Below are 119,529 nucleotides of genomic sequence, written 5' to 3'. Positions count from 1 at the left end.
AGAAGCAGTAAACCCCCGTGGATCCGCCGTCCCCAACATTTAGAGTTATTACTATATGGTGTGGGAAAAGGTCTTTTTAGCCCCTCTTTTTGTCCATTTCTCCACTATAAATTTACTAATTATTTTGTGTGCCCATAAACCTATCAAATTCAAATTTTGTGATGTTTCTGTGTGTGATGAGTTTCTTCTCAAAAATGCCTGTTTGTTATTGGTCGAAGTCATGTAAAATCCTGGTCTTCTATTGGTTTGTGTCACAGCAGCATTAAAATGCCAATATCCTATTGGCTGAATTACCTCCCACAATATCTTTCTGTCTCTTTATTCACTTCATAGTCTGTGCTTCTCAAAGTATTTCCACGTTGGGGATACAATACTGTACTATCTGTACTGTATTTATTCGCTATTGGTCCAAAGGTTTGCAGGGATGCTGAAGGGAGAAGCTAAAACATGATAACCAGTAAAACAAAGCCTCAATTTTCAAGAAATATGATCAACAATTGTGAAAAAAGCAAGGACATCTAAGGGGCATAACATTCCCCGCAAGGTTAAATTTTAAAATCTCTTGATCTTTAATCAGTGGTCTTCTTCTTCGATTTGCATCCATCTGCTACCCCAATTTAATAATTCAAGTTAGGTCACACCAGGTAAATGAAATTTCATTTTCCGCTTACATGTTATGTTTATGAATAATGTTCTACAAAGTATTTTGTTTTTGTTTTTAATTTCTCCCTGGGGAACAGTGGATTCCAGGCTATTTACAATAGGCTTTGATCCCACTTCAGATCAGATGTTAATGTCAAGACCAGACAGGACCCACTTGCGTTACGTTTCTCTCAGTTTTAATGGAAGAAAGGAAAGGGTTGCACCCACTATCCGGTGATCGCTTGGCGCGAGAAGCAGGTCGCTCTGAACGTGGAAGTGGGACTTCCGTGGCGAGCGATGGCGGTGTCAGGGACGGAAAATTGGTTCAGTAGCCGGGACAGGAGAGCAAAAACGTGGTCAGGGGCGGAAACGCGTCGTAAGCCAGGAGAGGAGAGTAGACTTGGTCAGGATCTAAGAACGGGTCGAAGATGGGACAGACGGGAGCAAAAAACAGGTAGGAGTCAGGGGTGAACTGAGATTCGCAGACGGACTGACTAAAGGGGACAGACAGGAGTGGGTTTGAATAGGAAGAGGGAGCCAATCAGAGTCCGAGGCAGTTGGCGTGTTTTACACAGATTAGAATAATATACTCAAAATAAAAAAACACTCTGCTAGATATGGGCAGCACGGCAGCGCAGTGGTTAGCGCGTGTGCGGCACAGTTCTGAGGTCGTGGGAACCTCCTGCGTGGGTTAAAATCCAGCTCCCGGCCTTACTGTGCGGAGTTTGTATGTTCTTCCCGTGCTTGCGTGGGTTTCCTCCATGCACTCCGGTTTCCTCCCACATTCCAAAGACATGCATTTCAGGTGAATTGGCCGGTCCAAATTGTCCCTAGGTGTGACTGAGCGAGCGAGTTGTCTGTCCCCGTGTGCCCTGCGATTGGCTGGCAACCAGTTCAGGGTGTCCCCTGCCCACTGCCCGATGATTGCTGGGATGGGCTCCAGCACCCCGCGACCCTACTGAGGATAAGCGGTGCAGATAATGAGATGAGATGAGATGAGACTTTGCTGGATATGATAAATTGGATTATTTGAAGAATATAAGATTAAATTTTCCTATTTTACCAAAAGTTAACATATCTTAGAATATGAATCTTCAAAAAAATGTATATTTGTCAGAGTACCAGGGAAAAAAAGTCCCTTAAACAAATGAGCAGTCAAAGGTTGCCTTGGGGAAACAGGTTATGCCAACAGAAATTCAAATGACGCAATCTCTCGGTGGAGTTTACACCAAACAAATATCGTGTGTGTACAAGCATCGCCAAGAAGAAACTGCGAACTGGCAGTGACGAAAGCGAATGCTTAGTCGGTCTCCATGGCGACGTGGTTGGCCATCTGCTTTGAGGATTTGGCTGTGCAAGAATTCCAAAAAGACCACAACTGGTGCAAATATTTACAAATTGCGTAACTTTTCCTCATTATCTCAATTTGAACGAGTTTTTCGGGAAAAAAAAAGAAAATGAAGGAAAAGTTTGTTTTCCATACTAAATTCTACTCAAAAATTCACAGTATATGCTTAGATTACGGGCCCATTATTCAAGTTTTTACCTGAGTATTTTAACAGAAATCGGGATTCCAATTCGTAAAACCCACAGAAACCACACATATATGAGTTTCCTCTATAATAAGAGTGAGAATCTTTGCCAACAGCAAGAGTTCGGACCACTGTCCTTAAAGCTGAGAGGAGCCTGCTGAGGTGGCTCGGGTATGTTGTTCTAAGCTTCCTGGTGAGGTGTTTCGAGTATGTGCTGATGATAAACTCTGGAGATAAGTGATAAAAATCTGAAGGAATGGTGTCTCTTTGTTAGCCTGGGAAGGACTGGATTTTGTCTGCGTAGCTAGGCGAAGAGGCTGGGGAGAGGGAAGTCTGACCTTCTTGGATTAAAAATTTGCCACTACGAGTGGATGGATGGATGGATGAATTGGTGGAAAGACAGGTGAATGGATGAGTGATGGACAAATAAAACAGTGCTAGATGAATAAAACAATAGATGGATGGATTGATTCATGGATTAAAAAAATGATAGAAGGATGGATGGAAGGATTGATAAAACAATAGATGGATGAATGACAGAAGGATGGATGGATGGATGGATGCACCGATTGGTGGACAGACCGGTCGATGGATGAGCGATAGATGGACAAATAAAACAATGGATAGATGAATACAACAATGGATGGATAGACGGATTCATGGATAAATAAAATGATAAAAGGATGGATGGATGGATGGATGGATGGATGGATGGATGGATGGAGTGACGGATGGAATAATAAAACACCGGATGGATGGTCGGATAAAACAATTGATGGATGGATCGATGAATTGGTGGAAAGACAGGTGAATGGATGAGTGATGGACAATAAAAACAGTGCTAGATGAATAAAACAATAGATGGATGGATTGATTCATGGATTAAAAAAATGACAGAAGGATGGATGGAAAGATTGATAAAACAATAGATGGATGAATGACAGAAGGATGGATGGATGGATGGATGGATGGAAGGATGGATGGATGGATGGATGGATGGATGGATGGATGGATGGATGGATGGATGGATGGATGGATGGATGGATGGATGGATGGATGGATGGATGGATGGATTCACCCATTGGTGGACAGACCGGTCGATGGATGAGGGATAGATGGACAAATAAAACAATGGATAGATGAATACAACAATGGATGGATAGATGGATTCATGGATAAATAAAATGATAAAAGGATGGATGGATGGATGGAGTGACGGATGGAATAATAAAACAACGGATAGATGGTCGGATAAAACAATGGATGGATGGATGGATGGTGTGACGGATGGAATGATAAAACAACAGATGGATAATTGGATAAAACAATGGATGGACGGATGGATGAATAGACTGAAAGATGGAAGGATGGATGGATGGATGGATGGATGGGTGAATGGATTAATTGATGGAAAGACAGGTAGATGGATGAGTAATATATGGACAAATAAAACAATGGATGGACGAATAAAACCATGGATGGATGGATGGATGGATGGATGGATGGATGGATGGATGGATGGATGGATGGATGGATGGATGAATGGATGGATGGATGGACAGATGGATGGATGGATAAATGGATAGATTAATTGGCAGAGAGACAGGAAGATGGATGAGTAATAAATGGACGAATAAAACAATGGATGGATGAATAAAACCATGGATGGATGGATGGACAGACGGATGCATTCACAGATGAGTAAATGATAGAACTATGGATTCATGGATGAATAAAATTTTAGAAAGATGGATGGATGGATGGATGGGTGGATGGATGGATGGATGGATGAAAAATAAAAAGGTTGTGTCGGACAATAGATGGACGGCTGGATGGATGAATAATATGACATGTGGATGAATTGATGGATGGTAGGATAAAATGATGAAGTGAAGGATAAATGAATGGAAACATCTCTACCTACAACGTTCTAGTAGGACTATAGACTACTAAAATGTCGGAGGTGTCTTCAATGGCCTGAAGCTTTTACTATGTGAGTTTTTACTAATGCTTTGACAGGTCAGTGAGTTTCTCCATCAGCAGTGTAGAACCAAGGAGGTCAGGGTGAGGAATTTGTTGATCCAACGTTATATTTGGGAGTCAGACTCGTCCCTTCACACCACGTAAAACTACGTAACAGAGACCCTGGCTCCATATTTTGCTTCGGTGAAACCTGTTCACTGCCAGATGCAGTGAGCATTTTGTGTGTGAAGCAGTGTTAGGCAAGTTACTTTAAAAAATCAATTCTGTATGGTTACTCTCTACTTCTTCCAAGAGAAACTGAAATAGCAACTGAATTACTCCATAGTAGAGGTAACTGGTTACCAGGGAAAGTTCTCCTGTCCCATAACCTGCCTGATTCCGTCCCCTGTTACCTGTTTTAATCCCCGACCACGCTTCGTTCTCCCGTCTCGGCTACCCGACTTGTCCTGATCCACAATCGGCTTTGTTCTCCTGTCTTGGCCACCTGACTTGTCCAGTCCACAATCACGCTCTGCCCTTCGGCCCTGTCTGTCTGCCTCACCACCTGTCACCAGCCACGGGGGCTTCCTGTTCCACTTGTCCAGCGAGCACCAGATCGCTGCTTTTTCCTCTCGCCCTGACTTTCCCGATCCCTTCATAAAGCATTGTGTGAAACGTTACGCATTTGGGTCCACTGCTTGTCCCGGTCGTGACAGGTGGAGAGTGTTAAGATTTTTGATGGACCCATCCGCAGGAAGCAGGAAACTCACAGTACTTGAAAAAATGATCATATTTAATCACAAAAATGCTCAAAAAAAGCAACAATAAAACTGTCTGAATCATAAAACGATAAAACAAACCTCAGAAAGCAGGACACACTGGAAAAATCCCCCGACACTGAATGCTGTCCCTTCTGAAGGGTGATGCTATTTAGGGACAGACCTATCCCAGTTACAGTCTAATTAGGCGCCCTCTAGTGGACAGAAGCGAGCCAGACTCTCACAGAGAGCGTAAAACCGCTGAAAACAGTGTCAGGTGTGCGTGGGACACACTAACGTTGGCGTTTTGCAGCCAAAGTCACGCAATGATTTGATGGTCGGTAACGGTAACTGCGTGTAATGGCAGAAAAAATAATAAGTGCGATTTGTCCGATTTGCACCCCCGTAATATTGCAACGATTTGCCCGATGCTGTCTCAATCAGATGCTGAGATTATAATTCTTGCGATTATTACTTCTCGGCTTGGTTGCTGCTTTCTGGTCTCCCAAAGTCCAGCATCAAGAGCCTGCAGCTGGAACAAAATGCTGCAACCAGGCTTTTAACTAAGACAAGAAAGTTTGATCACTTTACCCCGATTTTAGCTAACCTGCATTGGCTCCCAGTCCACTTAAGATGTGACTTTAAGGTCCTCTTACTAACACACAAAGGTTTGCATGGACTTGAGCTCTCTTACCTCTCAGATTTGGTTTCGCCCTGTGTTCCTGCATGGAGCCTCCGTTCAGTAAATGCAGGTCTACTAGTGACTCCAAGAGCCAAGAAGAAGTCTGCAGGCTCGAGAGCTTTCTACATCTAGGCCCTGATGCTCTTTAAATCCTCTGCCCTCCGAGATAAGATCTGCAGCCTCGGTGACGGTGCTTAAATCTAGACTTAAGACACACTTCTATTCTATCGCTTATGATTGATGCCAACCTCATAATTTTCTTTTCCTTTGCGGCTACCAGGTTGGTGGCGAAATGAGGGAGAAGGACGAACCGGGAGGTGTCAGCAGACAAGCACCTGGACCTGAAGCATGTCAACTTCTTCATTTACCAGCCGGCAGAAATGGGAAAGTGTGTTGTTGCTGTCATAGACTTTTTGGACTATTTTACAGGCTTGAGGCGTTGTAGCTGTCAAGCACTTTTTAGTCAAATTTCAACATATAACCTATGTTTTATGCACTGTTACCCAATGCTAAATCTATTGCACCCTGGTCCTCCTGGAAGGGGGATTACCACTTGTGAGGCCCCCTTTTCAAGGTTTCTCCTTGTGCTGAGGTTTTGAGTTTTACCTTGCCCGCATGTTGGTTTAAGATCAGGGGATGGTGTCATTGTAACCTGGGCAGTCCTTTGAGACATTTTGTGATTAAGGGTGTCACAAATAAATATGACTTGACTTGACTTAATAACCCATTACAGAAAAGTATAACGCTGTTTTTTATTACATCGTTATTCCCAACACCGGCGTCATGGAACCATTGTCCTCATCATTGTGTTTGATATCATTTTATTGGAACTCAAAGACATCGATTCCTCTTGTTTATCAACTCTGAGGTGAAAAATCATGAGAAAAAAACTTGTATCTCATTGGCGACTGTTACAGTTGTCCATGACTTACTTATAACTGTCCTTTCTTACTCATTTTACTAAGACTAAAGAAATATTCAGTTCTTTCCAAAATCATGACTTTTCAGGCGACCCCACAAACGATTATTCGACCAATAACATTGACTCCATATGTCGCCATTTTCAAAATGTCTCTTAGTGGAAAAAAAACCACTGTTAAAGTTTAAGAAAGATTTAAGAAAGATTGCTAGCACTAGAAAAAATACAACTTTTACAAAATTGTGCGATTGGCTATACTGAAAATCAAAAACAAAGCACATTGTAGTCAATTTTAACACAAGAGAACACATAATTTTACACCCCGAAAAATGAGGTCATCTCAAATATATCACTCCACACATTCAGCTTGAGTGAAGTCTACAAGAAGAAGTACATTCTTAAACCATCGGGATAAAATTTCACTCTTTTCAAGAATATGTTTTTATTATGTTTCTTGTAGGGGGTGGAGGTCCTTTTTATCAGGCAAAAACAAAACATTTCAGTCGTACTTCCCCGCAACCTGTGAAACTACCGTCTTTATTCGTGAACAACGTGCGCGCTCAATTTTTGGTGATGTAACGGGTTAGAAAATTCTGTTTCTCTTTCTTAGCTCCCGGTTAGATGCAATGGGGATCAAACCCGGGACACGGAGAAGAGAGCAAAGAATTTCAACCACTGGAACACCAAGGGAATAGATGACATGAGAAAAGGCAGTCGATTTGATGGCATATCACACCGTTTTTAGTCTCGGTACCAGAGACAATGTTATTTTGCTTTTCATTTCGTTAAACTCAAAATAAATGATATTCCGTTCTTCTATTCCGGTGGTCAGTAGCTAAGGCTTAGGTAGTAGATTGTTGATAATAATTCTCATTTGCAGAAATATTGTCTGCTGCATACTTTTTTTGCTTATTTGTATTTCCTATTTGTTGAAAATCTGTCAAATTATCGCAATTCGATTAAAAAATAGTCTTAAAATATGCAAAAAATATGCAGTCGACTCTCTACACTAAAAATATAAAGAATACGTTCTTACCCTCTGGAAAAACAAAGGTGTTTTTGAAGTATACTATTCGTCGCTGGTTCGCGCCTCGGCCGAGTCATACCTAAGACTTATAACATTGGTAAAATGGCGGCGCCCTCTGTTGGCTGCGGCTGCATCGGCTCGCTACAACGGGTCAGGTGTATCGACATTTCGTTCTAACAAAGAATGACAATACAAAGGAAATTATTATTATTATTATTATTATGTGAAGATACAATATTTGGTTTGTCAAATAAGATGGATTTTAAAGGGACATTGTGTATTATTTAGCGCCTCCTAGTGGTAATAAAAACATTCATTAAAAAACATATCAAACCTCATAATCTTCCATGTGGTTTTCGCTTGCAGTTCACAATACAGGGACATCTAGTGGTCCAATATTACACCATGTCCCTTTAAGAAATATTTTATTCTCTGATTCTGGAATATAGCATGATAATTTTGCCTTTAAGTGTTTCTATTCTTATTTTACTCCCAAAAACAGTACATTTTAATATAAACATGGCTTTAAATGAGCTAAATTTGCTGCTAGTGGTGTAAGAATGTTCCTCTGTTACTAAGAGACAAACGGTTACTGAACAAAAACTGCATAAATAATTTAAAAATAACATTCAGTATAAGCTTTCTGCCAAATTGAGCCGCACGGACTTTTGTTATTGTGAGCTGCTCTTGCGGGAGAGAGCTTAGCTTTGTAACACAGGCAGCAGGATGTCGTTGCGGCAGGAAACTTAAAGTGCAAGCGAGTGTGATGCCAAGGTATAAAAGGACCCATCCTGCTTCATGTAGGAACACATGTAGAAAACAATAAATACCTGCAAATGTATGCCATATACATAAATTATCATGTATATACATGGCATAACAGCTCGATATATGAGATACATTCAATTTATTCATATATTTATTCATTTTGTCATTTATTTTGTCTTTTATTTGTGTTGTCACGTGTTTTGTTGTGTATTTTTTTGTGTAATTTGTTGTGGTGGCCTGGAGAGGAATGGGGGCCACCAGGCTGTACTTGCCCAGGTCACACCACAGGAAATGGTGCCCCTACAGCTCTAGTGGTTGAGGGATCCAACCAACCAACTTTCTTGTGCATTTTGTTGTGTCATTTGTCGTAGTGGCTTGGAGCGGAAGGGGCGCCACCAGGCTGTACTTTCCCAGGACACACCACAGGAAATGGTCCCCCTACAGCTCTAGTGGTTGAGGGATCCAACCAACCAACTTTGTAGTGTATTTTGTTGTGTATTTTGTTGTGTCATTTGTTGTGGTGGCCTGGAGAGGAATGGGCACCACCAGGCTGTATTTGTCCAGGACACACCACAGGAAATGGTGCCCCCCCCAGGTCTAGTGGTTGAACGATCCAACCAACTAACCAACCATCTTTATAGTGTATTTTGTCGTGTATTTTGTTGTGTATTTTGTTGTGTCATTTGTCGTAGAGGCTTGGAGTGGAAGGGGCGCCACCAGGCTGTACTTGCCCAGGACACACCACAGGAAATGGTGCCCCTACAGCTCTAGTGGTTGAGGGATCCAACCAACCAACTTTGTAGTCTATTTTGTTGTGTATTTTGTTGTGTAATTTTTCATGGTGGCCTGGAGAAGAATGGGCACCACCAGGCAGTAGTTGCCCAGGATCCACCACAGGAAACGGTGCCCCTATGACTCTAGTGGTCAAGGGATCCCACCAACCAACCAATCAAATGTGTAGTGTATTTTGCTGTGTATTTTCTTCTGTATTTTGTTGTGTATTTCATCGTGTTAGCCTGGAGAAGGATGGGCGCCACCAGGCTGTAATTGCCCTGTCCACACCCCAGGAAATGGTGCCCCTATGACTCTAGTGGTTAAGGGATCCCACCAACCAACCAATCAAATTTGTAGTGTATTTTGCTGTGTATTTTGTTGTGTAATTTATTGTGGTGGCCTGGAGAGGAATGGGCGCCACTTGGCTGTACTTGCCCGGGACACACCACAGGAAATGCTGCCCCTACGACTCAAATGGTTAAGGGATCCCACAAACCAATTAACCAACCAACTTTGTAGTTTATTTTGTAGTGAATTTTGTAGTGTATTTGCTCTGTATTTTCTTTTGTCGTGTTTTTTTTTATTTTTGCTGTTATATATTTTCTTATGTGAATTGTCATTTATCTTTTTAGGTTGTTTGTCATGTACTTTGTTCTGTTTTTTTTTGTCCTTTATTGTTATGTATTTTTAATGTATTTTGTCTTGTATTTTGTTGAGTATTTTGTCATTAATTTTGTTGTGTGTTTTGTCATTTTATCTTCTATTTTTTTGGAGTATTTTTTCATACAGTTTATATTGTCATCTATTTGGTTGTATTTTTCATGTTTTTTGTATGTATTTTGTTGTGTATTTTATCATGTGTTTGGTAGTGTATATTGTTCTTTATTCTGTCGTATATTTTGTTGTGTACTTTGTCGTGTATTTTCTCATGTGTTTTATCCTGTCGTGTCAATTCTTTTGTCGTGTCAATTGTCATTTATTCTGTCATGTAGTTTGTCGTATATTTTTTCCCGTATTTTGTCATTTATTTGGTCATGGATATTGTCATGTATTATGGCGAGTATTTCGTTCTTTATTCTGTCATATATTTTGTCATGTATTTTGTCATGTAAGTTGTCGTGTATTTCATCTCGTATTTGATCATGTATTTTGTCTAATATTTGTCATGTATAATATTTTGTCGAGTATTTTTTTCCTGTATTTTCTTGTTAAATTTCTTGTCTATTTGTGATTTGTTGTTTCCTTTGTCATATATTTTGTCATGTATTTTGTTGTGTATTTTGTCTTTCATTCTGTCGTATATTTTGTCATTTCATTTGTTATGTATTTTGTCTTGTATTTTGGCATTAATTTTGTTGTATATTTTGTCATGTACAGTATTTTGTTGTGTATTTTGTAATTTATTTTGTCATTTATTTTGTCGTATATTCTGTTATGTATAGTATTTTGTCATGTATTTTGTCGTATATTCTTTCATCAGTTGTTTTTCTGCACTTTCTTGTGAATTTTATCATTTTTTTGGTAATTTATTTTGTTATGCATTTTGTCACTACCAAATGTTATTGTAACGCTATTGGTTGATCAGCGACCAATGATCAGTGTAGGCACCAAATCAACCAATAGGTGAAAAGCTCAGCCAGTTTGCCCCGCCCCCTCGTTTCAATAACATTTTGTTGTGACAAAATTTCTCCATAAAATACATGACAACATAAATAAAGACATAAATAAATGATAAAATAAATATAAAAAGGCATAAATGCATGAAAAATTGCATCCTTGTTCCAGAATTAGTTACTACATTTATCTATGTGGTTATTTATTTATAGAGCATGTATTTGTGGGTACTTACAAGATTTATTTACACATGTATCTCTACATATAGCAGGGTTGGTCCACCAAACCAAGGGAGGGGGACAGTAGGGTTGAAGTAGTTAAAGGGGAAGGGGCAAAGTCCTTCTGCTAAGTATGCCTCAGCGCCTGAAGGTGTGAATGTCATTGTGGAGGCTGAGCGAAGGGCCGGACGTCCTCCCGTGAGTGGGACAGCTTCTGCTGCAGCTGCAGCGTTGGATCCACATCAAGTTCCTGAAGAAAATGTCTCCGTCCAAGCACTGAAAACGCAGCCGGACGGTGCGAGTGGCCGAGGGAAGACAGCAGCGGCCGTCCAGGCAGGACCCGCAGCTGCGAGGGCGGTAGCGCTGCACCGTGGTGCAACCGGCGAAGGTGATGGCGAGTGGCTCCTGCGGCCGAACCGTTCTCTGGCACTTCTTACCCTGCGCGGAAAAACATCAACGGTTTTCAATCATTTTGATCGTAAACTGTGTGTGGAGCCCATCCCAGCTGTCTCCGAGCAGTGGGCAGGGGACACCCTGAACTGGTTGGCAGCCGGTCACAGGGGACAGAGACTCACTCGCTCATTCACACCTAAGGACCATCTAACCCACAGGTGTCAAACAGGCGGCCCGCGGGCCAAATCAGGCCCGCTAAGGGATTGAATCTGGCCCGCGAGACAACACTCAGAGAAGCGCAAGAGAAAAACGGGCTGCAGGTTGAAATATGTCCACTTGATGTTGCCAAAGCCAGGTGCCTCAAACAAAGACTCTGTACTTGTATTTATCTCTCTCTCTCTGTCTCTCTCTTTCTCTCTCTCTCTCTTTCTGCATCTCTAACTGTGTCTCTCTTTTTCTCTTCCTTTGTTGCTCTTTGTCTCCTTCTCTCTTTGTGTCTTTTTAACTTCTTTTGCTCTAACTTCCTCTTTTCCTTTTCTCTTTTCTCTTTCTTTCTTCCTACCCTTCGCCCTTTCTTTTCTCTTTTCTCTCCTTCTGTCTTTCTATTTCTCTTTCGATTTCTTTCTTCATCTCCCTTTCTTTCTCCCTCTCTCACGACTTCTCTTTTTATCTCTTTTGTTTCTCACGCTCTCTCTCTTCTTTTCCCCCTCCCTCTTTCTCTTATTTCTTTATCTCTCTTTTTCTTTCTCTTTAATCTACTAGTCGGCCCCCGACAGAATGTTTGTTTTATCGTGTGGCCCCCGAGTTCAAATGAGTTTGACACCCCTGATCTAACCTGACATGCGTCTGTTTTTTGGGAATGTGGGACTACTTTTTCATTTGGGTATTTTTTTCTTTTTTGTTCTATTTCCCTCCCTTCCTTTAAGTCATTCTTTGCACAATTTTACATAATATTTGGTCGTGTTGGGATTAAAGAAGCAAAAACAACCTAAAGAGTCGTTTGGGACCCGAAAGAGCCGGTTCTCTTTAGTGAGCCGAGCCGAAGAAGCCGGTTCACAAAAAAATCTACCGACTTTACTCAACTTCGTTCGACTTCGAGATTGACTTCAAAATACCGCATTTAGAAAACAGAGTCAGGGGAACCCGTGTATTTTCACCTTCATGCACGGTAACTTTGACTTAATTCGCTTTTTAATTAGCAATTTCGAGCCCTGATTTTTGTGCACTGGCTAGATTTTCTTGTGCGCTAAGAATGTGCGGGCAGTGCGCACGCGCGCAGCTTAGAGGGAACATTGCTTGCAGTGTGCATATAATAAGTGGCATTGCTTTCTTTTGTGGATGTCATAAACCGTGGTATATTTGCACGTTTTAGTGTTACTCATCGTTGCAGTGTGCATATGTCAAGATGTATAGATGTTAATTTCCGTTGTATATCCGTCACAAAACATCTGCTCGAAAACAACGTGGAAAACGAAGAGGTGCCCCATGATATCGTCAAACTACGCACTGGCAGAATTTTCACACTTATTGAATGTCACTTTATACATGGACTGAATTTTGACACGGATGGAACACCGCCATTTTTGTTTGTGCGGTTCTACGCGTACCTTGGTAGGCAAGGGAAGCTCGAGTTGACATTGTCGGATCTGGCAAAGCCTGGTTTCCATCGTCAAACGACAGTCCGGGTTGTTATTGGTGACTCGGCTCGATATCCCCATCCCGCATGAGGTGGAACATTCGGTCCAGGACGTGGTTTGTGGAAAGCATCCGGATTCCAGCAACAAATCAGACAAGGTAAATGCTGTATTCTCTGTTGAGAGGATAACGATGAAAACATCAATTCCAGATTGTCTACAGCTGTAGCTGTGAAAAAAAAAATTGGCTCAATATTAAACTAGATTTGTGCACAAGCTCTCGTTTTAAGACATTTTATCATGATTATTGTGCCTTTTACCAAAAATAAAAATAAAAATTTAAATGTGTCATGTCGTGCACGGTTGTCATGGCGGCCAGCTGGCCCCGCCCCATTGGACTGATTGCTCTTGAAGTACTTAAGCGCTCTTTTTGGAACTGCCCGCTGCCAGATCATTGCTTAACCTTGTTGAAACCCTGTTCATGCCCGTTTGATCTAATGCCTAGTTTGTAATTTTGCCTGCCTATGAGCCTGCTTTGTTTTGTTTTTGGTCCGTTTGTGTGTTGGACAACTTTTCTTTCTCTATTAAAGTGACAGTACGCGCAAATGAGTTCCGACTTTCTGCTTCCCGGCCCGTTTCGTGACAAAATGGGCAATTTTGGTTATTTCTAGAAAACATTTTCTTATGATCTTATTTTACCAATTTCTATGATTTGTGTTTTTTTGAAGCATACATTTTCTCATTTTAGTATAAAACAAAATTATTTTTGTAGTGTTTTACCAATTCAAAAAAACAAGTGAAATTGCTTGAGACTTTAAAAAAGCAACAATTTCTACGAATGTGTCAAGGATATTTCGGGGGGCCTTTGTTTTTCTAGGTGTCAGAACCCGAACAGACGGAGGACCCAGACGCGTAACGTTTTCATACACGCTTTATTTTAGGGGAATGACGCAGCCATGCGCAAGAACACAGTGATGCGGCGATCGCTGGGGAAAAGAAGTGAGACAGAGAAGTCAGGGGCAGACGAGATCGAAACCAGATAGGACAGATGGGATCGATACAGGACACATAAGTAGATACCAAACAGGACGGAAGAGACGGGACCAATACCGCATACTGGAGCAAGATACCATACGGGACGGACAGAATCGATACCGGATACTGGAGCAAGATACCGGACAGGACGAGACCAACGGGATCGATACCTGATACTGAAGACTGGGGCAAGATACCGGACAGGACGAGACCTACAGGATCGATACCGGATTTTGGAGCAAAATACCGCACAGGACGAGACAGGCGGGATCGATACCGGATACTGGAGCAAGATACCCGACTGGATGAAGGAGGCGGGATCGATACCGGATACTGGAGACTTGGGCACGATACCGGACCGGATGAGACAGGCGGAATCGATACTGGAGACTGGAGCACGATACCGGACAGGACGAGACAGGCAGGATCGATACCGGATACTGGAGACTGGTGCACGATACATGACAACACGAGACAGGCGGGATTGATTTCGGATACTGGAGACTGGAGCAAGATACCGGACAGGACGAGACAGGCGGGTTCGATACGGGATACTGGATACACGAGCAGGATACCGGACAGGGTATAAAATACACGCCTTGCAAAAGCAGAGATTCGTTGACGGACTGACAAGGAGTGAATGAGAGCACTGAGTTTAAATGGGAGGGGAGCCAATCAGGCAACAAGCCGGAGCTGGCGTCAAACAGGGGGGCCCAAGTGACACTAGGTTGGTTTACACACTAGAAAAAAAACTTTCTTACCCCAAAATATTGCACCTTTTGAGTATGTTTTTTTTATTGTACGATTTTTTTGTACAATTTTTCAAATAAAACGAGAAAAAAACGTCCCTATAATTACCCAGACTGTATTCCATTCATTTGTCCTATTTCAATTAGATTGTTTTCTAACGTCAAGACATTTTAAATTGTTTTTTCTAAAAAAAATAGTAACATCTATACTATAAGCAAAAATACCTTTTGCATTAATAAGTAGCAAAAATTAGCTCTCAGCGTGAAGGTTGGAGACCCCTGCTGTAGATGGTATTTACCACCGAGCAAGACATTAAGCAATATACCTATATTATCTTTAGATTTTTGTTTTTTAGGTGGCACTATCTTGACTTTTGTTCTGAAACAGTTGTAAATAGAAATATTTATCTATTTTTTTTATACTGTGAACATTCTTCAGTTTGATTTTTGTAGTAATTCCATAATAATATTTTTGTAGTATTTCCATTATATATTGTCTAAGTTTTTTCCCAGTATTTCTGCAGTATTTTGTAGGATTTACATAGTAGAATTGTTGCAGTATATTTCTAGTATTTGTGTCGTTGGATTTTTGTAGTATTTCTGTCATAATATTTCTGCAGTAGTATTTTGTATAATAGTATTACTGTTGTGGTAAATCGGTACTATTTCTTTAGAACCATTTTTTATGTGTTTCCATAGTTGTATTTTTGTAGCATTTTTGTAATATTTTGTAGTATTTTCATTACATATTGTTCAAGTTTTTTCCTAGTATTTTTATAGTATTTTGTAGTATCTACATAGTGGAATTGTTGCAGTTTATCTCTGGTATTTTTGTCGTTGAATTTTTGTAGTATTTCTGTCATAATATTTCTGCAGTAGTATTTTGTATGATAGTATTACTGTTGTGGTAAATCGGTAGTATTTCTTTAGAACCATTTTTATGAATTTCCATAGTAGTATTTCTGTAACTTGTAGTATTTTCATAAAAGTATTTTTGTTGAGTTTCTTTAGTATTTTTTAATATTGCTGTAGTTGTGTTTATGTAGTATTTCTCTTGTAATGTTACTGTGGTAGTGTTTTTGTTGTATTTCTAAAGTATTTTTTTCTTTTCAGGAAAAAAAGCAAAGAATATACAGCATGAGGTTCCTTTTTTAAAACTCTTAATTTAATCATCTGTTTTGTAATATTTTTGTAGTATTTCCATTATATATTGTTTAAGTTTTTTTCCCAGTATTTCTGTAGTATTTTGTAGGATTTACATAGTAGAATTGTTGCAGTATATTTCTAGTATTTTTGTCGTTGAATTTTTGTAGTATTTCTGTCATAATATTTCTGCAGTAGTATTTTGTATGATAGTATTACTGTTGTGGTAAATCGGTAGTATTTCTTTAGAACCATTTTTTATGAATTTCCATTGTAGTATTTCTGTAATTTGTTGTAGTATTTCCATAAAAGTTTTTTTGTTGAGTTTCTTTAGTATTTTTATAATATTGCTGTAGTTGTGTTTATGTAGTATTTCTCTTGTAATATTACTGTGGTAGTGTTTTTGTTGTATTTCTAAAGTATTTTTTTCTTTTCAGGAAAAAAACCCCAAAGAATATACAGCATGAGGTTCCTTTTTTAAAACTCTTAATTTAATCATCTGTGTTGTAATATTTTTGTAGTATTTCCATTATGTATTGTTTAAGTTTTTTTCTCAGTATTTCTGTAGTATTTTGTAGGATTTACATAGTAGAATTGTTGCAGTATATCTCTAGTATATTTGTCGTTTAATTTTTGTAGTATTTCTGTCATAATATTTCTGCAGCAGTATTTTGTATGATAGTATTACTGTTGTGGTAAATCGGTACTATTTCTTTAGAACCATTTTTTTATGAATTTCCATAGTTGTATTTCTGTAATTTGCTGTAGTATTTCCATAAAAGTTTTTTTGTTGAGTTTCTTTAGTATTTTTGTAATATTGCTATAGTTGTGTTTATGTAGTATTTCTCTTGTAATGTTACTGTGGTAGTATTTTTTTCTTTTCAGGAAAAAAAAAACAAAAGAATATACAGCATGAGGTTCCTTTTTTAAAACTCTTAATTTAATCATCTGTTTTGTAGTAATTTTGTAGTATTTCTGTAGTAGTATTTTATATAAAGGGTCAACGGGGACAAAATTTGCACCCAAAAACTTGTTTTTGTTAGTAGTTATTTATTTTAGTTACTGTTGTTGCCCCTGATAAGCAGGTAGGAGCCTTGCATGGCCGACGCCGCTATCGGTGTATGAGTGTGTGTGTGAATGGGTAAGTGTAAAGCACATTGTAAAGCGCTTTGGGAGGTCTTCAGTGACTTAAAAAGCGCTATACAAATACAGACCATTTGCCATTTACCTCTGAACATAGTCCCACCAGTGGCAGCTGGTTGGCGGGCTTGAAAGTAGGGTTGCAGCAACGCATCGATGTGGTTTGGAAGAGGCTGACTTGGCGGCGCTCTTCCCTCTGGCTCGGTTCTGATGTGGTTGTCGTCGTCGCAAAGCCATTCCTCGCAGCAGCCGTTTTCCTCTCGTGCCAATCGGGGCCGCGAGCAGCGCGAGTCGGGCAAGGCCACTTGGTGGGGACAGAGGGGCATGCACCCCACCACTCCGTTCATGCAAGTGCACTGGTGATGGCAGCTGGGTTGGAAGTTTTCACCGTGTTGGTATAATTTGCCGTCAAATTCGCAGGGTAGGCCGTGAGCCTCGGCTAATGACATGCACACACACAGAAAAAAACACTTAAGTATGAAAAAGTTCATTTTGATGTGCGTGCAAGGACGTGCATTTCTTAGACGCGCTTGAATAAGCTCTCCTTTTTTCATTTTTTGGGGGGTTCGGGTTGGAGTTTGGACTCTACTTGAAGTAGGCTAGGTCTAACTTACAGTATTTTCAGGGTTGGGTAGGGTTACTTTAACTTGATTACTTTCAATTACTTTTGGATTACTCCAATACCAAATATGCTAATAAAAGACAAAAGAAACTAAATAAGAATACAATTACCAAATTTTGTGCAGGCTAGGATTACATGGAAAGGCAAAAATGATGTTGGCAAGCTGTTTGGATTTATTTTTATTTTGTTTCTGTCGCATTTTATGTTAGTTTTGCCGGAGATCAAAGAGATCAAAGCCAGGAGAGAAAGCTTACCACGTGTTGCGAGTCATCATTTTATTCATATTTAGTTTATTTTGTCTTTTATTAGCATATTTGGTATTGGAGTAATCCAAAAGTAATTGAAAGTAATCCAGTTAAAGTAACCCTACCCAACCCTGATCTATATTAATGCTACACTTTGCGGGAATGAGCATGATGTCATTCTCCAGCACTCCAACCACTCCCCATTCCTCCTCCCTAACATGTCCTGCCCCAAAGAGCTTTACTAAAAGTAAGATAAAAACCGATAGGGTCTTCGAACTCAGTTTGGCATTATCAACACATACTTAATATAGTAAATAAAATAAATAATAACTTTCTACTATTTCTAATAGGACACATAAAATAACACACCCCTCCTTTGAAGACCCAACAATTAGCAAAAAAAAAAAAAAATTTTAAGAAATAATTTTGGTTAAAACAACCGAGAAAGCTTAACATATTGGCTTCTGGCTTTTGGGCTATTCTTTACCAATTTTTTTTGTTTGTTTGTTTGTTTTGTTAGATGGTTGGTCGGGTTTGTTGTTTGTTTGTAAAGATTAGTTACTTCTTTATTTTTCCTACCAAAATCTTTGTTAGAACCACCATTCGTATATATATATATGTATATATATATATATATATATATATATATATATATAGGGCATCTGACATATAGTATATTTGTGTGGTATGCTGAGAGCACAGCAGCAGATGGGATAAAAATTACAGAGAGTCATCAACAGAGCCCAAAAAATCATTGGCTGCTCTTTGCCCAGTTTGGAGGCTCATGATAATAACATAAAAGAACAGACAACATTATGAAAAACTCATATCACCCCGGCATACCCATTTTGACCTTCCGATTTTTGGAAGATGCTACAAATTCCTTAAAGCAAGGACAAACAGGCTCAGAGGGCCAACACCACCCTAAACAAGTGCATAGGACTGTGGAAAATTGCTTGCCCATGTTTCTGTACTCTTTCATTTAGCAAAATGTCGCTGCTAATGTCATTCATTTGACTTTTATTCTGCATATTTTACAGATCCCTTAAAACTAGGACTAACGGGCTCAGTGTCAGTTTCTTCCCCGGGGCCAACACCATGCTAAACAAGCACATATGATGGTGAAAATATGGATCTTGCCTAAGTTTCTTTGATTTTAATTTTTACAAAATGTTGCTGCTAAGGTTATTGCAATATTTTCATTTGACTTTTATTCTGCAGATGTTACAGATCCTTTAAACAAGGTCCAACAGGCTCAGAGTCAGTTTCTTCCCTAGAGCCAACACCACCCTAAACAAGTGCATGAGACTGTGGAAAATATATCTTGCATATGTTTCTTTACTCTTACATTTTGCAGAATGTTGCTACTTATGGCATCACGATATTTTCTTTGCACTTGTATTTTGCAGATGTTACGGATCTCTTAAAACAAGGTCTAAAAGACTTCGGGAAAAAGAAAACACCACCCTAAACAAGCAAATAAGACATTGAAAACATGTATCTTGCCCAAGTTTCTTAACTCTTAATTTTTGCAAAATGTTGCTGCTAAGGTTATTGCAATATATTCATTTGACTTTTATTCTGCAGATGTTATAAATCCTTTAAAACAAGGTCCAACAGGCTCAGAGTCAGTTTCTTCCCTAGAGCCAACACCACCCTAAACAAGTGCTTAGGACTGTGGAAAATATATCTTGCCTATGTTTCTTTACTCTTACATTTTGTCGAGTGTTGCTGCTAGTTTCTTGACAAAATTTTCTCTTATTTTGCAGATGTTACAGATCTCTTAAAACAAGGTCTAACAGAATTAGGGACAGAGCCAACACCACCCTAAACAAGCACATAGGATGGTGAAAATATGGATCTTGCCTAAGGTTCTTTGATCTAAATTTTTGAAAATGTTGCTGCTAAGTTATTGAAATATTTTCATTTGACTTTTATTCTGCGGGTGTTGGATTCCTTAAAACAAGTACTAACAGGCTAGAAGACACTGTCTTCCCCAGGGCCATCACCACCCTGAACAAATCCACAAAATTCTAAAAAAAACTTGCCTATGTCCTTCTCAAAGACAATAGAGATAATGCTAATTTTGATGTCCATTTAACATAATCATATGTCCCCACACTACTGTACTAGCGACCGGACAATGTGTAAAAAGCTGGGTCTCAAACTCGATTGATTTAGGGGCCGCCGGAGCTAGGGTCCGGGTAAGGTGGGGCCGACTTGGGTTTTGCTCAAGAAAACTTCTGATTTAAAAAAAATCCACTGTTCCCAAATATATATTTTTTAAAGGTACCCAAAATAAATTACATCAAAAATTAATGAGAAAACAAATCAATCATTAATCCTTAATTTGCATGGGCTGTACTTACATTAAAGGGACAGTGTGTATTGTTTCACCACTAGATGTTGCTTTATTAAAAACGAGTGCTAAAAAGAAAGAAGACAAACTACAAAGATTTTAAGTGACCAAACCCTAACATTTTTTTTTACCCATCCTTTTGCACAGAAAGGAGAAAAAATGAAAAAGAAAAGGGACAAAAGTAAGTAAAAGGACAATAAGGGGAAAAGAAAAAAGAAAAGAAGAAATATGGGGGGAAAAGGAGCAAAAAAAGACAAGGAAAGAAGAAAAAAGAAAAGAAAGATGAAAAAGGGAGGGCAAAAACCTGTAGTAGCAAGATGGCCGACAATTATGTCAGCTCTATCTAAGTGAGGCTAATGTTATGTCAAATAAATGTCCCTACCTATGAGTATTTCAAAATGTGGGTTTATTTCATAGTTCATGCATTTTAGTTTATTATTTAAAGTGTTTTTTTTTTAAATTAATTATACTTTTCCCACCAGGAGGCACTAAATAATACACACTGTCCCTTTAAACCAGGGGTCTCATGCTCAATTGAGTTTGGGGGCCGCTGAAGCCAGGGTCCGGGTGAAGTTGGGCCGAATGTGGTTTTCTGCAGTTAACTGCAGCGATTAAAAAAAAATCCTGCTGTTCTTAAAGGGACAGTGTTTTATGTTTTTCCACTAGAGGTCACTGTGATGTGTCGTGTAACCAAAAATGAGTCCAAAGAAGAGTACAAACTATGGAGTCTGAAAGTGAGCAAAAAGCATTCTTTTTCCTCTTATTTTTACCCAACCTGTCACGAGGTGGACAGGACCAGAACGGAGGCGGGAAGGGAGAACTCAATTGCGTTGTTGACGATCAAAACTTTTATTTACCAAAATAAAAGTCGTCCAAAACTCAGGGACAAGACAGAACAAACAGGCTTTAACTAAAAACGTGCAAACACTGGTTTCTTCCGACTCAAACAAAACAGGACAGGGCAAAACAGAACGGGAGATGCAGACAGAAAATGCAAACAGAAATGCAATGACCTAGCACCCGCAAAACCCACAACCCACCCTTAAGTAGCACACACGCAATTAGCTGATCTGCTTCAGCTGGTGCCCAGGGGGCGGGGCGACCATGCTGGCCATGACACAACCTTCTACCCAACTATCTTTTATTTAAAAAAAAAAAGAATATGAAAAAGGAAGAATAAAAAAGGAAAACTAGAATAAAAAGGAAAGTAGAGGAAAAGAAGGCAAAAAAGGGAAAATGGAGAAAAAGAAAGGAAAAGGAAGAAAAGAAATGAACTAAAGAGAAAAAAGACAAAAAGGAAAATAATTACAATTTTTCTGTGTTCTTTCTTTTGATTTCTATATTTCTCTCTTTTATTCATTTCATTTCTTTTTTCCTTTTTCTCTCTAGATTTACTTTTTGTTGTATTTGCTTTTTTTTTAAAAAAAATCTATTTTCTTTTCAGTCGTTTTTCTCGTTTATTTTTATTACTTCAGTCTTTCTTTCCTTTTTGATTTTCTTATTTCTCTTCTTTTCAAAAGTAATAAGGTGCGTTTTGGTCACTTTGAGTCTCCGTATTTTGTCTTCTTCTGTTGTTCTTTTAAAAGTCGTTTACGGAGAGACGAGAGAATACAGCGCCATCTAGTGTGCAGATGATACACAATATCCCTTTAACGTTCTTATAAAGTCAGGGGCCTCAAACTATCACCCCGCTGACTGCAGACCGAGTTAGAGACCCTCTCCCCTAGACCACATCATCTCAACTGCACTCTCACCTCGGCACAATCCTCTGCCAGGGTCTCCTCCGACCCCTAGATGGCAACGAAGCCCCCTTATGTGATCGCAGGGTTGAGAAGCGCTGCAGTCCTCGTTGAACTGCCTGGCACAGATTTTGCAGCAGCCGCAATGGTCGCTCACCCAGCTGACACCAGCCGGACAAATCGGGGACGAGGCATCGCACGAACACACTGCCGGGCATTCTTCATCTGCCTGGGGAGAAGAATCAGAAGTTAAGGTCCCAAACAATCTCAAGCACATTAATTGAAACCCACACAAGATCCCCTACAAAAAGAACTACAGTGGTGCCTCTTCTTACTTCATTCGTTCCAGGATCTAGCTCATAGCTCGAATCGCTCGCGTAACGAGCGAATTTTCCTGATCTGAAGTCATTGAAAACGAATTACAGTGGTACCTCGCTAGTTCGCGGTTCCACTTTCGCGGGTTCAGAGCTTCGCGGGTCTAAAAAATATACCTTACCTTCTCAATAAAAGCATTTACTGTATTGACTTGACGCCATTGAGCGCGAGCTTATGTCAACTGAGGACACGATGTGGACACTCTTATTGTGATGGGGAGGGGGAGGCCCTGACACAATGCTTAGTCATGGTGAGTTACCGCTTCGCTCACCCCCCTCCTTCAACTCCTCCCACCTCACCCCTTTCTTCTGTTGCGCTGTTTATCATGGAGGAACTCGGCGACGCGACGTAAGTATATTCTCTTCTGTCACATTTCATCTCAAGTTTGACTTTATTATACCAAAAGCGAGCGGTTGTTTGTACTACCTAAACACGGCTAATTGTGTGTGGTTTCGTGTATTTGTTGTAAAAAACGTTCAATGCTGCTAGCTAAAGTATGTTGTTATTGTCAGAAGGTAGCTCTTTCACTTTCATTAAAATGAACACAGACCATTTTTTTAACTGTTGTTTCCCAAAACGCTTCACAAACACTCATCAAATATCACATTTTCACAGTTTTTATTTTCAATATGTAACTGGTAGTGTTAACAAGCGAAAAAAACTGCGATGGCTGCATGTGGTTGAGAGCGGTTAATACAATCTTACTGAATGGTTCGTAGTGGTTTCGCCGCAGTCCTATTCCGTGTAAATTGATTATGTAAGACATGGCTACACTTGTGGGTCATGTTTTGGTACATTCAGCTCCAGTGTGAAGAGTTCTGGATGAGTCACCCAATAATTCCTTGCCATCATGTCAGCGATCACTTCGGTTTAATGGCGGGGGGAGTATACTGTATGCCTGTATACGTTTTTTAAGCATTTTTGAAGGGGCGCCGCTACTTCGCGGATTTTCAGTTTTTGCGGGTGGTCTCGGTCCCCATTAACCGCGATAACCGAGGGATTACTGTAATCCGTTCCTACCTCCACAGAATCATCCATGTTAACCGTGAATAGGTATAAAACACGTCTTCCTGATCACGGAAAACCCATTTAAATAGTAATAAAACAAAAGAAATGTAGTAATGAGATAAATAAGGAAATGAAATGTGAGAGTGTTATGAGCATTAGCAAGAATGTGTGTCCGTGGTGCGGAGGCAGGGTTGGGTAGGGTTACTTTAACTTGATTACTTTCAATTACTTTTGGATTACTCCAATACCAAATATGCTAATAAAAGACAAAAGAAACTAAATACGAATAAAATGATGACTCACAACACGTGGTAAGCTTTCTCTCCTGGCTTTGATCTCTTTGATCTCCGGCAAAACTAACATAAAATGCGACCGAAAAAAAATTAAAATAAATCCAAACAGCTTGCCAACATCATTTTTGCCGTTCCGTGTGTTCCGTTACTCCCCAAGCCTGCACAAAATTTAGTCATTTTATTCGTATTTAGTTTATTTTGTCTTTTATTAGCATATTTGGTATTGGAGTAATCCAAAAGTAATTGAAAGTAATCAAGTTAAAGTAACCCTACCCAACCCTGCCTGTCAATGTATGAGTTTTCCCTGTATTTTACAATTTTCTTGCTCATTTAATGTCGTCTTGCAATTTTTTTGTTTTTAAAAGACCGATCTTGTCTTCTCTGTCGTCTCTGTCACAGGTAGCAGACGACAACGTCATCGTAAATTTGTCACGGTGACCATGGCGCCCAATTGGCCCTGCCCGTGTGGCGCTAGCTGCGGCTCGTTGACGGATTGGCTTTCCGTCTATTTAAGCTCAGTGCTCTCACTCTTCCTTTGTCAGTCCGTCAATGAACCTATGCCCCGCAAGACGTGGGTTTTGACTCGGTCCTGTTTCCTGTTGGTATTTCCTGTCCAGTATTGTTCCTGTTTATTTTCTCATCTCATCTCATTAGCTACACCGCGTATCCTCAGTAGGGTCGTGGGGGTGGTGGAGCCCATCCCAGCAATCATCGGGCAGTGGGCAGGGGACACCCTGAACTGGTTGCCAGCCAATCGCAGGGCACACGGGGACAGACAACTCACTCGCTCATTCACACCTAGGGACAATTTGGACCGGCCAATTCACCTGAAATGCATGTTTTTGGAATGTGGGAGGAAACCGGAGTGCCCGGAGGAAACTCACGCAAGCACGGGGAGAACATACAAACTCCGCACAGGTAGTCTGGAGCTGGATTTGAACCCACGCAGAAGGTTCCCAAGACATGAACTGTGCCGCACATGCGCTAACCACTGCGCCGCCGTGCTGCCCGCCCTGTTTATTTTGTCTTGTTTAATATTGGTTTCCAGTTTCATTCCCGTCTAGTTTGTCCTGTTTAATTTCGATATCCGGTTTTGATATCAATCCCGTCCGTCCCGTCCTGTCCGGTATCGACCCCCTCTGTCCGATATCTGCTCGTGTAACTGGTATCTATCTCGTCGGCCTCTGGCTTCCTATTATCCCACAGACTGCTGCCTAAAGTGCATGACTCCCCATTTCCCGTAAAATAAAAGGCTTTTGTGTGAAACGTCACGCATTTGGGTCCTGATGCTGTTTCGGTTCATGAAGAATTGCTAATATTGTCTCGGTATTCTACTGTCTTGCTGTGAGTAAGTAGGTACCGCTTTGTGTTTGTAAGGTTTATTATCGCTTAAAAAAGAGGATTTGCCATCATCATAAGGGCTGAAGTTAATAGGTGTGAGAAGAAGGGATTGTTAACTCAAATTGGTAGATTTTTGCTTTTTTGACATTTTGAGTCAAGACACAGAAAATGCAGTTCTGTAGCTATATAAGTCATATGAAAAAAGTTTAAAACCTAGTCTTTCATTAGGAAAAAAGTATGTTTCTAGCTCTTATCGTTGTTCAGTAAACAACAGTTGTCTCAAGATGTCAGCGGTGGACCCAAATGCAGGGTAGCAGGAGACAGGTGCACTCAACAAAGGATGGTATTTATTAACAAAAAAAACAGTTATTAAAAACAACTTACAAAATGTCCAAACCAAAAACAAACTTGACATGGAAACAGCAGATAGGACAAATTTGGTAAGGAATAGCAACGACCCGACAAAGTATGGTGTCCGAACAGTCATATATAAAGCGACAGGAAGATTTGGAGATTTGAGACACCTATGCCCAGTTCCAAACCTAATTGCGGCTCCCTGGTGGAAGGCAAGCCCCCAGATCGTGACAAGTTAAAGCTTGCCAAGTCTCTTGAAAATACTAATTTCCTAGAAAACGACTTTTTGTGAAAGGATGCATTTCAAGCACAAGTCTGGTGCTTTGCTTGCGAAATACCATTTCATTGCAATAACACTGAACATATGCATGAGCAATGCATGAACTTTGCAAGAATCCTTCAGCGCACGATTTTGGTCACTCGGGAGCTATGCACACACTCTCAAACGCTGGATAGAGGAAGCAAATAAACACAAGGAAGTGTGGGCTCCTTGATGTGTGGACAAAGATCTGATTAAAGCCATTCCTGCTATCTAGTGGTGAATTAGCATACTGAAATCATTCCCAGAGGTGTGATACGTACTGACCAGTCATACCAAAGCCTTTAGAATTGTGTATTAAAAATAAATTTAAAAATAGATATATTTTTAGGTTTTGGCACTCAGGCACAATGCTTCTGTAAACATATTCATTTGTTCTTGGATTGAATATGTTAAATGAATAATAAGATAAATTATATTGACTGATTTACAAAATGAACACTCTGATAAGACATTGAGGTTTCATTAAAATGAAGGTTTTTTTACATGACAGTAACAATATGCACCTTATTGATTTAATTTAACTTATGACAGTCTCAATTGCTATAAATTTAACACATGTTTTGAATTAACCATCCTGGGATTGAACCCATCACTTTCAAATGGGACAGTGGATAATCCAACAAAAATCCTCTGAGGAAATCTGATAGATAGATAGATAGATAGATAGATAGATAGATAGATAGATAGATAGATAGATAGATAGATAGATAGATAGATAGATAGATAGATAGATAGATAGATAGATAGATAGATAGATAGATAGATAGATAGATAGATAGATAGATAGATAGATAGATAGATAGATAGATAGATAGATAGATAGATAGATACTTTATTCATCCCAGTAGGGAAATTCTCACTTCCAGCAGTATCCTTGTATTGAAAAATAAAATAATGATAAAATTTGGGCGGCATTAGCTCAGGAGGTAGAGCGCTCGTCTTGGGATCAAGAGATAGCAGGTTCGATTCCCGGCTCCTCCATGTTATGTGTCAAAGTGTCCTCGGGCAAGACACTGAATCCCTTATGCCCCCAATAAGCAGGTAGGCGCCTTGCATGGCTGCATGGCCGTTATTGGTGTGTGAGTGTGTGTGTGAGTGGGTAAGTGTGAAGCACATTGTAAAGCGCTTCAGGAAGTCTTCATTGATTTGAAAAGCGCTGTATAAATGCAGACCATTTACCATTTAAAATAAAAGGAATAGAATACCCAATATAACATGTTGATATCGAGTATTTAAATAGTGCTACATAAAATACACACTGTAATAAAAATAGGGTAACATGCAAATGTGGGGATGGGGTTTAATGTGGGCTTTAACTGCCCCGGGTGGAGTTAAAGAGCCTCACGGCATGAGGAAGAAATGATCTCCTCAGTCTGTCCGTGGAACAAGACTGTGACAGCAGTTGTCTTTGGTTTTCGTAAAAAAAAATCGAATAAAAAGCCCTGGGTACTGTTGAAAAAGTATACTTCCTAAATGACTTTATTTTAAAAAGGTATAACAAAGAATAATTACTATTTGCTAACGGAATACAGTGCACGACTACTCACCATCATCACAGTGCTGCAGACCACAACCAAGGTGGAAAAGATCCGGCGCAAACCGATGCTAACGTGAAGCATCCTCGGTGCTCAAAGAGTTAGAAAATGTTTTTTCTTAGACGGGAACCTGAAATTCTGTTTTGTTATTCAGCTCTGGAGTGAGACATCCTTGCAGTCTAGTGCAGATTTGGAAAACAACTACCCATGAGGAGGTTTACCCCGACAGAGACTTTATAGCCCCATGTGGCCCTGCCCCCTCTGTAATATCATCAGCGCAACCAAGCAGGGACGGGCAAAAAACATGTGCTCAAAGCAACCGCGGTGTAAGTTTAGCTTCAGAAGAAGTTGCGGACCCTCGTTTCTACTGTCAAAATGCCACACCTTGTCACATCTCATTTGGGTGACTCGTCTCGTTCTAGTCGAGTGAAGTCATAAAATTCGGAAAGAAAACAGGTGTCATGGAAGCGGAGGAAATGAAAACATGCAGTTCTTCACGTGGGTTGTGCTGAATTAAGGAAAGCGAACAACACCACACTGTGCTCAGGACATCCTGTGTTTCCCCCGTCGTCTTCCCGAGTGGGCAGCATTCCAGGAAGTAGAGGACTAATCTCAGGTTCTCATGAGTGGCGGGAAAATGTCAGCCTTCACTTTGTTGTTGGAGGGCAGGAATCCATCTTCTCAATTGTTGGACGATCTAAGCTTCTTCTGTGGTCCAGACGCGGCTGATGTGAAGTCTCTTTTGACTGCAACCAGTTCTTTGACGGTGTTTTTTTGCAACTCAAGATAACTTTTGAACTCTGTTGACATAAACTGTTTGCTAAGGAACTTTGAAGCTGTATTTGACAAAACACTTCAAGGTTTCTAGCCATCAAGGACTCTACGCTAAATATACATTGGGACATCAAAAGAAACTGACCAGTTAAAACTTGGAGTGTGCTGGTGTTACCAAAAATGTAGGAGTCTAAACTCGACTTACTCCTCGCCTCCCGAGAGCAGGTGCTGCCACTCATGCCACATGTGGACATGTCGAGGAACCACACCACAGTGCACACACTCTAACATCCAGGCAACTGTTTTGAGGAACCACTAGGGTGTCTGGAAGTGGGCTTTGGGGGAGGCGGCAAACACCTTGATGGGCAACAGCAGGGAGAAGGGCAACAGTCTACATTCCTGACATTTTTGGATCACAAAGGCAGGATGTGTGCACTGGCCACGCTGCGTCATGTGGGAACGGAGGAGGGGTTGAAAAGTGTCGGCTGATTTCAGAGGGGTGCCATGGTACAATTTGGCCAAGCGCCGGCCATTGTTTCTAAGGTAGACACCACTTTCAAAACACACGGAGTGCAGAGGTTGGTTGCTTTTCACGAGACTGAACTTTGCATAGGGTCAATGTAGGGCACTACCATAGAAAAATGTGGGGAGGACTTTAAGGAACCACATTAGCCTGACAGTTTATTCTAAACAGACCAACCTAACAAAGTAACGCTCCAAACAGCCAACTAACCCAATAGCCAGTTAACAAACCAACTAACCAGATAATGAACCAACTGACCAACCAGCCTACTAATTAAACCACGCAACATGCCCTCAAACAAACCCATCCAGACAAACCAAAACCAGTCCATCAAGCAAACTGCTGGACACACCGACTAAGAATTCTAACAACCAATCGACTAATAGACCAACATCCAATGTAGCGAACCAACGAAGGGACCAAATATACAACTGAGTGACAAACCAACCAACCGAGACACCAATCAACCAAACCAATAACCTGCAGACCGCACAATCAGCAAACCAAAATCCATCCAACCAACAGACTGAGCAAACAACCAAGCAATATCCTAATCACCAAACCTACAGAGGGACCCTTTAACTGACCGCCTGAAAAACCAACCAACATGCCTACTAAAAAAGCGGCGGACCGGGCAACCAACCAATCAACCCACCAACCAATCCATCCACCAAATTAAACCAAAAACCACCTTATTAATCTAACAACTAAACACAACCAAGAACAACACCAACAAACCAACAGAGGGACCAATTCACCCATTTTCCGACAAATCCCAAACTTACCAACCAATTGACTTGAATTAACCACCCACCAACCAACCTGCAAACTGAAGAACCAACCAACCAAACAAGCAGGCATGCAAGTAACCAACCAACCAAACACAGAAACAAACAAACAAACAAATCCAGCCACAAAACCAAGCTAACAGAAACAGTCTCAATATAAGGACTAAACAAACAAACCCAAGAAGCACGGCGGCGCAGTGGTTTGTGCATGTGTGGCACAGTTCTGAGGTCATGAGATCGAACCTCCTGTGTGGAGTTTGCATGTTCTCCCCGTGCTTGCATGAGTTTCCTCCGGGCACTCCGGTTTCCTCCCACATTCCAAAAACATGCATGTTCGGTTGATTGGCCGGTCCAAATTGTCCCTAGGTGTGAATGAGCGAGTGAATTGTCTGTCCCTATGTGCCCTGCGATTGGCTGGCAACCAGTTCAGGGTGTCCTCTGCCCATTGCCCGATGATAGCTGGGATGGGCTCCAGCACCCCCTGCGACCCTACTGAGGTAGGTAGGGGTTGGATGGATGAATGGAAACAAACCCAAAACCATACCATCAAACCAACAGAGTGACCAATTGACCAACAGACTGTCAACCCACGCAACCAACCAACCCAACCAAGAGGTGACTAAACCACCAGCCAACTGAGCAACCAACCATTCACCAAACCAATCAAACCAGAAACCTATACAACCAAAAAATAAACAAACCCTACCAACAAAATAACAGCTGGACCAATGATACTCCTGTCAAACCAACCATTCAACCAAAAAACAAAACAACCAACCGACCCACCAACCGAACTAGCAGCCAACTGACACGTATCTATATTACAATAAATTCTAAGCAAGAACACATTTTAACCCCACAGAATCTCAGGTTTGTCTTTCAAAGGGCTTATAAGGTCTGATCCATGCGATACTGTGTGCGCTTGTACATGTTTGTGAGTCCAGTGTCAGGACTCGCACGTCATAAATTACGTCTCTGGCAAATTCCTCATATGAGTGTCCTTACAAAGCTCTGGTACACTCCAGTCATCACTCATCCCGACGTTGGATGTGAACGGCATCCGTTTTCCCTGCGTGCACATACAGTTCATACGGTGCCGAGTCGGATGCAGCGACCCTACAAGCGGACTTGTGGATTTCAAACCTGGTTGTGAGGATATGACATCAGAGTGCATGTAGCATGAACGTTCAAGGGTAATAAAACATAAAGAAGGAATAGGCCGACTTCTTGGGTGAAAGTAGGCGTTGAAGTTCTCGGCTGTCCAGGTAACGGGCACTGGGGATGTTGTGGTTTTCCCTACGTCCCAAGGACCTTTGTCTCAGTTCTCTGTTCTACCAGTGAACCGAATCCATGGCTGTCATTTTGGATCACAAGTACCGGCTGAAAAACTCTTGTTGCCTCTGGTGTTCTGGATACTGTTGCCTCGCTACCTGACTCTGTGGACCGAAACCTGCCTGAATAATAGGCCACTGTTTACTGTACTAATTTTTGCACTGCATTTCTGCACAATTTGTATTGAGAGTTCCTGTTGCATCCTATCACGTCCGAGCAACCTAAGTAATGGCAGCCATATTGGATGAGGAGAGTGGGTTTTTAACAACATGGCTAGCTCAGGCTAGCTTTCCTTCTATTAAATTTGATAAATATCGTGATAGATTTTCTACAAAACAAGTAAAAAGATATGTAGCCAGTCATTTAAATGATATAGGAACACTGTGGATAAGAGGGGCTCCAAATCAACTCATATTTTTTTAACCGATTTATAGAATACACATTTATTTGCACATTTGCTCTCTGCATTATTGTACATACAGCGTTATTGTTACAGTGTTAATGTTACTGTTTACCTGACTTGTGCCCATTTTGCACATCTGGTTAGCTACTCCTCTTGCACTATGGTAAAATACTATACGTAGCCATAATACAATACAACTTTTATTTAAATCTGTACATTCAAGGAAACTGTGCGGGTCAGATGTATCGACATTTCGTTCTGTATACACGTGTACTAGAATGACAATAAAGTAGATCTGAATCTGAATCTGAATCTGAATAGAATAGAATACAATAGAATACAATAGAATAGAATCGTTTTTATTGTCATTCATCCAAACGCGGTGAAACATTGTATGCAACGAAATTAGACATGGCACTCCAGGGTAAGAATAGAATAGAATAGAATAGAATAGAATAGTTTTTATTGTCATCAGTATAAACGCGGTGAAACATTGTATGCAACGAAATTAGACATGGCACTCCAGGGTAAGAATAGAATAGAATAGAATAGAATAGAATAGAATAGAATAGAATCAAATAGAATAGAATAGTTTTTACTGTCATCGGTATAAACGCGGTGAAACATTGTATGCAACGAAATTAGACATGGCACTCCAGGGTAAGAATAGAATAGAATAGAATAGAATAGAAAAGAATAGAATAGTTTTTATTGTCATCGGTATAAACGCGGTGAAACATTGTATGCAACGAAATTAGACATGGCACTCCAGGGTAAGAATAGAATAGAATAGAATAGAATAGTTTTTATAGTCATTGATCCAAACTCGGTGAAACATTGTATGCAACGAAATTAGACATGGCACTCCAGGGTAAGAATAGAATAGAATAGAATAGAATAGAATAGAATAGAATAGTTTTTATAGTCATTGATCCAAACTCGGTGAAACATTGTATGCAACGAAATTAGACATGCCACTCCAGGGTAAGAATAAAATAGAATAGAATAGAATAGAATAGAAAAGAATAGAATAGTTTTTATTGTCATCGGTATAAACGCGGTGAAACATTGTATGCAACGAAATTAGACATGCCACTCCAGGGTAAGAATAGAATAGAATAGAATAGAATAGAATGAAAGATTAATGCATGGTAACTATAATGCAATGAGAAATAGCGCAACAATATTTAGCAGCAACAACATTTCCCAAATAAGTCGCAAGATATATATTTTTACGCTTGTTCAGAGTTGTGATGGCCTTGGGGAAGAAACTCTCTGAGCCAGTTTGTTTTAAGGGACTTGTATTCCTAGCAGAGGGCAACAGGTCAAAAAGATGGAAGGTGGGGTAAGAGAAGTCCTTTATAATGTTGGAAAGTTTGCTGCGTTTTCACAAGCCGGCAATAGCCTCCAGATCGGGCAGAGAGCAGCCAATGATATTCTGGGCTGTGTTGATTACATATAATTATCCTGATTTCAACATTTAGCCATATGTAGCCAATAGTTTGCCCACATCTGAGCTATATGGCATTTCTTTTTTGAAATGAGAGTAGATAGGAGCCGTGGGCACTAACGCAGCCTTTCCCTCCGGCGAATACGAGGTTTCCTAAACGGTACCCTGCATATTTAGTACCGCAGAATAAACAAACGGGAATTTCAAAGGGACTTCAGTGCGGCAGCTGGCGGGACGTCCGACGCTAACACAGAGTACCCTGTCAGTGACGGAGGAAAGGTGGCACGGCTACACAGCGTGGCTTGTGATTCAGCGGGGAAAATGTTATCGCAGTAAACTCGTAAACACAAAAATGTTCCAGGTCTCCTCTTCGGGAAGCAGGGCACCAACACATAAGAAGCCCACTGTGCCCGGGGTGACTGGAAAGCGGCCCACGGCATAAAAAAAATAGAAAGATCGAGTTGTGTTTGATCGAGAAATGACAGCACAGGTGTTGGAAATGTCACCAGGAAATACAACCTGACGTAGGTTGGCTGGGCTAGGAGGGGAAGTCCGATTCCGCCACTTGAATACAAAATGACAGAAAGTTAAAAACATGCAGTTTGTTTCTTTATACAGTAGGAAGAAAAACAGTGGTCCTGTGTTTTCATAGTCTGTATTGCTAAGCAACATTTTCGATCGGTTTCATCCGTAAACAACTTTTTCCCCCGCTGAAGTTGAATAAGGTCACGTGACGAGGTTGCTCCGTTTCATTGGTTGAACATGGTAGAGCCTGGCAACGGTCTCGGTCAAAATAAATGCGCCTTAACGGAGACAGACAGACGCGTACTTACGTGGAGGGGATTTATTAAGTAACTAATTCTCATCTCATTATCTGACCCAGGTTATAGGTGCCCACCGACATGTTGTGAAAGTAGTCAAAATGTTTATTTTATTGCTTGACTGATTCTATTTAACACTATTCTTAATAATTAACATGGTAAGTTGTTATTTTAGTTTAGAGGTTTCAAGTCCTTTAAGCTGGGGGGCACATGGTAAAAAGAAAAAAATCTCACAGGGGCTGATAAAGTAGGTTTAAGAGAAAGAGAGAGGAAAAGAGCGGAAGAGAAAGAGAGAGGGAAAGAGAGATAAAAAAGAGAGAGAACAAGGGAGACAGAGTAAGAGAGAAAGAAGATAAGAGACAGACCAATTAACCAACCGACTGACAAACTAATCAACCAAACAACCAAGCGACCCACGAACCAACCCATCCATCAAACCAAACAAAAAACACCTGTCAATAAAACAACTAAACAAATTAACCAAGAACCCTACCAATACACCAACAGCTGACTGATAAATCTTCCAACCTGCTGACCAACTCTCCAAACCAAACAAACAAAAAAATAGTATTCAATAAAACTACTAAACATATTGACCAAGAACCCTGACATCAAACCAACAGAGTGACCAATTAATCAACCAACTGCCAAAGAACCCAACTAACCGACCCACAAATCTCCGGACCGGCCAATCTAACAAGCAACCAACAAAACAACCCACCCACAAAACCAAACAAACCAAAGATAGCAGCCCATCAAAAAGACAACTAAGCAAACAAACTAAAACCCTATCAACAAACCAACAGAGGGACTAGATAACCAACTGACAAACAAATCAACCAATGAACAAAACAACAAACTAAACCTTGAACCTGTTGAACGAAAGACCAGCCAACTGAACAGCAAACCAACCAACCAACAGACCAGCCTATCAACCTACCAACTGACCGACCAACCAACCGAGCAACCAACCAAACAAACCATTTTTTTTTACTCTTAATCACTTTTCATGAGTCAGTAGGTGACCAAATCCCACGATTCTATCCTGGAAGGCTAAGTACCAAGCAGAGAGACAATGAATACCAATGTTGTGAGTAATATTTGAGCACTAAATGTCGCTATATTGTAAAAACGAGTGCTACAACGCAAAAGAAAGAATTCTTGTTCGACCAACATTGTCTTTTTCCACCCAAAGTATATTTGTATTATTTTTCTTAGTGCAATACTTCAAATAAATATCAAAATAAAATAAGAATATTTCAAATGAGAAACTGGTTAGCCCTGTCTTTGCAAATGTGTGCCTTGCCTAGCACTATCACATTCTTCTGGAAAAAAATTATTTCCCCCTTTTTTTATTTAAGCCCCCAAAAATGTAGACACCGATCAAGGCCTGACAGTGGAACTTTGAATAACCCTGTCAGAAAATATTGACATTATTAAATAGATTAAAGGGGGGGGGGGTGTTAAAATGACGGACAGAAAAGGGCACTTTTGCAGAAGGCAAAACGACAAGAGCTCTAGCACCATCTAGTGTCTTTATCAGGGTTGGGTAGGGTTACTTTAACTTGATAACTTTCAATTACTTTTGGATTACTCAAATACCAAATATGCTAATAAAAGACAAAATAAACTAAATATGAATAAAATTATGACTCACAACACGTGGTAAGCTTTCTTTCCTGGCTTTGATCTCCGGCAAAACTAACATAAAATGCGATAGAAACAAAATGAAAATAAATCCAAACAGCTTGCCAACATCATTTTTGCCGTTCCGTGTGTTCCGTTACTCCCCAAGCCTGCACAAAATTTAGTCATTTTATTCATATTTAGTTTCTTTTGTCTTTTATTAGCATTTTTGGTATTGGAGTAATCCAAAATAATTGAAAGTAATCAAGTTAAAGTAATCCTACCCAATCCTGGTCTTTATATACACACGATAATGTTGCACCTTTCTGCGTAAGCTCTGCTCCTTGTATATTAAGCAAAAGACTTTTCAGTTTTCCACCAACACATCGATGCCTGAGGAATCTGCGCTTCTTTTTACGGGTCATAATACAAAATAGTGCTCAAACTTTGATAGAGACACTAAAGGCTTAGATCATGAATGACAATTGGAATTGAATATAACTTAATTGAGTACTGAGAACATAAATGGAGTATGTCAGTTCATTGATATGGATAATGATTCATTAGTCCCGAAGGAAATCCCAGTTAAGATAAACAAGTTAACGAAATGATCAGGAATTATTTCAATAGCGTGTCAGAAATGAAATAGTATTTGCCCGGCACCAAGCAGTTTACATTTGGGTCAAGAAGTGGGGGCTGCATGACAGAAACACCCCCTCCCTCCCGACCCCTTCTCAGACAAGTCTCTCAATCTGTTTCGACGCATCCCTTAGCCGAGGGATAGGGAAAAGGAGAACCATGGATTGGTTTTGCCATGTTTCCTGGCTGGGGAGACGAAGCTGTGGCTTTCGACCTTGTTAGTCGCCATTGTCCCCTTCGAGCATGTGCGAAGGCAGCCGAAAGAGAAGAGGAAGTTTGGAATTTTGCGCCTTTCTTTTATAGGTGAGGGAAGTCCCGGTCAAGAGGTGCAGTCTTAGTCTCCGGGGAGTTGCCGTTGATGCCTTCCAAATAAAGTGTCATAATTACTGATGTGAGTCACCTGTGCCCTCTCATTTGGCGCCAGCCGCCGCGGGTTCTGATTGGCTCCCTGTCACTATTTGAACCGTGTCCTGCCAGCCCCCTGTTGTCAGTCCGTCTGCGAACCTCATTGTATACTAGGTAAGCCTTTTTTGACCCTGACACCCACTTGTCCCGTTTTTGCTCCCGTCTGTCTCCGGCTACGAACTCTTTTGATCCTGACCACGTCTCCTCTCCCGTCCTGGCTTCCGACCTCTTTTTGTCCCGACTATGTCTACTCTCCCGTTCTGGCTTCCGACTCGTTCCCGACCCCGACCACGCCTTGCTCCCCCAGTCCCGGCTACCGACCAGTTTTTCCATCCCTGACACCGCCATCGCTCGCTACAAAAGATCCACTTCCGTGTTCGAATCCCAATCCAAGTATGAGAGCGACTTGCTTCCCGCGTCCAACGAGCACCGGATCGCTGGCGCTGCCTTTCTTCTTTTTCTCAATAAACTTGTGAAAAACGTTACGCGATTGGGTCTACCCTTTGTTCTGGTCGTGAAAGATGTGTTCACTGCCACAACACAAAACATGAAAATCACTCTATCAGGCAGATATCATTCGCAATTCTCTCGATTCCAGAATTCTGCCTTAAAAATTTAACAATCACGTGTGTTATATAATTTCATTCCATGCTGAACTTTTCACTTATATATTTTCCACCCACCGTTAAGAAAGAGGAAGTTGAAAGTACCGAAAGACTCACGAGGCACAACTCAGTCAGCAGTACGAGGGCCAGCATCAGCAGTAATATAGTTCTCCAAAATCTATAAATACGAACTTATTCAGGATTACTGTCAAAAAGGTACGTTTATGTTTCATATTTTATTGTTTTAAATGCCATATGCATACTCCCAAATATGGTTAGACAGTGTGCAGAGGATCATGTACTTCTGTATTTTGTTATCAGGGTTGGGTAGGGTTACTTTAACTTGATTACTTTCAATTACTTTTGGATTACTCCAATACCAAATGTGCTAATAAAAGACAAAAGAAACTAAATATGAATAAAATGATGACTCACAACACGTGGTAAGCTTTCTCTCCTGGCTTTGATCTCTTTGATCTCCGGGAAAACTAACATAAAATGCGACAGAGACTAAATAAAAATAAATCCAAACAGCTTGCCAACATTATTTTTGCCGTTCCATGTATTCCGTTACTCCCCAAGCCTGCACAAAATTTAGTAATTATATTCATATTTAGTTTCTTTTGTCTTTTATTAGCATATTTTGGTATTGGAGTAATCCAAAAGTAATTGAAAGTAATCCAGTTAAAGTAACCCTACCCAACCCTGTTTGTTATACAGTATATGGTGAATACCTTGTATTTCAAATGGAAAATAACTCGAATATACAGAATTTTGAAATGTTTATATAAATAATCATTGTAATTCTGAATAAGATGTAGCTAATACCAGACCAATTTGATTAGTACAGTATTGGTAGTTAGAGTGGTAATTAAGTATTTTTAGAAATATGTTATTGGGTCATACTTGAATCTCTAGCAAATTTGTTATATATATATATACATATATATATATATATATATATATATATATATATATATATATATATATAATATTGTAAATTGTTTTAAATTAATCTTCCTAAAAATGTTTTTGTCAAAGATTAGCAGCTAAAATGGGCTCCCATTTTCATGTCAAGTACTTTTTACAATATAACAGAAGAATAGAGAAGTAGTCTATGTTTCACCCTTGTGATGTTTGTCGTTTTTACACACAAAAAAGTAAGTATTTGAGTTTTGTGAGTAAACTTGGGGGAAAAACACAGGAAATAAGATGAGTCACAATCACTTCCCCAAAGCGTGACTGTTGATTCGTGAAGTCAAACTCGATATTTCACCTTAGAAACGCGGCTGACTTTGCTCTTTTTCCTGTTTTCGGATTTCGACCGTCGTGTGTAAAAAGCCAAGATGACCAACGGTTGCCTCAAGTGCTTGAAGTACACGATGTGTGTCGCCAACCTCCTTTGTTTTGTGAGTATGTCTTCAAAATCTAAAGTTTGAGAAGTTTAAATCTAAAGTCTAAATGGAGTGGAAGGGAGAGCTCTTGTTGGTGATAGGAATGAGTGGAATGGTGTTGTGAAATGATAGTGGGATGTTCTAAGGGATGGCCAGAACACCCGTATGATGCAGCAGGGGTAAACCAGTGAAAGCTGTCGGGCCCTGCTGTTAAACAGAAGAGTGTGTTGTGACATGGCCGCTTTCTTGTGTCCCGTTTCATCTGGAGGGACGAAAGCATGACCAACTTAGGTGCCTGACTTGTTTGGGCGTTTGGGTTGGCCATGGTCCAAAAATGTTTGTGTGCGTTTTTTGCTATTTTTTTTCCTTTTTTATTTTGTCTTGCTGTCGGTCAACCCTCTTGAGGGATATAACGTAGGTAGGTATAGATAGACAGAGAGAGAGAGAAAGAGAGAAAGAGAGAAAGAGAGAGAGAGAGAGAGAAACGGATAGATATAAGATATAGATATAGACAGATATAGATGAAGATAGAAAGATTGATATAGACAGATATAGAGATAGATAGATAGATATAGACAGATATAGAGATAGACAGATGGATAGATATAGACAGACAGATAGAAAGATAGATATAGAAATAAACAGATGGATTGATATAGACAGACAGATAGAAAGATTGATATAGACAGATATATAGACAGATAGATAGATATAGACAGACAGACAGACAGATAGAAAGATTGATATCGACAGATATAGAGATAGACAGATATAGACAGACAGATAGAAAGATTGATATAGACAGATATAGAGATAGACAGACAGATAGATATAGACAGACAGATAGAAAGATAGATATAGACAGATATCGAAATAAACAGACAGATTGATATAGACAGACAGATAGAAAGATAGATATAGACAGATATAGATAGATATATATAGATAAAGATAGAAAGATAGATATAAAGATTGATATAGATAGATAGACAGATAGATAGACAAATAGACGGACAGACAGACATTTTTGCATGTGTCAAAATGAAGGGTTTTGGGAGTTGAGGGGTTTTTCACTGATACTCATACTCGACTAGTTATCAATGCTGGTAACGGATAACAACACTAGTACAATTGACCTTGGGGGTATGGTGTATCGGCCTCACGCAATTTTCACTTCCTGTGTGGGATAATCTGCTTTTTAAGTGCCCTTCTCCGACATTTTTTCCGCCTGTAAAAGATAAACAACAAATTATTCCAGGTGACCAGAAACTTTGCGTATGTCTAACTGTGCGAGTTGTCTCTAAAATGTCCTTCTGCTATGAGTTGCCGTCATATAAAATGCTGGTCTTCCTTTGACTTTCATCGCAGCATCGTAAAATGCTGATTTGCAATTGGCCAAACTACCTCCCACAATGCATTTCTTTTTGTGCTGTTCAGAATCCCGTGCACTTAGATACAATACTGTATCTTTGTATCGTACTTATTTACAATGGGTCAAAAGACTTCCAGTCATGCTAAAGGGAGAAGGAAAACCACAATAACCATGGAAACGAAAGCTTGTGATTATTAAAATATCAAAAAAAGACAAACGCAGTCTTACTATCGCATGTCAGCAGCCAATCGGGACAATTATTAGGAATCAGGAAGGAATTAAAATAGGGAAATCTTCATCGCGAGAGGAAGTTTTCAAATCATTCTCATTTTGAATCCCTGTTTCTTCCCCCTTTTCGCATCCACCTGTTACTCCATTCGACCAGCTCAAATCACACCAAACCAAAGGTAAATAAAATGGTATGTTTTGCTTGCAGGTATATTTATCTGTAATGTGATTCTTTTTTCCCCCGAATACTATATATTATTTTGTTTTTTTATCTGGGGTTCCGAGGGTAGCGATACGCCCCAAGTTATCACACGCTACATGGCTATTTTACTTTACCTCAGAATGGATTCATTTGGATGTCATATCATAGGGGTCTATTAAGTAAAATGTATTTCCCTCTGCAAAAATGACTGATATTTCAAAGTAAAAGATTTTTTTAAAAAAAGACATTTTCCCTTGGTATTGGAATACAATAACTGCAAATTATAATTCCTTTAATTCTAAATATGTGTGTCATGACCCAGAACAAGATCAGGACCCAAACGCGTGACGTTACTCACACAAGCCTTTTATTTTATGGGAAATGGGGAGTCATGCACGTTAGGCAGCAGTCTGTCGTGAAATGATAGGAAGCCAGAGGTCGACAAGATCGATACCAATTGCCCGAGTTGATATTGGACAGATGGGGTCGATACCGGACAGGACGGGACAGACAGGATAGATAATAAAACAGGATATCGAAAATAAACAGGACAAACTAGATGGGAACGAAAACTTAGGAGAATAATAAACGGGACAAAAATAGACTGGAACAAAACTGGAAACCAATATTAAACAGGACAAAAATACACGGGAACAATACCGGACAGGGAATGGCAACAGGAAATAGCACAGAGTCAAAACCCACGTCTTGCGGGGCAGAGGTTCCTTGACGGACTGACAAAGGAAAAATGAGAGCACTGAGCTTAAATAGACGGAAAGCCAATCTGCCAATGAGCCGCAGATGGCGCCACACGGGCGGGGCCAGTTGGGCGCCATGGCAATTTTTTCCCAAAAGATGTTGATAAGAGTTCACGTGACGTGAAATTGTTCGACCTGAATATATGAAACAATCTTTCTTTGGCGACAGATTTGTGGCGTTGCCGTGATAGGCTTCGGCATAATCATGATGGTGAACTTCAAGTTGACGGCCCTCACACCTTCCTTGCGCAATTTCAATTTGGCCAACATGTTGCTGATCAGCGGCATCGTCATCTCCTTCGTCTCCTTCCTGGGCTTCCTGGGAGCTCTCAAGGAGAACCGATGTCTCCTAATGACGGTACTTCACCACATTATGTAAAACTTGGTGCACCAACTAACCTCCATTCCCAGTAGACCACCTTCCTCACTCTTTATCGATCATAATAGTGTAATAAATTTAAGTCAAGTTTATTTGTGACGCCCTTAATCACAAGGACTCTCAAAGGGCAGTACAGATTACAGACTATGAATTCACCATCCCCTGATCTAAAACCTACATGAGGGCAAGGAAAAACTCAAAAACTTCATCATGAGGACAATGAAGAAACGTTGAGAAGGGACTGCACGAGGTAATTCCCCTTCTAGGATGACCGGGCTGCAATGTACGCGTGGCGTTTCTCACACAAGCCTTTTATTCTACAGGAAAAGGGGAGTCACGCAAGTTAGGCAGGAGTCTGGCGTGAAATGATAGGAAGCCAGAGGCCAACAAAATCGATACCAATTGCCCGAGTACATATCGGACGGATGGGGTCGATACCAGACAGGACGGGACAGACAGGGTTGATAATGAAACAGGATATCGAAATAAAACAGGACAAGATAGACGGGAACGAAAACTGGAGGTAATAATGAACAGGACAAAAATTGACAAGAACGAAACTGGAAATCGATATTAAACAGGACAAAAATAAACGCTTATGTTCCATTTATATTGGGCTAAACATTTAATTTGATATTAATTGTTTTCTGGACACACTAGAAACATGCACTTTCAAACGAATGACGGAAAAGTCTGTTCATTCTTAGCATATTTTTCTTTTTCAATATACTTTACAGTGTTTAGGAGGGGAAAAGCAGAAAAGAATCATTAAAATAAGGCAGGTTGTTCTAAATGATTTTAAAAGAAGAGTAATTTACCTTAAATAGGCACAACTTTCTGCAAAGGTAAGATTTTTTAGTTTGAGTGCAGTCTATGTGTCATGAACCGGAACGGGATCAGGACCCAAACGCGTGACGTTTCTCACACAAGCCTTTTATTTTACGGGAAATGGGGAGTTATGCACGTTAGGCATAAGTCTGGCGTGGAATGATAGGAAGCCAGAGGCCGAAGAGATCGATACCAATTGCCCGAGGAGATATCAGACAGATGGGGTCGATACCGGACAGGACGGGACAGACAGGGTTGATATCAAAACAGGATATCAAAAATGAACAGGACAAACTAGACGGGAACGAAACTGGAAACCGATATTAAACAACAGGACGGACAGGATTGATATCAAAACAGGATATCGAAAATAAACAGGACAAACTAGACGGGAACGAAACTGGGATTAATATTATACAGGACAAAATAAACAGGAACAATACCGGATAGGAAATGCCATCAGGAAACAGGACTGAGTCAAAACCCACACCTTGCGGGCCAGAGGTTTGTTGATGGACTGATAAAGGAAAAATGAGAGCACTGAGCTTAAATAGACGGAAAGCTAATCTGTCAATGAGCCGCAGCTGGCGCCACATGGGCGCCATGGCAACCCTGACAGGTATAGCTCAAAACCTCAATTTTAAGAATATAATAAATCATGTAGCAAGGGATGTATTTTTCCCCTGGGACAAACTCAAATTTTGATGAAAAAAAATCATAAATGGTCGTTTTAATCATGGATGTCAGGGAACATGAAAAGGTGTGTGTGTCTATACTCCCTACAGTTCTTCCTGGTGCTCTTCTTCTTGCTTCTGGTGGAGTTGACTGTGGCGTGCTTGCTTCTTTTCTACGAACATCAAGTAAGAACGCAGCAAGGGAAGAGTCTTACCCGATTTGTTGTTATTGTGCAATTAATCTGCATTTCACCTCATTAGATCGCTAATTGGGTGGAGCGTGATCTGACGAAAGGTTTAAAGGAGGCCAAAGGGAACCATCCAAACGTGAGCAGAAGTGAGTGGGACCTCCTTCAGAAAGAGGTAAGACACACATTGGAAACCTTCCAACGTTCGGAGAACTCATCTCATCTCATCTCATTAGCCGTACCGCTTATCCTCAGTAGGGTCGCGGGGGGCTGGAGCCCATCCCAGCAATCATCGGGCAGTGGGCAGGGGACACCCTGAACTGGTTGCCAGCCAATCGCAGGGCACACAGGGACAGACAACTCATTCGCTCATTCACACCTAGGGACAATTTGGACCGGCCAATTCACCTGAAATGCATGTCTTTGGAATGTGGGAGGAAACCGGAGTGCCCGGAGGAAACCCACGCAAGCACGGGGAGAACATACAAACTCCGCACAGAAAGTCTGGAGCTGGATTTGAACCCACGACAGGTTCCCATGACATGAACTGTGCCGCACAAGCGCTAACCACTGCGCCGCCGTGCTGCCCCGTTCGGAGAACTTAAAACGTATAATTTTGTCATACTTTTATCCCCGTCAACCTCAGCGGATTACACCCTTTATTAATGATTACAATTTCCATTATTAAGCAGTAATCAATCTTAAAGACACAACGGGTGTCATGAACCAGAACAGGATCAGGACCCAAACGCGTGACGTTCTCACACAAGCCTTATTTTACGGGAAATGGGGAGTCGTGCACGTTAGGCAGCAGTCTGGCGTGAAATGATAGCCCGAGTTGATATCGGACAGATGGGGTCAATACCGGACAGGACGGGACTGACAGGATATATAATGAAACAGGATATTGAAAATAAACAGGAAACTGGAAACCAATATTAAACAGGACAAAAATAAACTGGAACAATACCGGACAGGGAATACCAACAGGAAACAGGAACGTGTCAAAACCCTTGTCTTGCGGGGCAGAGGTTCGTTGACGGACTGACAGAGGAAAAATGAGAGCACCGAGCTTAAATAGACAGAAGGCCAATCTGTCAATGAGCCGCAGCTGGCGCCACACGGATGGGGCCATTTATTGCTATCGAAGTGCCAACGACTACATGCTAACAACCTTATACTAACAGTTACATGCTATCATCTGCCAGATAAAGCCTCAACTCTCAGTATTGCCAAGGGAAGAGTCTAGTGATAATCATATTTGTATTATTACATCATCCCCTGATGTTAAACCGACATGAGGGCAAGGATAAACTCAAAAACCTCAACATGAGGAAAATGAAGAAACCTTAAGAAGGGACCGCACATGAGGTCATCCCCTTCCAGGATGATTTTGTATCAGTTGAACCTCGGTTCTCGACCATAATCCGTTCCAGAACCCTGTTCGAAAACCGATTTGTTCAATCACCGAAATCGTTTTTCCCATTAAAAGTAATGTAAAATGGTTTTAATCCGTTCCAACACCCTGAATGTTTACCATGAACGTAAACATGAAGCTAACCCAGGCTAATCGTACGTTCGCGTTAGCGTAATCTTCCGTACGAAAGATTACGCTAACATGAACGTGTAAAAATAAAAAAAAGGATTATGAATAGGATTTCTTACCTTTGTGGTGGATGGTGGGGAGAGAAAAATCCTCAAAAGTTTTTCAACCTCTTCCAAAACTTGCGGCAGTTGCTTGCTTATAGCGCTAACTTCCTTAGCCACATCACTGGATTTCACAGCCTCCTTATTCTTTACTATCGTACTGATAGTAGATTTAGCCAGGCTGTATTCACTAGCAAGATCGGAAATTCGTACACCTCTTTCATATTTAGCTATTATGTCTTTCTTAAAGGCAATAGTTTTACGAACAACATTTCTTTTGTCACCTGTCCTGCTTGCACCGACCTTTTTCGGAGGCATAATTAGGGGCTAAAACTCCCGTACGCCGTTCAGCATCGCACCCTAGCGTACCGGCGTTTGAACTCCGATTTTTTGACCGAACAGCGAAGCAAGAATTTCTCGAAATTTTTGGTCGAACACCGATTTGTCTGAACTGAGAAGCGTTCGAAAACCGAGGTTCCACTGTACTACCAACAGAACCTTACAATCACATCTTAAGCTAACAAAGAGCCAAATGAATGTTGTTCCAGTTTGATTGCTGTGGGGTGCACAACGTTTCCGACTGGGGAGATCATATACCCAATTCTTGCTGCTTGAAATACTGCACTGGCTCACGGACCCGACAGTACAGAACAACGGTAGTGCAGACCCAAAAATACCTGTCTCCCTGTAGAGTTCGGCATGGAAATCTGTCTAATCTGAATTGTCTGCTTCCGGTTTGCAGGGCTGCTTGGACAAGATGAGAAACTGGTTTGAAGAAAATTTCCTAAGCACTGGAATTTCTGTTATCGTCTTGTGTGTTATTGAGGTAAATACTGTATATAGTGTTAAATTATTTAAATTTGTCATTGAGTATGTTGCTTGAGTTTTCCAGCAATATTTTGTTCATTATTTAATCATCACAGTATTACTTCTCATCAATATTTGTATGATAAGGGCGGATTCATCAGAAGCCCGTTGCTGGGAAGGTACTGATACGAAAGGATTCGGCAAGTCAATACTTCATTCAAATAAGTGGATGAACATATTTGCATTTATAACAATTAAATGAGTAATGTTATCATTGAAGTACTGCTGTGATGATTAAATGATAAACTTGATATAACTGGACAACTCAAGCGATAGTGACAACATACTCAGTGATACATTTTAATCATCTAACAATAGCAACACAGAGAACCAATATCACAAATGAGGTTCAAACAAAACAATTTTTTTCGAATTGAATTGTGTGTAGGGGAGACCGGGTACAGTTGTATTACAAGCAAAGTTGGACCAATTTCAAGACTGTTTTATTAGATTTTCCATTCGGTTTTAACCTCACACAAGATGTTTGAATACGGAGTGACATTGTTTTTTGAATCATGTCAAATATGCTATTTGGTGAGTTTGTATTTTAAATTTCTTGGCCCACGGATCAATGGGACAACATTACAATAGCAACCATACTGTGTGATGCACAGTTATTGCACTAAAGTGGAATAAATAAATCCAGGCTGATTAATGCTAGTTTTTACTTTTCTATTTGTATTATAGCATTGATCTTTGTTGAGGTAACATATGAATGGGAATTGGACCTCTCTATATATATATATTACCCTTGTTAAAAACCAGGGACACCATCTTTGCATCAGATTTTAGAATATACATAATAATCAATGCAATGATGGCCATTTGAGAAGAATTCTTCATGGGTATAGCTATAAAACAACTGTTGCAATTATGCAGTCAACAGAGTTTCATGAAATGAAGATTCGGTATAAAATTCGAACGCAGGATGGTTAAAATAATGCAACATATCAAGAAAAACTAGTAATATGTTATAAAACTTATTATTTTTTTAAAACACGAATCACCCAAATACATTTTAGCCTGGTAGTTAGCCTAGTCAGGAGCACGCTAGCTGTAGAGAATAAATCACCACAGTATCTAAACAGAGCTGAAATTATCCTGCTTTCATGCAAGCAACTTGAGGCTCAATTTAGCCAATACAATAAACATATTAACATTTTGTTGGCCCGGAGATGGGCACCACCAGGCTGTACTTGCCCAAGACACACCACAGAAAAGGGTGCCCCTACGAACCTAGCGGTTAAGGGATCCAACCAACCAAGTGTGCCACAACATTTTTCGCCACACCTTTTTAACAACTGACCCATTTTCATTCCTGAAATATAAGTACAAACCCTTTTATACCATAATAGCGCAAAGATCGGCCTTGGCTAAGCTAAAACAAATGTGTTCACGTGTTTTTTGTTGTTGTTGACAGGTTTTAGGTATGTGCTTCGCCATGACACTCTTCTGCCACATCAGCCGATCTGGACTGGACTACAAATTATAGGACAGGGAGCAAAGAGACATCTTTTTGGTTAAGTTTAACATGTTTAGTTATGTCTGTTAGAATACTGATGATTGGTTTTAAATAAATATTTTGTTCCTGGTGATTTATTTTGGAAGTGTTTGTTGCCCGGTTTTATCAATTGTGTCTTCATTCTCATGAGTGTAAAATAAAGTTTGAAGTTTGTTCAAAAGCTTCGAGTATAATGTTGCTGGAAACAACATCCTTCTTATTTCATTTTTCTGTAATGGTTCAACTCATTTTAGGACCAATCCCATTACTTACACTTTCACCTACCCACTTGTCTTATCTTCCCACTCTCTTCTACTTTTGGGTGGAGGCAAATTGTTAGAAAAAGTTCTCTATTTTTGAACAGTACATTTTTTGTAAAATACAGGGTTTTTGGCTGAATTCCTTCTCCATTTTGTGAAGATGTTTTGGCAGCATGGTATAGACGCAAAAAAATGTCCTTAAACAGCCAAGATTTGAAGATGGCATTTTTTCCGATGTATCCAATTTTGATATCCATTGTATATCTGTGCTTTGCAATAGATGCAATGTTTGTGTGTGGCATGTGGAAACCACCAGAGGATAAAAAAGGTTTTATGTACCACTACAAAACAGCTGTAAATTGACTTTAGCATGGATAGATTTTAACTGTGGTTTGCAGATCCAACAAGGTGACAAAAAGACGCTAACGCGTAACACAGACGAATTTATTTAAGAATAAATTCTATTACAAAAACCCCTAAGATTTCAAATAACACTTTAAAAGAATTTTGTTCTTTTTGAAACCATCCAGACAAAATACAAATAAAATATTTGTCATTAAAAAGAATGAAAACAAAATGTAACTGTACACAGCAGAAAATACCATTTATTGCAAACCGAACACCCCTGGCACCCAAGAAACTGAAGTCTCGCGATTAACCGACAAGAAAACAACCGTTTTTTCCTCTTTGAACCTGGACATAAAATAGTCCTCTACTAAAATAAACAAAAATACATTTCATAGAAAAAGAAAAAGAACTAGACTGACATTGTTATAGTCAAATATTGCTCATCTTATTCAATGGACATTTTAGAAGCAGCCATCTGTATTCTTGCAATAGCTTGAAGACAAAAAAAAACTATTACAGTATTTTAAAGTGTTGCCATTTATAAATATCAAGAGTATAAACACGTGTCAGGTTTACTTGCTAGCAAATGCCCCGGCGAGATGTCGAATGAACGGTGTGAGCGGACAGTACCAATGATCTCGGCGAGCGTTCGTTCAGGTTGCAAAAGATCGAAAACTCAACGTGCAGGGCTCTTTTCATTAATAAAGGCTGATTTCATTAGTTTGATTTTGTATAATTATTCTATCTTGAGCCCTAAAAGTCATTCCCATACATTTTCACCATGTGGTTTGTCAGTTGTTATAGAGGGTTTTCTATGGATGACCTATCTGCCGTATGTAGAAACGCACATGAATACATCATGTAATACTTAAAAGGTGGGGTGCGTAGTTTGCTGTGTTTGAAAAGTTGAGAATTAAATATTTGTTATATTATGTATGTCTTATCAATGCCAAACTGAGTTTAAAGATCCTTTATCTTTTACATTTTGTGTTCCAGCGATGGAGCGCATTCGGCTGGAGGGAAGGAGGCGGGTGGATGTGGGGGAGGAGAGTGATTTCACACGCGTGCTTGCGGTTTTCTTTTATCCCAGGTTGAAAATGGTGAAACTAAGAAAAGGGCTGTTTACGGTCCAAATGCCAACCTGAACTCCCCAAAAAGGTGAAAACGCGTATCTAAGAATTTCACTAACGAGTATGTGCAACAAAAGGGGTTGCAATGATGATTTTAGCCAAAAGGTGGTGTAAGCAAGCACAATATTTTAAAGTTTCAGACACTACTTTTAAATATATGACATAAATGCAATTTTTTATGTATATTCATATGCATTTTGTCTTTTATGTGTTTCAGTATGGCCTTTGTCTGCCTCCGTTTCGGCATCCCTGTCGGCGTGGACTTAGTCAATATCCATTTCGTTATCGGTTTCGGTGTGGACTTTTTCGGCATCAGTTATGGGCACCCGTTATGGCAATATCCATTTTGTCATTCGTTTCGGTGTGGACTTCTTTGGCATCCATGTCAATATGAACTTCGTCAGTAACCATTTCGTTATCTGTTTAGGTGTGGAATTTTTCAATATCTGCTACGTAGTAGATTTTGTCTGCATCGGTTTCGGAGTAAACTTTGTCAATAGTTTTTTTTTTCGCAATCAAAAAAAGGGTTTTTTTTTAACCAATAGAGTGCGCTGAATATAACACAGTGTCCCTTCAAATGAGAGAGGGTGGGGTCAAACTAAGGTTTTCACCTATTGGTAGATCAATGATTAACAAAGCATTTATGTATATGGTCTATTTCTTATATAAAATATGTATATATACATTTTTAAAAATATTTATATTATACATTATATATTTTAGATTTTTCTTGTATTTCGGTCAGCATTTATTAATGTATCCATTCATCTCTATATATGGCAGGATTGGCCCTCCATTGTTTTCCTAGCGGGTTATCATCAATAGATCCAACATGTGAATTTAGGGGACTCACAAAATGCAACTGGAACAACGCAGCGCCTGCACAGACTTGAATAAATAAAAGACAATGTCTATCAGAACCCTGGCTCACAAAAACTCATCTTGACACCGCAATTGTCATTTCCCGAGCGCGGCAGCCCCGTTTACGTGAAATGAGGAAGAAGGGTACCCAGCCCCTCACTGCAATGTTCTAAGAGTCCCCAATATCTGCTGCAATGTGCTTAAAGACACACCACCCTATGCTACCTCGACATCTGCTCATTTACAGTATGAGTGTGTTTAGAGAAAGGTCAAACCTAGTCAGTAAAGTCAACGAAAAATAGTCAGACATTAGTATTAATGTTACCTCTACATTAAATAAACAAAGTTCAACCTTTTCACCAATGACAAACCATTCAGACAAAAAAAACATGTTTCATGTTACAAGTCACTCCTGTGTTAAAAGTTCAATTAAGACCATCATTTATTCAAGTAATGTATACTTGAAGCCAAAATTTAAGCAGCATCAATTATTTGTTACCATTGATAACATGCGACAGTGAAATTTTGATTGTGATATTGTTGCCCAGGCAACTATCTGTATGGAAGATTTTTTTAGGTCTGCATATTTAAGTTTAATCTTCATCTGTCCATGTGTGTTGTGCTCGGGTCGTACATCAATAAATTACATATAATGTGCTGAAAATACACACATTTTCAAAAGTCGAGTTATGTGGACTTAATATGAAGTACAAATGTGAATACAGGTCTGTCAAACTGACAGATTTTGATGCAATGTGAATTGTGGCGTTGTGGGTATTAATTAAAGTGATTCATGCAAGTTCTTTGCATGTGTGAGACAAAGCTGCAATAATTACCCAAGAAAGATAGAATATCGAATGCCCGTTTAAAAGAACGTCTCAAACATGACAAACTGCCTCTTCATAAGAAGCGGTATTTGTCATTACAATCATTAAAACAAAAAAAGAAAGAAATTAAAGACCTAAAATAGTATTCCTGCAGTGTGTTATTGAGTACACCAAAACTCTCAAGAGTCGGGGATAAAGTTCTGCAACAAAAGCAGCTGAGGCCTCTTAGAGGCACTGGAATGCTGTGACTTTATAGAAAGGGATGCATCCTTTCGGACTAGTGCTATTGGAACCTTAGAGTGGCATCAGCCTAGTGGTGTGGAATAGGAGAGGGTTCAAGTCCTCAGCATGAACGGCCCGATGGAGAGACGGCTCGGAACGACTGCGTTCGATTTTTGGCAGCAGGTCCTGCACTTGCTCAATGGCCACCAGGATCTGATAAAAAAGGGGGATACAAACCTTAATGAGCAACACAATGTATTTATCTAATGGTTAGAAACATTTATATATGGAAACAATACACTAGGTTGTGGAGGTCAAACGTCAAATCTGGAGTGAAAATGCTACGTATGCAAGACTCTTAAGTTTTATTTTAGCCAGAACTAACATTTACAACTGTAAAATGTTGTCATAGTTAAAACTTCAATGTTTTCACTTCCGCAGCATTAAAATGTACAACTTTTAATGTCAGTTTAACAGATGAATTGCTTTTTAATTCAGTATTTTGTGATAGGAACAGCAGACTTGTTACCTGTGGAAACAAGAGCCTCTCGTCCCGTTTGAACTTCAGGCAGTCAATGATCAGCCTCTTCATTGATTTGGGCGAGGTACTGGAGAGCTTACTGAGGTCTGGAGACAAGTAACCGCGACCGACCATGAAGATTATCTGGAAGGACGGAAGGCAGGAATTTAGGCAGGAAAACAACAAAGGACTTTAGGCAGGGAGGAAGAAAGTTCGGTAGAAAGTTGGTCAAGGAAGGAAGTTATCCAGGAGGTTGGGCAAGGAAGGAAATTAGGTGGAAAGTTAGAGAGGAAGGAGGTTGGGCAGAAAGTTGGTCAAGGAGGGAAGTTAGGTGGAAAGTTAGGCAGGAAGTAAGTTGGGTAGAAAGTTATGCAGGAGGCTGGACAGGAAGGAAGTTAGGTGGAAAGTTAGGCAGGAAGGAAGTTGGGTAGAAGGTTATGCAGGAGGTTGGGCAGGAAGGAAGTTATGAAGGAGGTTGGGCAGGAAGTTAGGGAAGGAGGAAGGAAGTATGGCAGGCAGGAAGGAAGTAAGGAAGACGGGAAGGAATTCAGGCAAGAAGGAATTAAGTTAGGCAGGGAGGAAGTTAGGAATGAAGTTAGATAGAAATGAAGGAAGTAAGGGAGACGGGAAGGAATTGAGGCAAGCAGGAATTAAGTTAGGCATGGAGGAAGTTAGAAATGAAGTTAGGTAGAAATGAAGGAAGTAAGGGAGCTGGGAAGGAATTGAGGCAAGCTGGATTGAGGTAAGGAAGACGGGAAGGAACTGAGGCAAGAAGGAATGAAGTTAGGTAGAAATGAAGGAAGAAGGGGAGACGGGACGGAGTTGAGGCAAGCAGGAATGAAGTAAGGAAGACGGGAAGGAATTGAGGCAAGCAGGAATTAAGTTAGGCATGGAGGAAGTTGGGGATGAAATTAGGTAGAAATGAAGGAAGAAAGGGAGACAGGAAGGAATTGAGGCAAGCAGGAATGAATTAAGGAAGACTGGAAGGAATTGAGGCAAGCAGGAATGAATTAAGGAAGACTGGAAGGAATTGAGGCAAGCAGGAATCAAGTTAGGCAGGGAGGAAGTTGGGTAGAAATGAAGGAAGTAAGGGAGACGGGAAGGAATTGAGGCAAGCAGGAATGAAGTTAGGCAGGGAGGAATTTAGGAATCAAGTTAGGTAGAAATTAAGGAAGTAAGGGAGACGGGAAGGAATTGAGGCAAGCAGGAATGAAGTTAGACAGGGAGGAAGGATGTAAAGGAGGCAATAAAGAATTTGGAAGGCAGAAAGGAAGTTAGGAGGGAAAGAGGTTAGGCAGGGAGGACCGAAGTTAGGAAGTGATAAGGAAGAAGGAATTGTACCAGGAAGAAACTTAGGCAAAAGGGAGAAAAAGTTAGGCAAAAAAGTTAAAAGCACAAAGGAAAATAGTACATCATTATCTTAGGCCGAAAAGAGCCCACTGAACAAGACAAACGCCATTAAATGTCACTAAAATGCACGTTTCGTTGCAATTTAGGCAAAAACATTAGAAAATGTCTTTTTTGTCAAACCTGGTCTCGGTTGTTGATATTGGAGTACGGTAGTGTTCCGGACATTAGCTCGAAGAGCACGACTCCGTAGCCATATACGTCAGACTGGAACGTATACGGATTGCTGTCCTGCATCCGGATCACCTCAGGAGCCTTAAAACACGAGAAAAAGATGCATGCGCGTGATCTTCTCATTTTGTAGAAAAACCTTAAAACTAAATTACCATCCAAAGAATTGATCCGCTGGGCTGTTCCACCTGCTGAGAGCCACTCCATCGTGACTTTACTGTTGCAAGGCCAAAGTCCCCTATCTTAACAGTCCAACCTTCATGGAGGAAAATATCTACAAAATGTTCTCAGGAAATATTGTTTTTGTCAAAAAAAATAAAAAAATAAAAATAAAAAAGATCTGACCTGTGAAGTTGTGGTTGACGTTAGGATCCCAAATTATACATGAGGACATGCCATTGTAATTGAAAGCGCACTCAAATCTTGAGTTTAAGTTTTGAAAGCATTACAATTAAAATAGTCAGTTCTGTTTTGGGTATACTACAAGCAAACTACTGCTAGACAAAAAAGGATACTGTTTGATTTCAGGTCACGATGAATAATGTTCTTTGCATGAAGATAACTGGAAAGGAAAAAGTGCATTTTATTAGACATTACGACATTAAGCACAAAAAAAAGGCAATTCCTTGCATACGTGCAACATTAGAAAATCAAGCACAGGGTCAAAATACAGTAGTTTTGCACCTTACAATGTGGACTAAGAGGTTTTTAAGCTCATTCTTTACAGCATTCTCCCCACTATTCAACAAATTAGTTTTGGGTGCTCAAAACGTACGAAATTCTATGACGAGTTGGTGATGTCCTAAAATGCTGGTCTGCATCACAGCATCATGAAAATGCAGACTTGCCATTGGCTGAAATACCTCACACAATGTCTTTCTCTTCATTCATTTCAGACTCTTATGTGCTTTGTAAAGACTTTGCAAGTCGTTGATGCAATACTGTATTTTTTGTAATGTGGGTTAAAGGCTTGCAGTGATGTTTAAGCGGGAGCAAAACATGATAACCATGGATACGCAGAAGGCTGACATATTACTACCTACCCACTCTAAATTGCATGGCCGTAACCAATTGACAATCTGGATTATTAAAAATAAGGAGGCGGTTGAAGTAACGAAATCTCCTAAGGTCATGGGAATCCTCCCAGGTCGAAGATTTAATTGTCAATCCTCTGATGCTATCTTGTACCAGTATCCCCACCCACCCACTACTCCTCACGACCAGCCCAAGCCACGTGACACCAAAGGGAAATACAAATTCATTTTTACTTTACATGCATACATTTATTATGTTATGTATTCAATTCATAAGCATGTATATCACTTAATATATACTTTATCATCTTAAATTTTATCAGGGATACAGAAGGCTTTAAGTAGTAACCAGGGCAAACATATGTTTCCACCCAGTCTCGAAACGATCTACCCTAACAAAGGACTTTAAACGGTTCCTGTACCCAATTCGCGAAGCGACCATGCCACCTACTGGCCGCAAAACATTGTATGACACCAGCATTAGAGCCATGATGACACATTGCTGGATTTGGGTTTATCCGACTCTTCTGGTTTTTAATTTTGGAAACTCCTAATACTTACGCAATTCTATTATTTGACTGGCAAAGTCTGCTTGCTTAAAATGAGTTGAAAAAGATAGAGGTGCTATATGTTCAGTGTATGCTCGTTTTTTTCCAATGTTTAAGCTCAAAATGACCCAAAAAAATCATTCACATCTTGGATCATGCATAATTAGACAGCTATTCAAAGTCAGATCATTTGGATTTAGTGATGTAGAATATGGGGGAAAAGGCTTACTCCATGCCCTGCGCTGTCTGTCTGGCCACGTCAATCCGCCTCATGGTGTCGAATTTGGTTTCAGAGACATGCAGATGGCGGTACAGGCTGCTGCCTTCACACCACTGTGTGATTATGGCAAAATTGGGCTTAGTCATGTAGCCCATGAACAACAGGATGTTGACATGGCGGGTTTTCCTGAAGAGATGGAGATTCACAAGAACCAAAAAAGAACATTCAGAAATAAATCATTGTTCCATATTATTTTTAAAAATTACACAGCCCATTAGATATTTGCTTCAAACTTGACTATATAGAACATCAAAATAAACATAAAAATAGACCCAAATTTGAGTGAGAAAAAGGTTCTAAAAAGCATCAAAAGCCACAATGTGAATGTAGCCCATGAGATGTAGCCTGAACCACTACTTTTTAAATAAATCAAGAAAAACAGCTTACCGCAAGACCTGCATCTCATTTTTGAAGGCCTGTAACTGTTCGGGTGTCGGCTCTGTGACTTTAAGGATCTTGATCGCTACATCCCCGTGCCACTTGCCCTTGAATACGGTTCCAAAGGAGCCAGCTCCTATTCTCTTCTGGATGGTGACTTCCCGAGAGTGGACTTCCCAGTAGTAACTTGAGTCCCTGTAGCCGCCTCGATGCTGCAAATTCAATTTGCCCGGAAACATTTTTAAAAATTAATGTCAAGAGAACATCCACCAGCAAGCAAAAAAAAAAAAAGAATACTGAAAAATACTACGCACTACTCTCTTTTTGTCATCAGAGGAGGATGGCTTTCGTTCTTTGTGATCAGAAGGTGATTTTGGTGGCCTTCTACCTGGAGAACCTAAAGAAGGTGGACTGGTGGATGGCTTTGGTGATGGCTCAGGACCTGTAGGTATCGAAATCACCAAATTATATTTTGGGACACAATCGCATGCAAAATAAAAATGAAGCTGAAAATGAGCAATAATTTAAAATGCCAGCATACCTATAGTGTTGTTGAATTTCACCGCTTCCTAAAAGGTAGTGAGGAGGGAACAAATTAATTGGATTCCACACAATTGTAATTATTATTTACACATAACGTTCTCATTGCTAGCACGTTTACTGTCGTGTGAATTTTCTCAAGGGTGCAAAACAGATTCACAGCAATACAGGACAATCGTTTTTGGATAACTACTTTCCTATTTATTCAAAACAGATGCCTAAAAGAACATATCTGATTGGCCTAAACATGATCACATGAAACGATATAATGCTGGGTGCTAGGTGTCGCACTACCATTATAAATGAGAAACAAAAGTGAAAGTATCCGTAAAGATTAGCACTCCTGTTGAAAGAGGAGCTAATTATTTACGGTAAGCTTAAACAATGATGCATTGTATTTCTAAGGAAGCCCCCAATAAGCAGGTAGGCGCCTTGCATGGCTGACTCCCTATTGGTGGGTGAGTGTGTGTGTGAATGTGATAGTGTGGAGCACATTGTAAAACGCTTTGGGAGGTCTTCATTGACTTGAAAAGCGCTATATAAATGCAGACCATTTACCATTTATTTTGGCATTGGATCTAAATTTTAAATCTGACTGACAAGAGCAATGGAAATTTTAAATGACGAATCAGGGATGCGCATTTAATCCCAACAGTCAGTCGTTTTCAAATCGAATCAATGCCTATTAAATAGATTTCAACATGTTTTCCTGCTAAATTACAAGTATAAAATGTCCACAAGTCATCAACAAAGAGTTTGAAGCAAAATATAGCACCCTAAGAAAATTTGCACTCCACGAGTTCGCTAAATGTACACTCCGTTCTCGATATTTAGAGCGCCACATTGTGATGTCTATCATCAGTGTGATTGCAGGCTGCGTGCCCAGTCTGTTGCCAATCGCCCACTCTTTGCCTTGAAAGCAAAAGAAAAGCATGCATAGAAGAGATCCCACTTGCCTCTATAATGCTGGCAACTGCGGGGCTCACTGTGCTGACCATATGAACATTGGGTGTTGAGGTGGAACGATGCCTTTGTAAAGACTGGCCATCTCCACTGGGGATGGGGAAGGGAAAGGCTGATGTTGGGGATAGGAGGTCCTGCCTGTGACAAACATGAAACAAGTCAAGTCACATTTATTTGTTTAGCTCTTAAATCACAAAAAGTCCGCAGTACAACACATGGTCTATTTAAATATTTGTTTCCATCAGCTTACCCAGCAGGCTCTGGAGTTAAGGCTATGTTACTCTGTGAAGGGGAGTTTTCTGGCAGTAGTATCTGAGGATACTCATCTGTGCATGGACTGGATCACACCCGGGTAAACACAAGTAGAAAACGATAGCACAATAAACACAAAGAATACGTAATCGGAAAATGCGCAACTTGATTACGTGTGAGTGGGAGATGGTAAAAATGTGTATGTGACCTTTTAATAGTCTACAGACACAAACTTGTTTGCAAATGCCTAAAAACCCATTAATGTTGATGAAAACACATGTGTCATAGCAAAAGTAGCCTAACCGTGATTCAACTCACCGCTGTTTGCTAACAGTGTCCATGTCCACACAAACAGTAGGTACCTTGCTACTGCAGTGCTGGTGAAATTTGTATCCACACGTCTGGCACCTGAAGCCATTAAATAAAAACTTGTGGCAAAAATCACAGTAGGCCAATTTGAAGAACGTTTTCCGTGCCTGCAGATATTAAAATGGGATTGTTATTTCTGCTGAAAGATCGCATTAAAATAAAATAAATCAATCAGAAAACAACATTGTTTTTGCCTTAGTTACTTACATAGTTGTGCATGGTCAAGGGAATATCATCCAGGACCTCAACTAGTAGCTCTTCTCCAACTAAAGGAGTAATGTCCGTGTCCCAGTCTGTCAGTCTTTTACGACTGGACCAGCAAAAGACATGAAAGAAAATACAATTATTATCTTGCCAAAACATTGATTTAAGATTAGGGGATGGTATAATTGTAACCCGTGCAGTCCTTTGAGACAGTTTACAATTAAGGGCTATACAAATAAATGGAACTTGATTTTTTTCGAAATCCATACTGAATACATTTATGATATTAATTAATAACACCAAAAATACACAATTTTAATGACAATTTCCAACATATATGAAAGAAACTGTTACTTATAAGCCTTTTTTTTAATTTGATGGTTTCTATAAATTTGTTTGTTGGTGATAGGAATGAGTGGAGAGGTGTCGTAAAAGGATTGTGGGATATTTAGACGTGTTCTAAGGGATGGGCAGGGCACCCGTATGATGCGGCAGGGGTAAACCAGTGAAAGGTGTCTGGCCCTGCTGTTGAACAGAAGAGTGTGTTGTGTCACCCTTACCCGAGTGACATGGCCCCTTTCTTGTGTCACGTTCCATCTGGAGGGACGAAAGCATGACCAACTTGCGTGCCGAGGTGCTTGACTTGTTTGGGTGTTTGGGTTGGCCATGGTCCACAAAATTTTGTGGGTGTGTTTTTTGCGACTTTTTTGCTTTTTATTTTCTTTTTTGTATGTGTTTGTCTTACTGCCGGTCACCCCTCTCGAGGAATATGACCAGGGTAGATAGATAGATATAAATTTGAATTACAAGACAAACTTGTCCACTGTTGCAATCGTATATACCTTTATCATTAATTATACTATAATAATCAAGTTTCCTTTTAACTACCTGACGTTATTACAATACAATACTTTAAGAAAGAGATTGTAAATTGACTCGAGTTAAAGTCAGTATTTCACCTGAGACATAATGTGGTAAATGCATACTTAATACATTACAATAATGCAGGCTTACCCTTCGAGCAGACGGAATACAGCACAGCAATCTTGGCTTAAGCCTCTCACTTTAAGTGCTTTATCAAGACTCTCATATACCGTCTGTCCTTGGCGAACATTTACCTGTGAACACAAGAGTTTTTCAACCGGACATCACAGTCAAAGACAATGTCTAAGAAAATGTATTGGGGCAGTGTGAAATACATTGATCAATGTACCTATTCATTTTCTATATCCTCAAAACTACTTGATAAACAGCCAGCCTCTCAGTTGCGTCATATATGCAAACCACATTCACAATGTCATCAAGATATCCATATAATGCATTATTTTTCAAAATCTGACTAATGTGACATGGCGAGATAAATCTAATTTGAATTAAAAAAGAGGGGAGGAGGATGAAACACCATCTGCCAGACCAAATGGTATTTTTCTCAGTCACTGACAAAGTGAGAAATATTTCAAACTTTGTGCGAGTAATTACTCATATAACCGGCCGTACCAGCAATGTTCTTTGTCTGAGAATTACCACATTATTTTTGTAACTTTGCAACTTGCAGCATTATTCAATTTTAAAACATGCAACAATAAAACAATAAAAAGACTGATGGCTCATTATAAAGAGCAGCATCGAGTGCTTTTCCTCACCACAGTCCTTTGCTTGTTGGGGAGATAGACTCTGATCGTGCCCCCACCTCGCGGCACATCCTCTGGACTAGTTTCTCCTGAGGAGGAGAATGAGGAGGTGGACGACATGATGAAAGGAACTGGTAAGGTGATGCTATACTTGACACGAAAACCTCAGGAGAGCATCATTGGCCGCAGAATCCAAAAGCATAAAATGTTTACTTGGAACCTGCAAGAAAATGAATGTTTGATTTGGCGGGTGTGCAGTAAGTATACAAGTTCAATATGTATTGTTTAAAATGTGCCTTTCAGAAAAGCAATCTCTATCCATCTTTTTAATACTGCTTTCAAGTTGGGTCGCCAAAGACCTTCTTGCCAGCTTCATGTGGGGAAACCAAAATGTTTTCCTAGGCAAGCAGAGAGACAGCCTCTGTAGCGTCTCCTGTCTTTTTTGTTTTACCAATTCACAAATCAGCTGTTAACCTCTAGACTAAGAACTGCAGATTGAAAATTAAAGTTAACAATAATACCACATGTTCTGAATTTCACCCCAAATCCCACAGCTCTGTGTACAAATCACGTCCATAAAAGGTTATAAATAGAAGCACTGACAAATGCCAGCTAAGGTGTAGCCCAAACCTCACTAAAACAAATCAGTGTAAATGCCAGCAATGCAGAACAAAACTCATGACATCAGCAATACACAGCCCAAACAGTTTTGGTACCGCATACTCCCAAACGCACCCACCCAAAAACTCAACAAAACTCTCATGCTTCCCCAAGTCCCTGTCAAAGATGACACAACCCACAGTTCCATGGCTGGCACTGCTCCTCTGGAATCTGATTTTACTTTAAGACGGAAGACCCTCCCCAGCACACCCAGGGAGGCAGGGGTGTGTAATCCATCTGCAGTTAAAAAGATGTTCCACCAACCATGTCTGCTAATCCATAGACAGTGTCCCCTATAGCCATGCAACTGTTGTCAACCGGGTTAGACTTGCAAATCTACAGACTGCTTTCTCAAAGAAAGTCCGTTGATGGTATTGGGGTTTTCCCAATATTCACCAAAAAAAGAGAAATAAGCAAAATCCATAACAAGGTTTTACAGTATGACCAAAGCCTGACTTTTTCTATATACTGTTACGTTTATGAGGAAAAAATACCAGCATGATTACGTATTATCTAAATAGATTAGCAATTTGACAGATCGCGTGAAGTGTTACACGATCTTGCAGTAAACTGGGGATATGATCTTCACAGTAATTACACGATATTAATACTTAAAATTGCATACCCCTGCAGACAAAAAAAATCCTCGTGTCTGGAGCAAATAAACAGACAAGTGCTATTCCTGACAGAAAGCCGAAGCTGTAAACTTAAATTGAGTGATGCTAATGCAGCGTTAGCCTTTTAGCGTAATGTGGGATTTGTCAACTAGAGTTGATAATAGTGTTGTGGAAAGCCATGTTTCTCTTAACTGTGCCACTCCATGGCTTTTTAAACTGCCCGTCCAACTACTTGTACTGGCAATTAACAGCGAAGTTATAACGTTGTAACGTAAAACAAGCGTTAACGCAACCTGTAGCACTTTTGCTCGGTGCGGGAGATTATGTAGCCACCGAGTAGCTAAAGTACTTTTTTAGCTATTAGTAGCCAGACGAAGGCAGGTCACAACGTTAGCGAACTTGATGGCTTTTACCAATGCGTCGGCTCCCCGAGTTGCTGCTGTTCCTTTCTCTGCTTCGTCTACTCGTCAGGTCGCCATCAAAACCCGCAGCGTGATATTATTCTTCCGTGTCTCGTCTATTTCTACTGATTAATAACCATTCGAATTCCCTCCGGAAGATTTATCAAAGTCTAGATAGAAATCATGTCTTACCTGTGGCAGCCATCTTGAACTCTCTCAATCTAAAGTCGAATCTGTCAAGAAGTTTAGGGAAAGCGGAAAACCTCTGAAATGCTCTTTTTTCATTGGTCACTTCTTTGAGCTGCGTCCTTTCATTGGACACGGCCGGTTGGACATGACACGGAAGGGCGTGGCTTAAAACTCCCTGTCATGTAAATGAACTCGACTGGGTATTACTACACTGTACACCTAGGTGCGATGTTAGCAAATATCAAAATGGCACGCAAGGAAAAAAAATAAGAAAAGAAACACACTGTATAAGAGAATCCCCCTACAAAAATGCAGTACATTGTCTGCTTCTACATAACTTTTATGAGTGTTTTCGATTAGTGTGCCAGGGCGTAGTTTTTGGGTGGACAAGGGGGGGACGTGTCCCCACAGTGGTCACTTACAAAATTGCACCATGTCTTACACCACCTATCGATCCATTTTCTGTACCGCTTATCCTCCCTAGGGCCGCGGGAGTCCTGGAGCCCATCCCAGTCATCATGGTTGCCAGCTAGTCGCAGGGGACACAGAGACATAATCTCACATTCCATTGAAATGTGGGAGGAAACCCACGCAGGCACGGGGAGAACATGCAAACTCTGCAGGGAGGCTGTAGCAGCTGTAATTGAACCCTAGACCTCTGCAACGTGGGGCTGCGTGTGAACCACCTAGCTGCTGTGTCTGCGCTACACCTGTGCTTTTGAATTATTTTTCTGCCAAAGGGAAGAACATGTGTCTTATAAGCATAATTTCTGTGTGATGTCAAGTCACATTTATTTGTATAGCCCTTATTTACAAAAATGACTCAAAGGACTGCTCAGGATTACAATTACACCATCGCCTGATCTTAAACCAACATGCAGGCAAGGAAAAACTCAAAACCTCAGGTTGAGGAAATAAACCTCGAGAAGGGGCCTCACCAGTGGTAATCCCCCTACCAGGATGACCAGGGTGGAAAAGATTTAGCATTGAGTCACATTACCCAAACATAGTAAACATCAATAAAAGAGAACACTCGGTAACATGTTGAAATTTGTCTGGAAAGTGCATGACAGCAATCGTTAATTGAGAGCTTTATTCGTATGGCTTCATGCTGGCCGCTGCCAAAAATGTTTAAACATACCAAGCACACCGATTTTTCCCCATCTAACCCTGTGATCGGAGTGTAGCTGATTTCTACATATGCGTCAGTAAACATTGGATTTTCCTCTTTATCCCCGTCTAACGCCACCTATCTTCTCCATCCATCCATCCATTATCCGCACCACTTATCCTCAGTAGGGTCGCGGGGGTGCTGGAGCCCATCCCAGCCATCTCCAGGCAGTGGGCAGGGGACACCCTGAAGAGGTTGGCAGCCAATCGCAGGGCACACAGGGAGACAATTCTCTCGCTCAATCACACCTAGGGACAATTCGGACCGGCCAATTAACCTGACAAGCGTGTTTTTGGAATGTGGGAGGAAACCGGAGTGCCCGGAGGAAACCCACGCAAGCACGAGGAGAACATGCAAACTCCGCACACGAAGGTAGGAAGCTGGATTTGAACCCATAACCCCAGAACTGTGCCACACACGCGCTAACCACTGTGCCGCCGTGCTGCCCGCCTGTCTTCTCATTCTTCTTAAATATTTTTTCATGGGGTGCCTGAAGTGTGTGTGATACTTTGTGTCTACACTTCATACTCATTCCCTAGTGCAAAGCGTGGATGCTTCAACACCGAGCGCACACTCCGCCAATGAGATTACTGCTGTCCCCTAATGTAGTGGAAGTGCAACGGACTTTATCCTAGCACAGTAAAAAATTTAAAAAAAGTTAGCAGCAGAGCTTCCTGCCCACCCAGGGGGGCCCGCCCCACTATTTGAGAACCACTGTCCTACACCAATGCCAAGACGAAACCTACTCCCTGGTGTCTTTCGACAAAGTTCCAGAGGAGAGTATGTGGTGTCACTGTGTGATATGCTGGGAGCAGTGGACAGGAAAATCAGAGAAATCAACACAGCCCAGAAAATCATTGGATTCTCCCTGCCTAGTTAGACGATATTTCTGATTTGAAACACCATAGCAGAGCCATCAACATTATAAGACTTCCCCCCCCGGCCAACACCTTTTTGACCTGTTGCATACAGGTCCTCAAAACAAGGACAAACAGGGTGAGACAGCTCCTCCCCCAGGGCCATCACCACCCTAAACGAGCGCACAAAACCAAAAATAAATCTGGCCCTTTTTTTTGCTTTTTAAAGCACAAAGCTGTGAAAACTATTTACATTGCACAATTGTAATGATGTACTTTGTTTTCCATTCAGAAATATTGCACTTCTATTATAACTTTGGCCTGTCTCTAACCATGTCTCTTATCCTGATAGTCTTGTTTTGCTCTTTAAAGTCTTTATTACATGTTTCCCCAGAACCGCAGGTCTAAACTCAATAAAAACAATGTTTTACTCTGTTGTTATCAAGGACAATAAAAGCAATTCATTTCAATTGAGTGTGCTTCAAGGGGGTCAGCAACCAACGGCTCTAGAGCCTTATATGGCTCTTTAGCGCTAGCTACCCTAGGAGCGTTAATGGGAATGCTATTGAATAAGATGGGGAATTATAATGGATATTTTGTAGTCACTTTGGGGTTTTCTGTAAGAGGATATTTTCCAATGCTTTGAAATAATTTAAATTTAAGACTAATTTTTGATTGAATTTAAAAATGGGTTTATAAAAGGCTTACAATATTTTGTGGCTTGAGACATATTTTTGTTTTCGTGGTCTGTTATGGCCCCTTTAACATTTTGGGTTGTTGATCCCTACGCTAGACCTCGTCCAGTGTGCCACAGGAACTTGCTCGATCTCGCAAAAAAAGCTTGCCATTGTTCAGTATTGTTGCTTTCTTTCAGGGTCCAGCCAAATAACGAACATTCATCCATATCAGAAGGGGGCAGAAGATGACTTTATTTCTTTAGTATAACTGTACTAATTATCTGCTCATGAGGTAGTACAGTTTATTTATTATCTAATATTTTTATGAAGCTGATTGCGACTGAGAAATTATATATGAAATAAAGGTAAAAATCTTGCACATAATACTGCTACCTTTAATTATATCCTAATAAGAAAATAAAGGTTCAGACTTGGTAAAAAATACTTCCATCGGCAAATAATGTTTGCTAACTTTTAGATTTTTTTTTTTAAATAAAAACAACAAAAAAATAAAGTCAAACTTGAAAAACAGGTTAAAAATATAGTTCAATCAAAAATAACAGCAATGTTATTAACCAAAACGAATAACCTGCATTACATTCTGGGCTGTGGTGACCACAAATGATATACATTTTTTTATATATATATATATGTATACTAGCAATTTAGGCAACATGATACACTTACACATAAAACAGTTTCCGGTAATTAATCATGAAACATTTTTAGATAGAGGTACTTTATTCATCCCCGTAGGGAAATTTACACTTCCATCAGTATCCTTGTGTTGAAAAATAACTAAAAGATATAGAATACAAAAATACTCGATATAAAGTGTTGATATAGAGTATATAAATAGTGCTACGGAAAATACACACTGCAATAAAAACAGGGTAATATGCAATGTGGGGGGTGGGGTTTAATGTGGGCTTTTACTCCCCCGGGTGGAGTTAAAGAGCCTCATGGCATAAGAAATGATCTCCTCAGTCTGTCCGTTTTAGTAGAATTTTTTATGACAAAATGTGTGCCTAGGCTCCGATAAGGTTAGGAAACACTGAATTATATCAAATTTGATCTATGTTGTAGAAATGAATTTTAAGCGTGGAAGCTGTAGAGAAAATGAGACAATCCAAACCAAGAAACATATTTATTAAAAAAAGAACAGAAAAACTCACAACTGTACATCATAACTGTTATGGGTGTCTGCAAAGATATCATCCGTGAAGTGGAGATGTTGAAATTGTACAGTACTTCATGAAAATAAACATTAGACTTAAAGAATGAATATTTTTCAAATGCAAGTTAAATAAATATTGATTAGGCTACTCAACACTGAGAAACCTCCTTTTCTTGGAAGTGTTGGTAAAAGCGTGGTGTCGCCATTCGACGTCTGCCGACTTCTCATTTTCCAGGGTTCCCAGTTTGATCATGTATACTAGAGGAAGAAAACAGGTTTAGAAGGTAAGGAGATGTTAAAATAATTACACGGCACAACAGTTAGCTTCTAACACGTGCAGTTAATGAACTGGGGTAGTTTGTTTAGACCAAGTGTGGGGCTTATTGTCATAACTCAGAACAGACACTGCACATAGGTTAATATTTAAACAAACACAGACCCTAAAAAGTTAAAACACCACCACTGAAGCAAGTTATCACATTGCTCACTGCATACATAGCAAAGCACGGAAAACCATTTATATCTTAGACCAAATCAGCTGTTATTTCTGTTGCACTTATTTTCAAGAAGCCCTCTGGCTTTGTTGCTGTTATTTCAAGTTTTGATATTTTCTGCAATAAGATTTCATTGATGAATGGTATGGTCGCTGTCCATTTCACTTGTTTTTTTTATTGTAGTTCAGAATGGTTGATTCTTGTGGTAAAAAATTGAAGTCATTGATGTCTACAGGCCTCTCCACATGTTGCTCACATTAATTTTCTAGTTTATTGAAAAAGAATAGTGGAAGACAAATTGGTCAGTTATACTTTTTCAATGTATATGCAAGTTGTATATTTGGACTGGTGCAAAATTACAACACTGTCGGATATAATAAAAAAAATGTTGTTCGAGTCATTGATCTCTGTGTGGCATACTGATTTAAAAGGACATTTGAAAGTGGCACTCCACACTGAAAAGGTTGCTGACCCCTGGTTTATTCTATTCTTTCCTAAGCTCAGAGGAAGTCAACCCAAATAATTTATTGACAATAATGTTTATGTGGCACCGCAAATCATTTTGACTAACATCATGTATGTAGAATATGAGATAAACAATATCCATCTGTTTTTAATTACCTTGAAGAGGGAGGATAGACATTGTGCCTCTTGTGGTCAATTGAAAATCACAACAAATTCCCCAGGCCTCTGCGGTAAAAACTATCACACCTCCCCTTTTCTTTCATGATTGGTTTATAAATGAGTCCTGAGTCACTGAGATCGTCATAGTCACTTGTTAGCAATAACCTTCTTCCTCAAGCAGAGGAAGCTGGCTTAGGCAGTCATCACCAACATCCAGATGAAAGTAGTGGGGGATTATGGTTACGTACAAATACCTGAGCACCACATTTGACAGTGTGCTGAAGTTCTCTTCGAATGTTGAAGAGATCCTCAAGAAATGCCAACAAAGACTGCATCTGCTCAGGAAACTAAAATCTTTCGGGGTCAGCAGTAACATCCTCACCACTTTCTACTACTCCTTCGTTGAGAGTGTGATCACCTTCTCCTTCATATCCTGGTTCCACTCCATCAGTATACAGAATAGAAACCGTCTGTTGAACACTGTAAAAATCTGCTCCGAAATAATAGGCCAGCCTTTAAGAGCTCTCACAACCCTGTGTGAGCAACAAACCACCAAATCAGAATCCTTAAGGACCCAACACACATCCTGTTCCCGGAATATGTTTGGCTGCCATCAAGACGCAGACTTCGCTGCTCCGGCAGCAGGACTCAAAGGAGGAAGACTGGCTTCATCCCCAGGGCTGTTCAGCACCTGAACTCGCAGCCCCGCCTCCTAGTGTTCGGAGTGTTCAACCGACAGTGCACCAACTCATTTATATTGGAACCCATTTATATCGCTACTTTTTATACATATTATTCAGTCTTATTTATTGTATGGACTTCAGCACTTTACGGGTGAACATTGGATTATTGTATCTATGTGGGTGGGTGCTACTCTGTGCGCCTTTTAATTGCCTCTTGGGGACAAATAAAGTGTTTTGATTGATTAATCGATCGATTGAAGTCGCAAAATAATGATCTCTTCCCGAGATGGACTAAACTAGGTGGATCTTTTATTGTAAAGAGAAAATTAACACCTGAATGCCACTGGACTTATGTTGTGTGAAGAGTGGAAAGACAGATGTACAATTAAGGTTACCATTTTGATTTAAAAAGTGTAGTCTAGATGGTTTTCAGAGCTCCAGTGACATATTTATCAAATTACTTTTCAATTAAGCTTTGTCTAATTATCGCATAATAATAAGCATTATACCAAATACTACATTATCAATTAGTATTGTGATCGTAGGTTCATACTTACACTTCATTTCAAACCTGGGCCCCACTTCTGTCAGTTCAATGTTCTTGTGGTCTTTCTTCTTATAAGTATGATGTCTGTAAAGAATATATAAATGTTTAAAGCACAAGGTAAAGCTACTACCTACTCATCCAATGTGGTACAGAAACACCTCTAAACCGACCTAAAAGAAATGAAGTCCTCTTGGTTGGCGAATGTGATTACGCGCCGGCTGTCCTCTTTTGGCACTGGAAAAAGATACTTGAGGATATTGGATACCTGTGCAAGGAAAATTAATTAGGTGAGCTAATGGAGAAAGGATGAAATACGCCAACAATAGCATGTGTGCAGTGCATGCACGAGTACTCACCCGCCTGCCGAGCCGTGAGGTGAAGTTGTGAAAGATGAGATGGGGGTTGGCCTCGGACATGGTGCCTATGTCTGGGACATCGTGCCTCATCACAACATTGTAAAGCGTGAAATAAGCTGTGGGTCCGAATGGAAGGTGGCAAACCACTAGGCCATCTGCAAATATAATTGAGCAAACAATTTTGGCATTTACCGAAATTATTTATGTATAAGACACACTTTTTTTCCTTTTAAAAGCTAAAGTTTGAGTGCGCGTCTTACGCGAGGTTTTACGGTACTAAATTAGATAGACACTTTATTCATCCCCGTAGGGAAATTCGCACTTCCAGCAGTATCCTCGTATTGAAAAAGAAAATAAAAAAAATAAAAGATATAAAATACAAAAGTACCCAATATAACGTGTTGATATAGAGTATTTAAATAGTGCTAAGCAAAATACACACTGTAATAAAAATAGGGTAATATGCAAATGTTGGGGTGGGGTTTATTGTGGGCTTTTACTCCCCCGGGTGGAGTTAAAGAGCCTCATGGCATGAGGAAGAAATGATCTCCTCAGTCTGTCCGTGGACAGAAAATTAACATATGTATCAAAAGTTTGATCGGTTAAAAAAATATCGCTGACCTCAATCACGACAGATTGGATGCATTGGGACTCAAACTGGGGTAGTGCGGGATCCTAGACCACCAGTGATATAGATACATTACATATAAAAAGGCACCCGATTTCATATCACCACACTTTTTATTCACAGTACCAAACAAAAAGAAAAAAAAAGCTGTTTGATGCATCTGGTGATAAAATTTAACTTTGAAAGACGTTTTATATATTGTATATTTGACATCAGTCCTGTGCTCATAGTTTACATGGTCAAATAATTATTTTAATCACGTATTGAACAATGTTTGTCACAATGCTTAGTTTGAGATGAGAACAAATCATACAAAATTCTATACCTATTTTTAATTAAAAATGATGGGTTCCTTTGATACACGAGTGCGCGTTATTTAGAAATGAAAACGGTACTTTCACTTCAGAAGTAACCATAAATGTAACATAACCATTGCCAAATCATGTACATTTGCACAAATCAGAACTTTTTGTGTAAAAGGTACCAGATGCACTTTCTGACCTACGTGTTGTACTGTGTGTCTTAGTGTAGTGTGTCCTAGCATGGTCTTTTTTTTTATCTTCTAGACACTGAAGGCTGAGAGAAATATAATTTCAAATCTTTGTTTATGCTGCAGAATTGACAAAAAAGTCGACTTTGACTAAATACACATTAATTTTTCTTTTAATTATTTTTAATACCAAGTCAAAAAGTAATTGTTGCATTGAACCCTTAAAACAAAGACAAACAAACCTGGCTGTCCTCTGGTTTCATGAATGATGACGAGATCAGTAACGTTGTTGGATTTGCAAGCTCCCACCAGTATAGGAATATCATGGTTTCCCCTGTTCATGCGTTGGGCTCCAGGAAACATTAACTTTACCTCCTGTTTCGGGACGAGGACAAGTTTATTGACATAAATGTGGCAGATTTTTTTTTTCCACAAAAAATAGACTACAACGTATCATTTTGCAGTAATCCCTTGTTGTTTGTGGGGGTTTGGCCCCCTCCCCAAAAAACTCAGACAGGCAAAATAAGCGTAGAAATCTTGCGACTGGCTGGCAACCAGCTCAGGGTGTCCCTTGACGACTGCGTGAAGATAGCTGGGATAAGTGGTGTAGATAATGGATGGATGGACTGTATTAAACATTAAAACCAAAGAACAAACCCTGTTTAACTTCTGCACTGTCAAATTATACTTGTAATCATCATTGTGAACTAACAGATACTAATAAGGCAGAGAATCGCAGGGTATGCTTAAGTGAACCGTAATGAACTGCCGCATGTGCGACATGTACCACACCGCAACACTGCCGCTAGGGCATACCATTACACAAACCAGGGGTTTCACACTCCCCCTTACAGTTTCGCTGCTCTTCTGAACGAGCCGCTACATTCCGACGTCGCTATGCAGCGTTTTTTCTTCTGTTGTTGGCAGTGAAGTCGTGTTTTCGAGAGAAGAACATAGTGGATGGCAGTTTTTTTTATTAATGGAAAGAAAATCCTTACACACCAACATGTCACTATTGATTATGCTTAAGTACTGCAATGAACGGCTCATAAATGGGTTTCATACTTGAGCTACTCGCTGAAATTCAAGTACAGTGGAACCTCGGTTTTCGAACGCCTCTCAGTTCGAACAAATCGGAGTTCGACCAAAAATTTCGAGAAATTCTTGCTTCGCTGTTCGGTCAAAAATGCGGAGTTCGAACGCCGGTAATGCGTGAGTGCGTACGCTAGAGTGCGATGCTGAGCGGCCTATGGGTGTAGATCGCCCCCACCCCTCGTGACCAACTGTTATCACGTGCGCCTCTTTTTGCTTTCGCTTTTAATATCGGTGAATGGAGTGTTTTAGTCCCTAACTATGCCTCCGAAGAAGGTCGGTGCAAGCAGGACAGGTGAAAAAAGAAAAGTTGTTCATACAACTATTGCCATTAAAAAAGACATAATAGCTAAATATGAAAGAGGTGTGCGAGTTTCCGATCTTGCTGGGGAATACAGCATGCGCCTTCTGCTGACCACCACAAAGGTAAGAAATCCTATTCATAATTCTTTTCATGATCTTTTTTTTTTTACACGTTCGTGTTAGCGTAATCTTTCGTACGGAAGATTACGATAACGCGAACGTATGATTAGCCTGGGTTAGCTTTACGATTACGTTGAACATTCAGGGTCTTGGAACTGAGCCCAAAATTCAGGAGCCCCCTTTCCAATGAAGCGCTAGCCACTTGTGGTGCTAAATGACTTGTGTAAACGACCTGATTTTTTTATTTTTACACGTTCATGGTAGCGTAATCTTTCGTAAGGAAGATTACAATAACGCGAACGTACGATTAGCCTGGGTTAGCTTCATGTTTACGTTAAACATTCATGGTAAACATTCAGGGTGTTGGACCGGATTAAAATGATTTACATTATTTTCAATAGGAAAAATTATTTCGGTGATTGAACAAATCGGTTCTCGAACAGGGTTCTGGAACGGATTATGGTCGAGAACCGAGGTTCCACTGTACCTTGAAATTGCATGAGAATTTGCACATTCCACATATTAAATAAAAGTGGAGTAACTGCTTAGCCAATCAGAAAGACAATGCACGATGAAAATCTGCACAGTATTAAACTCGCGAAAAGTAAACCGCAATATAGCAAGGGATTACTGCATTTCAAAACGCAGAACTAAAACGGCAAAAAGCCTGTTTTTTCAAATATGACTAAAGAAGCCGCATGATGCTTGTCCACATCACATTTCGTTTCTTGTGTTTAAGTCCACAACTGGCCTTTTTGGGTTGGAGCTTTCAGGTATGCCTATGACTGTCTGCTGGTCACTATGTGCCCGGCAATTCCCTTGGCAAACATTCATGGATGGTTGAATGAATATTACGGCAAAGGAAATGGAAGGATATTGGATCTAGATATTGTAAACAGACACCGTCTAATGAAATTTGCACTCGAAAAAATTGTCAGAACTGTTTTTAGACGTGATGTAAATTTGTTATGGTGCCAAAGAAAAAACAAAACCAAACCTTAGCAAACATTTTGAGTCTAGAACTCGGGTCTCTGGAAGTGGTGACCAGGACTTTTGGATCTTCTACCCCAGCCCACTTGTACTCATCATCCATATGTGAGGTGACACCTGATAGACACACAACCCCATAATATAAATGGATATCTTGTGCATACAGATAATGGTGATTTGCACAAATTGTAACACGAACCTTCTGCACCGGCATCATCATACTCCAGAAGTCTTTGTAGCTCCAACGCATCTTTGCGTACCTCCGTTGGGAGGAGGACGTTTTCTAAAGTGAGCGGGAAAAATGTGAGGTTGATGCCACGCATTGGGCTACTTTGTTTATTTTAAAACAACCACACCTCTTACCCTCAAGAGCACCCTTGAGCTTCTGTTTCTTCTCTTCAATTGTTCGGAGCCTGTCTTCCTGTGCCTTCCTGAACAAGTACTCCCGCCTCAGTCTCACCTCACGACGAAGCTGTTTTTTAAAAAGACAAAGCCGTTATATCGAATGTAAAGAACTTTTATGGACAGTGTGTAATTATTGACCCCCTAAATGTCACTGTAGTGTTTAGTGCGACCTAAAACGCATGAGGAAGATTGGAAACTACAAAAACCCAACTGCAACATTTTTCTTATTTTTGCCCTGCTTTATATAGTTTTTGGTTACCTGTAACAGCAAGATGGTTATGTCATCTCCCCCCTCTAAGTGGGGCTCATGTTGTGTAAACCAGTGCAAATTGCCTGACCTACGAGTATTTAAAATATCCATTATATGATGAATCATAAGTTTTTGCTTAATATTTATATCAATATTGATTTTTAATGGGGGCGGGACGGCGGATGCAGAGACTTGGAGCCTGAACCCAGATTTAAGAAGGAAATTGAATGTTTTTGAGATGAAGTGTTTGAGGAGTATGTTAGGAGTGACAAGATTGGATAGATTGAGAAATGAAATTGTGAGAGACAGAACTGGAGTAGTCGTGGAACTGAGCAAGCGTGTGGCTAAGACAGTACTCGGTTGGTTTGGACACATGGAGAGGATGGATGAGGAGCGAATGTTGAAGAAGATCTACAGAGCAGAAGTCAATGGAAGGAGAACAAGAGGAAGGCCGCGATTGACGTGGATGGATGGTGTTATGAGTGCACTGGAGGAAAGCGGTCCAAATATAATGGAAGCTAGAGCTCTTGTTGGTGATAGGAAGAAGTGGAGAGGTGTTGTGAAAAGATAGTGGGATTGTGGACGCGTTCTTAAGGATGGGCTGGGCACCCATATGATGCGGCAGGGGTAAACCAGTGAAAGCTGTCAGGCCCTGCTGTTGAACAAAAGAGTGTGTTGTGTCACCCTGACCCGAGTGACATGGCCGCTTTCTGGTGTCCCATTTCATCTGGAGGGACGAAAGCATGACCAACTTAGGTGCCTAACCTGTTTGGGTGTTTGGGCAATTGGGTTGGCCATGGTCCAAAAATTCTCGTGTGTGTTTTTTGCTCTTTTTTCCCCTTTTATTTTCTTTGTTATTGTATGTGTTTGTCTTGCTGTCAGTCACCGCTCTTGAGGGATATGACCAGGGTAGATAGATAGATAGGGACGGCGGATGAATGGTTGGCATGTCTGGGCACAGTTCTGAAGCCATGGGTTCAAAACCAGCTATCGATCTTCCTGTGCGGAGTTTGCATGTACTCCCCGAGCCTACGTGGGTTTCCTCCAGGCGCCCCAGTTTTCTCCCACATTTCAAAAAACATGCATGGCATGTTTAATGGTGACTTCAATTGTTCCTAGGTATAGGTGAGCTTATAAATGATTGTCTGTCTAGATGTGCCCTGGCTGGCAACCAGTTCACTGACCCACGATAGATAGGATGGGCTCCGGCACCCCGCGACCCTAGTGATGATAAGCGATGCAGATGGTGGATGGATAATTTTTAAAATTACGTATTTTTTTAATAACTAATACACACTGTCCCTTTACCAAAAAAAGAAGTAAATCTTAGGACATATTTTGATGGACATGCCCTGCCGAAACCACAAACCTTACTTTACCTTTTCAAATACTGTACATATTAAAAATATCTAAAAAAAAAGAACCTTAAGTTTACAAGACGAAAAACTGTTCCGTCGCATCCATTATAAACTTAACTAGACGAAAGCATACAAATACCCTTTCGCACCAAGGTCAGAGTGAACATGAATTTTCTCCCTTACCAACTTTAGGATTTCACTTCAAACACAAAATATAAATCAAAGAGAAAACCCTTACCATGTTTTATCTTCTGCTAGCAGCTAGCTACTGCTATCACTACCCACATGGAGTGCAGTTTACAACAATGTTGTTCATTGGCCAAAGTTGCAGCCAATAGGATCGTTCGATACTACTACGTGAGAAATTGATCCAAAATAAAAGTATTGGGTCGACTCAAGCAACGTTTTGTCATAAAAATTAGACATCTAAACTAGGCCATTATTTAGAATGTGTTATCTTAAACGATCGAAATTCAATCCGAATAGACTGTGCAGTTACTGCAGTTGCTGTGCCGTGCGTACTAATCCAGTTGAGGACAGTAAAGCACTTCATGTAACAAGAACGCCCTCTACTGGAAATTATTAAAAACATCATGTGCCTGAAATGAAGGAAAATTACGTTTTATGCCTCTACCGAAACTAGGATAACGCATTATACGTTTCAAATGTGAGTAAAAAAAATAATACAAATTGATAATATAAACTGCAGCTGAATAAACTACTATACACCTAGATCTTAGCTGTCTAAAGGGAGACTGTGTATTATTTGATCGCTAGACGTCACTGTCTTATGTCGTGCAGCCGAAAGAGTGCTACTAAGCACATCTTTGATGAGATTTTTAAAAAACCGCATCAGCAAGATGTCAAATAATTATATCAGCTCCCTGTCGGTGAGCCTGTTGTTATGTAAAATACATCTGAAAAAAAGACCTAGTATTCGAAAAGGTTTTCCCCAGCTAATTCTTCCCAATACATTTTCTTTGGAACGGTTGATGCATTGCTCAAGGGCACAGCGGTCCATTGAATCAGACCATTGGTCTTAATAAACTAAATCCTAAAATATTTGTTTGCCAAGGGGGCTTTTGATATATTTCAAACCCACAATCATGACCATGTTTTAATTACCAAGAGAAAAAATCCAGCTCATTTAGAAAAAAAAAACGCTTTTATTAGACAAATCAAGCATTGTCAAACTGACACAGTGAAAAGAAGGAATATATGCAAGGGTAGGGAAGAAATGCATCACAAATGCACTTAAAATCTATATAACGTCTACACAGTTGAAACGATTCTGATGCCTGGGTTGTTTTTTTTTTTCAAAGTGCATGTCAGTTCTACTCCATATTATTTACGTTTTCATAACACCTTATTTAGCTCGTGTTTCCAGTCTAACGTTTTTGATTGAGTATTATTTTGAATATTGAAAATTTGTCGTTACTGTACATACAAGTTTTTAATGCTTTGCCTGGAACTTCTTTCCACAATGATCCTGAATTACCCAAAGAAGAGGGGATAAAACAGCATGGATACTGGTTATTTTCTGTCATTCAATTTTGGTTAACCAGAAGAGTAAACTTAGAGTGGGGTGGATTAACTTGAAACTTTTACAACTCCACTTATATGAGGTACAGGTACAGTACATTGGACACATCTAATGATGATACATATCTAATGATTGTAACAAGAAGCCATAAAACACAAGAAATGGACAACATGGTACAATTCCCTAAAACAAGTGGAAATAAAACCGTTGAGAGGAGAAAAACATTGCACTGTAAACAGACATATTTGAAAAGCTGCATTGTGTTTTTGAACATGTTCGCCAAAATGTAAACCAAATAACCATCCTATACCAAAACAAAAGGATAAAATGAAGTAATTATATAAGTAAAATGGAAATGTTGCAAAACATGTGGCGACACAAACACAAAAAGGGGAAAAAAAAACAAAGAACCGAGTTTTGTGGGTCATTGAAATCTTAAAACAAGTTACATAAATGTGTCTCACAAGCAAGGGTGCAATTCTGATCACAATTATAAGCTTATAATAAGAACACTTAAAATGGTTTCTGATAGTGGCACACCAGTCTTATTGTAACCTCAGTTAAGGCGATTTAAAAAAAAAAAGGTTTTGATGAGGAAAATGCTCGCGAGGGAAAAAAAATCAGCAGGTTGTTTTACACAAGTGATGATTCTTCTTCAAAATGATCACAGAAGCACAATACCGTTTGCGGCAACTGCATATTTGCTACATCCACACTGAACCAGCGTTAGAATGTTAGAGACAATTTCTGTGTGTATTCACAACCTGAGAAAGTTGTGACATTAAAAAAGAAATGCTGCTGTGAGTTTTGACGCTAGCTAGTATTTTTTTCTGGACTTGGATGCTATTCAAAATCTGACAAGCTTTAATAATACAAAGGAGAATAATGATGAAGTTCTTTCTTGGGTCAATTGTACAAGGTATAACCGAACCTTTTTGCCCCCAAATCCAAGTGAAATGCATGACAACAGCCGAATTAACTTGATGGAACATGTTGTACTGGGAAACAAAAACAGTATAAGACGATGTTAGTCAGTTTACCCCACCGATGTTTTGAGTTTTACCTTACCCTCATGCAGGTTTTAGATCAGGGTATAGTGTAGTTTGCAATATTCTGTGGTCTGTGCAGCCCTTTGAGACTCCTTGTGATTAAGGTTTATTGAATAAATATGACTTGACCCACTGTTGGATATGAAAAGGTAATTTTGTTCAGTACAGTTTGCCTAAAAAGCCTTATGTTGGTGCACCTTTCAAAATTGGAAAGCTGGGGAGAATTAAACCGTGAAATGTCGAAGCAAAAGTGCACAAAGAAAGAGACAAATGGGGAGGAAACAATTTGTTACTTCTAGCATGCTGTCAAACATTACTCCAACCACTCCAAGATTCCACCAGAAGGGTCATCTTATATAAAGACTAAATTTTGAGTAATTAAGTATTCACAAATGAGAAGAAAAAAACATTGACAGAGTGTCTCTTTGCTGTTTCTGACTGAATGGAATGAAGGACACCACTTAAGTGCAGTCAAGGAAAACCGTTAGATCAGTTTAGAAAGAACAGAGCCACATCCGGAGTGTCACATTTTACCTGGTGCTCGTTGGTAGCCTCACATATTGCATTTTGTATGGCTTGGGATACAACTCTGTGCACATACAAGTCAGGGGACCAGAAAGTTATCCTTACCACAGTTGTTCACAGGTTCAGTTTACTAACAAAAGGAGACATCTTATAGTTCTTCATAATCTCCATCATCTCTGTTGGCGGTGCTTGATCCTCCTCCGAGAAAGTCTTCCAGCTCATCCACTTCAGTTTTCTTGGTCCGCGATTTTTTCTTCTTTTTCTCTTTGTCGTCGACAGTTTCATCTTTCTCCTTTTTCTTGTGTTTGTGTTTTTTCTTCATCTTTTCATCCTCCTGAAATTGCACATTACTGATTCAGTTCTACTAGAAAACCTCAAAGGGACAGTGTGTGATATTTGATTGCTAAGTGTCGCTTTATTGTGTAGTGCAACCGAAAACAAGTGTTAAAAGCACAAGGAAGAATAGGAACTAAGAAGAATCTAAGTGACAAAACAGAATCCCTGTTCTTCCCATTTTTTGCAGTCTTTCACAAGATTTTAGAGGTACCCGTAGCAGCAAGAAGGAGGACAATAAAGTCCGCTCCCTCTAGGTGACCCTCATGTTATGTAAAATAAATACAAATTTCTCGACCTACAAGTATTTAAAAATACATGTATCTTTGTTCATTATTAAAATCAATAGTTTTTTTTTATAAAATGAATGAAGTGTTTCGTACCAATAAGTGATGCTAAATAATCCATAATGACCCTTTAAAGTCATGCAAACGTGCCGGCACATCACCTCTTTACTTTTCTTCTTTTTCTTCTTCTTGTCTTTGGAGGAGTGCTTGCCTTCTTTGTCTAAAAACAAAGAAAATAGAAATAATTGTCAGATCAAGCAAATGAAAAATTATCCTTTGCACCAGCAATTGCATTTGTATTTTGAGGTTAAATTGACACAAAATATGAAAGGTAAAGGCAAACTGTGTGTTCGAATCCAGTTGACAAAAAAACTTGGAACCATTAGTGCCTGAGAATATGCAGAACTGTAAATATCAACGCATGTAAATAATTGTGACCATATAACAGGAGCACCAGCTAGATAAAGGGGAAGCTCATCTCTGATAGGCCTACATTATAAATGTGTTAAGTAACAACCATCCTTTATTCAAATAAAATCATTTTTTGTTTATAAATTGTAACCCAACCTAATTATAAGAAATTGGTATTTATATTTTATTTCTTTATTCTTACTTTTGCACAATATTGCAGATAGTCATTGCACTATTTTCTGATGTACATACAATTTATACCTGTCTATTACCCATCTACCACACATTCTCTTTTATCTTATTTGTATCTTTTAAATCTTTTATTGCACGTTTTTCCTGGAATGTCATCCATCTAATCTCGTTGTAAACAATGTACACTTAATGGTTATAAATGGAAAAATAAAGACTATTTCATTCAGGTGTCTGTGTCAAGTCAAAATTATGCATTTTGGTAAATTATAGCAAGACATTAAATCTTGTTTTTTACACGTGGCCATGAGAATAAAAAAGTCTGGACATCTGTGGCATGATGAAACCACATAGACACGGTCCACCCACCCAAGTAGTATCAGTTGAGTGTTTAACTGCGGTAACAGCACTAAAATGTGCTGCAGGAGCAAGTTTTTCAATTATCCGTGATAAGAAACTGAAAACAGATAAAGGTAATACAAAATGTATTTAGTCAAAAAGTACATTTTTAACGAACATTTTGAACATTCTTTTTTATAAAATGCAAAGAGGGGCACTTTGCCCGTTTTTGTCTTAAGCGTCTCTTACACTCGACACTTGAGATGCAAGATAGATCAGATTTATCTTTTCAGACCTGGAACAGAAACCCGTGTATTCAAGTTTTAACTCACCAAGCCAATCCCGAAGTTATAAAAACAACCAAAGGAATAAATTGGAGTATCTTGCCTTCATGTTCATCGCTGCTCTCTTTGGTTGTGGAAGGTTCTTCTTGGATGCCAAGGCCGAAAAGATCGGTGACATCCTTTTGTTTAAAAGACATCACAGTTGGAGTAACATGATTTGGCACCTTGGCTGACTGAATGTCATCATCTGAGAGGTCTGATAAGAGTTCATCTCTGGCGGGAAATGTACTCTGAGGATAACAGAGAAGGATTGTGGTTATGACCGACAAACAATTCCATTATATTGCTTAAAATGAGAAGTTAAATGTTTGACTCTAAAATGTCGACATATTCTATGATTCAATGAAGAAACTTGAGTTTATTTTGAAGCTACCAACAAATATCATTTCTACTTTTTACAGGAGTAAATCTGTGTTCTTCCATCTTCTGGCCATTTTACCAGAAAATGCTGTACAATTAGATGTAGATCTAAAATTGGGCTTAAAAAATCTAGCCCAACCCGGCCCCCGTGTATTGAAGCCTTAACCAGCCCAACAAAATAACTTGATCTGAGGGTCCGAGCCCAAAGTAAACCTGAATTTTCATATTTTATTTGAAAGGAATTTATTTTTTATTTTGTGAAGAGGAGGAGGGCTTCTTTCTTTCTGAATTAATCTTAATTATCCACTCGTTATTGTTATTGGTTTATTTTTCTTCGTGGAGGATCCGCAAGCGAAAAATAGACTAGGAACTATTACGGGCGTGCACCATGCGTGAATAATTAAAAAAAAAAAGTCAGCAAGAGAGAAGCACAGCCTGGCGTGAAGCCGAAATAATGATTGACATTTTAGGCAAGACCCGACCCAAATATCCTTTCGGGCAAAGGTCAAGTTTGGGCTTGGCCTCATGATCTTACCTCTAATAAGAAGCATGCAATACAGTGCGGGCTGTTCCGCCCTACCTTTGTTATTTTTGGTGTGTCTGATGCTTCAGACTCAAAGTCAGGGTCATCCATAACAAAAGAAAGCATCTGTTGGGCCACTGGAGCCTCAGGGTCTGTATCAGAGTCACCAGCGGTAGAAGAGACTACTTTCTTTTTTCTTTGCTGCTGGGTGGACTGCTTTTCTGTTGGCGTTAACGTGAGGAGGATGGGTCCTGAAGACTGGTCTTTGGGCTCTAACTTTTGAGATTTCACCTTTGGTTTAGTGATGTAGCTGAAAAAGATTATTTGAAGAATTTATTTTTAATATATACGCATTATTACACTCAACACAACTTGTGATACACTTACGTTTTAAGCTCAGGTTCACTGTCCAGGTCCTGGTCTGTTTTCTGAGACGGGGCCGTTAAAGTTTGGTCCTCTTCATCACTAGTCAAAATTATATCTTTCCTTGGAGGCAGTATTTTAGGCTGCAGGAGATTTGACTGTGTGTCATCAAGATCAAGCTCATCCTGGAAACCAGAAACCAAGGGGTTTCCTTTGTATTCACAATCACTAGGGAAGAAAGCAAAATTATACATTACATAAATCGTATATATATTTATTTAATTGCATGAAATGATCACCAAAAGACTTCTTTTTGTAGTGCGTACCTGTCGCTGTCCACCGCTGGGGCAGGCTGAGGAACCTTTGACCTCAAGGGCAAACTATCATCAAGGAAACTCTTGTCCAGTCTATCTTCAGGCACAAAGTCATCCACACTCTTAACAAAAGCAGGACAAACTGGTGCAGGTGGGTCTTCTGAGGAAAACAAAGCAACTCACACGTAATCCAAATACCTTCGTAATCAACTGATTGATATTGTTCATGTCCGTCTTGTGATCTCCTCATACATTTATAGACTTCCTATACAAAATGTGGCAATCAACCATTTCATGACTTTAATTCTTTCAGGTCCTGTGACTAGGTTAAAGTCTTTGAATTTCTCAAGAGCTCAGACTAGAATCTTGTGACTGCTCACTACTTACTTAGTTTCCTCATTTAAGTAGAAATAGCTTAGGTTGTGATGTAAAAATGAGTCCACTATGTATTTAATTTGATTTCACAGGGGTTAGTTTGCACAATTCAAGCGAATAAAACTAATGCCCACATGCATTTTAGGGAGGGAAAAAAACAATAACGTTGTTATAATGTAGAACCCCCTTCTAAAAAGAGGATTTGTACATGTTCAAGATTAACCACGTTTATTACTATCTAAACGCCCCCAATAAATGTCAAATAAAGTCCATCAATGAACTCTTTACATTTATAAGCCAAGTAGGCTTCTAGAGCATCAGAGTGATGTCTTCATTAAGAGAATTCCGTCATGAGAATGGAGCAAAAGAATTGACCACATGAGATATAACGCTTCCTTTTTTAAAATAATCAAACAGAGTATCACATTTTATAGATCACAATAATTATTTTAGTCTCCTATTTTTAACCAGAAAACAGGACTTTTCATATAAAAGATGTATAGAAATGAAATAAAATGTATGATCTAATTTTCAACTTACCTATGTTACATTCAAGTGCCAGCATCTTAAAACTATGGACATTTATTCATACATGATATTTAATCTTATATGAGAAGAACAAATGAACATTTTCAACTTTAACTTGAGACTGACTAAACGATTCAGTATATAGAAAAAAACAATTTGAACACTGGTCAGTAGCAATCTGAAAACACAAAAAAAATAAAACCATTAGAGTATTGACATGTAGAGGAGACGTACCCGATGCACTGACGGAAGCCTCGGGGACAGGAGAGGATGAGCCAAACCACCGAGACATGAAGCCGCGTTTTTGTGGTACCGATACCGGTGTGGTGGTGGACTGAAGGTGCTCTGGTGATTGAGCTGAAGACTTTAATTCAGCGGAGGGTGAGGCTGCTCTGCCGGCGGCTGCAGCGAGACCCGGAACCGAGGGAGCTGAGACGGAAGGCGACTGTGGAAGTGGCTGGGAAAGGTTTGGGGGATGAGGGGTGCTTGGGCTGGAGCTTCCAGTGGAGGCCCCACTAGCTGGAACGATTGGGGACTGGGAGCCTGAGGAAGGACTCTGACCATTGGCTGGACCAGGTGAGCCATAGCCTTTACTCCGAGACTCCAAGTTCTCCAGGAAACTATAAAAATCAAAATACGTTACAGCAACGCTATCTCTAACAAAAATAATGAGATGAGCGATAAAAAGAAAGCTTACATTTCATAATTTTGATCTTCGGTTTCCTGCTGCACACAAAGCTCTTCTAGAGTGGCATCCATGTCCAACTGGTTTGTCTCCAGCTGCCTCAAAAGGGTCTCTCTCTTCAAAAAGAAAAAAGCAATCACGAAAAATGGAGCGTAAAACAAGGAAGATTTAAACAATTCACATTAATATTAGCACGTATGAAAACGAGTCTACCTGGAGTTGTAAGAAGGGGATGTTAAAAAATCTGTGCAGATATTTAAGGCCAAAGCCATTCTTCATAGAGGATTCAGCATAGTGGATGTAAGATGATCCCATTGGTCTGGTAAAATGAATTGCTTTAGTTATTTAAATGTCATCAAACAGAAAACAACTTTCAATTTGTTGACTTTTTAATTAAGACATTTAGCGATTCATTTTGCTGTGCAAAATATTTCATAGTGAATCCTTTTTCAACTGATAATTCACATGAAATGTCATTATAGTTCGGCCTAAACTTACATCAAGCGGGCCTAACAAGTAAAATCATACCGTGATTATTATAAAGAAATTTTTTTCCCGTTCTTTAACCGGGTTCCTACAGCTTATAAGGCAAATTCAAGAAGTTGTAAAGACTTTTTTAAATGCCTTTTGGATTCAAATTTAAGACCAAGTTGAAAAAAAAACACACAATTGAAGCAAATAAAACAAGAAAACACCATATAAATCAGAAGCAACTTCAATTAAATGTTTATTGATTCATTTATTTAAAATCACATTTTTGTCCTGTTGAAAAGTTGCATCCAAAGACATAGCACTCTCCAAAGTTTTAGACACGGAAAACAAGAAATAAAAAGGATGTTAACAGTGCATTATGGATTGATCTATCTTTTTAGTTCAAACAAATATAATTCTTATTAATGTGTTCACATTTTTAAGGCTTTCGCAAATTAGATTCAAGAGATTTTAATGCCAATCAAGGCCTTATTTTTAGAATCATGAATTAAATGCCTTTTAAGACTTTACTAGGATCCATGGTAACCGTGTTTAATTATGAAGGAAGACCGATAATTTAGGACATGGGATGCACACCAATGGTTAGCGAGCCATATATGGCTCTTTTCACGAGTACTTTTGGCTTAGAAATAAAATAGAGCTTTAGCAAGAACTATATATGCAAAAGAGAAGCCAAGACCTTGATTATAGGTAAAGGGTTCAATCCAACATATATAGGAGACAATATTAACAACAGCTTACAGTCAACTGTTCACACCAACAGACCCTATTTTGGCTGTAAATTGCTAAATAATCCTTTATTTGGAAGTTCATTAAACAATCTATAATTAGTGTTGAGACACTCTATGATGAAAAGCCACAGGACAAACTTTAACCCAAAACAAACTTTTTACCCGGAAGCGCTCCCAAAGCACCTAGTGCAATTTGATTGGGTGAGCGATAAAACTGGCTAGACCGCTAGAAAAAAATACTTTGGTATCCCCGTTTGCAATATCTTGAAACATTTTGACAAAAGAACTTTGCTCGCGCCTTGTTTTGAAACCATTATTGAGGATCTGTCAAAATGAGCCCCGAAACTCTTAAGAAACTGCAGGAGGGATACACATTTTAAGTGGATAACATATTTTTGGTACACAGGCTCTGGCATCATTATTTTTTCATAGGTTTTATCAAATCATCAAATGACACACAGTGGAATAAAATGCGCTAAAGAATTGAATTTTGCACGGATAGGGGGTTTGCCGGTTTTGTTGAATTTTGTCAAAGAATATATGTTCTGTCTCTCTCAAGAAAAACCTGCAAATAGTTTTGCTAATATGGCTCTTTGGGTCAAGAAGGTTCCCGACCCCTGCTTTAAGATCATTTTAATATTTCATGATTTATTCAGGAAATATGAACTGTAACGACTACTACGGACATTAAGCAAATTGCATGATTTTCCTTGTGTTTTTTTATCACTAATTAAAGGGTTTTTGTATCTTTAAGAATGTATATACAGAGCACCTGTAATCAGACATAGAATATAATTAACACATTTATTATTGAATCAAATGATGGTGGGTTGTCCTACAATAAAGAAAATAAAACAATCTTGAATTATTTGTCTTTGGCCTTGACTACAAATACACCTTGCCTACAGCTCCTTTCAGGCTCTCCCCACACTCACACTGGTATATGAATGGTTCAAATGTTTGGGGATGGTTGGAGAGGGCATAGGTGCACATTAACAGACACTCTCTGTTAGTCTGCCCCAGGGCAACTATGGCTAGAATTTTAGTTACTCCTACCAAAGTGTGAATGTGCAAGTATGTGAAAAATGCATGCCCTGTGCTGTGAGAAAATACCATATAATTTTAAAGAATTATTATCATGATAATGCTGGAATTATGTTAACTCAACTTTTTTTAAACTGCCCACAATTTCACGTCTTTATTAACAGTGAAATTGTACGAACTACCGAGAAATGATCTAAATCTTCAAGGAAAGGGGCAGCAAAGTGGTGCGGTGGTTAGCACGTGTGCGGCACAGTTCTGAGGTCATGAGATCGAACCTTCCTGTGAGGAGTTTGCATGTTCTCCCCGTGCCTGCATGGGTTCCAAAAACATGCAGGTTAATTGGCCGGTCCAAATTGTCCCTAGGTGTGAATGAGCAAGTGAATGGTTGTCTGTCCCTGTGCGCCCTGCGATTGGCTGGCAACCAGTTTAGGGTGTCACCTGTCCACTGCCTGAAGATAGCTAGGATGGGCTCCAGCACACCCGCGACCCTACTGATGATAAGTGGTGCAGATAATGGATGGATATTACTCAAACCATTAAAGTTTACTTTAAAAAAAATGGCAATGGATGTTTTGGATGAGTGGAGCTGTGAAGTTAATTGATAATGTTTGTGAAAGATTAATGAAGCATCAAAATCCACTTGCTGTTAATTTGAAAATGACATAACAGTGAAAAAGTACAGCTTGAAAATATCACAATATTGTGGAAAAAAATGCCCCATTAAAATTTCAAGGTTCACCTGTTTAGTCCAGCGATAAACTCCCTGATGTCATCAGGAAGGATGACCCGATGCTCACCCATGTCTCTGTGGTTTCCCAGCACACACACTGGTACATGAGTGGGAACTTTGGGAAGTTCCCTTAAAATGTAGTTAAACGTCCTGAAAACATATTGAAGTCACCTTTTAGGATAAAAAAAAAATAGAATATGTCTACAAAAAAAAGTAGAAATGTAGCCCAAGCTACAAAGCACCAAGAAGAATTCTGACTACAGAGACTCTGTGATTAAATGTCACCTTTTTTTTCTCAATAGTCTTCCAAGCTTTTCACAAGCTTTTGGGTTTTTGGGGGTACCCATAGCAGCAAGATGGCTTAAAATCATGTCGGCTCCCTCGAGGTAAGCCTCATGTTATGTAAAAAAAAAAATCAAAAAAAAATCTGGGCCTTCAAATATCCAATAGAGAACATGATTCTATAATAATTCAGGTATTTTTGCCTATCATTCAAATAAATATTGTTTTTGTGAATTGAAAATTTTAAGCACTAAAAAATAAGACACAATGTCCCTTTAAGTAAAAAATACAACATATAACTTGAACGAATGGTAAAATACTCAAAATTAGAAAAAATACCTGCCATATCATACAGGTTATTTTACTAAGTGTTATGTTCCTAATTTAGTGTTCAGTTAAAATACAGTTTAAAAAAGGAAGACTTCTCAGTGAAATATTTCATTCATTCATTCATTCATGTATTCCTTTAGGATAAGTTCAAATGTAATCCTCAAACAAAATTTTGAACTTTATTAATTTACTCATAGTACCACCTGAAGTACCACATATAAAGATTCCTATTCAAGAAATCTTAATGTAATCAACTTGGGCCACAATGAAACAAATTTTCATAATTGAAATTTGTTTTCTTTTTTTAAACTGCAGCTGATCATTTATATATACACATATGTTTTTATCATTTTCTTAAGGAGTTGTGCCCAGAGATATATATTTTTTTATAGCGGGCATTTAAAACCATAGATTTAGATGAATTATTTCCAAAACAACATCCACACAAACGGTCAAACTTTAGTCAGACTGAAACGTAATGCCTTCATGCATAAAACAAAACACCTACCACTGCTTGGTAATGTCAAACATCATGATGACACCATTGCAGTTCTTGTACACATCCAAAAACTCTGCATCAAGGGCTACCTCGTCTGACTGCAACAAAAAGGTTTATTGATGATTACATGATAACAAAATGCATCCACATTAATGATGGTTTTCATAAATAAGAAAAGCCGGGCAGCCTCCCCCATTACTGACCCACATTATATGAGTGAGCTATTTGTTCTTCACACATGACAGTCATGTGATTAATATTACCTCTTGCGGCTCATTCTCTAGTTTCAAATTGTCGCCACGCTTTTTTCCTTTGCCTGAAAGACGAAGAGATTTAAAGCATTAGTATCTGGAAAATAAAGGGATTTTTCTAGTCTGTATGCTTGTGAGTGCAGAAGTAAACATTCACTTTCTTGCAGAAACTCAATTGACGGCTTACATACAGTGGCTTGCGAAACTATTTGGACCCCCTCCAACTTTGTGAGCTTTTGCCACATTTCAGACTTCAAACATAAAGACATAAAACTGTAATTTCTTGTGAAGAATTAACAACAAGTGGGACACAATCATGGAACAAATAAAATGAATAAAGCTCTCTGTGCTTTTAACAGACCTCTGAGACTATCACAGTATAAGTGCATTTATACAGAGACTTAATTACACACAGGTGGATTCTCTTTATCATCGTTAGTCATTTAGATCAACATTGAATCATTCAGAGATTCTCACGGAACTTCTGGGCAGAGTTTGCTGCACTGAAAGAAAAGGGGCTGAATAATTTTGCACACCCACTTTTTCGTTTTTTATTTGTTTAAAAAGTTCTTAATATCCAATAAAGTGTGTTCCACTTCATGATTGTGTCCCACTTATGGTTAATGCTTCACAAGAAATTACAGCTTTATATCTTTGATTGAAGTCTGAAATGTGGCAAAAGGTCACAAAGTTCAAGGGGGCCAAACAGTTTCGCAAGCCACTGTATGTTCATGCATGTTTCAAGTACAGAGCGTTTCTATTTGTAAGTTTTCACTTATGTGTGTTTGTAGAGGGTCTGGGCTACTTTCCAAACACAACAAAAACAATAAAAATAACGGCACACAACAGCAGCAATGATTTTCTGCACACTAAACTATGGTGACGCTCACCTACACCTTCAGGAAGAGGATATTTTTGGCCTGAGATGAGTGCAGATGGTTCAAAAAACAAAGAAATGAGTGAGGATGGGATACAAGAAAACAACCACAAATTGAGTCTGAAGCTATTTGATGTGTGGCGATAAGGTCCGAGCAAATAAATGCTTCATACCACGACATATTTTTTGCCCCACTACTCACCTTTATCGACCACGTCCCACACTTCGACCTTGACTACATCATCAGTAGCTGAAAAACAAGACAAAAATGAGCTAGACAAAAAAGGTTTAATCACAAAAGTGTTGTCTTGCAGAAGAAATGAATACTAGCACACATATTCAGTTACGCTCTATTATTTAGCACACTACAGGAGGAGCAGGTGCTCCTTCTAAGTATAGAGATAGAGGAGAGGTACCACACATACTAAATCCAATGTTTACCTTGATATGGAGCCACTGGATTGAATGATCAGGCAACAGTACATAGAAATGTGCATATATGAGCAAACATTAAATGACCACAAACATACTGTTGGAAAGGATGACGTTTTCCTGTTTAAGGATGAATAAAAATACCTACTTTTATAATTCCAATGAATACTCGTGGCTTGAATCTCCTGAGTAGGGATGTATTCTTCCACAAACTTCTTGCCTTGCAGTCGATACCATAAAGTACTTTTTCCAGTGTTCCGATCTCCACGGATGACGATTTTCACTAGAGTGTGGTGTTGACATTGAAAAAAAAATTAGGAATTTAAATATCACCACTAAAGTGTACAACACTGTGTATGTTTTGACACTTGTGTGGTTAAAAAGTCGTACAAATATTTGAGATTCTTAAAAAAAATGATTTACTTATTTTCTTTGTGTCTGTCTGCAATTCAAAAAAGATAGTCATATTTGTATATAGACAGTACTAATTTACCCCCCCATCATGGACTGTTCACTCTGCTAGCCTCTGGGAAGAGGTACTGCAGTGTGCGGTGCAGGACCACCAGGTTCCACTATAGTCTTGTCCCCCTGGCCATTAGACTGTTAAATAGTCAATAAAACACATAGTAAATCTAAACTGCTGCTAATCTGTACATGTGTTGGTTTTGTTTGACTTTTTTGCACTACTGGCAGTTCTTTATAGCTAGCCACTCCTTGCACATCTGTTCTCCTCTGCACTATTGTACTACAGTGTTATTGTTACTGTTTACCTGACTTGTTTACCTGACTGCCCATTTTGCACATCTGGTTAGCTGCTCCTCTTGCACTCTTTGCACTACTGTAAAATACTATACATAGCCATAATTATTTAGTATATCATTAGTACTCAATACTCCAACTCAATACAACATTTTATTTATATTCATATCTGTACATTCAAGGAAACTGTGCGGGTCAGATGTATCGGCATTTCGTTCTGTATACACGTGTACTAGAATGACAATGAAGTAGATCTGAATCTGAATCTAAATTAGTAGTACTCCATCATATTGGTGGGATAGTTTATATGCAAAAAATGTAAAATGATAGTTTAAAGGCTTACTATTGTATTGGACCCCTTTGGCGAAGCGTCTCTGCAAGCTTTGACCCATAGACTGCAGGCCAGCAGGAATGTTTTTGTCCCTGAGCTGGCCCGGCTCAGAGCCAACCAACTTTTTCAATGCTGAGAACATGTTTTTAATCCCTCAGAACCCTATTTTTTGCAAATAGTATGAATGAGTTGAAGAGTGGATTCGTCCGGAATCCTGTTCTAAATTGGTAAATTCTGCCAAACTATGTTTGAGCTGTTGTGTTTTCTGGACAGCTGGAGATACAAGTGGACATCGTGCTGTTTACAGTGTCATCTGTGTGGGGAGATAAGAAAAAACAAGAGAGTATAAACAGCCTTCCATCTTTCTTTGGGATAAAGATTGATGTCATAAATCACAATTTTCAAAAATGTTATTATTTATAAATGGCAAGCCTTCCTATACTGAGAAACCAAAGCAAACTCGCATCCTCCTACATGACATAAAATTATACTAATGAAATCTTCACAATTTTATTTTTATTTATTTTCAAACTAGAATATTTATGCTTTGGGGGGAGGGTCAACCTCTTCACCCTAAGACACTTGATGAAACTTATTGCCAAAACATAGATGGCAAAATCACCCAAAACTCCAATATATCAATGGTTATGATTGCGGCAGGTTGCCCTTTGATCTGCTAAAACCTTTTATTACTGGTGAATTTAAAAATATATATTCAGCACTATTAGTTGTCCTAAATATTGAAACGTTTTTCCCTCATAAACAAAATTTAAAAATATATGGATATATTAAATAGGTATTAAATGTATTATTTAAATTGGAGACGGAGAGACAGATAGACAGATGGTCTATCAAACAAGAGATTTGTAGTTTTTTTTTCTGTGGGGACTGCACACCTGTTAACATATAGCTTTCCCCCATATTTTATGCGTATGTTGTATAACTATTTTTAAAAAAATACTGCTACATATAATATGCAACACTAAATTTACTGCAAGTGGGGAAATATCTGAAAAAGATGCTGAAAGAATACATTGTGATGTATTTTGATAAATAAATTAAACTTATCTTAGTTTTAATTCTATAGTATGTCTTGCTGTGAATAAATATGTGCCGGGTTATGCTTGTAAGTTTTATTACTGCTTAATTAGGGGAATTTTAATCATTAATCGGGCAAGAGATGGCTGAGGTGGACAGGTATGGGACTACCCTTTGTGACGTGAGCATCATATGAAGATCTATTATTTATTCAATATTTTGAAGTGATGTGGCACTTCATTCATTGAGTGCGATGGCGAGTCGTGAGAAATCTATTCCACGATTGTGGAGTGCAAACACGCATCAACGTCACGACGACATTAGGACTGTCACATTTAGGTTTCAATGTATTTTTTCGAATTGTTGAATTCTGAAATGTAAATTAGTTGAATCTCGTCTGTCAACGTAACCAACTAGCATTAGCTTAATTTGCTGTTAAATATTTTGACGTGGTTACGATCGTCCTTTGAGCGATAATGATTACAAAATGCGATGAACGTTACACTGTCGAGAGCCACTGAAAATAAACATATTTTAACAACCTGTTAAAGAAGGTAACATTATCTCTGCTTTGCGTTTCGCATAACAAATGCTAGCAACACAGTCCGCACTAGCTTAGCTCTCCCCTCTGCGGACGTAAAATTGTAACAAACCTCTGAATGACAATGGGAAAGCAATACTCACGGTTGTCAAATAAATGAAAGTGCAGCTCCGACATTCTGATTTAGTCAGAGACCATTTTTAGAAAAGTACAGTATTGTCGCTACATTCCTATGGAAGGATACTAGAGTGGTGTCGCCTATCCATCAGTAAGCGCGACGAAATTGTATTGAACTTCCTTTTACTCTTTCACAATAAAACCCAGATTTGAGTGTGTCATCCGGGTGTAAATTTCAACATAATGCACTCTGCACCTAATTCACGGGTGTCAAACTCCTTTGAACAAGGGATCCACACGATAAAATAAACATTCTCTCGGGGGCCGGGCTAGTATATTGGAGAGAATAAAAAAAGAAAGAAATACGATAAAGAGAGGGAGAGAAAAGTAGAGAGCGTGGGACAAGGAAAGAGAGAAAGGGAGAAGAGAGAGAGAGCGTGGGACAAGGAAAGAGAGAAAGGGAGAAGAGAGAGAGAGCGTGGGACAAGGAAAGAGAGAGAGGGGGAAAGAAAGAGAGAAGGGGAAAGCGAGGGGGAAAGAAAGAGAGAAGGGGAAAGCCAGAGAGAGAGAGAGAGAGAGAGAGAAGGGGAAAGTGAGAGAGAGAGAGAGAGAGAAGGGGAAAGCGAGAGAGAGAGAAAGAGAGAAGGGGAAAGCGAGAGAGAGAGAGAGAGAGAGAGAGAGAGAGAGAGAGAGAGAAGGGGAAAGCGAGAGAGAGAGAGAGAGAGAAAGAGAGAGAGAGAGAGAGCGCGAGCGCGAGCGAGCGAGCGAGCGAGCGAGCGAGCGAGAGAGAGAGAGAGAGAGAGAGAGAGAGAGAGAGAGAGAGAGAGAGAGAGAGAGAGAGAGAGAGAGAGAGAGAGAGAGAGAGAGAGAGAGAATCAAAAATGATAATAAGAGAAATAGTGAGAGGGGGGAGAAGAAAGAGAAAGAAGGAAATCCAAAGAGAAATAGTAAGAGAGAAGGAGAGAAAAGAGAAGGAGAGAAAGAGAGAGGAGGAAAAAGAGAGAAAGCGAAAGCAAAAGAGAGAGAGAAAAATAGAGAAAAGAGAGAATGACCCCTATTTTAGCTAACCTGCTTTGGCTCCCTGTTAGCTTAAGACGTGATTTTAGGGTTCTGTTGGTCTTATACAGGGTTGGGTAGGGTTATTTTAACTTGATTACTTTCAATGACTTTTGGATTACTCCAATACCAAATATGCTAATAAAAGACAAAATAAACTAAATATGAATAAAATGATGACTCACAACACGTGGTAAGCTTTCTCTCCTGGCTTTGTCTCTTTCATCTCCGGCAAAACATAAAATGTGACGGAAACGAAATGAAAATAAATACAAACAGCTTGCCAACATCATTTTTGCCGTTCCATGTATTCCGTTACTCCCCAAGCCTGCACAAAATGTAGTCATTTATCCAAAAGTCATTGAAAGTAATCAAGTTAAAGTAACCCTGGTTTTATACAAAATCATGCATGGACTTCCTATATATCTTTCAGAATTAATTTCCCCCTATGTACTGGTCCGGAGCCTTCACTCTGGAAATGTTGTGCGGTCCCTCTCAAGTTTTTTTCACTTTCCTCATGTAATGGTTTTTGAGTTTTTCCTCGCCCTCATGTAGGTTTTAGATCAGGGGATGGTGTCATAATAGTCTGTAGTTTGCAATAATCTGTGGTCTGTGCAGCCCTTTTAGACTCCTCGTGATTAAGGATTATGCCAGTAAACATGACTTGACTATTTATATCTGTTCTTTGATGTAAAAAACCCCAAAATAGATAACGTTCTTATATATGTCTGCCAAGGGCTCTTTGATGTTGTATTTGCGCCCCCTGCTGTGAAGAAAATATAACACCCATGAACATAGCGCATCCTCGACCCGGACGAAATTTAGCCACTCTGTGCATCACGTGTGTTTTCCTTAGAGGTATTCATTGTAGTCTCGTGTCGAGTATTAACGAATATTAGGCTTATAAAGCTATAATGAGCGATTTACTTTTGAGATATATTTCCTACTTGATTTCCTTGAACACACCCCCAATGAGTAAGTCCCCTGATATTATTCTAGGGGAATAATGGCAGCACAGGAGCCTTCTCCACCATCTTCCTTGGAAGGAAACAAACCAGGATTCCCCAAGAAAATTTTGGCCAACAACCTCGAGGACAAACATTTGTGCAATTCGTGCCTGAAAATCCTGCGAAGGCCATTGCAGGCGCAGTGTGGTCACCGCTTTTGTTCCTTCTGTTTCAACAAAATAGTGAGGTGGGTGTCATGGTTGCCGACGAGCTAGCAGTCCTGTGTTTATACATTTTCATTCTTTTACTTTAATCGAGTTTAAATGGTTTTGCAAATGAATTATTTCGGACGCTTTCTCGATATTTGGCGTTTGGAGATCGCAATGATCAAGTTGATCTCTTTCAACAGGCGCTGGGTTTGATTTGATGTTGTTGTACTCGCGTTGGTTTATTAATAAAACAATCGCTATCTAAATGAAGTTTTACAGGATTAGAATGTCTTTGTTGTCACTAATAACAACAGTGTGGACATTGTTTACAACAAGATCAGACGTGGCACTCAATAATAAACATTTAATGAAAATCTTAAAGGGACAGTGTGAATATTTGGACTACCAGAGGTCGCTGTAGTGTGTCTTCCGAAAACGAGTGTAAAAAGAGTACTCGGAAGATTACAAACAAAGTCATCAAACTACACATTTTTCCCCAGCTTTCCGAGTGTTTTTGGTATTATGGGTACACGTAGCAACAAAATAGTTATTAATCTTGTCAGCTCCCTCTAGATGACGCTCATGTTTTATAAAATAAGTGGAAAATTTCTCGACCTACAAGTAATGAAAGCATGCAGGTCTATACGACAGTTAGTGTATTTCTGCTTACATTTTAAATCACTATTGGCATTAACATTGATTAAAGCGAAAACCTAATGTTTATGTTTCTCTGAATTTTCTTATATCACATATAATATTGAGATGTGTTTTTTTCTTGTACTTAAACTGTAATAGACCAGATCGTTGTTGTTACAAAAATCAAAAAGAATTGAATTAGACTTTAACGGCAAACAAATTGAGTTGTCTGTTACTGTGTTGTAGTAGTTTTTTAAGTTATTTTTATGTTTTTTTTGTATTACATTGGAAATTAAACTACTTATATATTGATGAAACAATTACAATTATTGTGATCCAAATTTTTATTATTCCTTGTAGCATGCACAGCTACTATTTTTTTTCCAATTTTAAATACTTTTGCTGCAAATAAATGTTTGTACGGTTAATATAACCAATCACGTTTTCCATCTATTTTGAGGATACAATTATCTGCTGAATACACACAATTATACAGTAGGAGAGACCAGTGACATGTTCTGTATTCTCTATGCCGTATTGTACATAGTTTAACTATAGAACCAAATGTTTTTTTTTTGTTGGAAAAAACTTTGTTGTTGCAGTTCTGGGCCCGAAAAATGCAACACCTGCATCAAAGAAGATTTGTTTGAGGAACCTACTTCGATTCTCAAACAAGGAGGCGTAAGTAAATGTTGACTCTTGGAAACACAAAAGTATTGTGTTTTCTCCTGTTTCACAACTTTACACAATGTATTCAAAGATACACAGCAACATGCTACTAATGGACAGGAATCTTCTCATTTTCTCACAGGCTTTTCCAGACAATGCAGCCCGAAGAGAAGTGGAGGCCTTGGCGGCCATATGCCCCAATGAAGGATGTACGTGGTCGGGAACTATTAAAGATTTTGAGGTGTGTATTCATTCAACTAAATACAATTTTTAACATTTGGGATAAACCTCAATACTACTGGCAAATATTAGCTCAACACATCAGGCAATGTATCAGAAACATAAATGTAAAATAAGAAAGATGTCAGGAACTCTCACGATGGTGCAGAAGCACAGATCAGTAAAATGGAAAATTTTTAGGGCAGTGTTCTTCACAAGCGAAAGCAGGCAGCGAGGCAACAGTGTCCAGAGCACCAGGAGCAAACAAGGATTATCGAATAGACAGGCAGAAGGGAGTCCAATCGACGGTCCAAAGTTTAATCAGGCAGTATACAAAGTCCGGGAGGTAATTTAGGATTTCGGTACACTAGGTAAACTGGATGCTTGGAACGAGATGAGAAAGGCAACCAACTAGCAAGGAACCAAGGAGACGGAGTACTAACAAAGGGAAGAGGGCAAGTTTTGTTAGGAGGACCAACCACGGGGAAATTAAGACAAGTGACAACCGCTGTGAGGAAGAAAATAAAACCTGTCAATGAGTGACCAAATAAGATAGGGTCAAATAAGAGAGAGAAGCAGGGTCATGACATGGGATGAATAACTACCATACCATGAAATCTACACATACTACTAAAATGTCAATTTAGGTGCGTGATAATCCAAAATGTTGCTCTTTTTCCCACAGGCTTGCCATGAGGGCCAATGTGACTTTGCCATCATCTTGTGCCCTTCCTGCAAAGAGTTGATGAGAGCCAACGAACAGGAACATCACGACGAGCGAGAATGTCCCGAAAGAACACTTAACTGCAAATACTGCAAAGAACCATTCCTTTTAAAGAATATCAAGGTGAGAAATTGCAGCATCCTCACTGTAACGTTGTAGATTTTAGAGCATTGATTCGGGTTTCCACACGGTGAGGATTTGAATGTGAGGAGAAGTCTGTCAGGGTTAAAGTGGTTTATGGTTTGGTTAAAAAAAAATCAGAAAAAAACAATTTCCCGCTCCGAAAAAACATAGTTTAAATGTATACATAGTTAATCAACGATTTTTTTCGACTTTGAAGGAAACCGCGCTCATGAGCGCACAAGTTTGTTGAAGACAATTCATTTACATTCATTTTAATTTTTGAAAATAAACACCACAGAACCACAGAAACGGCACATTTAACTTAGCCGGTTCACAAGTGATGAATAAGAATAGCGAGTTTATCAGGTGGTCAGCATCAACTTGTGCGTCCCTTTGAGAATTCCCAAATTGTTCATTACAAAATATTCTGTTTCCATATTCGCCTATTTCATTCCTTTGAAAACTAATGCAAACACTGAGATACATACACAGTAAAATAACCAGTGGAAATATAACTACCTGTTAAATTAACACTACTACTGAAATAAGTAAATAGTAAATTAACACTGGCTATTTAATTGTGTACAGTTCTCAGCCAACGTCTTTGTACTGCTATTAGCTAGTGTTGTTATCTTTTGTTTACGAATGTCACAAAATGATTTAGTCAAGTCAAGTCATTTTTATTTGTATAGCCCTAAATCACGAAGAGTCTCAAAGGGCTTCACAGATTGTTACACTATATTACACAAACTATTTTAAACCGACAAGAGGAGTAGGTTATTCATATGCAATGGAGTAGAAGTGAGTTTTAAGTTTAGATTTAAACATTTCCACTGAGGTTGCAGATCGAATCTCAGGGGGAAGAGCATTTCACAGCACCGGTGCCCGGATGGAGAACGCTCTCGAACCAGCAGAAGACTTTTTTGCTCTCGGGATCATCAGAAGACCAGCACTCTCAGATCGTAGGCTTCGGACCGGGACATAGTGGCAGATCAGATCTGAAAGATAAGAGGGAGCAAGTCCATGTATGATTTTGTACAATACTAAGAGAACTTTGAAGTCACATCTTTGGCTAACTGGGAGCCAATGCAGGTTAGCCAAAATCGGTGTTATGTGATCGTACTTTTTTGTCCTGGTTAAGAGCCTCGCTGCGGCATTTTGTACTAGCTGAAGAGACTTGATTCTGGACTTCGGGAGACCGGAGAGTAGTGCATTGCAGTAATCGAGACGGGAGGTAACAAATGCATGAATTATTGTTTCCGCATCAGACTGAGACAGTATTGAACGGATTTTAGCAATGTTGCGAAGATGGAAGAAGGCAGTTCTAGTAATTTGCTTTACATGCATCTCAAAGGATAGATCAGGGTCAAATATGACACCTAAATTTTTAACTGAGTCACTCTGTGTGATGTGACATTTGTCAATGTTCACAGCAGTTTTTGAGAATAAGTCCCGGCATTTAGAAGGACCAATGACTAACATTTCAGTCTTTTCAGAGTTAAGACGCAAGAAATTGAGTGACATCCACTCTTTTATCTCAGTGAGACAGGCCTCCAAATTTCCACAGTTTAGTGTGGAAGATTCCTCCAACGGAAGATATAGTTGAGTGTCGTCTGCATAGCAATGGAAGCTGATATTGTACTTGCGAATAATATCACCTAATGGAAGCATGTAAATGTTGAAAAGTAGGGGGCCGAGCACTGAACCCTGCGGAACACCGCAGGTAACATTAAAGGGCTCAGATGTCGTTTCACCATATTTAACACAGTGCGTCCTATCTGAGAGGTAGGATTTGAACCACGAGAGGACAGCTCCTGAGAGACCAATCCATTTTTCCAACCGTTCTAGTAGGATATTGTGGCGCACTGTGTCAAAAGCAGCACTAAGATCCAGCAGCAGCAAAAGTGATGAAGCGCCAGAATCCATTGACATTAGGAGATCATTTGTTACCTTGATCAGAGCTGTCTCAGTAGAGTGGTTAGCCCTGAATCCTGATTGCATGGATTCAAAAAGGTTATTCTCGGATATGAAAGCATTCAGCTGCTGTGCCACTACTCTTTCGAGTACTTTAGAGAGGAAAGGTAGGTTTGACACAGGTCTGTAATTACTTAATATTTCTGGATCAAGGTTGGGTCGTTTCAGTGTGGGTTTAATAACGGCGGACTTAAAAGCTGCTGGAACTACACCTGAGGAGAGTGATGTATTTATAATATTTAGAACTGAAGGCCCAAGGACGCTAAAAAGACTTTTAATAAGTGAACCTGGGAGCGGGTCGAACTGGCAAGTTGTCGGTTTGGCCGCATTCACCACTTGTTTGAGATCATCAAGTGACAGTTCACTAAAACCGGCCATTTTCCCAGGGCAGCCACCCTGTCGTGCATCTGTAAATTTCAGTCCTTTAATACGTGTGGTACTAACAATATCTTTTGCAATTTCTTCCTGTATGCATTGAATCTTCTTAGTGAAGAAGACCATTAACTCCTGAGCAGAGTGTGTCGAACTGTCTGCGATAGGCTGTTGCCTTGTAAGCGATGCTACAGTGTCAAAAAGGGCTTTGGGGTTGTTCTTTTGAGACGCAATCACCTTCGAAAGGTAGGCCGATTTTGCAGAGGCAAGGGCCGCTTTATACTTTAACAAGCTGTCACACCAGGTTTGATGGAAAACCTCAAGCTTGGTAGCGCGCCATTTTCTCTCCCATTTCCTGCATTCTTTTTTAAGGGTTCTAGTTTCATCAGTAAACCAAGGTGTGCGTCTTTTAGGACGTGATTTTAGTTTTATGGGCGCTATTGAATCCAGCACACTAGTCAGGGTGGTATTGAACTCATTCATGAGTGAGTCAATCGAGCCATTGTATTTAGGAAAGGACGCAACTGCTCCAGGAAGGAGTTCAAAGAGCTCAGAAACTGTGCCAGTGCTTATATTGCGTCCGCTAAATCCCTCATCTTTATTAACTCTACATTTAGTTAGCACCTCAAATGTCACTAAATAATGATCAGAGATAACAGTAGTACACGGTAGCACCATAATGTTTGAGGTTAAAACTCCTCGAGTCAGAATCAAGTCTAGCGTGTTCCCATTTTTATGGGTTGGCAAGTCAACCAGTTGAGTAAAACCAAATGCATCAATTAGAGAACTAAACGCAATAGTAAGTGAACTGTGTGGGGAGTTCATATGAATGTTAAAGTCTCCCATAATTATAATTTTGTCTGCATAGGTTACTAGTTCAGACAAAAGTTCAGCAAATTCGTCTAAGAAAGTTGTGTATGGCCCAGGTGCACGATAGATAGTTATTACATCAATTGACAATTGAGGGGACCGCATCACAAGAGCCTCAAACGTTTTGTAATTATTAGAGGTACGTGTATTAAATTTGAGCGATTTTTCAGAGATTAGCGCAACACCACCACCTCTTTTCAGCGTGCGTGCTATATGACTACTCTCGTAGTCTGGGGGAGAGGCATTATTTAGCGCTAAGTGCTCATCCGGGCGTAACCACGTTTCACAAAGACCCATACAGTTAAGTTTATAATCACGAATAATGTTATCAACAAGTAAAGCTTTTGGAGCAAGCGATCTAATATTTAACAGACCAAATTTCAGTTTTGCTGAATCATTTGACTTAGCTGAACTCTTTGTAGTCTTTGTCGAGATCTTCAAAAGCTCCCGGCGTTGTGGCCGTTCGTGAGCGCTGAGTTTAAAGCGTCGGTTGTCCGGCGAGGAATGAATGGTGGAATTAGTTACATCCTCGCGTCCATCCTCGCGTCCATCTTGCTGCTTGGACTTCACACGCTTCACACATCTACCTGCACGGCAACCACGTTTCTGTTTTCTTTCTTTACGGGGCCGCCGCCGTCGTTTATTAAGAGGAATAGCTGTCCACAAGGATGCCGGGTCTCTTTGAAGTTTGCTCGGTATATCATAGGCGTTATAAAAAGTGCCCGAAAAGTCGAAATTTAGACGCCCACCCAACCGAATAAGTTCGTCCCTACTGTAAGTGTTTTTGGCCACACATGTGTCCAAAAGTGAAAGCAAAAAAGACAAGAGAACGGCAATAAATAGAAGATTAGCTGGACGAGCCGCAAGCATGTATCCATGCGCCGCCATGTTGGATTCTCTCAATCAGTCAGATGAATCTCAATAGTACGTTAACACTGTATAATAACTATAACATACAATAATAGGCATGATAACAATAACATATGATATAAATCTAATAATAATCCAATAATGTGAAATAATACTTGTCATCCTGGAAAGGGGATGACCTCATGTACGGTTTCTTCATTTTCCTCATGTTGAGGTTTTTGAGTTTTTCCTTGCCCTCATGTAGGTTTTAGATCAGGGGATGGTGTAAAAGCCCACATTAAACCCTAACCTCACATTTGCATATTTTTCTTCATTTTTATTACAGTGTCTATTTTTTGGAACATTATTTAAATGTTATTAAATCTTATTTTATTTTTTAACATGAGGATACTGCTGGAAATGTGAACTTTCCTATGGGGATGAATAAAGTATCTATCTAGCTATCCAGCTATATCTATATCTATCTATATTTATCTAGCTATCTATCTAGCTAACTATCTTTATCAATATCTTTATCTATTTATCTATCTATCTATATCTGTCTATATCCATCTTGCTATCAATCCAGCTAGCTATCTTTATCGATATCTTTATCAATATCTTTATCGATATCTATGTCTGTCTGTCAGTCTTTCTGTCTATCTGTAATCTAATCTAATCTGCGATTTGTGCAGCCCTTTGAGACTCCTTGTGATCAAGGGCTATACAGTACAAATAAACATGACTTGACTACTGTACTTAATAGAATAGAATAGAATATACCTTTATTGTCATTGTTACAAAATGGGTTGAACATATTGTGACAACGAAATTGGACGTGGAACTCCAGGTTCACATTTAACAGTGAGGATAAAAGATAACAAAGAAGATAATCCCAAACGGGTATTGGCCTTTGTTTCAAAACCAGTTTCTAATAAAATAATTTGAAATATAATTTATTCCACAGTCCAACTTTTTTACACTGTTTTCTTTTTCATCTTCTGCAATTGCTTTAGGACGCAAGCCTTGAAAAAAAAATGCACTGACTGTGCACCAACTGAGGCACATTTATGACCATTGATTGAAGTGAATAAGGAAAGTCGGTCTCAGTCGGTGCTTTTTTATGAAGCTACAGCATCCATCATCTGATGCTCGCTGGAAAGGAAAAAGCATTTGGTTAAAGTAAAAGTTTTTTTTTTTATATTTGTGTGTGGAAAAACAGAATATAAGCTAAACGAATAGCCAGTTTCGGTGAACAACTTTAAATGGACTTAAAAAGAAAACAAAGTTCTCCAAATGACCATTGATTTTGTCTAGTTGACATCCTCACTAGATTCCTCATGTCAAGGGACACAGATTTGTGTTTGGAGACTGCCATGATAAGCACAATTCATTTCTTATCAATGTATTTTTATATTTTATTTGAGCTGAAATGTGTGAAAAAGTGTACTACCCCCAATTTTACACATCTTAAATTTGTGAATCCCTAGCCCAATGGATTTATAAATTAAAGAACTTTTGTCACGTCCAGGACAAAGGGTAGACACAATCGCGTAACATTTCTCACGAGTTTATTGAGATAAAGAGGAAAGGCAGTGCCCGCAATCCGGTGCTCGCTGGACGCAGGAAGCAAGCTGCTCACAGAATCGGAACGTGTTCCGAATGCGGAAGTGGATCTTCCAGAGCAGGAGATCGTGGTGTCGAAGACAGAAATAAACAGGTCCATAGGAGAGCCAAAACGTGGTCGGGATCAAAAACGGGTCGTAAGCCGAGACGGGAGAGCGAAACATGGTCAGCGTAAAAAAACATGTCATAGCCAGAGACAAACAGAGAAATCAGGAACGAGTCAAAGTGCTTGCCTTGTTGAAACGGAGGTTCTCTGACGGACTGACAACAGGACTGTGCTTAGAAAGGACGGGGAACCAATCAAGTAGCCAGCAGCGGTTGACGCCAAACTAGCGGGCACAGGTGAAAGTCATGAGTCATCATGACAACTTTAATCCTTGTGAAAGTGAATATAAACCTTAAAAATGTAATCTATTTAATAAGGCAACATTAACCGGGCCCATATAACTGTCATCTGAATGTAAAGACTGTCGCTGACTTTCTCAATTTAAATTTGTCGTTACGTCAATCCGATCAACCTGATCGTATGATCATTCACTTTCTATACGTGGTCGCTAAACCAATTTGGTCACTGAAACAATTCCTTTCAAAAATTTAGTTGTGGTGATGTAAAAATTGACTCTCGACCAGGATAAGTGACGACCAACCAGTCATAATTCCATTAAGTCAAGTCAAGTCAAATCATTTTTATTTGTATCTCCCTTAATCACAAAGAGTCTCAAAGGGCTGCACGGGTTATTGCACAGACTATTATTTCAGACTATTATTACACCATCCCCTGATCTGAAACCAACATGAGGGCAAGGAAAAGCTCAAAAATCTATTATGTTGGGCCCAAATACAGGGAAGCCAGAACAGAAGCAGATGTGTTCAAAAAGAGGAGGTACAAAGTAACAAACAAACAAGGGTAACAAAACAATCAAATGTCCACACAAAACCAAACCTGACATGATAGTGGAAGACTGCAGGAATGGCATGGCTTTGGCAACCAGGGTGGCAATGGCAATGACCTGACACAGTGTGCTTTCCAGACAGTCAATATAAAGTTTTGGGATAGTTCGGAAAGGGTGGGGGAGATTGGGCACAGGTGTATCCAGTTCGAAAACCGGTCGGCTCCCTCTTTAGTGCAGTGGTCGGGAACATTTTTTGACCCAAAGAGCAATAATAGCAAAATATTAAAAAAAATTAAATTTTTATTCAATTTTTAAAAGAACCAGCCATACGATATGTTTTCAAACAAATTCCAGCAAAACCGCTATCGTAAATATCTTAAACTACAATCAAATAAGTATGTCCAGCTTCGGACTGAATTTTCCTTTTGTAACATGTTTTTTAGGCTCACGATGAAATTTGCCCCAAGTACCCGATGATCTGTGAAGGCTGTGCAAAGAAAAAGATACCCAGAGAAAAGGTACCTCAAATATGGTCCTAAAGTATTTTTGGTTGTTGTGTATCTCAATTCACAATTCCCTTTCAATTGACTCTCAGTTAGTTAGGGATCTAACTCAACTAAGTAATCTTAAGATCATCCGCTTCTTCCATTTTTTTTGTTTTGCAGTATGTGGACCATATTAAGTTCTGCAGTAAATTTAAAGCACCATGCAGATTTCATGTTGTTGGCTGCGATACGTCTGTAAGTAGACATTTTCATCATGATTTGCTGTGTGTGGCATTAGCTAATATAATCACTTCTGAGCTATTTTCCATCCTAACTTGTTCGTAATTCATCATAGGAATAAACTGATGTCAGAATAAGGCAACATTTTAATTCGCGATCATGTAATCAGCCATCGATCACTATTGGTCAATATTTGAGAAACGTGCACGGTTAATTTAAAATCCACTCATAGTCACAAGAGTCTCAAAGGGCTGCACAGACCACTGATTATTGCAAACTAGACTGTTATGACCAGGGTTGGGTAGGGTTACTTTAACTGGATTACTTCAAGTACTTTTGGATTACTCCAATACAAAATATGCTAATAAAAGACAAAATAAACTAAATATGAATAAAATGATGACTCACAACACGTGGTAAGCTTTCTCTCCTGGCTTTGATCTCTTTGATCTCCGGCAAAACTAACATAAAATGCGACAGAAACAAAATGAAAATAAATCCAGACAGCTTGCCAACATCATTTTTGCCGTTCCATGTATTCCGTTACTCCCCAAGCCTGCACAAAATTTAGTAATTTTATTCATATTTAGTTTCTTTTGTCTTTTAATAGCATATTTGGTATTGGAGTAATCCAAAAGTAATTGAAAGTAATCCAGTTAAAGTAACCCTACCCAACCCTGGTTATGACACCATCCCCTGATCTAAAACCTACGTGAGGGCAAGGAAAAACTCAAAAACCTCAACATGAGGAAAGTTAAGAAACCTTGAGAAGGGACCGCACATGAGGTAATACCCTTCCAGGATGACTAGGCTGCTTGGCGGCGCAGTGGTTAGTGCGTGTGCGGCACAGTTCTGAGGTCATGAAATCGAACCTCCTGTGTGGAGTTTGCATGTTCTCCCCGTGCTTGCGTGGGTTTCCTCCGGGCACTCCGGTTTCCTCCCACATTCCAAAAACATGCATGTTAGGTTAATTGGCTGGTCCAAATTGTCCTTAGGTGTGAATGAGCAAGTGAATTGTCTGTCTTTGTGTGCCCTGCAACTGGCTGGCAACCAGTTCAGGGTGTCCCCTGCCCACTGCCAAAAGACAGCTGAGATGGGCTCCAGCACCCCCGCGACCCTACTGAGGATAAGCGGTGCAGACGGCAAAATACACATAGAAATATATGATTAAATACATGAGAAACATAAATACCAAAATAAATATTAAGAAAATAAACAATTGATCTCTGCCAGAAAGCCTGGCTTGCTCGTTTTCATACAAACATATTGATAAATCACAGTTCCACTGCATATTTAAATGCTCTATTGTTTATTAGCTGTGTGATTGCAATGTTATTTTTTTTTGACATACTGTGTACATAATTGTCATTATTTTTGCTGGGTTTTTTTTTATCTTCGGCAGTATTTTTCAACCAGTGTGCCAAGGCACAAAAGTGAGACTTTGTTTATTCCATTGGCAGACAATTTCTACTTATTTTGTATTTTTTTTTTTTTTTTTAGAATAAACAAGTTAAAATTATAGTAAAACTTATAGAAAAACTGCTCAAAAAATATATTAAAATTCAAAACTATAGAATAATTACTAACCACAATGCATAACTTGTATTTCTTCCTGTGCCACAGTGATTACAAATAATACGCAACATGACAATTTTATTTTTTTTAAAAATGGCGCCAACAATACATTTTTTAATATTTTTTGATGGTTTGTGTGCCTTGAGATTTTAGTTTAATTAAAGAAAATGTGCCTTGGCTCAAAAAGGTTGTGATACACTGAAGTAAGGGTCACTAACACGGGGCTTTTTGGCAAAAATGGCTGTGAAAAACAAGCGCTCAGATTCTAAAACAACTTCAGGAGTCAATTGGAAATTGGCCTTTTACAAAAATCTGTCAGATTAAGTCATTGAAAAATGTTAAGATCTAAATCGAATTTTGTCAATAGATTTTTGTAAAGATTTTGTATTTGCATGACAAATAATGTGGAAACAATTGTAGTTTTTCTATAGGTTAATAATTAGTAGTTTCCCAGAAGTAGGTTTGTTTCAAAAGCTTGATACCTTACTCAAATTTAGTAATTAGTTATGGTTACTAGTTACTTCATTAAAAAGTAATTCGGTTACCCTCCAGAGTACTGACACCAAAAAGTAGTACGTTACTCTGAAAGTAATTACAAATTATTGTATATATCTGCATATGAGCGGCCCTCTAAACCTGCTTGAAAACAGGCAAATAAAAAAAGAATTATTTTAAAAATGTGTAAGCCAACCTGTGCAAGAAGTGAACAATTTATATTTCTCGGTTTGTGCAATTTTGAGAGCTTGCAAACAAGCACTTGGTTCAATTTATTTGGTCACCTTTGGGAAGTTCATTTTCACCGACTGTACCTGAGGGAACAGTCAGTGCTGTCGCAGCAGAGCGTGCGCTAAATGACCTATGTACGGCACCTGGTATTCCCAAGCGGTCACCCATTCAGCACTAACTATGCCAGACCCTGCTTAGCTTACAGAGATTGAGCATTCTGAGGGTGGTACGGCCATAAATAGGTTATGGCCGAGACACTCCATATCCATCTTGTCTCTTGGCTTCAAACCACTCAAAGATAACCTTCTTCATTTTTTGGTACTGCTACGTTGATGTACGCTTTTCGCACACTTGGCCTTGTGTGCAATTTCTGGTGTTGTATCCTTTTTCCATCGTCTGACATTTTGATTTACCACCAAACATTGTTGCTTCTTTCAGGTGGCTTGTTTCATCAGCAGCCTTTATCACTTTTATCTTGAAGTCAGCAGTATAGGACAGACATTTTTTTCTCGCTAGGCATGGTGTATTGCAAAAATATTTACAAATAAAAATACCTAAATCGGTAAAATGTCTTTACAACAATAGTGTTAGAAATGTTTTTAATAATGAATTAAAGTACTCAACACCAAGAAAAGTGATTGGGTTCCAGGAACATGTTACTTTGTAATGTGTTAGTCCCAACCAGGGTTGGGTAGGGTTACTTTAACTTGATTACTTTCAATTAGTTTTGGATTACTCCAATACCAAATATGCTAATAAAAAACAAAAGAAACTAAATATGAATAAAATGATGACTCACAACACGTGGTAAGCTTTCTCTCCTGGCTTTGATCTCTTTGATCTCCGGCAAAACTAACATAAAATGCGACCGAAACAAAAAAAAAATCCAAAAAGCTTGCCAACACCATTTTTGCCGTTCCATGTATTCCCTTACTCCCCAAGCCTGCACAAAATTGAGTAATTTTATTCATATTTAGTTTATTTTGTCTTTTATTAGCATATTTGGTATTGGAGTAATACAAAAGTAATTGAAAGTAATCAAGTTAAAGTAACCCTACCCAACCCTGGTCCCAACACTGGCTCTGGTGGGGGTTTGGTTCATAATAAACTCTTATCTTCTCCATTATTCAGGTGGAGAAAGAGAAGATTCACGATCATGAGCGCTTATGTTCCTACGAACACCTCAACTTGCTCCTGCATTTTATAATGGGCATCAAGGTGAGTCTGGAAAGCCTGCAGCCTCAAAGGCTGGAGGTCGCCGGCCACAGGCTGCAAGAGCTCCACCAGTCCCTCAGAGACTTGGAACTCAAAATGAGCCAGCTTGGCGGAGGTAGCGATGCAGCTCCCGGGCAGGGAGCCTGTGCACCGATCCTCACCCCTTTCACGCCGATGCCCGGCACTATGGGTGCTGCCCTGGAACTGCAGCTTCAGAGTGAAAAGACCAAAGTAGTCGAGTTAAGTCGACGCTGCCAAGAGCTGGAGCTGAAAGTGAATACGTTTGAAAACATTGTGTGCGTCCTCAATCGGGAGATCGAACGTTCCTGCACCACTATGGAAGCCTACAACCGGCAGCACAGACTGGACCAAGACAAAATTGAAATCCTCAATAACAAGGTAAAAAATGGAACACTGGAAATGTTTTTATACCTGCTTAAATATAGTAGACCAACAGGATACAAAATTTAGCAGTTTTTGGTAGAGGATCCTTCTGTGACATAGTGTCACGACCAGAACGGAGACAGGACCCACTCGCGTAATGTTTCTCACAGTTTTATTGGGAAAAAGGGAAAGGAGCGCACACACGATCTGGAGATCGCTGGTGGCGGGGTGCAGGTTGCTCATACGCGGAAGTGGGACTTCCGTGGCGAGCGATGGTGGTGTCGAGAGCGGAAAAAACGGGTCACTAGCCGGGGTAGAAGAGCAAAAACGTGGTCGATGTCAGAAAATGGGTTGTTATTCGGGACGGGAGAACAGACATAGTCGAGATCAAAACAGGTCGTATTTCGAGTGGGGAGAGCAGACGTGGTCGAGACAAACAGATCGTAGCGGGAGAAAAACAGGATCAAAAACACAGGACTGGCGAAAAAAGGCTTGCCGTGTAAAAACGGAGATTTGCAGACGGACCAACAAAAGGGGACTGACACGACAGAGTTTAAATACTGACAGGGAGCCAATCTGTCAAAAAGCTGCAGCTCGCGCCCACGGGCGGGGCCAATTGGGCGCCATGGCAACCGTGACACATAGTTGCATGGCGGAGCATAAAAACCTATGGTAATTAGCTAATGCATTACAAACCCTGGGCAAGCCTCTTCGAGTCATTATGGTGTAATCCCAAAGCAAAATGTTTATTTGGAAAATGAGACTAGACCACTATTTTAAGCTTGAAGTGCTATCCATTGCATTTTATAGGTTGGTAGATAATTACATTGATTGAGGAATCAAATACTAAATAAGATTTTGAGTTTTTCTTTGCCCGCATGTTGGTTTAAGATCAGGGGATGGTGTAATTGTAATGCTGTGGAGTCCTTTGAGACATCTTGTGATTAAGGGCTATACAAATACATTTGACTTGACTTGATAAGGGTCAGCAGGCAACAACTCACACAAAGCTCCCCAGAGGAGGGCGCTGTTTTCTTCAAGTTAAAAAATGTCCCCATGATAAAGTTCTCATGAAAAACAAACATTAGCACAGAAAACACACTTTGCTTTAAAAATCGAAAATTGCAATTCATTTTTTTCCATAATCACTTGAGTTTGTATAGCGAGGTGAGTTGGTTCAAGTGTAAAATTGCATTGAACTGTTAAAATAAAGCAGTTATGCATTCAGTGACAAACATGCTAAATAAGTAATGCTTAGAAAATGATCCCTTGCCATCCATGATTATAATATCTAGGGTAGGCTACCAAAGTAGACAGAATGATAAAGCATGATACTGTAAAAATACAGAAATCTAAGAATTTGGAGTTGGCATTCCTTTACCCCAGAGCCATTTGAGTTTAACATCCCCGACTTAAGAGTTTAAGGGTTTCCGCTGCAAATTGTACACATTTTTCTACGTCATCTAACAATATTTACATTTTCCCAGTTTAACGGCTTATTTGTGCTTGGTCAAGGTTCGTCAGCTAGAGAGAACTGTAAGTCTGCGGGACTTGTCCATCGTAGAGATGGAAGGCAAGATGCGGGAGATGTTGGCAGCGACCTACGACGGCATCTTCGTGTGGAAAATCTCCGACTTTACAAAGAAGAGGCAGGACGCCGTTGCTGGCCGAGCCCCAGCCATGTTCTCGCCCGGTATTAAATCTATATTGATCATTTGGATTATTACATCAACCCCTTCTACACACATGACCATAACCACGTGACAAAGGTGCTGACGCCGTGACGGACGGCAGTAAGCCGTAGTAAACACTACTCCCCGTGGGTGAGGCCAGTGAACAGCAGACAACAACAACAGTAAAGCTATACTATTCAACACCATTGGTATACACAGAGGTTTGCTGATGTACTGACATAAGGGGACGAATAAGAGTGGGTTTAAATAATGACAGGGGGCCAATCAGAGTCCGAGGCAGTTGGCGCCAAAGGAGCGGGCACAGGTGATTCACATCGGTAATCATGACATTACCATAAATTTGAGTATTATTTTTTAGCTACTGAAGCTCTACATAACTTATTAGTAGCTACATTGAGTGTCTTTGATGTGACTCATTCGTACTTCACATAAAATTGCTCGGAAATACATAAAACAGACCTTGTAAAAAACTCGCTGCAACTGCAACTCCTGCAGTACTTTGAGGGCTGCCAGTCCCCCCCGACTTATTGCAGATATCCATCACCGTCTTCTGTCTTCATCAAAAGGGATAAAATAAAATCCCAAATTGGGCTTAGAACGTTGCCGATTCGCACAGCCTACCACACAGCAAGAAATCATTGTTGTAAAAAGACCTGGTTGTATTCTTCTGTCGTGGTGTTTAATAGTATTTGTTTCAACTCGAGTGCTTGTTCAACTGCCATCCGCTCAGGTGCTTTTGCCGTCCGTCATGGCACTCATAGTTCCGGTAAATGGGGTCTGTAAGCTTCTGTTTATTGTTGTGCTATAAATTAAATGATCATGTTTTGCAGCTTTTTATACAAGTAAATACGGCTACAAGATGTGCTTGCGGATCTACCTGAATGGAGATGGGACAGGGAGAGGCACCCATTTATCGCTCTTCTTTGTGGTGATGCGAGGACACAGTGACGCACTCCTAAAGTGGCCTTTTAATCAGAAGGTAAATGAAACAAAAGGACTTGACACATTTGTAGTGTATTGTTTGGCCACAAAACTTTGTCGGCATTTGATTACGATTAATACGGCAAAAATTCTGGACTACTTCGGCTTCTTTTTTTGTGGCGGCACCGAGGAAATAGGCGAGCTGCTCTTTTTCACAACGCATGCGCTCTAACACCGCAGTGACGTCTGGAAACATTTATGACACCCTTTGAGAAGATGATTCCATGTTTTTGCCAAAATAATCCATATTATAATTAACAGGAGCAATACGGGAGGTTTGGTGGTACTTCAATATTTACAACATACTCAAAACATTTCAACTTTTTTACTCACAAATCAAGTCCTCAGTTCATACATCCAATTGAACACCAGTGGAAGTTCTTTCTGTTATCTTGTTTCTTTAACATCTGTTACCGTGACTAAAAAATGTGTGATACTGAGGTTACACCTAATGCCTTTTCATGTGTCGTTTGTATCCCTAGTGTTCTAGTGTCGTGTTCCTCAACTAGTGGGTCGCAACTTAAAAGTTGGTCACGGACCCATTTTCAGTGCGCCGCACCCCTTATCCTTGGCAAAATTTAAAAAAACAGAAGTGCAATGACACTCCTTAACAGAAGATGGCAATAATGCCCTGCAAAGCGAGAATAGAGCTGCCAATTCAAACCACACACAAAAAAAGTAACACTTTTTGATAATGGCAGAACACAGATAGAGCAAAGAATATAAGATATGAAGCTAAGACAAAAAAGGACTAAAATCTAGTGTATTTTGTGCAGTGAGGTGCCGGCACCTCATTGTTAAGGGAGTATTTACCTATTGATAAGCTATTAATGAGAAAAGTATTTTTGTGTACGGTTAAACTCGGATTATAAGGTGCACCTGATTATATGACGCACCTATTATATTTTAAGGAAAAACCATTTGTACATACATAAGCCGGACCTGACTATAAGCCATGATGAGGGTTCGTTCATGCTAGCATTTTGGATTTCATTTAAAACGCAGCTAATTGAGCATGAGAGGGAATTTTATTACTTGACCTCGATTTGTTTTTGCTGGAGACTGTATTTTCTATTTCCTTTTTTCCGCTACTATTTCCGGTTTTAACTGCCCATTTATTTCATTTAAGACGTTTGAGAGGTGGATTCTTTTTTCTGATTTGGGTCAAGGCTTGTACCTAAGGTGTGATGGTGGGTCCTCAAGTCAGACTTGAGAACCACCAGTCTAGTGTTAGGATCTGGCACTCTCCCCACCGCGATCCGGGTTTGATCATTGTTGCATCCACTGATATGCAATGGTGAACAACCATCCATGCCCTTAGCGGCCTGGCGCTCGGTATTCAGTGTCTCCTGCTGCCATTCCCGAGGGGAGGCATATACAGATGAAAAAGTAGAGGGCTTAAGATTGAACCTTGAGGAACCCCACATTTAACTTCATGGGTTCTGGAGGAACAGGCATCGATATTTACTAAGAAATGTTGATGTGTGAGTTTATTTTTTAAATTCGAACCATTTCAATTGAAATAATAATGGCTTATCTGTCCCCAGGTCACTTTAATGCTCCTTGACCAGAACAGCAGGGAGCACATCATCGACGCTTTCCGTCCCGATATTTCGTCCTCGTCCTTTCAGAGACCCGTCAGCGACATGAATATCGCGAGCGGCTGCCCGCTCTTCTGTCCCCTCGCCAAATTAGACTCGAAAAATTCTTATATTCGCGATGACACCATCTTCATTAAGGCCAACGTGGACCTGACTGGACTCTAGGTTTTAATTGGGTTTTTGAATTACCAGGATTTTCTGGAGGGTCCTTTTTGGTGTTTGTTTTTCTGGCAATATGCAAATTTAGGGAACCAAACAAGCACGAGTTCTCATAGTGTACCAATCAATGTTTTTTAAAACGTGAACATACACATTTATTTACCGCCATATTAGATAAGCTGGTTGAAGAAATTCAGGGAAATTATGTTATGTCTGCTTCTTGCAAGATGCAGGAAAAAAAATCTGAATTTTTCAATGTAGCTCATTTTATCACCTACTGAGATTTTCCAACGCACTTGGGTAGTATGTGATTTTTTTCCCCCAACTCACGTCATAAATTGTGATACGGTACGGGAACAATCACAACAACTACACATATCATCGATCACATTGCATCAAGATAAATTTTGCCACCCAATTGGATTCAGATTCACACGGGTTTCATTTATTTTTGATTGATTGAAACCATTATCAGTTATGCAATCTATAGGGGTGGGCAAACTACCATATGCAGCCCCTCAGGATTTTTCATCTGGCCTGCCTAACAAAAAAGTTAGAAATATAATGTAGTACTCATAAAATAGTTTAAAAAGGTAGTACTAATGAAAATTTGTTGATTTATTGCCACTCTTTTCCCCAATATTCAAATAGCTGGCTACATTTTCCTTTACTTCCTAATTTCATCATGTATTTAGTTTATTTATCAAAATATTTATCAGAGTTATTTAAAATAAAAATAAAAAAAAAAATTATAAGCCAGTTGTAATGCATTTCGAGTTTCTTAATGTATATTATTACATTTACTGCTTTAAAAGGGGACAATTGTTATTAGTTTAGTTTTAGTTCTGATGTTATTTTTCATATTTGCCTAATTGGAATGTGCTAAAAAATACACAAATTATTTTTTAGAATATCAAAAAATAGAGATGGGGGATCGGATTTGAGACGGTATTGGTCGATGCAAAAAAAAAAATCACTGAGTTTTTTAAATCTAATGCGACCGGTTTGCCCACCCCTAATGTAAGAAAAATGAAATTAAAACAATGAACCAAAGGAAATGGTCGAGCGTATTAAAAAAGGTTGAAATTGGATGAAATAAAGTTGCGATTAAATGTTTTATGAATAAAAATAAAAGGACAACAGGTTCTATTTCTATTAAACAATTTACATGAACCCTATAATTTGAAAATCTGCCCCTAACACATACACTACTCTTTGATTTTGCCCTTTTATTTGTTATTTTTGCATCGTATTACCATTATCATATGAATATTGTAGCTTTTCCAACACTCGATTACAGTGAATAACCGTGATCAACTTGTGCTTTCGGACGTTACTTGAATTCCACGAATTCTGAATGCAGTATTTACGTCATGAATATTGTGTACTTAAAAGAATGGATGAATGGATGTACTTGTTTATTATTGCGTAGAGTTTTCAAGCTGAATTTGTTACATTTCAGCGGACGAGATCTTTTTTAGTAGTGTACTGTATATGGACATACTGTACTGTATTTTGCCTTTGTTTTAACTACACCTAATGTTATAATCTAAAGTTATTGTATATTTGAAATGTACACAGGATTTGAGGTAATATGGGACTTCTCAATGTGTTTTACAGCCACTAAAATATAAATGTTTGCGCTAAAAGGACAGTGTGTATCATTTAGCGCCTCTTAGTGGTAATAATGTTATCAATTTAGAAAAAAAAGTACTGATTTAAATAATTAGCAAAACTGCATTAACTATCATATAAATGTCGATTGTTTTAAAATTCTGGTAGGTTGAGAAATTTGCTATATTTTACATAATATGACCCTCACCTACAGGGAGCTGACATGATTGTCCACCATCTTGCTTTTATGTTTACCCAAAAAGATCAAAACAGCTTGTCACGACCAGCACTCAGGGTAGACCCAATCGGGTAACGGTTCTTACAATTTTATTGAGATATAGGAAGAGGAAGGGCAGCGTCCGCGATCTGGTGCTCGCTGGACGCGGGAAGCAAGTCGCTCTCGCAAGCGGATCGTGATCCGAATACGGAAGTGGATCAGCCGTGTCAGGGACGGAAAAACAGGTCGATAGCCGGGACAGGAGAGCAAAAACGTGGTCGGGATCACAAACGGGTCGTAAGCCGGGACGGGAGAGCAGACGTGGTCGGGATCAAAAACGGGTCGTAAGCTGGGACGGGAGAGCAGATGTGGTTGGGATCAAAACAGGTCGTAGCCGGAGACAAACAGGAAGATCAGGAATGGACAGGTGGAAAACAGGTGCAAAAACGGTAGAGGCGGGAGTCAGGGTCAAAAAGGCTTGCCTTGTAACAACAGAGGTTCGCAGACGGACTGAAAAAGGAGAGTGACAGGACTGGGCTTAAAAAGGGACAGGTGGCCAATCAGATAGCCCGCAGTGGCACAGGTGATCCAAATTTGTAATCATGACACAGCTGGCCAAAAATGATTGTGCATTTTGTTCACTAAATCTCCGTAGTTTGTTTTCTTTCTTAAGCTTTTTAGCACTCGTTTTCAGTCGCACTATACTACCTCGCGGCATATGCTGGTCAATTGATACACACTGTCCCTTTAAGCTTGAATAATCAAGAAAGACCTGAGTGGAGGATATATTTAAAAATACAATGTCTGATTATCAAAACTCACTACCTATTGATGACAGTAAGCAAATATTTTTGTATTTATTGTTTTTCATTCTCGAATTTTATATCTATATTTAGTTATTATGTCAAGATAATGTTATGGTGATATAGTATTAAAAAATCACACACACAAATTAATTGAGTTGTAAAAATATTTCAACTGTATTGTCAGCTTGTTATGCCCAAGGTGATAAATTAATGAAGTCATTTCATAGAAAGCCATTGTCCTATTGATACAGGGTTCGTATAGATGCTTGAAATCTTTGAAAATGCTTGAATTTTAATGTTGTGTTTTCAAGGATTGAAAAGTGCTTGAATATTGGGTGAAGTGCTTGCGTATGTTCAAAACGGTTGCTGTGTTTCTCAACATGTCTGCTTAAAAATTACGGGATTAACAGCAGCAGGTGTTAGTTTGTATGACATTGTCCTATGAAGCGCCATCACCCCCTACGGGCCGCGCCCAGGAGGACAGGTGAATGCTACACGTAAACAGGGCTTTAGGAAATCAAGTCACATTTATTTGTGACGCCCTTAATCCCAGAATGTCTCAAAGGACTGCACAGCATTACAATGACACCATCCCCTGATCTAAAACCAACATGCAGGCAAGGAAGAACTCAAAACCTCAGCACAGGGAAAATTAAGAAACCTTGAGAAGGTGTCTCACAAGTGGTAATCCCCCTTCCAGGATGACCAGGGTGCAACAAATTTCAATTCATGCAAATATTACATATCAATAATTGACATTTATTATGAACCATCCAAAAAAAGGAAGGTAGGGTTGTAATAAGAACTTCATACAACTAAAAATCTAAGCTACATATTACTGTCATTTTTACCCAACATCCACATGGGGAGAGATTTGTCTCAAAAACAAATATATTTACTCAATTAGCTCAAGATCTAAAAATCATGTCTTGATAAAAGATTAAAAATCCGAGATATTACTGGCTGTGCAAAATACACAATCCATACTGTATTATTTATCTCAATTGTAGTGGAAAATTGAATGAAAATGGCTTTGAAAGTCCTTAAAAGTGCTTAAATTTGATTATGAAAAAGGCGTAAGAACGCTGTTTTATAATACTAGCCTAAAAACGAATTTTGATTGCATCACATGCTTTATTTAGCAGTCAGGTTGTGTGCTCAAAATACAATTCCCTGTGTTCTTTTGACTCAATACAGTTTGTTTTGAGGGATATGGAAATTGAGTTTTTATGTCAGTTTTAAGAACGCTTGCTGCTGCGTGGTGTCTGTATACAGGGCTGGGTAGGGTTACTTTAACTTGAATACTTTCAATTACTTTTGGATTACTCCAATACCAAATATGCTAATGAAAGACAAAGGAAACTAAATATGAATAAAATGACTAAATTTTGTGCAGGCTTGGGGAGTAACGGAATACACGGAACGGCAAAAATGATGTTGGCAAGCTGTTTGGATTTATTTTCATTTTGTTTCTGTCGCATTTTATGTTAGTTTTGCCGGAGATCAAAGCCAGGAGAGAAAGCTTACCATGTGTTGTGAGTCATCATTTCTTTCATAGTTTCTTTTGTCTTTTATTAGCATATTTGGTATTGGAGTAATCCAAAAGTAATTGAAAGTACCGGTAATCGAGTTAAAGTAACCCTACCCAACCCTGTCTGTATATAAATCAGATTTGACGTTTTTAAATGTTGTTCTTCCGAGAATTCAACGTTGGGTTACTTAAATGGTTGGAACACATTTCTTGTTTACAAATATATCATGTGTACTTTTCCATGACCTCTTGCACATGAGTGGAGACTGGAACTGAAAGTATTGGAGAAGAAACTATCCAACGGTAGTTTTTTTGCCGTGAATCACTATTTTCATAAAAAGTGCCTGTATGATTTTGTTTTATTGCTTTATGAACTCACTGAATGTTGAATGTGTTTTAATGACAACATACATTTTGATTTTTTTTCTTGTCAGTTATTAAAGCTTTTGTTATTGTTCTACCCTTTACTCGCTGATGGCAAACCCTTTGAAACATGAATGTAATAAATATTATGTATGATATACTGTACACTTTTGTTTTCATCTAAGATATCAGTGTCTGAAATAACGTCTGTATCTTTTACGTCGGGTCTACAACTTACAAAACGTTTCTGCCCGGATGGCCGACAACTTTTTCAAGAAAAAAAAATCTTTTTTTTTTTTTTTCAAATCAAATGTTTGCTTTATTTTGTTTTCGAAATCTTCGTTCGGTTTTGAAATTTTGGTTCGTTTGGCAATTTGCATACTCGGCGGCCAATCAGAAACCTGCATCGAATAACTTCGTGCTTCCAAACTTTCCCGAGTGTTATAAGGTCGTGCATTTGCATATCATTTTCCAAAATAGACGCACAGAGAATACAAAAAAATAGATAAGTAGTTAGGAATCAAGCCGAAACCTCAACCCCAGAAGAAAGATTCAAAAGAAGCGAACAACATTTATGTTGCTACAAAACGTAAACGTACATTAAAAGCATCGTGGAAAGAGGAGTTGCATGAATGAAGATGAGTCAATACAGGTACATACTGATGGCAGATGGAAAACAGCGATGCCATATACATGCAATGAATGTTATGAGTAGATTTATAATAAACTTAATTTGAAAGTGTTGTTCTGTTATATATTCTGATTATTTTAAAAGATCATAATTGTAATATTAGACAATTTCCGAGGCAATAGTGAGAGTTGGTGCTGAATCTGGAAGATGTTGGCATCAAACTGGTCGCATCAAGTTGTTTGCATGTAAACGTTAGCATAAAGATGTTAAACTCATTGAGATGTATCTGTCATTTTTAACTTGGTCCTAGTAATAACATAGTAATAACACTGTTATTACACTGTGTGATAACATTTTGAATGTGGCCATTCGAAATGAATGGGCCCATCCAGAATGCATTGGGCCCATACTTTCAAAGGGGTCATCATGGTACCCAGGGAAGTTTCCAGGGGTGGCCCAAGTGGGTCAATGTCCCACATTAAATTTAACCATGGGTTAATGGTGGATGCTAACGAGTGGAGTTGTTGTTTAACTCATATGATATCTATGTGTTCTTTTTAACTTTGTTCTGTTGAGGTTTCTTATCCTCCTCATGCTGAGGTTTTGAGTTTTTCCTTGCCCGGATGTTGGTTTAAGATCAGGGGATGATGTCATTCTATCCTTTGAGACATTTTGTTATATAGGGCTATACAAATAAAACATAACTTGACCTGACTTGTATCTCAACCGTTAATTGGGTGATAATAATGCCTAACACTAGATGGGGCCAGCTTACCAAATAGCGTTTACTCGTGAGTAATACTTGAGCTTATTTACACAACTTGTTCAAAATTCTACAAACGGTGACACTTGAAATAAGGTCACATTTTTTCAAACAATTTGGAACCCGAACCTCTCGAGTGCAGCATTCCTACAATATATTTTGATAATGACGTTTTTGGAATTTTTCCCATTCGTCGCTATCACTTACCCTTGAAAGTGACCTTGAATACTACTCCTAAAGAGCCCTTAGTGTCTATTCAATAGACATATTTGACTGCTTATTTTCTGTATCGGAATTTTTATTAGGGGTGGCAGATCGATCCAAATATCGACCTTATCGATACTGAGAAAGTGCTTGGATCAGATCGATACTATTGCCCTTTCTAAGACTCTGTTGTCATCTGGTTTTGAACCTTCACAAAAACGTGGCTTGTGAAAATGGATCCAATAAATATAGTTAAAAGTGTTTCCTCTCATTCGATTGACTGACCTGAAGAGGAAACTATCTTGCTGGCAGGGGTGAGAAACCCACAAACACCTCCGAAAGATAAAACATGAGAAGTGAAGACTTCCTTCGAAAAATACGACTGCACAAAAACAATTAAAAAAAGAATAGAAGTTTGTATTATCATTATCAGGGACTGGTACACCAAACCCCCCTAAAGGGTGCCATCGTGGGGGGAGTGGCTGGAGAGTACCCACCTGTGCTTAATCCGGCTTCACACCCGTACTCCATTATTCCAGTTCTTTACCCAACAGCAGAGGTTATCATGTAAGTAAGTTGTTTAAATACCACTTGTTTATTACTTTGTACCACGGTTTTGTGATTAACCGTGCCATTTTTTTTAGAACGCCTGCATTTTAAAATGGCTTTCAACTCTAAAACATTGCTGAATCTCTTTATTACAAGAAAACAAAAGTACATTTTGTTTTTGTTTTTTGGGAAAAAAGATCCCCTTTTTTAACAAAGGGATTAAATAAAAGCATCAAAAGATCCTCTTGGTCTCACTTTCGCCCTCTGCCACGAGGCAAGAGAATTACGTGCCTCACTCTGCATCTGCAGGTGCTCAGCAGAGTTACATGATAATTATATTAAAAATATTCGTAATATAATGTGAAATACAGCAATTTTTGGATAAGAAAATCCCTCAAAAATATTTAACACGAATAAATATATCCATTTAGTTTTTCAGAAATGTTATATTTCCATGACGATAGGTGAGGCTTTGTCTCACCTGCCCCCCCTGATTCCACGTCACTGCCATAGGATATATTTGACTGCTCATTTGTGTATGGAACTTTTTGTCAGAGGTGGAAAAATCAATCAACAAACCCCCAAAAATATAAAAGTTTTTTTCGAGCGCAACAAGGTAACAAAACGTGTGTTTTTCTGCTGCCATCTCCTGGCTTAAAGTCATGATTGCACCCTTGCGTTTTCAGATGCCGCACCCCACCTTTAAAATCTAGGGTCCCTTTGATGCATGGGTGTCAAACCCAGTTTAACCCGGGGCCCACGTGATAGACAAAACATTCTCTCGGGGGCCGGATGAGAAGATTCGAGAGAAAGAAAAAGAGAGAAAGAAATAAGAGAAAGGGAGGGATAGAAAAAGAGAGAGTGTGGGACAAGGAGAGAGAAAAAGAGAGAGAGAGAGAGAGAGAAAGAAAAAAGACAGGGAGAGAAAGTGAAGAACAAAAGAGATAAAAAGATAAATAGTAAGAGAGTGGGGAAAGAAAGAGAAAGACAGAAAGAAATCCAAAGACAAAAGAGAGAAGGGGAAATCAAAAGATAGAGAGAGAAAGAAGAAAAGTGAGATAAAAGGAAAAAAGGTAGAGAGAGCAAAATACGGTAATAAGACACAGAGAGAAAGCGACAAAGAGGAACAAAAAGAGAGACAGAGGGAGTTAAAGTGTGAGAGAGAGCGAGAGAGAGAGAGAGAGAGAGGGAGGGAGAGAGAAGACAGGGAGAGAACGTGAAGAACAAAAGTGATAAAAAGTGGACTAGTGAGAGAGTGGGGAACAAAAGGAAAAAAAGAAAGAAATCAAAAGAGAAATAGAAAGAGAGAAAGAGAGAGAAAAGAGGAGAGAAAGAGAGAAGGTGAGAAAGAGAGGGGAAATCAAAAGAGAGACAGAGAGAAAGAGAGAAAAGAGAGAGAAAAGGAAAAAACGGAGGAGAGAGCAAAATAAGGTAAAAACACACAGGGAAAGAGACAAAGAGGAACAAAAAGAGGAAAAGAGACACAGAGGGAATGAAAGAGAGAGATAGAGAAAGAGAGGAGAGAAAAGAGGAGAGAAAGAGAGAAGGTGAGAAAGAGAGGGGAAATCAAAAGAGAGACAGAGAGAAAGAGAGAAAAGAGAGAGAAAAGGAAAAAACGGAGGAGAGAGCAAAATAAGGTAAAAACACACAGGGAAAGAGACAAAGAGGAACAAAAAGAGGAAAAGAGACACAGAGGGAATGAAAGAGAGAGATAGAGAAAGAGAGGAGAGAAAAGAGGAGAGAAAGAGAGAAGGTGAGAAAGAGAGGGGAAATCAAAAGAGAGACAGAGAGAAAGAGAGAAAAGAGAGAGAAAAGGAAAAAACGGAGGAGAGAGCAAAATAAGGTAAAAACACACAGGGAAAGAGACAAAGAGGAACAAAAAGAGGAAAAGAGACACAGAGGGAATGAAAGAGAGAGATAGAGAAAGAGAGGAGAGAAAAGAGGAGAGAAAGAGAGAAGGTGAGAAAGAGAGGGGAAATCAAAAGAGAGACAGAGAGAAAGAGAGAAAAGAGAGAGAAAAGGAAAAAACGGAGGAAAGAGCAAAATAAGGTAAAAACACACAGGGAAAGAGACAAAGAGGAACAAAAAGAGGAAAAGAGACACAGAGGGAGTGAAAGAGAGGGATAGAGAGAGAGAAAGAGAGAGAAAGAAATACAAGTACAGCATCTAATATATATTATTTTCGACCTGCAGCTCGTTTTTCTCTTGCGCTTCTCTCAGCGTTGTCTCGCGAGCCGGATTCAATCCCTTAGCCGGCCTGATCCGGCCCGCGGGCCGCCTTTTTGACACCCCCTGCTTCGATGTTTATAGCAAATGCATGACGGATTTACAGTAAACTTAAAATCAATTTGCAGATGATATATTTCTCTCTCACGCGGCAACCACACGAGGCGACGATGACTAACCAACACGAAAGGATGTAGCGGTTTTCGTGTACCCTGAGTATAAAAGCCGCCACCCGCCAAAGCAATCCAAAGAGAAGACGAAATGCTTTCCCTTGCCGTTCTCACGACCCTTGTCTTCCTCGGGCCAGGTCAGTACTCACCTTTGCATTCAATAGTTTTAATTTTTAGAATCGTTTCCGAAGTATTTTGGGAATTTACAGGCGACGCTGCGGAGATCATCGGCGGGAGAGAAGTGAAGGCTCATTCGATGCGTTACATGGCGTTGCTCCGGGGATCAAACTGCGGTGGGGTTCTCATCCATCCGCAATGGGTCCTCACTGCTGCCCACTGTAACGCGTAAGACATGTTTTGTTGGTAGCTAACGTAGCATTGTATCAATCGTAAATTGTTTGTATTTATATTTATATATTTCAGTGAAAACCACTCAAAGTGCTTTACAATGTGCTTCACAGTCACCCAAAGATGTGGTCGAAGCTACTTCTGCCATCCAATAGGGATTTATTAAACTGTAATCATTCCCAAAAGCTTGATACTCACTGATTAGTCGGCACCAAACCTTTTATGATACATATATATTGTATATTATTAATACAACAAAATAAAAAAACAATTGTTTATGTTTTAGCACTCTTCTTTATACCTGATGGCATTAAATCTAGTTTTGGAGTAAAATAAACCAATATTAATTTTCAACAACACTCATTTTTTTAAAGAAGATGACAAAGCAAATTTTCGCCGAACAAGACAAAACTAGCTAGGAGTATTTTATTTTTTTATACTGTTCATACTATTTGCACATGCTAATGGATACATGCTACCGGCTACTTGCTGTTATATTAACAGATTCATGCTAACGGCTACATGATGACCGGTCAAGCTCACAACTCATGCTAACAGCTACAGGCTGAGAGCAACATGCTAACGAGTCATGCTAAAAGCTAAATGCTAACAGCTACTTGCTAACAAATTATGCTAA

The 119,529-nt window shown here is 39.4% G+C and overlaps 7 protein-coding genes across 10 annotated transcripts in view; 3 read left to right on the top strand and 4 right to left on the bottom strand.

The window, feature by feature from the left end:
- Window positions 1-6,392: 6,392 nt before the first annotated feature.
- On the bottom strand, window positions 6,393-27,365 carry ccn1l2 (cellular communication network factor 1, like 2). Its single transcript, XM_088336814.1, has 5 exons — window positions 27,196-27,365; window positions 21,971-22,184; window positions 17,079-17,429; window positions 12,897-13,099; window positions 6,393-11,334 (listed from the first exon to the last, which is right to left on the bottom strand). The coding sequence occupies exons 1-5, from the start codon at window positions 27,265-27,267 to the stop codon at window positions 11,035-11,037; spliced, it is 1,140 nt and encodes a 379-aa protein (XP_088192940.1). The 5' UTR covers window positions 27,268-27,365; the 3' UTR covers window positions 6,393-11,034.
- Window positions 27,366-36,658: 9,293 nt separating this feature from the next.
- LOC148366383 (leukocyte surface antigen CD53) lies at window positions 36,659-46,681 on the top strand. The gene is made up of 8 exons (XM_088336815.1): window positions 36,659-36,765; window positions 37,891-37,958; window positions 40,673-40,861; window positions 42,496-42,570; window positions 42,646-42,747; window positions 44,768-44,875; window positions 44,962-45,045; window positions 46,507-46,681. Exons 2-8 carry the CDS (start codon window positions 37,896-37,898, stop codon window positions 46,576-46,578), a joined length of 693 nt encoding a protein of 230 aa, XP_088192941.1. The 5' UTR covers window positions 36,659-36,765; window positions 37,891-37,895; the 3' UTR covers window positions 46,579-46,681.
- A 596-nt stretch (window positions 46,682-47,277) lies between these two features.
- On the bottom strand, window positions 47,278-60,468 carry araf (A-Raf proto-oncogene, serine/threonine kinase). Of its 2 annotated transcripts, none has more exons than XM_088336812.1 (16): window positions 60,403-60,468; window positions 58,545-58,752; window positions 57,916-58,019; window positions 56,905-57,007; window positions 56,647-56,804; window positions 56,327-56,413; window positions 56,066-56,214; window positions 55,115-55,138; window positions 54,888-55,015; window positions 54,583-54,785; window positions 54,145-54,321; window positions 52,849-52,895; window positions 52,489-52,607; window positions 52,286-52,417; window positions 50,765-50,899; window positions 47,278-50,448 (listed from the first exon to the last, which is right to left on the bottom strand). In XM_088336812.1, the coding sequence occupies exons 2-16, from the start codon at window positions 58,650-58,652 to the stop codon at window positions 50,308-50,310; spliced, it is 1,815 nt and encodes a 604-aa protein (XP_088192938.1). In that variant the 5' UTR covers window positions 58,653-58,752; window positions 60,403-60,468; the 3' UTR covers window positions 47,278-50,307. The 2 variants fall into 2 exon arrangements, with proteins under 2 accessions (XP_088192938.1, XP_088192939.1); XM_088336813.1 differs by lacking the exon at window positions 60,403-60,468 and adding an exon at window positions 60,223-60,350.
- A 3,866-nt stretch (window positions 60,469-64,334) lies between these two features.
- Window positions 64,335-73,124, bottom strand: imp4 (IMP U3 small nucleolar ribonucleoprotein 4). The gene is made up of 9 exons (XM_088335214.1): window positions 72,860-73,124; window positions 70,972-71,080; window positions 70,808-70,891; window positions 70,616-70,725; window positions 68,346-68,478; window positions 66,986-67,140; window positions 66,800-66,894; window positions 66,640-66,713; window positions 64,335-64,539 (listed from the first exon to the last, which is right to left on the bottom strand). The coding sequence occupies exons 1-9, from the start codon at window positions 72,860-72,862 to the stop codon at window positions 64,427-64,429; spliced, it is 876 nt and encodes a 291-aa protein (XP_088191340.1). The 5' UTR covers window positions 72,863-73,124; the 3' UTR covers window positions 64,335-64,426.
- Window positions 73,125-73,767: 643 nt separating this feature from the next.
- Window positions 73,768-89,402, bottom strand: rabl6b (RAB, member RAS oncogene family-like 6b). Of its 2 annotated transcripts, XM_088336809.1 has the most exons (17): window positions 89,270-89,402; window positions 87,560-87,860; window positions 86,606-86,740; window positions 86,467-86,481; window positions 86,228-86,275; window positions 85,161-85,213; window positions 84,907-84,995; window positions 83,796-83,936; window positions 81,003-81,108; window positions 80,802-80,905; window positions 80,339-80,724; window positions 79,214-79,361; window positions 78,912-79,115; window positions 78,582-78,834; window positions 77,685-77,871; window positions 76,520-76,578; window positions 73,768-76,072 (listed from the first exon to the last, which is right to left on the bottom strand). In XM_088336809.1, exons 2-17 carry the CDS (start codon window positions 87,687-87,689, stop codon window positions 75,887-75,889), a joined length of 2,244 nt encoding a protein of 747 aa, XP_088192935.1. In that variant the 5' UTR covers window positions 87,690-87,860; window positions 89,270-89,402; the 3' UTR covers window positions 73,768-75,886. The 2 variants fall into 2 exon arrangements, with proteins under 2 accessions (XP_088192935.1, XP_088192937.1); XM_088336811.1 differs by lacking the exon at window positions 86,467-86,481.
- A 1,726-nt stretch (window positions 89,403-91,128) lies between these two features.
- On the top strand, window positions 91,129-110,406 carry LOC148366379 (TNF receptor-associated factor 2-like). 2 transcript variants are annotated; one of them, XM_088336807.1, is made up of 10 exons: window positions 91,129-91,493; window positions 92,694-92,772; window positions 92,903-93,001; window positions 93,665-93,826; window positions 100,854-100,928; window positions 101,076-101,150; window positions 104,568-105,050; window positions 106,551-106,728; window positions 107,560-107,708; window positions 109,258-110,406. In XM_088336807.1, exons 1-10 carry the CDS (start codon window positions 91,306-91,308, stop codon window positions 109,474-109,476), a joined length of 1,707 nt encoding a protein of 568 aa, XP_088192933.1. In that variant the 5' UTR covers window positions 91,129-91,305; the 3' UTR covers window positions 109,477-110,406. The 2 variants fall into 2 exon arrangements, with proteins under 2 accessions (XP_088192933.1, XP_088192934.1); XM_088336808.1 differs by lacking the exons at window positions 100,854-100,928; window positions 101,076-101,150.
- An 8,134-nt stretch (window positions 110,407-118,540) lies between these two features.
- Window positions 118,541-119,529, top strand: part of LOC148366378 (granzyme A-like) — a 7,495-nt gene continuing 6,506 nt past the window's right edge. Inside the window, exons 1-2 of the mRNA XM_088335211.1 lie at window positions 118,541-118,681; window positions 118,754-118,889. Of these exons, the coding sequence (XP_088191337.1) occupies window positions 118,636-118,681; window positions 118,754-118,889 (182 nt within the window). The 5' untranslated portion in view covers window positions 118,541-118,635. The remainder of the gene's footprint in view (window positions 118,682-118,753; window positions 118,890-119,529) is intronic.

Source organism: Urocampus carinirostris, chromosome 5, assembly GCF_059441175.1.
Source record: "Urocampus carinirostris isolate Australia breed hairy pipefish chromosome 5, RoL_Ucar_1.0, whole genome shotgun sequence".
Classification (NCBI taxonomy): domain Eukaryota; kingdom Metazoa; phylum Chordata; class Actinopteri; order Syngnathiformes; family Syngnathidae; genus Urocampus; species Urocampus carinirostris.
Note: the sequence above shows the minus strand (reverse complement) of the source record. Positions and strands in the feature narration are given on the sequence as shown.

Bases quoted from the DNA above. Each gene is read 5' to 3' on its own strand.
- imp4 (XM_088335214.1), bottom strand. The intron at 70,892-70,971 runs GTAAGAGGTGTG...CGCTCACTTTAG, and splicing joins GCTCAAGGGTGCTCTTGAGG to AAAACGTCCTCCTCCCAACG. The intron at 68,479-70,615 runs GTTTGGTTTTGT...GTCCCGAAACAG, and splicing joins GACTCAAAATGTTTGCTAAG to GAGGTAAAGTTAATGTTTCC.
- LOC148366383 (XM_088336815.1), top strand. From the start codon at position 37,896: ATGACCAACGGTTGCCTCAAGTGCTTGAAGTACACGATGTGTGTCGCC. The intron at 42,571-42,645 runs GTAAGAACGCAG...TCACCTCATTAG, and splicing joins TTCTTTTCTACGAACATCAA to ATCGCTAATTGGGTGGAGCG. The intron at 42,748-44,767 runs GTAAGACACACA...ATGTTGTTCCAG, and splicing joins GGGACCTCCTTCAGAAAGAG to TTTGATTGCTGTGGGGTGCA.
- ccn1l2 (XM_088336814.1), bottom strand. From the start codon at position 27,267: ATGCTTCACGTTAGCATCGGTTTGCGCCGGATCTTTTCCACCTTGGTT. The intron at 22,185-27,195 runs GTGAGTAGTCGT...TCTTCTCCCCAG, and splicing joins TCTGCAGCACTGTGATGATG to GCAGATGAAGAATGCCCGGC. The intron at 11,335-12,896 runs GTACGCGTAGAA...TTTTCCGCGCAG, and splicing joins AGCTTCCCTTGCCTACCAAG to GGTAAGAAGTGCCAGAGAAC.
- LOC148366379 (XM_088336807.1), top strand. From the start codon at position 91,306: ATGGCAGCACAGGAGCCTTCTCCACCATCTTCCTTGGAAGGAAACAAA. The intron at 100,929-101,075 runs GTACCTCAAATA...TTTGTTTTGCAG, and splicing joins AAAAGATACCCAGAGAAAAG to TATGTGGACCATATTAAGTT. The intron at 101,151-104,567 runs GTAAGTAGACAT...TCCATTATTCAG, and splicing joins TTGTTGGCTGCGATACGTCT to GTGGAGAAAGAGAAGATTCA.
- araf (XM_088336812.1), bottom strand. From the start codon at position 58,652: ATGTCGTCCACCTCCTCATTCTCCTCCTCAGGAGAAACTAGTCCAGAG. The intron at 56,215-56,326 runs GTAAGCTGATGG...TGTTTGTCACAG, and splicing joins TTAACTCCAGAGCCTGCTGG to GCAGGACCTCCTATCCCCAA. The intron at 52,608-52,848 runs GTATCCTTTTTT...AACATTTTGTAG, and splicing joins TCGTGACCTGAAATCAAACA to ATATTTTCCTCCATGAAGGT.
- rabl6b (XM_088336809.1), bottom strand. From the start codon at position 87,689: ATGTTCTCAGCATTGAAAAAGTTGGTTGGCTCTGAGCCGGGCCAGCTC. The intron at 80,725-80,801 runs GTAAGCTTTCTT...TGATTTTTATAG, and splicing joins GAAGATCAAAATTATGAAAT to TTTCCTGGAGAACTTGGAGT. The intron at 76,073-76,519 runs GTGATGTGCCGG...GTGCAATTTCAG, and splicing joins AAAAGAAGAAAAGTAAAGAG to GAGGATGAAAAGATGAAGAA.